This window comes from Phocoena sinus, chromosome 11, assembly GCF_008692025.1.
Source record: "Phocoena sinus isolate mPhoSin1 chromosome 11, mPhoSin1.pri, whole genome shotgun sequence".
NCBI lineage: Eukaryota > Metazoa > Chordata > Mammalia > Artiodactyla > Phocoenidae > Phocoena > Phocoena sinus.
The window spans coordinates 102,053,678-102,161,645 of NC_045773.1; the positions used below are offsets into that span (position 1 = coordinate 102,053,678).

The window sequence follows — 107,968 nt, forward strand, 5'->3', positions numbered from 1 at the left end:
GGTTTATTTTCTTCCCAGCGCCTCACACCCACTAGGATCCGCGTCCTCAGAAATCCCAGAAATTAATGAGTGTCGGCGAGGGCGTGGAGAGTGGTGCGTGGGGGGGGAGCCGCGAAAATTAAATTAGAGCTTCCGTTCGATCCTGCAGACAAGCAAGGCCTCGGGTACCTGCGCTCCGCTTCCCAGCGTTACTCACGGGAGGTTCCGAGACGGAAAGTAGGACTGTGGGTATCAGGGGCTGGGGGAGGGGGAATTAGTGTCTAATGGGTCAGAGACTCAGTTTTGCAAGAAGAAAGGAGCTCTGGAGAGGATGGAGCTGATGACAGCACAACGATGTGAATGTCCTTAACGCCACAGGCTGTACCTTTTTTTTTTTTAACATCTTTACTGGAGTATAATTGCTTTACAATGGTGTGTTAGTTTCTGCTTTATCACGAGGTGAATCAGTTATACATATACATTTGTTCCCATATCTCTTCCCTCTTGCGTCTCGCTCCCTCCCACCCTCCCTATCCCACCCCTCTAGGTGGTCACAAAGCACTGAGCTGATCTCCCTGTGCTATGCGGCTGCTTCCCACTAGCTTTCTGTTTTACATTTGGTAGTGTATATATGTCCATGCCACTCTCTCACTTCATCTCAGCGTATCCTTCGCCCTCCCCGTATCCTCAAGTCTGTTCTCTAGTAGGTCTGCGTCTTTATTCCCGTCCTGCCCCTAGGTTCATCAGAACCATTTTTTTTTTAGATTCCATGTATATGCGTTAGCATACAGCATTTGTTTTTCTGACTTACTTCACTCTGTATGACAGACTCTAGGTCCATCCACCTCACTACAAATAACTCAATTTCGTTTTTTTATGGCTGAGTAATATTCCACGGTATGTATGTGCCACATCTTTATCCTCTGTCCTTTATCCCCTATCCTTTATCTTATCCTCTTTATCCTTTATCCACTCATCTGTTGATGGACACTTTGGTTGCTTCCACGTCCTGGCTGTTGTAAATAGAGCTGCAATGAACAGCTCTATTTACATTGTGGTACATGACTCTTTTTTGAATTAGGGTTTTCTCTGGATATATGCCCAGTAGCGGGATTGCTGGGTCGTATGGTAGTTCTATTTTTAGTTTTTTAAGGAACATCCATACTGTTCTCCATAGTGGCTGTATCAATTTACATTCCCACCGACAATTTCCCCTTTTATGGCTGTTAGCATTTGCCTTATGTATTGAGGTGCTCCTATGTTGAGTGCATAAATATTTACAATTGCTATATCTTCTTCTTGGATCGATCCCTTGATCATTATGTAGTGTCCTTCTTTGTCTCTTGTAATAGCCTTTGTTTTAAAGTCTATTTTGTCTGATATAAGAATTGCTACTCCAGCTTTCTTTTGATTTTCATTTTTGCGTGGAATATCTTTTTCCATCCCCTCACTTTCAGTCTGTATGTGTCCCTAGGTCTGAAGTGGGTCTCTTGTAGACAGCATATATATGGGTCTTGTTTTTGTATCCATTCAGCCAGTCTACGTCTTTTGGTTGGAGCATTTAATCCATTTACATTTAAGGTAATTAATGATAGGTATGTTCCTATTACCATTTTCTTAATTGTTTTGGGTTTGTTATTGTAGGTCTTTTCCTTCTCTTGTGTTTCCTGCCTAGAGAAGTTCCTTTAGCATTTGTTGTAAAGCTGGTTTGGTGGTGCTGAATTCTCTTAACTTTTGCTTACCTGTATAAAGGTTTTAATTTCTCTATCAAATCTGAACTAGATCCTTGCTGGGTAGAGTAATCTTGGTTGTAGGTTTTTCCCTTTCATCACTTTAAATATGTCCTGCCACTACCTTCTGGCTTGCAGAGTTTCTGCTGAAAGATCAGCTGTTAACCTTATGGGGATTCCCTTGTATGTTATTTGCTACTTTTCCTTTGCTGCTTTTAATATTTTTTCTTTGTATTTAATTTTTGATAGTTTGATTATTATGTGTCTAGGCATGTTTCTCTTTGGGTTTATCCTGTATGGGACTCTCTGTGCTTCCTGGACTTGACTATTTCCTTTCCCATGTTAGGGAAGTTTTCAACTATAATCTCTTCAAATATCTTCTCAGACCCTTTCTTTTTCTCTTCTTCTTCTGGGACTCCTATAATTCGAATGTTGGTGCGTTTGATGTTTTCCCAGAGGTCTCTGGGTCTGTCCTCAGTTCTTTTCATTCTTTTTTCTTTATTCTGCTCCCTGGCAGTTATTTCCACCATTTTATCTTCCAGCTCACTTACCCATTCTTCTGCCTCAGTTATTCTGCTATTGATTCCTTCTAGAGTATTTTTAATTTCAGTTTTTGTGTTGTTCATCACTGTTTGTTTGCTCTTTATTTATTTATTTTTGCGGTATGCGGGCCTCTCACTGTTGTGGCCTCTCCCGTTGCAGAGCACAGGCTCCGGATGTGCAGGCTCAGCGGCCATGGCTCAAGGGCCCAGCCGCTCCGCGGCATGTGGGATCCTCCCGGACCGGGGCACGAACCCATGTCCCCTGCATCGGCAGGCGTGCTCTCAACCACTGCGCCACCAGGGAAGCCCTGTTTGCTCTTTAGTTCTTCTAGATCTTTGTTAAATGTTTCTTGTATTTTCTGCATTCTGTTTCTGAGATTTTGGATCATCTTTACTATCATTACTCTGAATTCTTTTTCAGGTAGGTTGCCTATTTCATCTTCATTTATTTGGTCTTGTAAGTTTTTACCTTGCTCCTTTGTGACATATTTTTTTGTCGTTTCATTTTTGTTTTTTTTGATGGGTGGTGCTGTATTCCAGTCTTACTGGTTGTTTGGCCTGAGAGGTCCAGCACTGGAGTTTGCAGGCAGTTGGATAGAGCCGGGTCTTGGTGCTGAGATGAGGACCTCCGGCAGGTCTCACTCTGATTAATATTCCCTGGGGTCTGAGGTTCTCTGTTAGTCCAGCGGTTTGGACTTGGAGCTCCCACCACAGGAGGTTGGGCCCAACCTCCAGCCTGGGAATCAAGATCCTGCAAGCTTCGTGGTGCAGTTAAAAAAAAAGAAAAAGATAGAAAAAAAGAAAAAAGAGCAGTACAATGTCAAAGAATAAAAAACAAAATAAAATTAGAAAGATAAAAAAATATGTTAGGGGGGCTTCCCTGGTGGCGCAGTGGTTAAGAATCCACGTGCCAATGCAGGGGACGTGGGTTCGAGCCCTGGTCTGGGAAGATCCCACATGCTGTGGAGCAACTAAGCCCGTAAGACACAACTACTGAGCCTGTGCTCTAGAGCTCGTGAGCCACAACTACTGAGACCATGTGCCACAACTACTGAGCCTGTTCTCTAGAGCCCACAAGGCACAACTACTGAAGCCCACATGCCTAGAGCCCGTGCTCTGCAACAAGAGAACCACCACAATGAGAGGCCCACACAGCACAATGAAGAGTAGCCCCCGCTTGCCACAACTAGAGAAAGCCCATGTGCAGCAACAAAGACCCAATGCAGCCAAAAATAAAAATAAATAAATTTTAAAAATATATATATTAGGAAAAATAAAGCTATAATTGAAACAACCACAACAAGGTAAAATAAAGCCACAACAGAAAAAAGAAAAAAAATGGGGGTCAGGGAACAAGCCAAAAGGAGAGAACAATAATGAAGTATAAAGAATAAAATAAAATTAGAAAAATAGAAGTATTAGGAAAAATAAAAATATAAAAGAATTAACAACAATGAATCAACACGGTAAAACCGAGCTCCAATCGAAAAGAGGAAAAACGAAAAAGAAAAAAAAGCCTTGGCTATGGGGGTGGAGTTTAGGTGGTGGGGTGGAACTTAGGCAGGGGCGGGGTTTAGGGTGGGGCGGGACCTAGGCGGGTGTGGGGGCGGTGCCGTTTGAGCGTGGGGTGGGGCCTAGGCGGGGCGACGTGCAAGCGTGGGGCAGGGCTTCTGCTTAGGACCTGCGCAGAAGGGGAGAGGCAGCTTGTGGAAGGGAGGGTCTCTGGAGGGCGGAGTTCCGGGGTTTGGAGGTAAGGCCCTGGGTGAGGGTGTGCGGGTGGGGTTTAGGCCCAGCACTTTGGATGGGGTCTCGAAGTGTAGAGGTTGGGGGGGTGGGCTTGGCTCTGCGGGGCAGGAAGGAGGCTCCGAGGGCAGAGGATTAGGCCCGGGAGCCCAACAGGCTCCCCGGGGCCTAAGTGGACAGGGAAAGCGCTGGCCGCGTTCCCTCCCGTTCCTTCGTGTCCCCCCATCATCTCCCCCATGTCTCCCCCGTCTTCGCTGCTGGACCCCTAACCGTGGGTGGGCCCCGCTGGGTGTAGGAACTCCTCCCCTCCCCCAGCCGCCCCCAGGGGTGCCGGGTCGGAGGTCAGGCCTTTACTTGTGCTCCCCCTTCCCTCCCTCCCACTCCCTCAGGACCCGCGCGGCTGGAGGGGGCCTCGGTGGGCAGAGCACCAGGCCCGGGATCTCAGCAGGTTACAGGCTGTGCACATAAAGATGGTTAAGATGGCAAATTTTATGTGTATTTCACCACTATTGACTGCTTTTTCTTCTTCAGACCAATTCAAGCTTTAAAGGTTATAAACATCTGCAGTCGAAGATTCAGTAGGGGAAAAAAACAACTACCCTTTAATTCTGGCTACTCTCCTGCCCTACCTGAACTGAAAATACCTGGCACATTCGTGGCTGCTGCTTAGCCTTGGCTGGAATTGGAGATTCCTACCGCTTCCTTGCACGTTACGTTATTTCTCCTCCCGGACCCCCTTCCACTGTGATAGTCCTGTAGGCACAGTGCTTCCACGTGTCACAGCCATGCAAAGTTCTGTTACCTGCAGTGTCCTCACTGGCCCACTGGAGTTTCTTGAGCAGTAAAGGCAGGTTTGGCTTAAATACGGGTTACGCTAAAATATTTATGTTCTTTCAACATACAGCTATCACATCAATTTCCTGCATAGAAAGAAAGAGAGATATGTAATACTCCAGCTACTATTGTTTGACGTTCAGAATCTTGGGTGGGGTCGACCTTTTCTTATGTTTTCCTGAAATGTTGATTGGGATCTCTTGTCAGAGATGATCAGGGTTAAAAATAATTGTACAATTTTAACACCAGTTATCCTACTGGTCAGCAAAAATGGTAGTGCTGAGGTTTAGCCTATTGGTGTAACCATTTTTAAGTACACACTTGAGAAGTAGCTCTGTGTGTATAGCACTACTGTGCGGTTTAAAAAATAACTACTATTCGTTAGAGTCACAGGTGTAGAGAACAGTCTTACGGTTACCGGGGGACACCGGGGGGAGGATAAACCGGGAGATTGGGATTGACATACACACACTACTATATGCAAAACAGATAATAAGGACCTGCTGTATAGCACAGGGAACTCTACTCAATACTCTATAATGGCCTTTGGGAAAGGAATCTTAAAAAGAGTGGATGTATGTATAACTGATTCACTTCGCTGTACACCTGAAACTAATACAACATTGTCAACCAACTATGCTCCAATAAAAATTAATTTAAAAAATAACTACTATTTTTGTGCCAGGCACCTTGTGATGCATTCTTTTAATCCTCACATCAACCTTATGTACTACTGCCCTATTTATAGATGAGGAAACTGAGGCTAAGTTAGGAAGCAGGCCCCAGGTACACAGCCAGAGCGGCAGAGGGGAATTTAAGCCTGCTTGATTTCAGAACCCTGTACCTGGATTATACCATAGAACTAATCCTTCAGTGACTTCCTTGTAATCAGATGCTTCTAAAACCTTGACCATATAAAGACCTATTTCTATTTACATGACTACGGTAATTAGAAAAACTTTAAAAAAATAAACACCACACATTAAAATGTACATCAAAATACTATTTAAAATGTTTTGTGAGAAATAACTCCTTGTTGCTGAAGATCTAACTTCGTATTATGGACCCAAAGCAAAGGTCATGACCATAGCATCAAGTGGAGACTCTCCTCAGCACGATGCGTGACCTGGAAGTGGGTCTGACTTAGCAGTGTCAACCTTAGGGTCTGAATACCTTTCTCGGAGCCAAGATGAATAGTCTTATTTCTCACGTTGTAGTCTATGTCGTCTCATTTAATTGGTTTCTGCCCAAGACTAGTGTTTTTGTGGTGCTTGGGCCTTGTATTGAAACTCCTCAGGTATAAATTTGGCCCTTTTCACCCCAGTTTTTAGAGAGTGGAGGCCGAAGGAAGGGCCTCTGAGCCAGGTGTGAAGGACGGCAGTGCCGCAGGCTCTCGGATCAGTGGGTTTTTCATCTTGAAAGTCAAAATGCAATGTCAAGAAGCTCCTCTTTTATCAGCAGCTTCCCCTCTCCTGCCAATAGCAGGGGTGAAAAGGAAATGCCAACCCATGTGGTAAAGTCACAGTGGAGAATCTCAAACTGTTTCATTTATACAAACACATGGCTTACATTTGAGGTACAAAATTTTATTTTAAAAAGTCCATTAAAGATATCTTATGCTTTTTGCCTCTGAACATTGATCATGCAACCTCTTTGGAATTTAGAAGAGAGGCACAAGGGATGCATTTAGAAAAGAAATCATCCAGCCCCCTCCAGCAAGCCTGGGACTGTTTGCCCCTCCAGTTTTCCTTTTGGGCTATGTGATCCAATGCTGTGTGGCAACCTAGTAGTGAGCCTGGATATGTGTGGATAGGAAAACAGGTTCACTACTTTATAGCAGTGCTGTCTTCAACTAGGGCAGTTTTGCCCCTCCAGGGAACATCTGGAAATGTCCAGAGACATTGCTGTTTGTCACAACTAGGGATGGGAGGAGGGGGAGAAAAGCACTATTGGCATCCCACAGGGAGAGGCCAGGGTTGCTTCCAAATGCCCTACGATGCACGGGACAGCCCTCCACAACAAAGAGCTATCTGGCCCAAAATGCCAACAGTGCCAAGGTTAAGAAATTCTGCTTTACGGTACCACCGACTGGAGGAGATTTAGAATCAGAACCAACGGTACTGTTATGAACCCACCAAACACTAGGATCTGTTCTGGCAGCCAGATGACCTTACCGCACCCTGTGTGCCTCCCTCCCGGGAGGGCTGAGCACAATGGCACACCTGCTCTGCCGAGCAAAGGGCGGGCGGTGACGCTGGGTGGCCTGGTCACGTCAGTCTCCTAGCCCTCGAGTGCCTTCACTCCTTCTTGGTTTCAGGCGGGCTTTGAAAGGTTGAGTGCCACAGGCACAGCTAGCAGACTCGGAACCTGTCCTTTTACAGCCTAGCTCACAGAAAAAAATGAAGTTATTTCTACAGTACCCTGGGGTAAACTGAGGAAGCTGCTCAACACTGATCTGCCCTGAGGCTCCAGTCGTAGCCAGGGGTGAAGCGGTCAATACTCCCAGCACACCTGCTCCCTCTTCAGGGCACGCAGGTTGGAAAGGTACCTGAAGTGTCAGAATGCTAGGAAAGAACCTTTGTACTCGTCAGAATCAGTAGCAATTCTGTGCAATGACAGCCTGGGAAAGTCTCCTATTTTTGTTCTCTATTTTTCCCCCCTTGTTTGTACTCCTTAAGATCGCTTCCGTTAATTTACAGAGTGAAGATGGCATGTAACTCCTGAAGCCTGTAGTGACGGATACAGAATTTGATCCTGCAGTTAAGAGAGCCTATAATTTTGGAACGAACCGTGGTTGTGACAGAAAAAATCCCATTTGACGAGAACGCAGCATTTTACAGTGCTTTGGTGACAGCGCAGAATCAGAAAGCTGATTTAGTTTATATTCTAAAATAGTCATCTTTTTTTCCTTGCTCGAGCAAAACGTCAAGAAACTGAATGAACAGCATCACTGAAGGTTATGGAATAATCTGAAAGAAAATGATCTCCCTTGAATCTCTCTCCCTTTCAAAACGCTATTAGGCTTCTTTTTTGATTGGACCTTGGCCATGAATAGGTCTTCCTGTGTAGTGGGTTGTCTGCTGTAGATTTCTTTTCCCATCCTCCGGCTATGAAAGGCAGGAAATGATTTTTACGCACAGAACCCGTATCAGTGAGGAAAGAATTCTGAACCTTCGGAGGCAGCAGGCTTTCGGTGGGCCGCTCACCGAGTGAGGAGAGGGCCTCACGCTGCAGGAGCCCCCGTGGGCTTAGTTCTGGCTGCTGTGAGTCAAGTGGCTCAGCAGGTCTACCCTGGAACACTGGTAGAGCGCCCAGGCCAGCTTCCCCACGGTGGCCCCCTTGCTGCCTTCCCTCATCAGCCACTTTTGGAGCATCTGGTAAACCTTTTCTTTTAGTCCATCTCGCTCATAGTCATGGTCAATTTCATCAATCTGAGATTGGTAGAAGCCCAGCTTACGGGCACAGTCTTTCCACTGCCTGCCCAGATTTTCTCTGACTGGGTCCAGGTGTTTATCAGTCAGACTAGTGGTATTATCTGCCAAATAGAAAAGAGAAGAAGGCATCAAGCTATGGCCATTTGAACGTCTAGCTTCAAAGACCTGTATAAAGTGAAGAGTCCCAGGAAACGGTGAAAAAGATAACTTCTTCATGCTATGGTTGTGGGCTCATCGGTTGATACTTTACCTGTCTGCCAGCCCACATGGAGGAACCTCTTCCCCCCGCCCCGGGAGGTGCAGGTCTGAGGCACAGCCCGAGGCTGAGAGAGCAAAACCCCTCTGGTTACTAGGCTGTACTGTACAACCTGAGACACAGCCCTTGTTTATATCACATATTCCTGATGTAAAGGGGGAAGACACCATTTTTGTTCCTTTTGGGCATTTTCCACTGACATCTGGCCAGAGTTAAGGTCATTCAACTCAGGATAGCCTTCACCCAACAGTTTGCTTTCCTCTTACTTAATCAAGGAAACTGAGACCACCGGCTGGGAACTGGTTTCATTACACTGCCTTCCCTTGTCTTTTAATGGATGAGGTATTTTTGGACTTATCTCTCCCCTACCCCAAGTGCTGTCCTCTTTCCTCCTACAGCCATAACCTCTCTCTTTCTACTTGTTCCTTCCTCTCAGGCCTTCGTAAAAATAGTAAAATGAAGCAAAATAAAAGTATAGGGCTTCCCTGGTGGCGCAGTGGTTGAGGGTCCGCCTGCCGATGCAGGGGACACGGGTTCGTGCCCCGGTCCGGGAAGATCCCACATGCCGCGGAGCGGCTGGGCCCGTGGGCCATGGCCGCTGAGCCTGCGCGCCCGGAGCCTGTGCTCCGCAACGGGAGAGGCCACAACAGTGAGAGGCCCGCCTAACCAACAAAAAAAAAAAAAAAAAAAAAAAAAAAAAGTATAAAACCACCAAAACACCACAAACAAACCCAATTTCTTGATCCTCGTCTGACCTCAGTAAGCTGAATGTGAGAAAAAAGACACCTCATTTTCCCCCAACTCCCCACAGTGCAGCTTCTGCCATCACCACTGGACGTCAGGCGTCCAAAATTCTGTCAACGCTTCGCCAGGAGAGGGACCCTGGGTTTCATCAGATTCTCAAAGGTACCCTTGTCACCTCCAAAATTAGGAACTTCGGCTCTAGATTTTAAAGACTAGCCTTCAAATGGGTTAGACTGGGGATTGTCAAACTATGGCCCATGGGCCAAATCCAGCCCGCTGCTTGTTTTTGTAAACCAAGTTTTATTAGAACACAGCGACGCCCATTCGTGTACATACTGTCTGTGGCTGCTACTGTACTACGGTGTTAGCTGAGTAGCTGCAACAGAGACCTCAGGACCAGTGAAGCCTAGAACATTTACTACCTGGCCCTTGATTTTAAAAAATTGCCCATCCTAGGGTTAATTAGAAAGCTGGGTTCTTAAATCACATTGCTCTGGCCTCATGACTGCTTTTCCCAGGCTGCGTTTTGGGATTAATGTCGCGAGGCTGCATAGTGAACGCCCCGAGAGAAAGCCCTCTTAGTTTATTATGTGTGTGCAGTTGAGGGCACAGTCTTCTATCTTCTACAGAATCCCTTGGATGAGGACCTGAGGGAGCTACTGCTGCTAGGTCTAGGTACTAATGCTGATGCGATGATGATGATGGTGTCTTTAACACTTGTATATCTTAGAATGTGCCAGGCAGTGTACTAAGCTCTTTATTCATATTGACTCGTTTAACTTTCACAGCAAATCCATGAATTAGATATTCTAATTATCTCCTCAGTAAACATAAATAAGTTCCAAAGCAATTACATGGAAATTACAGAGCTATTTTAGAGAGGAAAGATAGGGCACTTTCACAGAGAATAATCAGTGAAATATTAGATAAGACAGTTCAAGGTTACTATAGATGGGTCCTTCAAGGGCATCTTACCAAAGATATCTTGGTACTTAGAAGCTGGGTCTCCTTTCAAGTTCATGTACGTGCTGTCCAGTACCAATGGACTCATTCCGCCAATCTCCATATAATTATTGTTTCCAATCTGAATGCCAGAACAGTTGTATATGCTATATTTTAAAGACTCATCTGATTAGAGAGAAACACACAGGTAAGTACATCTAGACTGAGAGCAAGAGAAAAAAGTACTACGTGGTAAAGGGGCAGGGCTTTACTCCAAATGCTTAAGTTAAATTATTTATCCTATGCCACCCTTTGAAATTTTCTTCTTTAAAAGGTGGCTGAATCATCTCACATCCATTAGGATGGCAACTATCAAAAGTATAGAAAATAATAAGTGTTGGCAAAGTTGTGGAGCAATTGGAACCCGTATGCACTGCTGGTGGAAATACAAAATGGTACAGCCACTGTGGTAACCAGTATGGTGGTTCCTCAAAAAATTAAAAATAGAATTACCATACAATCCAGCAATTCTACCGGGTATATACCCCAAAGAACTGAAAGCAGGGTCTCAATCAGATATTTATACACCCATGTTCATAGCATTATTCATAATAGACAAAAAGTGGAAGGCACCCAAGTGTCCCACAGCGGATGAATGGATAAACAAAATGTGGTCCATCCATACAATGGAATACTATTCAGCCTTAAAAAAGAAGGAAATTCTGACACAGGCTGTGACATGGGTGGACCTTGACGACACTGTGCTCAGTGAATAACCCAGTCACAGAAGGACAAATACCATATGATTCCACTTATATGAGGTCCCTAGAGCCATCAAATTCATAGACAGAAAGTAGAAGGGTGGTTGCCAGGAGCTGGGAGAAAGGAGAATGGGGAGCGATTGTCTGATGGGTACAGTTTCAGTTTGGGAAGAAGAAAGGGTTCTGGAGGTGGATGTGGTGATGGTTGCCCAACAGCGTGGTGTTCATCACCAGTGGTAGTCTCTGGCCTATATGAGACAAAAAATGAAAACATCCAAGATTGATTTCTTACCTTCAGAAAACAGCAAGCAAGCGGAAGAATACAAGCAGATACCTTCACTTACATCAGAGATCAGACATAGTGGACCTACTGAGATTCGGGTTAGAGTGGAAGATGCCTACTAGATGCAAAGACCTGTGGCCTGACACTTGTGGGCAGCTGCACTGACTTCTACCCAAACCAAGAGCCTAGGCCAGGTGGTCTGATGGAGACTTATTCCGAGAAGGCAAGGTGTGTCTGGTGGCTGAAGACCCCAAACAGCTTGTCCTTTGTTCACTTATAGTCTACAACAGAGCTAATGGCTGCTTTATTTTCAGGAAAGGTTAAAAAACAGAACAGTGTGACTGAAAGGCCTGTTTACCTCTTGATGGGGAGGAGCTGAATGGAATGGTGGATGTGTTTTCCAGTAGGTTGGTCTCAGGCACTGGAGTTTTATACAGGCTTGGCATGTGGCCTGGATTTGGCCCATCCCAAACTCCTGGACCTGCGGTTCTCAGATCCACTGGTCTTGCTCCAAAACCGAGTGATGTACACAATCCATTTCTCCAGTATAGTAACTGGGGCTGGCTGGTTAGCCCTGCTGGTTGCTGTACCGCACTACCGTGACTGGTTGCACCGGAATAAGCAAGGCCTTTCAGCCCTGGGTTCTGAGCATTCTCATAAGGTCCCTGCTGTGCAAAAGGGTCATGGGAGACCCTCCGTCTCCTCTCTTCCTGTCTCCTGTCAGCCACATTCTGTCTGGGCTGCTCTTCCGTATGCCTGTCCATGCGGCTGCCGTAAAGATGGTAGTTGGCCTCCTCCTGGAGTTTACTGTGCAGCAGGAGGTCCTCCTCCTGCTGCTGCTGCTGCTCTGGGGTGGGAGCGAACCAGGAGTCCTCCACAGGACCCAGCCCGAATCCCTGTGAACTGTGCAGCGAACTGGGCTGTTCTGTGGCTGAAAACAAATGAATCAGCGTCAGAAAGAGTTTCATGAAACGTTAAGAGTAAAAACCTTAGCACAGTCATGAATCTGTACCTTGGAGTAACACATTGAAAACTCTGAGAACAAAGAAAAAGCGTTTACCAGGTGCTTTTCCTCCTGTGAGTTACACAGATAATAAGCAGCCGTCCCTGCCTGGCAGTGTGAGAGCACGAGAGAAGTTATAACCAAGCAGCAGAAAAGTGGGTGTTGTAGGAATGACCAAGGAAGAAAAGGACTTGTGTTGGAGCAGAGAAGGTGTCCCCTTGTTGTGACGCAGGGCTGGAAAATAAGAATGGCAGCAGTTCTGAGCTAAGCACTTAGCTCAGAACTGCTGCCATTCTTATTTTCCGTGGATTCTTTTATTCTTTAAAAGCCCTATAAGAATAGGAGCACTTATTACTACAATGATGGATGAGGCTTACAAGAAGTCAAGTGATGTGCCTCAGAACAGACAGCTGATAAGTGGCTTCAATATCCTATACTCTGCTTTCCCTTCTGTTAAATGAAAAAAGTATCCCTGCTTGAATCTGAGGCCAACCTCTCTGCATGTACTCTGGACCCAGTCATCCCTGACCTTCTCAAGGACTTTGCTCCCACATAGGTTCCCGTCTTTTTCCTGAGCTGTCACTTCCTCCCTATCAGATATATTAGGCCTCTTGTGTTCAGGATACTTTATGATTTGGGGGAACATGTTGTTACCTAATATCTCAAATATATGTACCTTAACTCCGAATATATTAGAAAGTCCTTTAAGCCAGCTGTTATATTTTATAGCTTCTTCTGTTTCTCATATAGTTGTAAATAGCCTTTTAGACAGTACAGTGAGTGAATGAACAAACAAATAAGTGAATAAATAGATTTTCAATCACAGTATAAGTTACCTGAATTTGACCTGCTTGGAGACATTGCTACACAATCAATTTGGAGAGACTTCATTCTCTTTACAATTTCATTTTGGCCCAGATACTCTTTCTAGAATTAAGAACATAAAGACATACTTTAGTAAACAACAGAAAATACTGGGTTGGCCAAAAAATTCCAGAAAATTGTTGTAAGGAAGAACGGATTTTTCAGAAGGTAGAAATTTCACATAGCTCTTACAAGCAGTAAATACTTCTTTAAGAAAATAAACTTTTTTCCCTAAATAGCCAAAACAATCTTAAAAAAGAACAAAGTTGGAGGGCTCACACTTCCTGATTTCAAAACTCACCACATAGCTACAGTAATCAAAACAGTGTGGTATTGGCCTAAGGAAAGACATACAGACCAATGGAATATAATGAACCCAGAAATAAACCCTTGCATATATGGCCAATTGATTTTTTATTATTTATTTATTTACTTTTGCCATACAGCATGCGGGATCCCCAACCAGAGATGGAACCTTTGCCCCCTGCAGTGGAAACACCAAGTCTTAACCACTGGACCTCCAGGGAAGTCCCTGGCCAATTGATTTTTGACAAGGGGGCCACGACCTTTCAGTGGGGGAACACTGGTATCTACATGTGAAAGAATGAAGTTAGCTCCTTACCTTTCAACATACACAAACATATATAAAAATTACCTCAAATGGATCAAAGATCTAAGCTTAAGAGCTAAAATTATATAAGAAGAAAACATAGGGGAAAAGCTTCATGACATTGATTTGACAATGATTTCTTGGATATAACACCAAAAGCACAGGCAACAAAATAGGTAACTGGACTACATCAAAATTAAAACCTTCTGTACATCAAAGGACACTATCAAGAGAGAGAACAGACAACCCACAGAGTAGGGAAAAATTTTTGTAAATCACATAAATATAAGGGATGAATATCCAGATTATATAAAGAATTCCTATAATTCAACAACAAAAAAGAAACAACCCAGTTCAAAAACAGGCAAAGGACTTGAATAGATATTTCTCCAAAGAAGACATACAGATGGCCAAGAAGCACATGAAAAGATGCTCAACATCGTTACTCAAAGAGAAATGCAAATCAAAACTGCCATTCATTACAATGGCTATTATCAAAACAAAACAAAACCCAGAAAATGAAAAGTGTTAGTGAGAAGGTAGAGAAATTGGAACCCTTGTAAGTTGATGGTGGGAATATAAAATGGTGTAGATATTATGGAAAACAGTTTGATGGTTCCTCAAATGTTTAACGTATAATTATCATACAATCCAGCAATTCCACACATAGGTATATACCCCAAATAATTAAAAGTGAAGACTCAAAAAGATACTTGTATACCAATGTTCATAGCAGCATTATTCATTATAGACAAAAGGTGGAAACAACTCAAGTATCCATCAAAGATGAATGAATAATCCAAATGTGACGTATACATACAATGGAATATTATTCAGCCTTAAAAAGGAATGAAGTTCTGATACATGCTACAAAATGGATGAACCTTGAAAACATTATGCTAGGTGAAATATGCTAGACACAAAAAGACAAATTGTATGATCCCATGTCTATGAGGCACCTAGAATAGTCACATTCATAGAGACAGAAATTAGAATAGAGGTTACCAGGGGCTGGGGAGAGGAAGGAATGGGGAGCTGTTGCTTGGGATACAGAGCTTCTGTTTGGGATAGTAAAAATGGAAATGGATACTGGTCGTGGTGGTACAACACTGTGAGTATACTTAATGCCACTGAATTGTATACTTAAAAATTGGTTAAGATGGTAAATTTTATGTTATATATATTTTACTACAATTAAAAAAAACTTCTTCCCTTATAAAAATAATAATACTCATTATAAAAGATATAGAAAATGTATAGGATTATCTTTAAATAGAAACCTACTCAAGTGAAACAATTAACATTTTGTGTTTCCTACAAGTTTCTTCCCCTGGTCGTATCTGCACTATGGTCTTAACAGAGTGCCTGCTACATAGGTAGATGATCAAAAATATTCAGAATCAACATATGAATGATTTAGGGGAGAACGACACAGGATATTAACTATGTGTACAGTTTGTACATTTTGTATGTTGCTTTTTACATTTTGTATGTTGCTTTTTACTCAACACATAGGCATTTTTATGTTATTTTAATTTTTTTTCTTTAATTGGAGTATACCTGCTTTACAATGTTGTGTTAGTTTCTGCTGTACAACGAAGTGAATCAGCTATATGTACACCTATATCCCCTCCCTCTTGGACCTCCCTCTCGCCCCCCCATCCCACCCATCGAGGTCGTCACAGAGCACCAAGCTGAGCTTCCTGTGCTATACAGCAGGTTCCTACTAGCTATCTATTTTACACGTGGTAGTGTATATATGTCAATCCAGATCTCCCAATTCATCCCACCCTCCCCTTCCGACCCTGTGTCCACATGTCCATTCTCTACGTCTACGTCTCTATTCCTATCCTGGAACTAGGTTCATCTGTACCATTTTTCTAGATTCCACATATAAGCGATATTATACAGTATTTGTTTTTCTCTTTCTGACTTACTTCACTCTGTCCCTAGGTCTATCCACATCTCTACAAAAGGCACTATTTCGTTCCTTTTTATAGCTGAGTGATATTCCATTGTATATATGTGCCACATCTTCTTTATCCATTCATCTGGCGATGGACACTTAGGTTGTTTCCATGTCCTGGCTATTGTAAATAGTGCTGTAATGAACACTGGGGTACATGTGTCCTTTTGAATTATCGTTTTCTCAGGGTATGTGCCCAGTAGTGGGATTGCTGGGCCATATGGTAGTTGTTTTCAGTTTTTTAAGGAACCTCCGTACTGTTCTCCATAGTGGCTGTATCAATTTACATTCCCACCAACAGTGCAAGAAGGGTTCCCTTTTCTCCACCCCCTCTCCAGCATTTATTGTTTGTAGGTTTTTTGATGATGGCCATTCTGACCGTGAGGTGATACCTCATTGTAGTTCTGATTTGCATTTCTCTAATAATCAGTGATGTTGAGCATCTTTTCATGTGCCTCTTGGCCGTCTGTATGTCTTCCTTGGAGAGATGTCTGTTTAGTTCTTCCACCCATTTTTTAATTGGTTTGTTTGTTTTGTAAAAGCAATTGTTTTCTTTTTACAGTTATTACTTATTAGACAAAATATATAAATACAAACTTCTTTTAAAAGATTCAAACTGCTGAATTACACAGAGCAACACTTTAATGTCGTCCCTTCCAACCCCCTCTCTTCCATTTTCAGAGGGAATCCTTATCTGGAGTATGTTGTGGACCTTTTATTCTCTCTAGGCATTTGCATATATATTCTGGAAATATACAAATATTTATACATATGTGTGTGTGTGTGTGTGTGTGTATATATATTTACACATTTGTGTATTTCCAAATTTTAACTCTCACAAAGGTGCAAAAATCTCCTGAAGCTAAATCTTTGAGCGTACATGTGAGTAGGATAGATTACTAAGAGCAGAACTACAGCAAAAGTTATGTGCTTTTAAAAGTGTGATAGATGCTTCACCGTTCAATAAACTTTAATTTTCACTTTTACCAATACTACATGAGATTGTCTGTTATTCTGCATTTTCACAAACACTTGATATTATCAACCTTTCAAAACTACTGTCAATCTAATGGATGAAAAATTATAATCAATTCACTTTGCTTTTCAGTTAGTGAGACCATATACCTTTTTCAAGCTTTACTGTCCATTGATGGATTCAGCTTGTTTATATTTTACTCAGGATTTTCATATCTACATTGTTAAGTGAAATTGTTCTGTAAGTTTCCTTTCTTGTATCTTCTTTTCAGGTTTGGGAATCAAGGTTATTATGCTAGTCTCATAAAATGAGTTTAGGAACGTTCCTTCTTCTCTATTATCTCGACAAGTTGTATACAATTGGGGTAATTTCTTCATTGAATATTTGATAGAAACTGCTGATGAAGCTATCTGGTTGTGGAATTTTCTTGCAGGACTGATTCAATCTCTTTTAATAGCTATGGGAATATTCAGGTTTTCCATCTCTATTTGAGCCAGTTTTGCTAAATTATACAGTTGACCCCTGAACAACATGGGAGTTAGGGGTGCTCACCCCCTCACAGTCGAAAATCCAAGTATAATTTTACAGTTGGCCCTCTGTATTCGTGGTTCCACGTCAAAAATTCGACCAAGTAAAAGATCATGTAGTACGTATTTATTGAGAAAAATCTGTGTATAAGTGGACCCGTGGAGTTCAAACCTGTGTTGTTCAAGGGTCAACATACTTAAAGCTGTTATTGCCTTCTTGGTGAAATGAAACTTTTATTGTTATGAATCATTCCTGATTGCTGTGGCAATGCTTTTTTTCCTCAGGGACTATCTTTCCTGATGCCCTTTTGATGACTTCCTTGGTTTGCACTGGATGCCTCTCTTTTATAGTGTAGGTATCCCTCCAAAGTCTGCCAATTGTTTTGTTTTTTTTTAATTTTTTTAACATCTTGATTGGAGTATAATTGCTTTACAATGGTGTGTTAGTTTCTGCTGTATAACAAAGTGAACCAGCTATATGTATACGTATATCCCCATATCCCCTCCCTCTTGCATCTCCCTCCCACCCTCCCTTTCCCACCCCTCTAGGTGGTCACAAAGCACCGAGCTGATCTCCCTGTGCTATGCGGCTGCTTCCCACTAGCTATCTGTTTTACATTTGGTAGTGTATATATGCCACTCTCTCACTTTGTCCCAGCTTACCCTCCCCCCCTCCCCATGTCCTCAAGTCCATTCTCTAGTATGCCTGTGTCTTTATTCCTGTCCTGCCCCTAGGTTCATGAGAACTTTTATTTTAGATTCCATATATATGCGTTAGCATACGGTATTTGTTTTTCTCTTTCTGACTGACTTCACTCTGTATGACAGACTCTAGGTCCATCCACCTCACTACAAATAACTCAATTTTGTTTCTCTTTATGGCTGAGTAATATTCCATTGTATATATGTGTCACATCTTCTTTATCCATTCATCTGTTGATGGACACTTAGGTTGCTTCCATGTCCTGGCTATTGTAAATAGAGCTGCAATGAACATTTTGGTACATGACTCTTTTTGAATTATGGTTTTCTCAGGGTATATGCCCAGTAGTGGGGATTGCTGGGTCCTGTGGTAGTTCTATTTTTAGTTTTTTAAGGAACCTCCATACTGTTCTCCACAGTGGCTGTATCAATTTACATTCCCACCAACAGTGCGAGAGGGTTCCCTTTTCTCCACACCCTCTCCAGCATTCATTGTTTGTAGATTTTTTGATGATGGCCAGCCTGGCAATTCTTGACTATCTGACTGTGTGTGTTTGTGTATATCTTAAAATCTCTGTCTGCCTGCCTGTTTTATTTACTGTAGTCTCCCTTTCACGATTATAGCAGCATGTTGCTGTAAGACTTAAGATAACAGCTTGTTTCCTGAGTGTGTGAGGAGGGGAGGTCTCTGTTCCTCTTGGTTGGTTAGTTGGCAACAGTCTCTGACAGACCTCTCTGATCTCAGGCACCAAACTCACTGCTTCGGCCCTGGGCACATGCTGCTTCCATCTGCTGCTTTAGCACAAGACGTGAGGAGCGAGGAGCCAACTTTTAAGACTGACACAACCATGGCTCCCAAATGACGACGCCTACCAACGTCCCGTGTGACCACCCACTTCTTCTACGCGCTGACCCGAGACGTCTTCCTCTGTGACTTCTTGATTATCATGTTTGGGGCAGCCTTTTAAAACTTTTTTCCTGTTTTATGTCTCAACAGATATAAATAATTCTGCTGGCTTTTTATCTTTCAAGAATTCCTCAAAATGACTGACCCACCTATGGTACTTTCCATCCTGTTCCAGTAATGTTGTGCTTTTGTTTTCATATTGGTGATATATTTTCTCTCATTTCATTAGTTTTGACAGAGGAACGGGTCTGGTATGCTAACTTGATGATATCTGCATAAAACTGTCTATTTTGTTGTTTGTGGTTACCAAGCTAGCTTACCTCAAATCTCAGTAATAAAGTATAATGCTTTGGTTTTCGTGACTGACAATATATATGCTTCAATATGTTAGCGTTTTGAGCAGCTGCTATGTTACCTACCTTTAAACTCTTCACATCCTCTTCTACATGTTCTTCTAATTGATTTAAATAAAAAGGCCTAAATTTCTCTTCAATGCCTATATATAAAAAAAATAGTACTTTAAATTTCTTAAGTATTTTCTAGAATAAAATTAAAATATTACCAATCTATTATCTTTGAATTACTTACCGTAATCTGTGGGCAAAGCAGGGAAATATAAACTTAAATGCCAAATCACTGACTTTCATAAAGAGACTAACGAGACTATCACACAGACAGAACGAAGGATAGGATATCACTGGAAACCCAGGACTCCTGCCTAATAATAGAGTTTCTCTGGCTGCAGCACAAAGCCCTACCTAATACGAGTTAATTTCCAAATGAAAAAAGATGGGTGGACTCCTTGTTTCTGTCCCTTTGGCATGTGAGTTACTATAGGGTGGAACACTCAGAATAAGGATCTGGTATAAAGTTAGAGCTGTTGGCCTTAAAAGAAAAATGTAATTTCCATTTTTGGGAAGATGGAATAAGACATACTTTTCCTTATTTCTCCCACTAAGTATGACAAGAACCCCTATATGTTATATTATATATAAAACAAACATAAGGAGACTGAAAGGAGGAGAGACAAAGTCAGAATAGCTAGGGACTTTGGGATCTGAGGAAAGACATGGCAGTGAGCTTACTGGATTTTTTTTTTTTTTTTGCTGCACAGATCTCAGACTTGGACCTGAAGAAGCTAGCAATCCAACAAAAAAGCCCAACAAAAGCCTGTTCTTAAAAAAAAAAAAAAAAGCCTGTTCTTTCTGGCCAGAGGGCTAAGCAAGGGGAAGCCTAGCAAGACAGAGTGCTTAGTCCATAACCACTCTCCAGCCAAATGCCATAGAAAAATCATGACTCCATCCCCCACCCCCACCAGCAAAGACTGAGTGGGGAGTTGAGACTCCCGACCCCAGAAGACACTGACAGGGTGCTCCAACACCCCACCAGGGTGATGTCAGAGAAGGCCAAATAGGAGGCCAGAACTTTCCTTCCAGTCAGGTGGTAATGAGCCCCTCCACTCCTGTGGTGTCAGTGGACAACAAGGGTAGACTGAACTTGCATCCTCACCTTGCAGTAATAAGATGCTCCTTCCCTATCCCGATGGGGAACTATCAGAAGAGGCCTTGGGTGAGTCGGGACTTTCACCTCCATTGCAGTGTCCATGGAGACCATGTGGACTCCACTGAAACCCTCACCCCTGACCAGTAGTAACGAAAAGCCTCCCACTTCAGGTGTCAACAGGGCCAAGTGGGGAAACTGACTTCCTTTCACCTGGTGCTAACAAGGTGGCAGTCACCCTTTCTTTATCAAAGCCATGTCAGAAGAGGCCAGTTAAAAACAGAAGGCTTCACAGTAAGAGAGTGTACAAGTTTCAATAGAAAAATCATTCATCATACGAAGACCCAGTAAGGTCACAAACTGAATGACAGAAGACAACTAACAGATGCCAACATCAAGATGACAGAGACAACAGGATTCCACATCAAAGATTTTTAAACAGCCACGATAAAAATGCTTCAAGAAGCAATTATGAACATGCTTGAAACAAATGAAAAAATGGAAAACATCAACAAAGAAACAGAAGATATGAAAGAAATTTCAGTGAAATTTTAGAACTGAAAAATAAAATAAGGCAAATAAAAAGCTCAGTGGATGAACTCTACAGCAAAATGGAGGAGAAAGAGGAAAGTCAGTGAAATGCAAGACAGAACAATAAAAATGAATGGAAATTCTAGCCAGTGCAACAAAGCAAGACAAGGAAATAAAAACCAAACAGATCAGAAAGAAAGAAATGAAAATGTCCCTGTTTGGAAATGACATGAAAATCTAAAAAAATCTCCAAAAAAACTCCTACAATCAGTTAGTGAGTTCGACAAGGTCACAGGATATAAGATTAACATATAAAAAATCAACTCTACTTCTATATTCTAGCAATGAATAAATGGACACCTAAGTTAAAAATACAACCTACTTATAATTGCTAAAAAAAAAAAAAGGAAACAGATATATAGGACTTGTATGTTGAAAACTATACAACACTGATAAAGAAATCAAAGACAATCTAAATAAATGGAGAGACATATTGTGTTCATGGATTAGAAGACTCAATATAGTAAAGATGTCAATTCTCCCCAAATGGATACAGAGGTTTAACACAATTCCTATCAAAATCCCAGTAAGATTCTTTTTTTAGACATAGACAAGATTTTTCTAAATTTTATATGGAAAGACAGGAACTAAAGTCATTAAAATAACTTTTTAAATGAAGAAAAAAGTAGGAGAAATCAGTCCATCCAATTTCAGGAACTTATGTCACTAGAGTAATTAAGACCATAGACACTGGTGTAGGGATAGATGCATAGATTAACGGACCAGAACAGAGAACCCAGAAATAGACCCACACAAATATCCCAACTGATTTCTGACAAAGGACAAAAAACAATGCAAGGGAAGAAGGGCAGCCTTTCAACAAACGGCGTTGGAATGAGGCAAAAAGAAAAAAAAAAAGCAAACTTCAACCTAAGTCTCACACCTTATAGAAAAATTAACTCAAAATGGATCATGGTATTTTCCCAGTAAGACATAAATTAAATAACTGGCAAGAAAGACAACCAATATTTAGTTCTGTGTTATCATTCTTATGTTAGCAATAATAAATTTTCCTTGACAACAAAAAAAACTTAACAGAGACTTAAATGTAAAACCGTAAGAATTTTAGAACAAAACAGAAAAAAAGATTTGGGATCTAACCCTGACAGTGTCCTTAGACTTGACACCAAAAGTATAATACATAAAAGGAAAAATTAATGAATGAGTCTTCATCAAAATAAAAAACTTTTACTCTGTGAAAGACCCTGCTAAGAGGATGAAAAAAACCAAGCTACGGACTGGGAGAAAATATTTGAAAACCATATGTCCAAGAAAGGAATACTATATAGAATATATAAAGAACACTCTAGGGCTTCCCTGGTGGCGCAGTGGTTGAGAGTTCGCCTGCCGATGCAGGGGACACGGGATCGTGCCCCGGTCCGGGAAGATCCCACATGCCGCGGAGCGCCTGGGCCCGTGAGCCATGGCCGCTGAGCCTGTGCATCCGGAGCCTGTGCTCTGCAACAGGAGAGGCCACAACAGTGAGAGGCCCGTGTACCGTAAAAAAAAAAAAAAAAAAAAAAACCACTCTAAATTCAACAGTGAAAAAACAAAATCCAATTAGAAAATGGGCAAAAGGCATAGAGCAACATTTTTCACCAAGGAAGATACACAGATGGCAAATAAGAACATGAAAAGATATTCACCAACATTAGCCGTTACAGAAATGCAAATTAAAACCACAATGAGATATCACTACATACCTATCAGAGTGGCTAAAATTAAAAAACAGCAACACCACCAAATGCTGGTAAGGATGCAGAGAAACTGGTGAGAATATAAAATGGTACAGCCACTTTGGAAAACAGTCTGGCAGTTTTGTTTTGCTTTGTTCTGTTGTTGCTGTTGTTGGCATGTGTGATCTTGTTTTTTGGGTTTATTTTGGCCGTGCCACGCGGCTTGTGGGATCATAGTTCCCCGACCAGGGACTGAACCTGGGCCTTTGGCAGTGAGAGCATGGAGTCCTAACCACTGGACCACCAGGGAATTCCCAGTTTGGCAGTTTGTTTAAAAAAAAAAACAAAAACCCTAAACATGAACCTACCATAGGACCTAGTTCTTTCACTCCTGGGTATTTTTATTCCAGAGAAACAAAGACTTATATTCACACAAAAACCTGCAACATGAATATTTACAGCAGCTTTACTCCTATGAAAGAGCAACAGGAGGGACGCTTGTGGTGATGGAAAGGTTCTGTATCCGACTGTGTCAGTGTCAATATCCCAGTGGTAATGCAGTCCTGTAGTCTGGCCAGATGTTATCAGTGGGGGAAACGAGGTAAAGGGTACACGGGATATCTGTGTTATTTCTTATAACTGCATGTAAATCTACAATTACCTCAAAATAAGAATTTTAGTTTAAAAAAGTGAAAAAGGCATGAGAGAAGAAAGCAAGCCAGGATAAGATTCAGCAAATAAGAAAACAGGCAACTAAATCAATCACCCCTCTAACCCTTTGGTGGGAGTGGTAGGTAGGGCTTCAATTTTGTTTTCTCATAGCAGAAATATGAGAGCAAAATCCTTTGTAGGCTCCTACGTTCCTTCCTGCTATTTATTTTTTCCTCACCTGATTTTCTTATTTCCTCTGCCCCTTTCCTCTGATTTTCTTCTTTCCTCTGCCTCTAGGACTTTAGCAAGATCCTGGGCAACACAAGGGAATGAGAAGAGGTACACGGATGTGAGATGTCCGTGCCCCTTTCCTTCTCCTTCTATTATTGGCCCAATCCAAATGACAAAATCACATTTCCAGAGATGCCAGCTTCACAAGGGAAGGGAAATGAAATAAAAGCTAAGAAATAAGAAGGCCTGTGCAAGCAACCCATTCAGCAGATGAATGGGTAGACAAAATGTGGTCTACATACCACGGAGTACCACTCGGCAGTGAAAAGGGAGGAGATTCTGACACAGGCTACAACGTGGATGAACCCTGAAGATACTGTGCACAGTGAAATAAGCCAGTCACAAAAGGACAAATACTGTGTGATTCCACTTACATGAAGTCCCGGAGTAGCCAAATTCAGAGAGACAGAAAGTAGAATGATGGGTGCCAGGGGCTGGGGGAGAGGACGTGGGGGGGTTATTGTTTAATAGATACAGTTTCAGCTGGGGAAGATGAAAAAGTTTTGGAGACGGATCGTGGTGATGGGTGCAAACATTGTGAATGTACTTAATGTCACTCAACTGTACACCTGAAAATGGTTAAAATGGTAAATTATGTGTCACGTATATTCTAACCCAATTTTTAAAAAGTTAATTACGGGGAAAAAAACCCCACAAAGAAACAAGAGGACCTTATATGCCTTCATGCTCTGGGGAGGGATGACAACTTTTCATTAAACAAAGTGTTTGGAATCTAGAAAATCAGTTGAAATCACAAGTGGAACTCAGTTTTCTAAAAACTCAAAGCAACTTCCTGTCGGCATCTCACTAGGAAGATCACCACGCGGAGACCGTGCAGCCACGGAAGATGCTCACCAGCAAACGTCGGCCGATCTTCTGGATTCACCGCCCAGCACTGCTTCATGATGCTGACGGCCTCCCGCGGGCAGTGCCCAGTGATGTCCTCCATGTCCGGCCTGCTCCCAGATTTAATGTACATTATCAGCTGCTGCTCACAGGGAGCATCTATAAAACAAAGAGGAGCTTAAGCTGAGCTCTCAGGTCCTGCTCCTCTCAGGCAGGGAGGTGACAGAACTTGGACAAAGCCTCTCTGCCTAGGGGACGCTTCCAGTACAGCTGCCACATCCAGCAGGGGCAGAATGGCCCTGAGACAACGAGCCGATGAATTCCACTGAGGAGATGATCAAACAGCATTTTAGTTTCTGCAGATGAAAGAGAGAATTCGCAGCAAAGCTGACTCCTCGTAGAACAAATGGAATATGTGAATAAAGCCAATGCCACACTCCAGATTTTCATACAAAGACAAATACGGGACAGCGCTTGCCTTGGAGGAGCTCAGTTTAATTAATAAGAGTGACTTAAAATGTAGAGTGATAATGGCTACTCGAGAAGTAAGTACAAAGGGTTCTGGTAACAGGACCACGACTAGAAGGTCAGAGAAGGCTTTGTTGAGTGCAGAACAATAGGCAGGAATTATCCAGGTAAAGAAGCGGGAAGGAGGATTCAGAGAGGAAGATCCAGGCTAAGAAAGCAGGATATGAATAGACTGGAAGTTGCAGAAATCATGATGCATCCCAGAAATTATGAATATTTCAGCGTAACTGGGCATATTGACTAAAGGAAGTGAGGAAGGAATAAGGTTAGAGAGAAACAAAAGCCAAATCAGAAAGGACCCTGTACTCCACACTGAGGAATCTGAACTTTACCCTGAATGTCAAGGGTGCCTTGGCAGGATTTTAAACAGATGAGTGAGATGGTCTGATTTGCTTTTTAGGTCGAGCAGTTTGGCTGCAGTGTGAATGGCGGGCGGCGCGAGGAGACTGCCATAGGAACACAGAGGGTCTGACCTAGTGAGGGCCCTGTGGGGGATGGGGAGAAGCGGATGTACCTTGAATCAGATATACCTTGAGTTCACAGTTGTTGTTTTTTTGCTTTTTGTTTTTTTTCCCGGCCACGCCACGTGGCTTGCGGGATCTTAGTTACCCGACCAGGGATTAAACCTGGGCCTTCAGCAGTGAAAGTGAGGAGTTCTAACCACTGGACCACCAGGGAAGTCCCGAATTCATAGGTTTTGGTGTCTGATTGGATGTGGGAGATGAGGGGCAAGGTTGAGTATGGGATGACTAAAATTTCTGATTGGGCAGCTCGGTTGGTGGTTGGTGATTCCATTTTCTGAACATAAGAGCAAAGCTGAATGAGCTACTAGGACAGCACGGAGAAGATGGCTTTGTTTTGGGGGGACGCTGCTTTGGGGTTCCCCTGGTACGTGGACTGGGTCTGACTAATAGACAAGTGGATATCCAGGCCAGGGTTGGAGATTTGGGAGGCGTCAGCAAAGAGGTGATCATTAAACCATGGGAGCTGATAATCACCCAGGAAGAATGGGCAGGAGAACATCCATTAGTTTAGATACTTAACAGACTGAAGAATGGCTCATCTGTTCTCCTGCACAAACCACGACTTTCTCATCTTTATATTCTCAATTCTGAGTAAAGTCCCACAGTAAGTACTGAAAAGAAACAATTTCTGAATGAATGAAGGATTAGGGGACGAATGAAAGTATGGAGTGTATGCCCTGAAAGGGTTAACCCCTCATAAGCAGAAGCCGGCAAGCCTTCCTGTCCGGCAGGAATTATGGAATGTTACAGCACCTCCCAAGCTTAGACGCGTTACCAAGGCTCCTACCTGTCCTACGATCCCTGATTCCTAAACTGAGATGACTCATTCTTTCAACAAACACTTCCTGAGCACCTACTACGTTCCAGGTACTGTATGTGTAGATACTGGGGAAACAGCAGTGAATGGAACAGATGTGGTCCTGGCCCTTGTGGAGCTTATAGTCCAGTCGGTAAGACAGACATTAAATGAACAAACAATGATACATCTTAACTGACTTCACTGAAGGCTCATATTCTGTTGAACAACTTTGATTAGTACCCAAGTCCCACTCCTCTGTAACTGCCTTACTTTCATACGGCTCCTTGTTGGCAAAGACGGCCCAGAGCACTATGGCGAAGCTGAACACGTCCGACTTCTCGGAGGGCCTCGAGCTGACGTCGTTCAGGTGCTCGGGGGCCATGTAGTGGAGGGTGCCGCCGTTCTTCGTGGTGCTGTTTCCTCTCCTCTGCGCAGTAAGCTCCTCTTTCATCAGCTCACTCCACGTCTTAAGGGAGGCAAGGCCAAGGTCAGCTATCTGCAAGGGAGCAAACCCACGGGATTGTTCTGTGAAGGCTACAAGCAAATCAGATTTGCCTTCAAATCTGGGGCTTCTTCAGTAGATGTGAGGTACAGTAACATTTCCAGAAATGGTTGCACTAGATAAGTTTAAAACAGCGACTTCTGAACAGGCCAGTAGCAACTGTATGTCCTCAGCCATCTAGAAAATCTCCCTTACGAAATGTCTATGTGTCAGGTTCAAGCCCTGGTCCGGGAAGATCCCACATGCCGTGGAGCAACTAAGCCCGTGCACCACAACTACTGAGCCCACGTGCCTAGAGCCTGTGCTCCACAACAAAAGAAGCCACCGCAATGAGAAGCCCGCACACCGCAAAGAAGAGTAGCCCCCACTCACCGCAACTAGAGGAAGCCCACACACAGCAACAAAAATCAAACACAGCCAAAAAATAAATAATTAAACAAACAAATTTATAAAAAAAGAAACAAAACAGAAATGTCTGTGTGAAATTCTGGTATCTCAATTCTTATGCAATAAAACCTGGGGGTGGGGTGAGAAAAGCAGATGTTTCTGAGATGAACACAACAAAACATGTTCATTCTAATTCCTCATTTATTCTGCATATATTTTTCAACTATTTCTGAGGTTAGGAAAAAAGAGGTACTTTCTTCTCAGCAGATTTGTATAGCTGGTGGTACTGCATCTTCTATTTTCCCAAATGGTGTCCAGAAGCCCAAGGACGCAAAGTTCCGAGGATCCCAACACTGAGGATAAGGACTGCAGTGCTACCTGTTCTGAGTCGGGAGCCTGAACCTAAGAGAAGATGGGATGAGAAGGAGGGAAAAACAGACAAAAAAGCAAAGAAAAACTACCAGGAACAAAGAGGGAGGTGGCAGGGCAGAATGACAGAACACTACAGTTAAGACATCAGAGGTGACAGTTTCACTTTTGCCTCAAGGAATCCAAGCATTTGGGGATGATTTCTGGCATGTGATTATCTAAAATCCTCAAATTCTAACCCAGAACATAACAGATAAGTTATTAATGTAAAGAAGAACCTTCTTTTAAAGACACAGGAATAAAAACCCCCATCCAGGACTAGAACAGAGTGTGAGAAGCAGAATCTTCTGGTGAAGGGATGCCTGTGTAAGCAGTTCCCGAGTCCTCCCCCAGATGCCACTTCCCCTTTCAGATGCCTGCGCTTGGATTCCTGCTGCCAAAGCCAACTAGATGTGATGCTCCGCCTAGTGAGTGCTTGCTCTTGAGTGAGCAAAAGAAAAGCCCTTTGCCTTCTTCCTTTTACTACAGTGGAAAGAGAGTTTTCAACAGGAAACTGAGTTTGAAAAAGGAGATGATGGGACTTCCCTGGTGGTCCAGCGGGTAAGACTCCACACTCTCAATGCAGGGGGCCCAGATTCTATCCCTCGTCGGGGAACTAAGAGCTCAAATACCTCAACTAAAGATCCCGCTCATGGCAACGAAGATCCCGCATGCCACGGGTACAGCCAAATAAATAAATACATACATACATAAATACTAAAAATAAAAAAGGAGATGAAAGTAAATGAATAAATAAAAAATATCAACTCCATCAAATCTGCATCTTGCTTTTCCTTCCTTGGTAGAGCTTTCTGGCACCACCATTACCAGTTATGAGCTGCACTAGCTCTTCTTTTAGCATGTATCATGTCCGAAAATGGATTTACAGTGGACAATTAAAAACTAAAATTACCCCAATCCTCCAGAAGCCTTGACTATGGTTTACCTTAATGTGAAAGTCACCATCGATGAGGATATTTTCAGGCTTGAGGTCCTTGTGTATCACACCTTCTCCGTGTAAGTAGCGCATTCCTTCAATGGTCTCCATAATTATTCTTCCTTTCACAGAGAGAGGGATACTGATCTAAAACGAGTGATAGTAAGTCCGTGAATGGAAAGGTAATCAAAGAGGCCAAAGCAACCGTTTCCTTCAAGAGTAGTGGGGTCTGAACCTTAGGACAGAGAGACCAGGTTTCCTTCTATCAGGCCCTGCAGCACGGCTGTCATTGCAAAACAAGCCCCCCTTTAAGAGAGATTTCATCCCAACTGCTGAGAGTGTTCATGCTGTGCTTTGTCAGTGTACAAATAAAACTTCCACGCCAATATGGTAATATGCAAAAATGCTATAAAATTAAGCTCCTTGAGAACGAAACTATATTATTATTATTATTTACTTAAGATGTGTCCTGACTACCTTGCATGGTGCCTGTAATATTTGTTGAATGAATGCATATATATACAAAAAACACAAATATTCTCAATGGCGTACTAATATGATGTGCTACTATATATTAAATATATAAACAGTGTCATAAAAATGTATGTATGAAATAAGGTTAAGAGAAAAAAGAATACAAGGGAATGTGCTCACATTGATCAAAAACATGTAAAGATTAGGGCTTCCCTGGTGGCACAGTGGTTGAGAGTCTGCCTGCCGATGCAGGGGACGCAGGTTCGTGCCCTGGTCCGGGAAGATCCCACACGCCGCGGAGCGGCTGGGCCCGTGAGCCATGGCCGCTGAGCCTGCGCGTCCGGAGCCTGTGCTCCGCAACGGGAGAGGCCACAACAGTGAGAGGCCCGTGTACCGCAAAAAAAAAAAACCAAAAAAAAAACAACATGTAAAGATTAATCTATGAGACGACACGATGTGGTTAAAACAATGCTAAAGTGAATTTAACATCTGTTTGGTGATTTGGTATCAAGCCTTTGTAGATTCTCGGGTCACTCTCACTTAAAATTGTATTCTAGTTATATGAATATCAATGTTTAATATAGACAATTTCAGTTTCTATTAAACAGTTTTGCTTAACATTGAAAAACACAAACTCTCACTGTGTGTGTGTGTATGTGTATGCAGTCCCTAGTTTACAAACAGGCTGTTTCCTAAAAATTTATGTGTACGTTAGTTGCTGATAAACAGGAAAAAAATTTAAATGATGGAAGTTAGATTCCCAAGTCAATCCCCCCAAACATCTTCAGCCATAATGCGGCTCACTACAGCATTAGTAGCCTGATCACCACGTACAAAAAAAACAAAGGCCAGAGATCCTGCCTTTGTCCTTGGTATACCTTTGGACTTGGGAAAAAATTCTGAGCATGCCAAGTAGATCCCCCTTTTTTCCCTCTCTTTGTTTGTCTCCCTTATATCCTCCTGAATTTCTTCTTGAGCCCCAACGGATGCACCTTATCTTAGCCTGATCCATCCCACAGGATGTCTCTTGTCCCAAACGATCTATCTCCCAATCAAAATGCCTACTTGCTTCACAGATCATATCTTGATGGGGAAGAAGAGGAGTCTGATCAAATTACAATACAACCAGTAAGTGACTATCGTTTACCTTCCCCGCAACTATCTGTGAGATTTGTCCGACTGAAGAAGAACTGAAGAACTGACATAGCTTCAGGCAGCTGGGGGGTGGGGAGGGGAGAAGACGGGAAGAGGGGGGAGTATCTGCATAAGGACAGTCGTAGCTCCCCCGCAGGCACTCTCTACTGTGCCCACCCCAGTTCTTTGCGTTCCCCACACCGGCCAGACTCTAGTTCCTTCGCTGGTGCCCTTCCCTCTGCCTGGAACGGTGACTTACTCCCCAGTTCTCTGCTTCAAACCCTCTGCTTGTCTGTCACACTCCCGCTCCAGCCTCCTCCTTCTGGAATCCCTTCCCATCCATCCCACGCTGGGGAGAGAGCCCCTCTTCTGTGTTCCCAGAGCTCGCTATGAGTGTGTCTATCAAAACAACGCCACACCAGATCGTTCACTTCCTGTCCCGTTACTTGTCTGTGTCACATTTGCTATTGCTCCCTGGGCAAAGAGCACAAGGCCTTGCTCTTAACAGGTATGTACGCTTTTAAAACTGCTTTAAAGTTATCTGTCTTTGGTAAAAGCAATATTAACCTTCCTGTTCTAAGCCTTCCTTACCCAGTATTGTTATTCTAATGTTCTATATTTAACCTATAAGCTTCTTCAATGGCATCAAAATGCAATCACTAATATTCCATCTTCTCATACAGTCATTTATAGTGTACATCTTATTATTTTTTTTTTTTTGCGGTACGCGGGCCTCTCACTGCTGTGGCCTCTCCCGTTGCGGAGCACAGGCTCCGGACGCGCAGGCTCAGCGGCCATGGCTCACGGGCCCAGCCGCTCCGCGGCATGTGGGATCCTCCCGGACCGGGGCACGAACCCGTGTCCCCTGCATCGGCAGGCGGACCCTCAACCACTGCGCCACCAAGGAAGCCCTATAGTGTACATCTTTTAATCAATCAATATTTAATTGTAATCCATTATGCATGCACCCCCCCATCAGACCACGTGCTTTGTAAAGACAGTGCTTGCCTCTGAACTGTGGATCTGAGAGTGGCTGACAAAAGCCTCCTACAACACTGAGACCTAGAGATGACCCTCCGAGAGAGGGATGGACACCTGTCTGTAGGCACTGAGAGGAGGGCGAGCCCACCTTCTGGGCATGGAAAGTCAAGGAAGATTTAATGAGGGACTGACTTTAGAAAATCCCGAATATCCAGCCTTTCACAAAGGATTCGTGTGCACCAAGGGGCTGGCAGGGCGCGCTCTCGGGCCTGGGTACCTGGGCCTTGAGCGCGCGCATGAGGTCGCCCTTCTCCACGTACTCCATCACCAGCGAGTAGTTCCCGTCCTCCATGATGACGCCCAGCAGCTTCACCACGCGGCTGTGCCGCAGCCTGTGCATCATCCTGCCGTCCTCCAGGAGGGCCTCATCGTACCTGGGCGAGGGAAGGGGGTTCAGGCAGACAGAGGCAGCCCCTGCTCCCTTCCTGCCCCCAGGAACGCCGTGGCTCGGGATTCCTTGGAGCATCGCCGCACACGCTCTGTCACCCCTTGTGCATGTGCTGGTCTCTACCGGACCCAGACCACAAGCTCCGGAAGGCGAAGCGGTTGCTCGTTCACTCTACATTCCTCTCTCCCAGTGACCAGCAGCGAGTGCTCAAGAAATGTTACACGGACGAACGAATCAACGCAAAGTATCAATTCATGAACAGCAGCAGCGAAACGCGGCCGGAAAAAAGGACTGTGCTGGACAGTGTGATAAAAAACGCGGTCTCTCTCATAACCACTCTGGCGAGAACAGAGGGAAGTAAAACAATGCCACCAACTGCCTTAAAGAGAGGGTTCGTGGAACCTCTAATTCATGAACCAGCTTTTTGTTCCTGTACTTAGGGCTGGTTCTCACCAACACGGTGAAGCAAGGGCATCCATCCGCCTTCCCTGCTCCCTCCCATTCCCTTCCCATCAGCCCCTGCGGCCCCTGCGTTGCCCTGCGTCTTCTTCCCTTTCTCTTTGCCTCCTCTTCAGCTTTCTTCCGTTATTTACCGGCCCTGAGCTCTTCCCTAGCCAGCCTCCGAACCCTCATCAGCGATTCAAGGATGTTAATATCCACCCTTCAGGGTTATCTCACATAAAGCCCGGGTGCTGACCCTTGCGCCCCATCTGTCTCATTCTAAAGCCCGTGCTGCCCGTATCCACCGCCCTGGCCAGTCACGTGGCCCATCTGCCTCTGCCCCCAACTCACTCGGTGCGCTTGGGGCCCGTGTACACCTTCTTCAGGACCACGAGTCCATGGGAGCTGTGTAAACACAGAGACACCTTCCCGAAGCCCCCGCTGTCCAGGTCCTCCCGCCTCAGGAATTCAGCAGAGTTCATCCTAATGTCATCCAAGGACATGTCTGGTTTCCTTCTGAAGGCTCAGAATGCCCCCAAAATACACAACTGGTTTTTTCCCCTCAGAGCTGTGCCCTGTGAAGAAAATAAGAGGACACATCAGTGCAAAAAAATCATTATTCAAAAAATATACGTAACGTTCCACCACACGCTTGGTGTGCCTTTATTTTTTGAAGATAGATTTATAGTCTCTAAGATGAAAGTTTTTCATATTTCCAGGAATCACAGACAACCACAAATCTTTCTTCCTTAGACTTTCATTTCTAGCAACATGAAAGACTAAAAACTCTCCTGCTACAAAGGACCGGTATACATTGGATAACATAATACAAACATCCATTCAAGTGCATAGCTAGGCTCGGCAGAAAGGAAAAGAACTCCAGGGACGGAAAACAAACAGCATGTGGGGCAAGGGCCACGCGATGGCTGCCGTGGGCTGAACGTCCGTGTGTCCCCCAGATTCGTATGTTGAAGCCCGAGCTCTGACAGTATTAGGAGGTGGGGTCTTTGGGAGGCAATTAGGCCATGAAGGAGGCCTCACGAACGACGTTAGTCATCCAGGAGGCCTTATAAAGAAAGACAGGAGAGAGCTTCTTCCTCTCCTCTCTCCGCACCCATCCCCCTTTCTCTCCACCATGTGAGAGTACAAGGAGAGGATGGCCGGCCATCTGCACACCAGGAAGCAGGCCCTCACTAAACACTGGATCTGCTGGTGCTTTGACCTTGGACTTCCAGCCTCCAGAACTGTGAGAAATAAATGTCTGTTGTTTAAGCCGCCCAGTCTATGGTAATGTGTTACAGAAGCCAAGCTAAGAAGTGGCCCTGTGGGGCACCACCAACCTCAACATCCAAAGGTCAGGGTTTAAAACCCAGCCACAGACAGGAGCTGAGGTCAGGACATGCAAGAAAAGAGGGTTGGAACAAAGACTCTGCCCTTAACGTGGCCCTTCTCAATGTGCTACCCTACCCCACAATGAAAGGATGGACTACAAAAAAAGCAGTCCACTAGCAAAGGGACTTGTCTGTCTCAGACTGAGCTTGGGGTATAAAAAAAAGTCTCCGTGTAAATTCATAACCCTGGGCTTGTCTTCAAATAGATTTGGGCTTTAAATTTACACTCCTCCTACCTCTTATGGCCAGGATCCCCCAAATTAAGAACTTTTATACAGAAAATGGTCACAGGCTGATGACATCCCTGGGTTATAAGGTTAAAGCAAACTAAACACCCCCAAGGCAGACCAGACAGGATTCCAACAAATAAAGCCTAACTTAACATGTGCTCCCTTTCCAAAATTATAAAACACCGGAAAAAAAAAGTCCACCATGAGCCAAACCCAGCATATACAACAAACAGCAGTGTTAGGCACCGATTGTTCAGGTAAGTAAACTACTGAATATCCTTAGAAATAAACAGGTTTAAAGTAATTATGAACAAAAGAAAAGGAATTTGAAGAATACAAAGAGGACAATGCACTATCTAAAAAGAGTAGGAAGATATGGAAAGGACGAGGATTGGAGACTTTGAACACAGGGCCGGAAAGTATGCAGTATGTGTAATCTCAAAACACAGCTATTTGCTTCATCCTTCTTTCCTTCGTCCTTCCTTCATTTATCTTTCCCAAACTGAAATGAAAAATAAAAATCCTTGGGGCCCAACATGCGACACCAGTACGCACCCACCGGAGTATCCAGAATTAAAACGGCCACCACCGCATGCCAGTGAGCCGGAATCCTCACACGCTGCCGGTGGGAACACAAAATGGTACAATCACCTGAGAAAATCCCAAGGGAAATGTAAGCATATGTCCCCAAAGACCTGAACAATGCTCACAGCAGCTTTAGTCATGACCATCCAAAACTGGAAACAGTTGTCCATCAATAGGAGAATGGGCCAAAAAAGCACCCTGTGGTGTGTTCACAGATGGACTCTACTACTCAGCAATGAAAGGCAATGACCTAATACACACAACAATGTGGAAGAGTAACAAGAACATTATGCTAAGGTAGAGAAGACATCAAAGGATCCACAGTACATAACTTCATTTACACGAAGTTTCAGAACAGTCAGACTCATCTGTGGTGGAAAGCGGTTGCCCAGGGACGGGGTGAGGGACCATGCTGGGGGTGAAGGTAATGTTCTACCATCTCAGTGGGGGTTTGGGTTACACAAGCGAAACCAGCTGTCAACGCCCAACAGATGTGCACTGAAGAACCGCAGGCAAATTTTACATCTAGAAAAATCTGTAAACATGCTGAACTTGTTAGTGGTATGTGTGCTGAAATATTTACGGGCAATTTACCTTGCAGACCGATAGCCTGGTGGACAGAGAGGGATAAGTATATGGATAATTATATGATAGAGCAAGCAGAGTAAAATGATACAAATACTGCATATATGAGAGTTCACTGTAAAATCTTTAATTTTACTTTTTTGTTTCTATATATTTAATTTTCATTTTTTTCCCATACACCCCGCACCCATTTGTCCTAATAGTACATTTGTCAAAACTAAGAAACTAACATTGGTATGTCACCATTAACTAAACACTCTACTTTTTTCTGATTTCACCAGTTTTTCTACTAATTTCCTTTTTTGCTCCAGGATCCAATCCAGGATACCACACTGTACTTTGTACCTCTTGATTTTTTATTGTTTTGTTTTGTTTTTTTTTACCTTGTGACCCCTTCACCCATTTCTCCCACCCACACCAACTCCCTTCCTCTGGCAACCACCAATCTGTTGTCTGTGTCAATGAGCTTGTTTCTTTAAGATACCACATATACGTGAGATCATGCAGTATCTGTTTCTCTGTCTGACTTATCTCACTCAGCATAATGCCCTTGAGGTCCTTCCATGTTGCTGCAAATGGCAAGATTTCATTCTTTTTATGGCTGAGTAATATTCCATTGTATGTAGACCACATCTTCTTTATCCATTCATCCATCGATGGACACTTAGGTTGTTTCCATATCTTGGCTATTATAAATAGTGCTGCAATGAACATAGGGATGCACATATCTTTTTAAGTGAGTGTTTTCATGTTCTTCAGGTAAATACCCAAGAGTGGAATTGCTGGATCATATGGTAGTTCTATGCTTAATTTTTTGAGGACCTTCTATACTGTTTTCCGTAGTGGCTGCACCAATTTACACTCCCAACAACAATGCACAAGAGTTCCCTTTTCTCCATATCCTCGCCAAAAGTTATTTTTCTTTTTGATAATAGCCATTCTAAAGGTGTGAGGTGGTATCTCATTGCGATTTTGATTTGCACTTCCCTGATGATAATGGTGTTGAGCATCTTTTCACATGCCTCTTTACCATCTGGATGTCTTCTTAAGAAAAATGTCTATTCAGGGACTTCCCTGGTGGGGCAGTGGTTAAGATGCCGAGCTCCCAATGCAGGGGGCCTGGGTTCGATCACTGGTCAGGGAACTAGATCCCCCATGCATGCCGCAACTGAGTTCGCATGCCACAACTAAGGAGCCCGAGTACCACAACTAAGAAGCCAGTGAGCCGCAACTTAGGTGCCAGCCTGCCACAACTAAGACCCAGGGCAACCGAGTAAATAAATAAATAAATATCTTCTTAAAAAGTCTATTCAGATATTCTGCCCATTTTTTAAACATATTTTTTTTGCTGTTATTGAGTTGTGTGAGTTCTTTATATTTTTTTGTTAATAACCCCTTGTCAGATACATGCTTTGCAAATATTTTTTTCCATTCAGTAGGCTCCCTTTTTATCTTGTTGATGGTTTCCTTTGATGTCCAGAAGCTTTTTAGTTTGATAGTCCCACTTGCTTATTTTTGCTTTCGTTGCTTTTACTTTTGATGTCATATTTGAAAAATCGTCACCAAGACCAATGTCAAGGAGCTTACTGTCTATGTTTTCTTCGAGGAGATTTATGGTTTCAGGTTTTGCATTCAAATCTTTAATCCATCTTGAGCTAGTTATCGTGTATGGTGTAAAACAGTGATCCAGTTTAATTCTTTAGCATGTGGCTGTCCAATTTTCTCAACACCATTTATTGAAGACACAGTCCTTTCCCCATTTTCAGCCTAGCCCACCTTAAATGTGCTCAAAACACTTACAACTAGCCTACAGTTGGGCAAACTCATCTAACAAAAAGTCTGTTGTATGATAAAGTGTTGAATATCTCTTATAATTTGCTGAATACTGAAACAGAATAGCTGTATGGGTACAGAATGGTTGTAAGTGTATTGGCTATTTATCCTCGTGACTGCATGGCTGACCGGGAGCTGCAACTCCCTGCTGCTGCCCAGCATCATAAGAGAATTTCATACCACATACCACTAGCCTGGGAAAAGATAAAAATTCAAAGTATGATTTCTACTTAATGCCTATTGCTTTGCACCATCATAAAGTTAAAAAATTATAAGTCAAACCATCATAAGTTGCGGACCATCTGTATTCTTGGCTCTTTTGTAAGTTAACTGATCATTTATGTGTGGGCTTATTTCTGGGCTGTCTACTCTGTTCCATCGATGTATATGTGTGTTTATGCTGGTGCTATACTGTTTTGATTACTATAACTTTGTAATAGTTTGGGAAGTGTGGTATCTCCAGCTTTGTTCTTTCTCAAGATTGTTTTGATGACTTGGGGTCTTTGGTGTTTCTATAGAAATTTTAGGATTATCTGTTCAATTTCTATGAAAAATGTCATTGGAATTTTTATGGGAACTGCACTGAATCTGTGGTATGGACATTTTAACAATATTAATTCTCCCCATTCATGAGCATGGAATATTTCCATTTATTTGTGTCTTCTTTCCTTAATATCTTGAAGTTTTCAGTATATAAGCCTTTCATCTCCCTGGTTAAATTTATTCCTAGATATTTTACTCTTTTTGATGCAATTATAAATGGGACTGTTTTCTTAATTTCTCTTTCTAATAGCTCATTATTAGTATATAAAAATGCAAAATATTTTTGTATACTGATTTTGTATCCTACAACATTGCTGAAATTGTTCATTAGTTCTAACAGTTTTTTGATGGGGTCTTTAGTTTTCTATGCAAAATATCACGCCACCTGCAAACAGTGACAGCTTTATTGCTTTCTTTCCAATTGGTATGCCTTTTCTTTTTCTTGCCTAATGGTTCTGGCTAGGACTTCCAATACTATGTTAAATAAAAGTGGCAAGAGTGGACATCCTTGTCTTGTAACTGATTCTGTTTTTTTTGGTTTGGCCGCAACTTGCATGCATGCAGCTTGTGGGATCTTAGTTCCCAGACCAGGGATTGTACCCTGGCCCTCAGCAGTGAGAGCGCAGAGTCCTAACCACTGGACCGCCAGGGAATTCCTGTCTTGTTTCTGATCTTAGAGGAAAAGCTTTCAGTTTTTCACTGTTGAGTATGATGTTAGCTGCAGGTGTAAAATCTTTTTAACTTTGCACTTTGAAATTTTTCTTAATGAAATGTTGGCGGCAGGAAGTTGTTTGTTTGTTTGAAAGTACCTGAAGGGGTTTCTGAAAATGCCTAGGCTGACAGCACTCCTGTGCGTGGGCTGCTGCAGTCTGGCTCAGGCAACCAACCTTCTACATCCTGTACAAAGGTTTCGGTGGTCCCTGCCACCCCAACAAAGCTCACATATCAGCATGGAAGATGATGCTATGAACCATTTTCCTGTAACAGGAGACTTTCTAAGCAAGAGGAAGTACCCTCTGGAAAGAAGCACATCTGCGGGGCAGAGACAGGGGTTGAGGGAGGCTGCCCAGATAAAGGGCATCAAGATGGAGGGGACAGGGGTGAGTCAGGGACTGAAGGTGAGGTACCAGAAGCCATTATGATGGTGCAAAGAGCACAGGCTTTTCTCTCATATGAACTCTAGCTCTCATTTATCAGCCCTGTGTCTTGGGTAACTTACATAAGCCTCAATTTCCTCATTGGCAAAAGGAATAATAATGACTGCCTCATAAGACTGCTAAGGATTATGTGAGAAAAAATATGTGAAAACACATGTGTTGCCTGCTTTACAGTTCTGGCTATGATTGGCCCACAGAGCCATACGCTCCCACGTTCATCCTGTTTCCCAGGCTTTCAAAATACGAGTGCACATCTGGGGTCACTCTTCTCGGCAGCTCTCTGCTGACCAGTCCTTGTGAGGGTGGGGTGGGCTGGGGCGCGGGGAGACCGAGTCATCTGTCCCACTCTCCCCTACAAGCCCCCTGAGGGCACATTCTTCTCCTGGCTAGAAGCTGTTCCTCCTTCGGGTCTCAGAAACGTCATTTCCTCAGGAAAGCCACCCTACATCTTCCCATTAGACATTTTCACAGCACCCAGTACTTCCCCTTTGAAACAGGACAGCTGTAATCTGGGAGTTATTTCAATTAAGCTCACAGAAGGCAGGAAACTGTCTGTCTTATGCACTGCCTACAGTGCCCAGCACAGAACCTGACATATGGCAGTTGGTCATTAAATACATAATTTTTTAAATACAAGAACTATTTAATCATCCAAAAATAAAGAATATAGTTAAACGAATTATAGAACATTCATAAGATGTAATATTGTACAACCAATATATTAACAGGTAGATAGCTAGCTATACATATAGATATACGTACAGGAAAAAAGACACAGTGAAAGACACAAAAATGTTAGCAAGGATATCTGGATGGTTGGGTGATTTTTACTTCTTTACACTTCTACTACATTTTCCAAATTTTCTACAATAAACATGAATTACCTTTATATTAACATTTATTTTTTAAAAGGGAATAATTCCTTCACTCAGTAGTTCTTTATTCTAAGGAATCAAATCAGAGATGCTGATACAGAGTATGTACAAGGATGTTCCCAGTAACATAGGTAAAACAGCAAAAGCACGTAAAACAACTGACAGATACAGGATAAGGGAGAATAAGCTGTGACCCATTCACACTATGAAATACATCTAGCAGTTTTCAAAAATGACGTTATGTATCAATGTTTAGTAACATTAAAAAAGGCTCACAGGGCTTCCCTGGTGGCGCAGCGGTTGAGAGTCCGCCTGCCGATGCAGGGGACACGGGTTCGTGCCCCGGTCCGGGAAGATCCCACATGCCGCGGAGCGGCTGGGCCCATGAGCCATGGCCGCTGAGCCTGCGCGTCCGGAGCCTGTGCTCCGCAACGGGAGAGGCCACAACAGTGAGAAGCCTGTGTACCACAAAAAAAAAAAGAAAAAAAAAAAAAAGTCTCACAGACAGAGTAAAGAAACAGGAAGGAATTATAACCATGCCCTGAAATATGCCCATGGGGTATTAAGATTCAGCTCTCTGCTTCAGCCCAGGTCTTGTCTCCTCAGAGCTGCCAAGACCAACTAGGACCTGCAGTGCCTCCTACAAGTGCGATGGAGCTCAGGGGAGGGGAGCCTCCTCACGGGTCGGCTGCACTTTGCGAGGCTGGCTCCTGACCCCAGCTGGTTCTCCTCAGTCTGCGGTTTGCTGGTTTAGTCTGGTCTTACTTAACCTTATGCACCTTTTGCATGGTTTCCAATGATTTCTTTTGTTTTTACTGTTTCCCCCACTATTTCTCCATGAATGATTCAACTTTATAAGCACTGAATATCTTAGGAAGGACTTGTGAGTAACTTAGATACCCAAGAGTCACAAAAACACTGAATGTAGGCAGGTAGAAAACAACATTACAAAGCCATGTTACAGGGTACTTAATGAAGGCACACTAGCCTGTTACGTCGCCTTATGATTAATTTCAACAAAGAATGTATCTATTTTAATGGAATTTATTGTTTTCTGTATATTTAATTCAGGGACTTAGGGAAGCAAATCTTTTCCATTGAAATTAACTGAAAATCCCAAGAAACTACACAAATTATCTTCTAAGGCAGGGTAAGTCTATATATCAAAATATTCATATCTATATTCAATTTTGTTAGTCAATTATACCTCAGTAAAACTGGGGGAAAATACAAATTATTAACAATATATAATACCAAAAAAACAGGCAAAACTCATCTACAGTATACCCAGTCAAGACAGTAGTTCCTATTAAATGGACGCAGGAGGCTGTGAATCACAGAAAGCGCAGGGGCTTCAGGAGTGATGGCAATGTCTCATTTCTTCTTAATGTTTACTTTGTGATACTTAATACAGCTGAACAGTTATGACTTGTGTACTTTTCTGTGTATGTTATACGTCAAAAAACAATTTTTTAAAACTTTAAAAAATATTCATATTTACCTTTAAGTGGTAGAGGACTGTTTTTTTCAATTTTTCAATGATGACCATACATAATGAGTCTGACAGAAAATGCTGGCTGCCTATCTATCACTGCCCCCCTTTTTCCCTGCTAACAGAACTCTGTTTTTACTCAGGTATCCAATGGGGATCTCTCAAGGTTCTTTGATTATAACTGCTTGATACTTTGCCCCAGATAAACAAGAGCTCTGCGCAAGGAAGATCTAAATGCTGAGCAAGAGAGAAGAGACTGGAAGAGTTCAACCCAGCGTTATCATGTACGTTACCACATTATGACCCTCTGACGTTCCAATTTACAAATAAAGAAACTAAAATCTGGAGTTTAATGATTCACCTAAAGTAGCATTTCCTGGAACTCAGCCTTTATCTCTTCACGCAAACTTCTGCTATCAGCTCACTAACACATGCTACTTCTCTAGAGAGCAACCAATAATGTCTTTGTTAAAATCAGATGCAAAGACTTAATCTTACAACTGCTCACCTATACTAAATAAGTATGCGACAGTCAGAAACATAGGGAACGTACAGACTAAATTTAAAAAACATACGAAACTCAGTGGTTCGAAATCAGTATTCTACAGGTTAACTAACATGATCGTTTTTGCCAGAGTATGATATCCAACCAAAGCATGGGAAGCTCTGTGTATTTTTCAAATTCCCAGATCATACTGGTGGTATTAACATGTTGTGGATTAATAAGCACCCAATAGTTATGCGCGATTTTGGAAATTGCTATTTAGGGATTTTTTTCTTAATTCTCATTAATAGTCACAAAACTGAAAGTACAATATAGCTCAGACAGAGGAAAATGAAAGTTAACTGTTATTGCTGTTTTATCAGTAATAATAGTGATGATGATGATATCCCCCAAATATTTTAAGCAAGCTCAGCCTTCACCTTTTGTGTTTAGAAGGGCTGCAGTTTTCCAAATTTATAATAGACTATAATTTCCTCCCTACTCTTGCACCTACCTGATGGTTACAAAATGCAGATCAGGTAAGAAGTCACTCTACGCTCCAAAGCTCACTCCTGCCTTGATTTCTTCATGTGTAAATCGGGGGAGAATTAATAGTGGTCTAAAGACCAAAGGACTTCTGGAAAGTTGGTTGAATATAACAGCCTCAGGCTTTGTCCAAGATACACGAGCAAGGAAGAGCCAAACGATCAGCAGGAGACAAAGAAATGAACAACCAACACCCCCTTTGTGGGGTTTTGTCCGATGCTTAGGAAAAAAGGATGTAACTTATCCTCTACAAAACTCAAGAAACCAAGAACAAGCCTAACGAAGAATAGAAATGTATGTGTGTAGCCAGGACATGGAAGCAACCTAAGCGTCCCTTGACAGATGAATGGATAAAGAAGATGTGGGACGTATATACAATGCAATATTACTCAGCCATAAAAAGGAACGAAATTGTTATTTGTAGTGAGGTGGATGGACCTAGAGTCTGTCATACAGAGTGAGGTAAGTCAGAAAGAGAAAAACAAATACCGTATGCTAACACATATATATGGAATCTAAAAAATAAAAAATGGTTCTGAAGAATTTAGGGGCAGGGCAGGAATAAAGACGCAGACTAGAGAATGGACTTGAGGACACAGGGAGGGAGAAGGGTAAGCTGGGACGAAGTGAGAGAGCGGCACGGACCAAACGTAAAACAGATAGCTAGTGGGAAGCAGCCGCATAGCACAGGGAGATCAGCTCGGTGCTTTGTGACCACCTAGAGGGGTGGGATACGGAGGGTGGGAGGGAGGGAGACGCAAGAGGGAGTAAACATGGGGATATACGTATATGTATAGCTGATTCACTTTGTTATACAGCAGAAACTAACACACCACTGTAAAGCAATTATACTCCAATAAAGATGTTAAAACAGAAACAAAAACAGAAACTCTCAAGAGATTATGAACATTTCGTAAAAGCACACGCCACTGACCACCGAACAGAAGACGCCTTCTAGGGTGACAGCAACCTCCGCTTCGTCGCCGTTAACCCTTCTTTCCCACTTGCCAGCACACGTCCAAGACAACGCGGAAACACTTCCGACTGCTTCGCAGTTCGCGGCGAGCCCAGCGCCCCAGTCAAAGGTCCTTCCGAAGGGCGGGGGAGGAGGCCCGGCCTGGGACGCCTGCGTAACCCTGTTGCGGCGAGAGCAGGCACCGCTGAGGCTTAAGGGCACAGCAAGGAAAACCCACCATCCCCCAAAACAACGGTGGCCACGTGACAGTCTGTTCCTACTTCACGCCGTTATCGCGCCCAAGGCAGGTGTCCGCCCTGTCCGGACAGACCGAAACCCCCAGCCAGAAAAGAGCCCGTCTTGGCGCCCGACTTCCCGGAACGCCACGGGCCACGCCCACCGCCTGACCTCCGGGAGCGTCGTCGCCCGCCCACCGCCCGTGCGCCGGAAGCGGAAGCCCCGACCTTGGTCGGAGGCCGACCCGCGACACTATCTGCGCCCCCGCTTCCCCGCGCAGCTGTAGCGAAGGATTCGCTTCCGCTTCCGCGGGAAACTTTCCCAGGCCCGAGACCGGGTGAGGGAAGAGGCGGCGGGGGCAGCCCGGAGTTGCTCCGACGCCCGGCAGCCTCGCCGGCGCGGGGCTGGGGTGGGAGCCGAGCCTGACGGTGGGGGGGGGGGGGGTCGCCGGGGCGGAACAGTCAGCTCACCGCGCCCGGCTCCGCGGGCCTGCCGTCCGCCGCGTGCAGCCCAGCGGGTCAGCGCGCTCCGGCTCCTCTCCGGGTGGGTCGCCGGGCCCCGCGCTCCGGGAGGCCGGTCCGGTGTCCACGTCGCCTGCGGGCCGACTGAAGGAGCTTGGCTGGCGGAAGGCGTGGACTGCTCGCTCCGCCTCCGCGCCCGCTCCTGCCCCGGAGGAGGACGACGAGAGTGCCCGCCCCGCGCCCGGCGGGGCCTCCTGGCCGCTTTTTAAATCCCAGAAGATCGCGGCTTTGCTGTGTTTCAGAGCGGGATTGGGAGGCCAAGAGAAGAGAGTTAGTGCGCCGAGTCATAGAAACCACTCACGGAAACCTCCCAGGCGGGACAGGCAGCTCGGGAGGCACTGGGTTGCTTACCCAGGGGATTGTGAGCCCTGCGGGTCAGCAGCGCTGAAACCTTAGGCAGGTAGCTACCAGTCTCTCATCTCCTTCACCTGTAAAGTGGGGATAATCTGCTCTGTCGGGCTGTGGAGGAAGAAACTGGGTACTTATTTTGCAGCCCTATACAAAGGTGACTGGGAAGTCTCAAGCCAAATGGGAAATGTTTGCTATAGTGTTAGGTTAAAAAGCTAATTATATTCACAGCGTGATTATATACTGTAAAAAGATACATACATCAAGAGAGTGAGATGCCACAAGATAAAAATATTTGCAAAAGGCATATCTGATAAAAGTTACCCAAAATATACTAAAAGTGCAAGAAAAGGAAAAACGCAGTTGAAAATGGGCAAAAGATCTCAACAGACACCTCACCATACAGACTGCAGATAAGTATATGAAAAGATGCTCAGTATTACAGGGTATTAGGAAATTGTAAATTTGAAAAACCAATGAGATACCACTACCTACTGTTGATCTAAAATAAATTGACAGCCAACTATTTCTCCAGCAAAAACAGGTTTATTATAAAAAGAATTGCAATTTGGGGGAACCATGGGAACCTGCATGCAAGTCCCCAGCAAAAATGGAAAGGAGGACACTTTTATGTGGGGAAAGGAAGTTGGGAGGGATGTAGTAAAAAAAAAAAACAAACCAACAGTCCATTGCTTTTCATTGGCTGAGTTGTTGCCAGGAGAGAAAAGGTCTCTGCTATTTTTGCAGGGTGTGAGACTTCCCCCTCCCCCTTTATGACCTCCTGACTCTCTTTCATTGAGGTTTCTGTTCTTTTTTGTTTGTGTTTTTTACATTTCCCCCTTTTGATCAAAATCTTTCTCTGAAAGCATCTGATCAAGCATGAGGGGTTTTTTTGGTGTCAGTGGCTTTTTGTACCTCAGTGCCAGGGAGGACCTTTCCTGGGTACAGTCTCACATCAGAGGGAAAATGCAGATTTCAAACCTACTGAGATTACATTTGAGTATTGAAGAGGAGCAGAGAGAACTGTGAGGCACTTTTCATCTAAAGTTCATATGTTACCAAGATCATAGACACTGGAGATCAATCTGAGCATGTCATCATCAAAGGTTTGGTGACAAACTCCAACAGGCCTGGAATGGATATTTTGGGAAAGATGTCTCATCAGATGTCATCTGCTTCAATTCTGGGAAATCTTGACTTTCAGGTCACCAGATGATGTGCAGGTCTAGTCAGGGTTTGGCACTTTCTTTAAGTGTGTCATGTGAATCCAAGAGTCAATTTCTTGTAGTTTAGCGGCACAAGGGTTGGTTTAGCAGTACTTGATAGGGGCCTTGCCAGCAAGGTTGAAGAGAGTTTTTCTGGAAGTAATTACTCCAGTAGATGAAATCTCCAGGTTGCAAGGTATGATTCTTAAGGTCTTCATTTTCTGAGAGACGCTTAAAAGATTGCTCTACCAAAATACAGTTATTCTTAATTGAAATAATTAGGCCTTTACAATATTGAAATATCTCTTATCAAGTCTCAGAAGAGACAGGAGTGAAGTGCATTGGGTGTCCTGTGACCATCTCAAAGGGTGAGAGTTTATGCATTTAAAAAGGAATAGGGGGCTTCCCTGGTGGCGTAGTGGTTGGGAGTCCGCCTGCCGATGCAGGGGACGCGGGTTCGTGCCCCAGTCCAGGAGGATCCCACATGCCGCACAGCGGCTGGGCCCGTGAACCATGGCCGCTGAGCCTGCGCATCCGGAGCCTGTGCTCCGCAACGGGAGAGGCCACAACAGTGAGAGGCCCGTGTACCGCAAAAAAAAAAAATTTCTGCTGTGGAAAGAAACTATTAAGAGAATGAAGAGAGACAACATACTGGGAGAAAATATTTGCAAAGCACATATCTGATAGAGGATTTGTATTCAAATATTCTTTAAAAACTCTTAAAACTCAACAATACAAAAACAAACAATTAAAAATGGGCAAAATATCTGGACAGCTCACCGAAAACAATACACAGGTGGCAAAAAACATGAAAAGGCGTTTAACGTCATTTGTCATCAGGGAATTACACATTAAAGCAACAATGAGTTGTTTACTTATTGTCATCACTACACACCTTTTAGAATGGCTAAAATCAGAAACAAAACACAAAAATACCAATTGCTGGAGAGGATATGGAAAATAAGCGGCTTTTTCGTTGCTGTTAGGAGTGTAAAATGGCGCAGCCACTGTGCAAGAAGCTCGGCAGCTTCTTAAAAAGCTGAACAGTCTTACCTGTGATCCATCAATTATACTCCTTATTTACCCGAATGAATTGAAAACTCATGTCCACACAAAAACCTGAACATGGATGTTTATAGCAGCTTTATCCATAACTGCCAAAAACTGAAAGCAAGCAAGATGTCCCTTAATAGATGAAGGATAAACTATGGTACATACATGCAATATTATTCAGCAATAAGAAGAAATGAGCTATCAAGCCACAGAAACACATGGAAGAAACTTAAATGCATATTTCTCAGTAAAAGAAGCCAGTCTGAAAAGGCTACATGTTGTTTGATTCCAATTCTATGACATTTTGGAAAAGGCAAACTATACATACAAAAAAAGATCAGTGGTTAAAAAAAAAATCAGTGGTGGTCAGAGGTGTGGGTATGGAAGGGAGGGATGAATAGTTGAAGCACAGGGAATTTTAGCACAGTGAAACTATTCTATGATACTGTAATAGTAGATACATAATATCAGACATTTGTCAAAACCCATAAAACTTTACTACACAAAGAGTGAACTTTAATGTATGTGATTTAGAAAAATAATAATTTAGGAGGTCTGGAGATTCCAGGAAAAAATGTAGACTGTGACAAGGGAGTCTAATTATATTACAAAAGTATGAAACAATCACCCCAAGGAGGGTGGGGGCAGAGGGAAGGGACTTCAGTCACTTTGGAGTCCACAGGCTAAAGGCAAAAGGAACTGCACACGGGACGATGCTCTAATTGATAAAGTTGATTCCCACGGTACACATGTTAACAATTCTGACACTGCCATACGTGTTTGCTGGACCTGAACAATTGAGTAGTGGATGGTGAAAGCCAGAGTTCTTGTCATTAGAATGGGAATTTACAGATTAGAAAGGGGAGGAGGCTAGAATAATCCACGTGTAAGGGACAGAGTTGATGATGGCAAAACAATGTAGATACAGATGGCTACATATATTTACACATATATGTATATATACATGAGTTGGTGGCACACATACATTTCTTTGCTCTGCCAGCTAAGGGAGCCTGAAAGAAATCACACTGTACCACAGCAACCAGCACACCTAGTGACCAGATCTTGTTTCTAAAAGGGTTCCCAATGGCCAAAGTTGGAAGACAATGAGCAAGATAACTTAAAACGTAGCACTGGATTATAACCTAAAGTAGAAAATCATATCCATGAGTGCATATTGATACAGATAAGTGACTGAATGAATAAATGGAGGGGAAACAGATCTCCTACGCAGAATTCCAAATAAATTATGTATGCATTCCAGTCTAAGCGAGTTGGAGTATAACTCCCACTCTTTAAGTGTGGGCTCCACAAAGTGACTTCTTTCCAAATCACACAGCATGGAAAGGGGGAAACAGTACAACTGCTTCAGCCAGCTGATCAGATCAAGTTCAACATCAGCCATCATAAACCATATTGATAGTATGTGTCCTTGATATGATGTGATGAAAATGGCACTTTCCCTCTGTGAGCTTTCTCCCCAAAACCATAACTCCAGACTAATCATGAGAAAAAAAATCAGGCACATTCCATTAGAGGGACAACCGGTATACCTGACCAGTATTCTTCAAAACCAAGAATCTCTGAGAAATCTCACAGGTAAGAGAAGCCTAAGAAGACATGACAAATAAATGTAACATGGTATCATGGATGGGAGGCTGGAACAGAAGAAAAGACATTAGGTAAAAACCAAGGTCATCTGAACTATGGACTTTCGTTAATAATAATGTATCAGTGTTGGTTCATTAATTGTAACAAATGTGTCATGCTAAGATAATAAAGGGGAAACTATCCATACGGTATATGGAAACTAATTTCTTTCAATTTTTCTATAAATCTAAACTGTTCTTTAAAATGGTCTATTAATTTTTAAAATGCTAAAAAAAATCAGCTGTACTTGTGTGGGTCTATTCCTCTCTCTCTCCCCTCTTCAGTTGATCTTGTATCTATTCCTTTGCTACACCACATTGTGTTCATTACTGTAGCTTTAGGATAGGTCTTCAAACTGCGCATTGTGGAGCCAAATGTATGCTTTCTCAAAACTGTTTTAACTATTCTAGCTTCTTTGCCTTTCTCTGTACATTTTAGAATCAACTTGTCTGTATTTATCAGAAATTCTCCAGGATTTTGACTGGAACTGTATTAAACGGATGTACAAGGGGATGTACAAGGGGATGTACCAGGGGATGTACAATGGATGGATGGGGAGAATTGACATCTTCACACTACTGATTCTTCCAATCCACGAATATGATGGGTTTCTCTATTTAAAGAGCTATTCTAATTTTTTATCAGCTGTTTGCAGTTTTCAGTACAGAGATGGTGTACATGTTTTGTGAGATTATTTCATTTTTCTATCATAAATGTTGTTTTACTTTTGGTTTCCAACTGTACATTGCTAGTATATAGAAATACAGTCTGCCTTTGCTGGTTGACCTTGTATCTTGTGACCTTGCTAAACTCTCTTATTAATTCTAGACCATCTTTTCTGTAGATCTTTGAACTTTTCTATGTAGACAATCATATAATCTGCCAACAGCGGCAGTTTTAGTTTTTCCTTTCCAGTACGTGCACTGACTAGTTCTTCCTGTGTGATGTGGGACAGGGGTGGTGGAAGTGGACATCCTTGCCCTAGTCCTTATTTTATCAGAAAAGTTTAACATTAGCTGTAGGTTTTTAGATGCTCTCTATCAGGTTGGGGACATTTCTTCCAACCCAAGTTTGCTGAGAAGGTATTGTTTTTGCTTTTCAAGAATGGCTTTGAAGGTGACCCTGAGAAGGAATCTGAGGAGGACGGCCCCAAAAAGGGTCTGCGGAGGATGGAAGAAAGAGAATCTGAGGACTGTTCTGAAAAAGTCGGAAGAAAGTGGCGTCAAAAAGGAGTCAGAAAGAAATGTCCCTGAGAGATCAGATGCTGATTCGAGGATAACAGCTCTGAGTGAGGGAAGGTTCAGATGAAAGGAAGAAGATGCACACGAAATACTATCTGGTGGCGACTTCCCTGGGGGCACAGTGGACACGACTCCGTGCTCCCAAAGCAGGGAGCCCAGGTTCAGTCCCTGGTCAGGGAACTAGATCCCACACGCCGCAAGTAAGAGTTCGCAGGTCACAACTAAGGAGCCTGCAAGCCACAACTAAGACCTGGTGCGACCAAAGATAAATAAGTAAATATAAAAACAAAACAAAAAGAAATACTATCAGGTGATGCATTAGGTGAAAAAGAGAAGAAAGAAGAAAGAAAATGAGGATGGAAAAGGGTCTGAAGATGGTGGGGGGTGGAGGGGCAGGGGAGGGGGAGAGGAAGGTGAAAGGTGTGTGAAGAGGGGCATCCAGCGGGAAGCTGGGACAGTCTGATGGGGGCGGGGCTGGGATACTGAGCAGAAGGGCCCTGACCCCAGGCAGCTGCTCTGTCCTGGGCAGTGACGATGACCGTGACGATGGGGGGAGCGGGTGGGGGGAAGGGATCTAATTCCTCACACCTGCTTTGGGGGAGACACTCCACCTACACGTGCCCCCCGAGTCGTGTTCCCCGCGCTCGCACACACTGACAGGATGCCTTCTCACTACTGCTTGGAAACCTCGTTGTCACGGGCACGCGGGGATTGTAAAAATACGTTAAGTGGCTGATCAATTAAAGCTTCACAGTCATGATGCAAGTAAAAAAAAAAAAAGATGGAAGAAGCAAGTCCAAACAGAGCACTCAAACACGAGCTGTGAACAGACTCCACTTTTCTATGCAAACAGAAATTCAAAACAAAACCTAACAAATCCAGTTCCAGGCCAGAACTACAGAAAAACACCACTACCCGCAAAGGCTGAAGACAGGGAGATGGAAAAATATTAGAAATGAAAAGAAAGCCTGGGAGAATATGGACATCTGTCAGGAGAGAATCCGGGACAACCAGCGGGCGACGGGAGCCGCGAGTCGGCCTACAGGACCCTGGAGACACAGTCACATCACCCCACACACCTGCTGCTCTGTCGTGCCATCGTTTATTACACACACCAGCACCTCCCGGCGTGGCCCCGAGGTCACTGCCCGAAGTACCAGGGGGGCGAGCAGGGGATGGGCTCCTCGTTCCAGATGGTCTTCAGCCTCTGCGCCCAGGAGGCCACCATCCCCTTTCTTTCTTCTTCTGATGCAAATTCAGGAGCAAAACTGATATGAGGGGCAAGGACTTTAAATCCACAGAAGTGCAGCGTGCCGTGCTATAGCCGCAAAGAAAGGAGAGCGATGAGAAGCCGCCCTGCACACGCCATCCGTTCAGTCACCAAAGGGGACAGAACACCTTTCATGCTACCAGTTAATCGAAAACAACGGAACTGCCCCAGAACCTCAGGACAAGGCCGCTACCAGGGAGGTGAAGAGTGCTGGGCAGCGGCAAGTTCCAAATTCTACTCTGATAACTGACATTAATCTTTAATCTCTGCTGTTGAGTCAGACACTGAAGTTTAGGTTTTGACTGGTTAGGCAAATTATGGCAAGTCATGCGATGGAATATTCTAGAATGAGGTTATTTTAGCTACCATGTGCCACCATGGAAGGCTGTTCAAGATATGCATTAAATGTGAACAGCAAGAAGAAACGTGAAGCAGTATTTGTGGCACACCGTTTATGTAAAAAGATAAACATGATAAGCCTAATCATTAAAAGTATATATTTAAAAATATATATGGGCTGTAAAGAAATACAACAAATCATTCAAAGTGATTATTTTTAAGGGAGAAATTAAGGAAACTATTTTTGTATTTTATAATCTCACTTTTTTCTATGATATGTACTTCTGCAAACTGAAAAAAAGGTGAAGCTTTTTTAAAAGCAAGAATTTAGGCCTGGCTACTGGCGCCTAAGAGGCCCCTCGGCCTCTGCGGAGGAAGCTCGGGCTTCTGCAGCTGAGCGTCACTACCTGGAATGACTAACCCGTCTCCTTTCAGAGATCGTTTTTCTAGAAATATCACTGTCCTCCGTCTGCACTCCTTCCCTAAACCCACACCCTGTCCAGGCCTGCCCCATCAGGTGGGTGGGAGGCTGGGACCCACGCCACCGCCTGCGTTTCTAAAGCTCACGAACCCTCAACTACGTGATCTCTTCCGAGCTCGACACACACCCCTAACAACCTAGATGGGCAGCTTCCATGCACGTCTCTGGGTCTCCCAGGAGTTCCCTACGGCACAGGGGGGCTGGGACAGGGCCCCCAGCTCCCTTCCTCGGCTCTGCCCCTCACCAGGGCACTTCCGCTGACCGCCGTCCTCGCCGACCCCGGGCCCAGGGCGCGGAGGCAGCCCGGCGTCCACCTGGGAGCGCGGCCCGGAGCTGAGTCCCGGGCTCCTGGAGGCGGGGTGGGCTCTGGGGAGGCGCCCAGCCGCTGGCTCCATGGAAACATGCCCACTCACAAGGCTGCCGGTTGCGGGCCGGGGAGCCTTTTGCCAGGGTTCCAGGCGATGCTGCCTCAGGAAGCAGAGCCGGAGTGTGGATGGCTCTGCCCTCCCGAATCGTGACACACACGGGCCACCGTGGGGTTCCTGTGTACCCCAGAGCACACCAGCCAACTAGGTTTGGCCTGGCCTCTAACCAAACGATGGCAGAAGCTATCCTGATAACACGTGTTTTCCTCATTGGCCAGCCTTTCCAGTGCTGCCAAGTAAATCATTAAAGAGGGCAGAAGCTGTCACTTCCTGTACCCAGGGAAGTCAGAACGGTCTGGCCTTCAGGCCTATGTCACACCTCATTTGTACCAGGGGAGGTGCGGGTCAGGGAAGGGTGTGGCATACCTGGAGGGGCCACAGGAAGTATCGGAAGTCTCCGCTGACTCCAGTTTTACAGTACATGTCGGCCGTGCCGCCCGTGGTTATGGACAGGATGGCCAGTTTACCCTGCAGATGACACAGCACACGCACTGGTGGGACCCCAGAGGACAGGGTAGTAAAGGCCACTGTGACTCCAGCCCAGAGGTTTATAATGACCGGGAGGGAAAACCCGAGGCCAGCTCCCCTGCACCCTTCCCTGATGGAAAGACACACATTCCCATCTCCGTCCAGCCCAACTGCAGGTGACAGCTACATCAAATGGAGAGAGCAGGGGACAACCAGAGGAACGGACGGGGCGCACACAGAGCTGACAGGCCCCGGGGGTGGTGGAGAGCAGGCTTCAGGGACGCAGGGGAGGAGTGGATGAGGCGGAGGCCAGACCTTGGAGAGGCTGGGAGGGCAAATGGTACCGCCCGCAGTGCCCAGCTCCTGGGGCCGCTCAGCAAAGGGTGGCATCTTTTCACGGTCCAAGACGGATCTCATGACTCAGTGTTTTCTTTATATGCACTTATCTTCTGAGGATCTCAGAATTTAAAATGTCATTTGTTTTAGTAGGAAATCCATAGCTACCATGTCCTATGCACCTGCCAGGTTCCCCGCAACCTCTTCCCTGGGGGCAAGGCGTTATCCTGTTTTCAAGGTGGTTACGTGACACTCAGAGGTGAACTGGTGCGTGGCCAGTGACGAGCCCGCATCGTGGAGCAGGTGCCCCTCGGCAGCCGTCCCCAGGCCAGCCCAGGCCTCCCTGGCTGAGCACAGAGACAGACGTGGACGCTCTGTGTCCCTCACTGGGAAAAGCCCATGACCTCAGGAGCGACGCTTTCTCGCCCATGTAACCACACGGGGCCTTACACACGGTTGGCGCTCAGTGTTTGGTTAAAAAATGCAAACTAGGAGTGACTTGCTGAGATGCCCCCTCCATCCCCGATGGACGCCGCCCCTCATCCGGCCGTACCTTGAGGAGGCCGTCGTCGTAGAATCCCGGGATGTCAAAGGCAAAGCCCTGGCAGAGCACCCTGTCCATCCAGCCCTTCAGGATGGCCGGCACGCTGAACCAGTACAGCGGGAACTGCAGGTGGAACAGGCAGGAAGCGCTGGGGTCACTTCCGCGTTCCTCTGCCTGGGGGTTCGGGGGAGCCTCCTCCCCGGGCCTGGGCAGGCAGGTGTCACCAACACGATGGGGAGGCTTCTCCCCCTTCTCTGAGGCGCGCGGTGTGGCGGTGACGGCTGGCGGGACGGGCAGAGCCGACAGCGTCCTGGTCGCTGTCACAGGTGGCTCTGCGTCCCCCGTGACGGTCTCTGACTGCTTGCCCCTGACTGAGTGGGCCGGGAGGTGCTGACCCCCAGCCACGGGGCCAGAGGGAGGGTGTGGGCAAGAGTTTGCCCGTTTCCCCACCTGGGGGTGAGACACGTTATCTGGGAGTCGGGCTGGGGTAGGTTATGAGAAGTCTGATCCTCAGATTCCACACACCAGCAACACGGTCTCCCTGGAGTCCACTCCCGTTAGGGTTAGAAGCCCTAACACCATATCCAACAATATCAATGAAAAGAGATAAACACGTGCAATAACCTGTTACCAAAGCTAGAAGGAAGCCCGTGTTTCACGTGCTTTCACTATGAATCTAACTCAGGACTTGGCACTGAAATCCCAGCTCCACAACCTACTGCTGTGTGACGTTGGCAAGTTACTTAACCTCTCTGGGCCTCCGTAGCCTGATTTGCAAATCATTCACAGCACTGTGGTGAGGGTTCAATGACACATCACAGTGCTCAGAACAGGGTAAATGCTCAGTGAGTGGTGAGCTATGGTCATAGTAGCAGTGATCGTGGTGAATGACATTTTTATCAGTGTCGAGCAGAAAAAAAATAAACATATATGCAGAGGCTCTGGGCAGAGTATGGGAAAAGGGGTGGGGTGGGGAAAAGACAAGTGAAAAGAGGCAGAGTAAATAAAGACTCTCACAGAAGGAACAGGCCTTGGCTGGTATTCACCTTCCAGTTACAGGAAAGGGGGAGGGGGGAAGCCTCGGGCTCCGTGTGCTCAGCCGGGAGCCGCAGCGGAAGGGAGACAGAGCTGCGTGGGGTTCTGCTCGGACCAGGGGCCGGACTGCTGGGCATCGTCACACGGCTGCACGGTACTGCGTGACTACCAGCGTGCCGGCGGGGAGCCACGGGCACTGAGGTGTGAGGAGGATGGAAGCACGGCCGCACTTGGACCACACCCGGAGTCAAGATCGCGGGGAGGGCAGACGCGGGGCGGGGAGACGCGGGGCGGGGAGACGCGGGGCGGGGCGACGCGGGGCGGGGCGGGGCGACGCGGGGCGGGGCGACGCGGGGCGGGGCGGCGAGACGCGGGGAGGGGCGGGGCGGCGAGACGCGGGGAGGGGCGGGGCGGCGAGACGCGGGGAGGGGCGGGGCGGCGAGACGCGGGGCGGGGCGGGGGCGGGCAGACGCGGGGCTGCCGCCTCCGCATGCACAGGTGTAGTCTACGGGGCGTTTCTGCGCTGTACCTGGAAACTGACTCTGCGCCCACCGCAAGAGTGGTCCTCTTCTCCCGCCCACGTCCCGCCCCTCAGCAGGTTGGAAAACAGAGACGATGTGGACCCAGGAGATCCCTTCCTGGGAGGCTGGATCTAGTGACGTGGGGCAGAGGTAGAGCGGCCAGATCGGAGAGAAGCAGCTGCCATGGGGAAGGGAGCAGACACCCCACACCCCGTGCCACTGCCCTGAAGCCCGTCACGGCCTGTCCTCGGGTTCCTGGGACCCAAGCGATCAGGGCCCTTTCGATAAATCCCCTTCTCTCCTGGCCTGACTTGGATTTCTATCCACCCAACGACTCCCCAAAAGCACATTTACTCTGCTGCCATGATGCCCGCCTGGCTGGCCGTGGACGTAGCGTCCTGGGCAGCTCTCGCGCAGTGAAGCCTGCCTGGGACAAAGGTGAGTGCGCACCAGGTGAGGGTAGGGGGTGAGGCCACCCACGGGGGCTTGACGACCGGGATCCTTAAGGAAGCAGTTGCATCTGGCCTAAATTACTATGACAAACACCCACGCAGACAAATCTGGTTTCCATGCAGCCCAGCACCTCCCGGGCTGGGGATCAGAGGACGAAGGCAGCACCTTCTGCAGGGTCAGACGTTTCGGGACCACAGGCTAAAGGGAAATCCCTGCTGCTTACTTGGGGGTCAGGATCTGAACGGGGGGTATGGGCTCCCTGGGTCTCCGGACCCAACGAGACAGAAGTAAGCGTGCAGATCGTAGCACCACCGCCAGGAGCGTGAACTCAGTATCGGGAAAGACTCTGCACACAGGACAAACCAAATTCGTTACCATAATCTGAGGGGAACCAAACCTGAAACATCACTAGGTCGGCCTCCTGGACCTTCTTCTGCTCCGCGATTATGTCGCTGGTCAGAGACCTCTTCTTGCAGGCCTCGTACGCTTCCACACCGTAGCTGAAGAACTCGGGGCTGGAGAGGGCGCCTGGAAGAACAGGACAGGGGTTCTCACCCAGGGGCAGCCGCAGCCCATCCCGCCAATCCCACCAGCGCCACTGCTGCCTGGACATCACTCCCCACCCCCGGCAGGTCACCGGGCAGTCACGGAGACCTGAGCACGCGCCGGGCCCTGGGGTCAGACTGTGGACGCAAAGAGAGCAAGCTATGTCCTGACCTTCTCCTAAGGGACTCGCAGTCCGGTAGGAGACGTGGATGGGCAACCACACGGTAACACGCAGAACACGACCACTCAGCTTGCTAGGTGTAACGTTACGGCAGACGGGCCTCACACCCCACGGCCCAGAAGCAGCGGGCCTCACTCTGCGCATGTAACAAGCACTGCAGCTCTGCGGGGGCGGGTCAGGAGCGCACCCTGGGGATGAGTCGGGGTTCTGACGACGGAGTAGGAGTTTCGGGCAGCCAGGAGAATCAGGGGACCTTCTGGGCAGAAGACGCAGACGGGACAACTTGGCCAGCCCAGGAGTGGGCCACTGGGAGCACAGCCGAGGACCTGCGGTGAGAGGCCGGGAGGCCCGCAGGTGATGTGACTGCAGGAATGGACCAGGGCTTGTGAGCCCGGCCGAGGGGCTTAAGCTTCTCCTGCACACAGGGGGCTGCTCCCCATGTATATAGTGAACGCTCCAATTCAGCTCTGGAAAAGCTCACTGTGGCCTCAGCGATTCAGGAGAAGGCCTGGTAGGGGAGGGGCTCAGGCAGCAGCAGCAGGGGTGGGGAGGGGTTGGGCTGGAACCTGCAGCACCTAACCCTAACCCCTGACCCCGGCCCAACCCTAACCCCAACCCCTGACCCTGACCCCGACCCCAACCCCTAGCCCCCAACCCTAACCCCTGACCACGACCCCTAACCCCCAACCCTAACCCCTGACCCTGACGCCGACCCCCAACCCCTAACCCTACCCCCTAAGCCTAACCCCTGACCCTGACCGCGACCCCAACCGTAACCCTAACCCTCTAACCCTAACTCTCGACAACTAGGCTGAGAGCCGAGGTAACACTTTGATCTAGGCCTTCAGTGGGTTCTCCTCAAGCATCATCATTCACCCAACCACACTGGTCGGCGTTGGCAACAGTCACCAGTGGTTGAGGATCCCCACGGACCACGCTACGCTCTGCAGCGTCACCTTTCTATGATCGTAACAACCCGGCAGGCTGGGTAATTCCCAACCGACCAGACAGGAGATGAAGGCTGAGGGCCGAGCTCAAGGCCACGGGTCCCACACGGCAGCAGAGGGGACGACGGGAGGCCCAGGTGCGGCCCCTGCAGCACGCGGCCTGCAGAGGAGCCCAAGGAGAGGCCAACCCTTCAGCAGCCACAGCTGAGAACATGCCAGGGCTCTGCTTCCTCCCTCAGCCTCCCCGGGGTTCATTGTCATTCAAAGCACCTGTTGGGACCCTTCTGTGCATGAGGTTCTGTACCGACCAGAGACCCTGAGCAGGAGAGCCTGTGTCTCAGGCAGGCTGCCGCCCACCGGGTGTGGAGCCCACAGAGGACACGGGGTGCTTCTGATAATGGTAAACGGACAATAAAATGTGCATGGGCCACGTGTACTCTAGATAAAAGTAAATATCAAAGCAAAGGTATCCAAATGTCATGGGAAAATGAGAATATTTTTATAAGTGAGGATATGGAGAGGACTTTCTTAGTAAGACAGGAAGTCCAGAGCCATGGAAACATACTGACTCATAGCTTGAAACGGAAGCTGGAGAAAAGTAAGCCTAAGTCAACAGGGGGACTGGTAAGTTACAGCAGGTGCCATGAAGTGCCGTGCAGTCATAAAGAGGCTCCCAGAAGCTCTAGTGAATCAAGCAAATACCCACTTCCGTCCGTATCTGTAGAGTGTCTAAGCTCCACACAGATACACATTTTGTTGATGTTTAGAGTAAGATCTACAATGATCCACACCACAAAGTTCCGCCTGCTGGTCCCTGGGGGCCACGCGAGACCAGGAGGGCATGTGAAGGGGCTTGTTGTTTTCACCCTCTGCCCACCTGTTCACCACATTTAAGATACTTTATACAAAGAGCCTGTGTCACCTGATTCACTGAAAACCAGTGGCTCCTCCACGTAATACTCTCTCTCTCCCCAGTCCCTGCTTTGCTGTTCGCTCAGTGAAAAGAATTGTTTGGTTTATTAAAAGGGAATAGACAGGGACCTCTCCGGTGGTCCAGTGGGTAAGACTCCATGCTCCCAATGCAGGGGGCTCGGGTTCGATCCCTGGTCAGGGAATTAGATCCCACATGCCGCAACTAAGACCCCGCGCAGCCAAAATAAATAAATAAATAAATATTGGTTTTTTTAAAAAAAGGGAAGGCCTCCCCTGGTGGCGCAGTGGTTGAGAATCCGCCTGCCAATGCAGGGGACACAGGTTCAAGCCCTGGTCCGGGAAGATCCCAAATGCCACGGAGCAAGTAAGCCCGTGCTCCACAACTACTGATCCTGTGCTCTAGAGCCCACGAGGCACAACTACTGAGCCTGCCCACTGCAACTACAGAAGCCTGCATGCCTAGAGCCCGTACTCTGCAACAAGAAGCCACCGCAATGAGAAGCCTGTGCACCACAACCAAGAGTAGCCCCTGCTCGCCGCAACTAGAGAAAGCCCGTGCGCAGCAACAAAGAGACAACACAGCCAAAAAAATAAATCAATAAATTAAAAAAAAAAAAAGGGAAGACAAGAAAAGACAAGGGTGTCAGCTATTACCATCAGCACTAAATACTAAACCTGGGGATCTTGTTAACCCAATTGCAAACAGAAGGAAATTAAAGGTAATTAATTTAAAATTAAAATTCCTGGAAAACCACAGGTGAAATTAGCATTATTTGCAGATGATCTGACTGTGTATCAGGAAAGCCCCAGAGAATCAGCTGAAAACTACAAACAGTAAGAAAATTAGTAGCAGCCACATACACGCACACACAGCTGAGTCCTCTTCACATGGAGCAGGGGTCCCCAACCCCCTGGCCGCGGACTGGTACCGGTCCTTGGCCTGTTAGTTACTGGGCTGCACAGCAGAGGGTGAGCAGCGGGCGAGGGAGAGAAACGTCATCTGCGTTTACAGCCGCTCCCCATCGCCCGCATCACCGCCTGAACCATCCCTCGCCCCAGTCCATGGAAACACTGTCTTCCACGAGACCCATCCCTGGTGCCATAAAGGCTGGGGACTGCTGACACAGAGGAACAAAACCCACTTAGTAAGAATTATGTGAGATCTGCATGAAGAACACTCGTGAACAGACCTGGAAGGTTGTAAGAGCACGTGAGCAAACGAGGAGCCACGCCTGTCACTGGAACAGAAAGAACTTCACGAGGCTGAGTCATCCGTAAACTTAATGGGACCTCAATAAAGAGATCTGTTAGTGTCCTTCATCAGATGAACGGATAAACAAGATGTGGCACATCTATACAATCGAACATTACTCAGCCATAAAAAGGAACGAAATTGAGTTATTTGTAGTGAGGTGGAGGGACCTAGAGTCTGTCATACAGAGTGAGGTAAGTCAGAAAGAGAAAAACAAATACCGTATGCTAACGCATATATATGGAATCTAAGGGGAAAAAAAGGTCATGAAGAACCTAGGGGTAAGATGGGAATAAGGACACAGACCTACTAGAGCATGGACTTGAGGACACGGGGAGGGGAAGGGTAAGCTGTGACAAAGTGAGAGAGTGGCATGGACATATATACACTACCAAACGTAAAATAGATAGCTAGTGGGAAGCAGCCACATAGCACAGGGAGATCAGCTCGGTGGTTTATGACCACCTAGAGGGGTGGGATAGGGAGGGTGGGAGGGAGACACAAGAGGGAAGAGATGTGGGAACATATGTATATGTATAACTGATTCACTTCGTTATAAAGCAGAAACTAACACACCATTGTAAAGCAATTCTACCCCAATAAAGATGTTAAAAAAAAGATCATCTGTTACCTTTTGAATCTTGCCAGCCAAAGGTCGGCACTTGCCATCTGCCTCTACAAGGATTAAGTCACAAACTGCTGTGACCACTGACCTTCAACACGCCCTGAAAGGGGTTCAGGGTGGAGATCAGGAACGAGGCGCCCTGTGCTCCCGGAAAAACTGGCAGAACGGGTATTCAGAGAGTTAGATCCTTCCAGGAGAAGAGTTTATGAGCCCAATTCTTGCATCTCTTCGTATCTAGAAAAGCACTAACGTCACTAACGGAGACGTGTGCTCCTCGTGACCAGCAGCAACCTTCTGCCGAACTGTGGGCTCAACTGCACGCACCCCCTTCACCAAAATCACACACATCCTGACTCCCCCCTCCCTCTTCGGAGCAGCTCCTCAGAGCTCTCGGAGCGGCTGCCTCCTGGGCTATAGTCCTCATTTTGCCCCAAAAGAAACTTAACTCACAGCTCTCACGTTGTGCATTTTTTTTTCAGTCGACAATCTGGAAAGCTAATTCAAAAGATTTTATGGAAAAGTAAAACTAGTCAGAAAAAAATAGAATGTAAGACAAGTGAGGGTGACCTAACTCTATCAGATATTAAATAAATTAGTTGCCAAAATAATTAAAGCCATGTGGTACTGAGTCATGGATAGGAAAACAAAAGCAGAATACAAAGTTTAGAACAGAATAAAACATGTGGGAATTCAGATCACAATGAAGGTGGCCTTTTAAATTGGGGCAAATAGCTGGATCATGTAATAAATGGTGATGAGAGAGCTGGGTAAGTACTTGGGAAAAATGACCCACACCTCACATCATACACCAAAGTAAATTCTGAATAGAGAATATACTTAAATTTAAAAAGTGGAGGGCTTCCCTGGAGGTGCAGTGGTTGAGAGTCCGCCTGCCGATGCAGGGGACATGGGTTCGTGCCCCGGTCTGGGAAGATCCCACATGCCGCGGAGCGGCTGGGCGCGTGAGCCATGGCCACTGAGGCTGTGCGTCCGGAGCCTGTGCTCCGCAACGGGAGAGGCCACAACAGTGAGAGGCCCGCGTACCGCAAAAAAAAAAAAAAAAGTGGAACCTGTCAAATACCAGAAACTATAACACCTTTAAAAAATAAGCTTAGAGTTTACATGACACAAAATACACAGGTCAAAAGCCAACTAAACAAAAGTAAATGAAATTCTGCATGAAGAAAGCCACCATAGTAAAGTCAAAACTAAAAAAAAAAAATAGGTAAAAATATATTTACAATTCATATACAAAACTGTGTATGTACTCAGGGACCATTTTTCCACCTGTCAGACTGGCAATTATCCAAAAATTGGTTAAATGAGGAAACGAGCACTTGCAAACACTGCTGGGGGTAAACTGGTACAGCACCTACAGAAGGCAATTTGATATTATTTACGAAAATTCAAAACGCACGTTCCCTCTGACCAGCAACTCCATTCTAGACATACCAGCACAGATAGGAAAACACGTATGGCCGCGACCGTGTGCTGCAGCTCTGTTATCACAGCAAAAGTCAGGAACAACCAAAAATGCCCATTAGTGGCAGCTACTCAAACCATGGCTCCTCCATACAATGGGGGACTCTGCAGCAGGAAAAAAGAAAACAACATATGTAACATGTTCCCATGTTTTAAAAAGCGGAGGGAAAATGGAGACTATGCCCTTAATTGTTTTAGGTACATCCAGAGATAGCGCAGACTCACTCCAGAAAGATGCACAGGTAACGGGTAACACTGGTTTCCTTGGGGGCTGGGGAACCGGGTGGCTAGGGACGGGGGAAAGGACTTGCCCTGAGACCTTTTTGACTTGAGAACTCTCCATCACGTGCAATGATAAGCTTTGTTTTCAAACTTGTTTTAATTTAAAAAATTACAAAGAAGGCAAAATCCCCCAAACGATCCGATTTAAAAATGGGCAGAGGATCTGAACAGACATCCTTCTGAAGAGAACACACAGATGGCCAACAGGCACGTGAAAAGATGCTCGACATCATAATCATCAGGGATGCAAATCAAAACCACAGTGAGATGTCACTTCACACCGGTCAGAATGGCCATCGTCAAAAAGACAAGAGACAACAAGCACGGGTGAGGATGTAGAAAAAAGGGGACCCTCGTGCACTGCTGGTGGGAATGCAAAGTGCAAGCCACTGTGGGGGACAGTGCAGAGGTTTCCTCCCCAAGATTGAAAATAGAGCCACTATCCAGCAATCCCACTTCTGGGTATCTACCCAAAGAAAAGGAACACAGTAACTCACAAAGATATCTGCACCCCTGTTCACTGAAGCATTATTCACAACAGCCAAGATACAAAAACAACCTAAATGCCCATCAATGGATGAAGAAAAGGTGATATATAAACACAATGGAATAGCATTCAGCCACAAAGAAAGAAACCTTGCCGTTTGCAGCAACATGGATGGACTTGGAGGGTACATGCTAAGTGAAATAAGTCAGGCAGAAAAAGACAAATACTGTCTGATCTCACTTATACGCGGAATCTTACAAAACAAAACAAAAAAATAACTGAGCTCGTGAATACAGAAAACAGATTGCTGGCTGCCTGGGGCAGGAGCTGGAGGGTGTGCGTAATACAGGTAGAGAGAGCCGAAAATGCAAACTTTCAGTTATAAATGGCTGAGTCACGGGGATGTCACGCACAGCACGGTGACTACAGTTAGGACGCTGCATATATGAAGGAGCGGATCTTGAAAGCTCTCATCAAGAGGGGAGAAAAGTGAAACTGTGTGGTGACGAATGTTAACTGGACTTGTCATCATTTTGCAACATATACCAACATCGCATCCTTATGTTACACACCTGAAACGAATCCAACGTTATGTCAATTATACCTCAGGAAGAAGACACACACAGAGAAGAAAGTTTAAAAAACCAGAGCATTTATTCCATGACTCACCAGTGATATCTTTCCTCGTGGCCCTAGGCTCAAAGTCCATGGCATAGAGATCAGAAACGGCAACGGTGCAGCCCTGCCGGCTCAGTTCCGCCACCGCCACATCCTTCAGGGACCCGTTGAAAGACCGGGGCTCTTGGTGTGCGTAGACGATGAGCACTTTCTTACCTAAATCCGGACAAGAAACCATTTCTCTTGAAGAATAATTCCTCTTTGTCAAAATGCAACAAGGACTAAGACAACAATGAAACGTGTAGGTGCATCACCGTGGCTGAAGCTAAGCGAGAAAGACCAACGCTTTTTATGGGTGACACGTTTAAAACAATGAGCATTTAAGAAAAATCTAATTATGTCATAGTTCACCATTACTTGAGTTTACTAACACACAAATATACGACGAGTCCAGTTACAATTCCTCAAGAGTAACACAACTGAGTTCCTTAAAAGCCCAATCTGTTTTGGTTGTCCTCCGTAAGTTTTAGCCGTGTTGCCTAATATCATAAGAAACTACCGTGACTAATCTTTTGTGCTAACCCTTTGTTGGAAGGCATCAGCCACTGACACACAGCTCTGCTTCCTTCCCCTCCATCAAAAACTGACACTTAAGACATCAAAAATCAGATCCCTAGTCCCATGGGAGAGGCAGAGCCTGCATCAAGTCCCACTTTTGCGGAGGAGGCTGAGGGCAAGAGGCTCTAAGAAGACCAGCGTTACAGGGCCTGGCCGTGTCATTAATACCGACAGCCTCTGGAGCAGTACTTTCCTCGTTCAGAAGATTCTGTGAGCTTAGGTACCGAAGGCAGCTGTGGGGATCTGTTTAAATCTTCCCTGGGAACGTCTGAGACCAAAATGTTTAAACTCTTCATTTATATTATTCTGTTTAGGCCCTTAAGGAGAAAATATAAAGGTCAGTTGGAAGCAAACAGCTCTGGGGCATTCAGCTGAGTGTAAAGGTTGAATCCCACAAGTGCAATTAATGATTAACAGTTTTATTTGAACCTCTCAGACTCATCTGTTATAAAGGAACTCTACTTGGTGACTTAAAAGGAAAAAGGATACACACGAACTGGGGAGAGCGTTGCCTCCCAGGGGATATTTCACGAGGTCTGGAGACGTTTCTGGCTGTCACTTCCAGAGGGAGGCAAGGCTGGCATACAGGAGACAGAGCCCAAGGCTGCTGCTAAACATCCTACAAGTACAGACAGGTCCCTCAACACAGGGCTATCTAGCCCCAAAGGTCAGCAGTGCCGAGGCTGACAAACCCTAACGGACAACGCGATGTGTAAAATAACGTGAACGCTTATGTTCTGAAATGAAAGGATTTTCATCTTTTGCTGAAATGAAGAGATGTCACAGAATGGGATGGGTGTGAGTCGTGCTGAATCTTTAACCGTTGTAACTCTTGGGGCTCATTCACTCAATATCTATTTACTGAGCACCTACTATGTCCTGGTGCTCATCCCAGAGGCTGGAGGCAAAGCAAAGACAGGATAAGCATTAGATTTTGATGGGGCTGAAATGGACAGTAAGAAAACACAAAACGAGAGAATTCCAGATAGCAGTGCACATTATAAACAAGTTTTATACACTTCAGCGCTGTCTGGAGTTTTTATAACAAGGTATTCAATTTCTAACTAAAATTTTAATTTAAAAAAGCTTAACTCCCCCATGGCTAATAGTCACCTGCCATATTCTAGAAGATGGGTATTTTTCTCTCCGGATGCTGCCAAGAGAAGGGTCTGCAGTGAACTCTGGGCACAGAAGGACTGTGTGTGGTGGGGCCTGGGCTCTCAGGCGCAGTCACTCTCCTCAGTGACCCCAACAATCTAGAAGAGAAAACAAACACTGAGGGGCAGGGGGAGAGGTCGAGGCACAGCCACAGACAGGTTCAGGCAGAGGGAAGAGCGAGGGTAAGGCAGGCGGTGGGAGCGGAAGCCAGGTGTTCAAGGAAGCCTGCATGATGCACCTGGGGTTAAAACAGAGCGCTGGGTGGTGGGAGATTCGGTCCAAGAGATGGGTGGGTCTGCAGGACAGGGGCAAAGACTTTACCCTGAGCCTAACAGAAAGCCATTGGAGCATGTTATGCAGGAGAGTGATGGGACCTGATCACCTCGGACAGGTCAGCAGTGTCACTCCAGACTCGGGGAACACCTCATCCTGAGATCCCTAGGGCCAGGGCCCAAAGACATTTTGGTTTGGATAAAAACCATTTAATTTTAATGCCTACAGCAGGGCATGCATTCCCCTCTTGCTTTGCTGGGCCCAGTTTACCTATTCACATCACCCACCAGGCCCCTGGAGGCCGCTGAGTTTCTGACTCCCGCTCTGGTCAATTCTCCTAGTTGTACAAAATAAGAAACTGAGGCCCAAGAAGTCGGCTACTAGCCCAACACTTCCCCCACTGACCTTCCCTACCTACTGCCCCTGCACAGCAGGGGTACTTTCCCCTTCCTCGGAAATTAATACACTTACCAGGTCAACAGGAAAAAAGAGCCACGTGGTTGTTAAACTCTATATATCACATCAAATGGGCTGATAATTTGATGTACATTACTTCGTCCTAATCTCTGCGACCGTTTCTCTCTTCCTACACTTGTGTTCTTTCCATCCCCCCTAGAACTATAAATAGCCGTGCAGGAAGCATACACTGAGTACACGTTTCTCTCCTCGAATTTCTCTGGCTGAGAATCTCAGGGACTAAAGTTAAAGAAGCTGAGTTCCAGGGCCTGGTACAGACTGGACGGTACGCGGGGCAGAGGCCGAGCCGCAACAAGGCCGGGTCACCGCGACGCCCACTCGCTGACCCCGGGCTGCCCGCTTCCCGTCTGCAACTGGGGTGGGCGGAGGGCAGCGGCTGACGGCAGCGAAGGGCCTGCTCACCCTGTGCCCCAGCCTCGTACCTGCAGAAGAGGAGCCTCGGGCACGCGGGGAGTGGGAACCCGCAGAGACCCTCGCCCTGGGTAGGGTCCCCAAGCCCGCTCCCCGGTGGGCGCAGACACTCACCGCAGCCAGCGCCCGCGCCCAGGACGAGGGCAGGACTCGGCCTTCCTCCGGAAGAACGTCCGACGTCCACGACACGTTCTGGCCGCGTGAGCCACGCACTCGCAGACGTCGGGGGGCAGACGCGCTTTGCGAGCCTGACGCTGGGAGTCCGCCAGCGGGGCCCCGCCCCGAGCGCAGCCCTGGCCACGCCCACGAACACCGCCCCACGTCGCCCTAGACTACGCCCCGCCCCCGAGCGCAGCCCGGCCCCTATCCCCGCCCCGCCCCGCCCCCAAGCCCGACCAGTCAGGATCTCTCCCCGCACTCGGCGCCCCGCCCCTGCCCTGTCCCCGCCCCCGGGCTCTGCCCAGCGCCAGCCCGGGCCCCCATATACGAGCGGGACCCGGTGGCTCCGCGCGGTGGTGGCTGGAGGGATTGTAGTGCTGGGAAGGTGCGGGCGCCCCTGCCCGCGCCTCACGTCTCCTCCACCCCCAGGCGGGTGTCCACGGTAACGTCTGAAGGTCGCGGCATAACAACGATAAAAAGGATGAACTATTGATGCACCCAGCAGCCTGTGCGAGTCTGCAGAGAATTCTGAACGAAAAATGCCAATCCCCAAATGGTCCGTCCTGTACGATTCCATTTATGTAACATTTTCGAGATGAGAAATTCTAGAAACGGAGAACAGATAAGTGGTTGCCAGGGTTTGGGGGGCGGGTGTGATTATAAGAGGGACCTTGTGGTGATGGGAATGTTCGGTGTGTGACCGCATCCTAGTGGTGACGTTGTACTGTGGTTTGGCCAGATGTTTCTATTGGGGAGGCTGGGTAAAGAGCACATAGGATGAAGGTTCAAGGCCAAGGAGATCCCCTAGAAGGCAGAGAGGTACTGAACCGTAGCCTGTGGATGTGTGGGCGAGGGGTGCTGGTGAGCAGTTTGGGCTAATTTTCTCCTTTTCCCCTTTTCCAGCACTTTCTGGCTTGTAACACCTCATTTGGTAGCCCACCTGCCATTGCGACCCACCCAAGGACCCTTCCCAAACGCTCTGCCTTGATTTCCGGTGTCCTGGGATGGCCCTATAGAGCAGAAGGCAGATTTTTCCCGCTTGTGTAATGTTCCTAATGAAAGTAACTGCAGCTGCTGTTTGCACACCAGCGTCAGGGGGTGGTCTGTCTGCGGCTGATGTTTTCCTTGGGTTCAGAAGTGAGGACATGGCCTCGCTGTGACATGCTCTCATGCCAGCAGGAGACAGGCCACCTTGTCTTGTGAGCCCAGGAGGTCCTGGGGGACGTTTTCATTTTAGAATGACCTTTATCCGAATGAAAAGTTGTAGAGGCATTTCCGAATGTATGAGAATGTCCTCAAAGATGAAATTTGGTTGTTCTCCCCCCTTTCTTGTAAGACTCACTGAGATGATGTCCTCATATCATCTTTGTGTCTCAGAAAGTAAATGAGTGCAACTAAGAAAGGTAGGTGTAGGCGCTCTGAAATAACTGAAGGTGGGCTTCCTTACAAGGAGGGCGAGTGACGCTGTTGTGCCGTGGGAGGGGTGTGTTCACGTCCTTTGTGCTACGAGGACCTATAAGGAAAACAGCCAGACCTCCGGGTGGTGTGGATCCCGTGGGAGGACCCGGTAACTGTGGAGCAGCAGGTGCTGGAACCAGCCCGGGAGCCGTCCAGTCCTTGGTGTGGGAATGAAAGCGCTGAGCTCTAAGAGAGACTAAGATGCGACATCACCTCTGAAAACCAGCAGGTGCAGGGAGCACCTGGGGCCGCGCTTTGGTTCAAGGCCGCCACGCGACAGCACCATCTTGTGGCCGCTCGAGGAATCACAGGTGTGGATGGAGCGTTGCCGGTGGGGAAGGGCAGCTGGCCGGCCCTCCTTCCCTTGGCCTTCAGGATGGTGGAAGAGCCAGTGATTGATTCAGTAGGAGCCCGTCCGGCAAAGGGAAATAACAGAACTCCGTGCTAATCTGGCATTTACTGCAAACAAATAAGATGGAACCGCATTTGTATCCTGAGTCCAAGGAGGAGGTGGTGCTCTTAAAACGAGATAAATAGGTTTAGCATCAGCAATAAGCATCGCCTCTAGGGGCTCCCCTTGCTGTGAAGAAATGCAGGCACAGGCTTAGGCATCCCAGGCAAGGGGGCAGTCAAGCCAGCTGTATACTACCTCTTCTCCCCAACTCCCCCTGTTTGTGTTTCAGATGAAAGTTAACATCGAGGGCTACCTTAAGACTAATCGAAGTAGCCTGAACTTTCTCCTAGAGAAGTAGTTACTTTTGGTTTTATTTAATGACTTTTCTTTCCCTCTGCTAACGGCATCCCCTTTATTTTTGGAAACACACTCTTCCCAATAACATAGTTATTTTTTTATTGTAGTAAGATTTGCCATTTCAACCATTTTAAGTACACAATCCTGTGGCATTAATTACATTCACAGTGTTACGCAACATCACTAGTTGTGTTTCCAAAACTTCTTCATCACCCCAAACAGAAACTCAGTAATCATTAAGCAGTAACTCCCCCCTCCACCCAGGTCCTGGTGACATATAATCTTCTTTCTGTCTCCATGAATTCGCCTGTTCTAGATATTTCATACAAATGAAATCATACAATAGGTGGCCTTTTGTGTCTGGCTTACTTCACTTAGCAAAATGTTTTCAAGGTTGGCCTTCCCTGGTGGCGCAGTGGTTGAGAGTCCGCCTGCCGATGCAGGGGACACGGGTTCGTGCCCCGGTCCGGGAAGATCCCACATGCCGCGGAGCGGCTGGGCCCGTGAGCCATGGCCGCTAGGCCTGCACGTCCGGAGCCTGTGCTCCGCAATGGGAGAGGCCACGACAGTGAGAGGCCCGCGTACCGCGAAAAAAAAAAAAAAATGTTATCAAGGTTCATCCGTATCGTAACACGTATCAGAGCTTCATTCCTTTCTGTGGCTGAATACAACTCCAGTTTAGGAATACACCACACTTTGTTTACCCTTTCATGTGCTGATGGACACTTGGGTCATTTGGCTATTGTGAATAATGCTGCAATAAATATGGGTGCACAAGTATCTGAGTCCCTTTAAGAAAATCTTCTGGGTGTATACCTAGGAGTGAAATTGCTGGGTCATATGGTAACTGCTTAAGTTTTTAAGGAACTGCCTAACTGGTTTTCACAGTGGCTCCACCGCTTTACATTCCCACTGATTCCTCCACATTTCTCACCAACATTTGTTATGTTGCTTTTTTGGTTATTATTATACCGGTCCTAAAGTCTGAAGTGGTGTCTCATTGTGGTTTTGTTTTGCATTTCCCTGATGACTAATGATGTTGAGCATCTTTTCTTGGGCTCATTGGCCATTTGTATACCTTCTTTGGTGAAATGTCTATGCAAGTCCTTTGCCCGTTGTTTAATTGGGTTGTTTGTTGTTGAATGATAAAGAGTTCTTTATACATTCTGGATAGTATCAGATATATAATTTGCAAATATTTTCTCCCATTCTGTAGGTTGCCTTTCACTATTTTTTGGCCCTATTCCTCTAAAAACAATTGACCAGTGTTTTTTCTTAGTTCCTTTCTATTGTTACTTCTACCTTGCTGCTGAGTTCCCAAGGAAAAGAACTTGGAGGTGGTTTGGAGGCACAGGCAGGGAACGTGTTCAGGGAACATGTTGGGTGTCTGAATATTTTCAGGTTTCTTTGGACATTTCGGGGTGAGTAGATGTTTTGTGTTTTCAAGATGTCTTTTGTCTCCAACTGAAGATCGTCCAAACTCTGAAATCTCATGAGGCAATTTTATGGTTTTTCTCAAACATAACTAAAAGACACTGACCCCTGCTAGCTTCATTAGGAAATGAGCTATTGTGTTGATTTCCTAACAAAACCCCTGCTTTCTGAGAACTTTCACTTCCTGTGGTGCTTTGGGACCGTCTGCTGCTTGTCGAGAGTGATCAATCTTGATTCCTCAAAAGCTGTGGCTAAAATTCTAATGACGACATATTATGAATTGGCTTTTTGCATTAATAAGTCTTAAGTGGATATTGTCCCAACAAAATGGTAATCTAGAGATTAGATTCAAATAAAAAGCTCTTTGTGATTAAATAGGTTTTTGATGTTAAATGGCCAGTCATGCCATGAATAACTGACTCATCAAAAATGAGAACAGGGCTTCCCCGGTGGCGCAGTGGTTAAGAATCCGCCTGCCACTGCAGGGGACACGGGTTCGAGCCCTGGTCCGAGAAGATCGCACATGCCGCGGAGCAATGAAGCCCGTGCACCACAACTACTGAAGCCCGCGTGCCTAGAGCCCGTGCTCCGCAACAAGAGAAACCACCGCAATGAGACGCCCGCACACCGCAACGAAGAGTAGCCCCCGCTCACCGCAACTAGAGAAAGCCCACGCGCAGCAACGAAGACCCAACACAGCCAAAAATAAATAAATAAATTTTTAAAAAATGAGAACAAAAGCTTCTCACATTTTAACTAAGATTTAGTTGACAACCAAATACTGGCAACTTTAACATGCTTTTCAAAATTACTTTTGCATGTAATGCTTGGACCCAAGCAAAGCTTGAACTCCCTCTCTCCACCCCAAACCAGTCAGAGCATTTTGGCAACCGTATGATTAGAGGTATTAGGCTCTCATGGTACACAGTGATGTATGATGGGTTAAAGTTTGCTTAAAAATTAGAAGTAAAGGGTACTTTCAAGATTGTACCACTGGAATTGCAAATATAATTAAGCCAAAATTCTGTTCTATGACTTTCCTTCCTACTTTATCTATGACTCAGTAATGAACCTTGGGTGAGGGAATGTGAACTGACTGCTCCCTGCTACTCGAGGACAAGCTAAAAGGGCACTTAATATTTCTGGGTAATTATTAGAAATAAGAATAGTATGGGGTAATGCCCATTAGCACTTACAGAGTACTTACTGTGTTCTATCAGTATGGTAGGTTCTTTACATGGATTATCTGACTTAATCCCAACAGCACCATAATGCAGTTCCTACTGTTATTTCCATTTTACAGATGAGAAAACTGAGGTCCAAAGAGTCTAGTTAAGATGCAAAGCAGTCTGGCTCCAGAGCCCACCTTTAACTATGATAATGAGTTAAAGAGAAGTATCCCCAATGATAGTGCTAAAAGCGGGTGTAGGGAAGTAGGAGGTTATTCATTTTTCATAAGATTAAAAAAAACCCCGTAAATCAAAACCACAAACTGTATATAAATGGAGTCTATTTCCCAAGGAGCTGAGAATTGAAGGCGTGCTGAGATGAGCACCTCTTTGTATCCTCTGTTCAGCTTTGCAGGCAGCAGCAAACAACAGCAACGACCATGGAACGAACTCTGTCCCCCTGTAAGGGTGCCGGGGTAGCCTTCGAAGCACATTAACGCGATTCAAAGTAAGTATACAGCACACCTGTGTCTGCATGCATCTTGGTTGGCCCTTAATTCAAGCCTGCTTTCCAATGTCTTTTACTTTCTTGCTAATGTCCTTTGACATGTAAAAATGTTTAATTTTGATGAAATCCAATTTACTTATTTTATTTATTTTTGTTGTTTTTGCTTTGAGCTTTTGGTGTCATATCTAAGAGCCCATTGCCAAACCCAAGGTCATGAACATTTACTCCTATGTTTTCTTCTAACAATTGTATAGTTCTAGCCTTGTATTTAGGTTGTTGATCAATTTTGAGTTATTTTTGTATGTGGTGTGAAGTAAGGGTAGAACTTCATCCTTGTGAGTGGGAATCCAGTTGTCCCAGCATCTTCCATGGAAGAGAATATTCTTTACCGCATTGAATGGACTTGACACCCTTATCAAAATCAACTGACTATAAATGTTTTAAACGACGTTTCTTTTTTTCATTTTCACAAGATGATCGTGTGTTTCTTTTCTCTTTATACTATTCATGTGATGTATGACGGTGATAGATTTTCTTACGTTGAACCACCCTTGCATTCTTGGACTAAATCCCACTTGGTCACGATGTATAATCCTGTTAATATCTTGTTGGATGCAATTTGCTAGTATTTTGTTGAGGATTTTTGCATCGATATTCATAAGGAATATTATCCTGCAGTTTTATTTTCTTGTGATGTCTTTGTCTTGCTTTGATATCAGGGTATGAGTTCAGAAGTCCTCCCTCCTCTTTAATTTTTTAGAAGAATTTGAGAAGCGTCAGTGTTAGAATTCACCAGTGGGCTACCTGGTCCTGGACTTTTCTTTGTTGAGAGGTTTTCTTTTTTCTTTTTTTTGAAAAGTTAACATTAAACTGAGATACTTGGTTTGTGGGGAGTCATCGAGGGGAATCTGGGGAATTAAGGACTATGTATAATTTAATTCAGGCCCACACCACCTCGTAATGATATGTTGTAACAGTTTCTTAATTTATTTCCCTGCAATAGACTTTCCCATATTCTGGCCATTCCAAATGTCATGGGTAATTATGTTTTCTAAATCATTTCTTTTCTCTGTCACACAATACTCAGAAAGCTTGACTGTCTTCCTATAACTTGTAGAATTAATTTAAAAAATTTTAGCCTTGCACTCAGTCTTCCCTTTGACTCTTTCTCACCTAAGCTCTAAAGGAACTGCTTCTCCTGCCCTCATGGGAACTATGTTCCAGGGAAACTGGTTTATTCATTTTCACGTCCGTACCTACTTCCTTCTGGTTAAACCTGAAGTAGGGAAGTGTTCAGAGCAAAGCCCTACCAATTATAAGCTGTGATATTGAGCAATCATCCCAAAGGCACCTGTGTGCATTTTTAATTCATGTCAGGCTTTTTAAATAAAGAGGCTTTAAGTGGAGACGATTCTGCTGATGTTACGTGCTCTACCTCAGTGCAAATGTACATTGCCTGTGTTTTTCCCAGACCTTAGGGACAGTAGATTATAGTCACACCCTGCTAACCTCATTTGTTCCAGGAAAAAGTAGAACAATTTCAGAGCAATATCATGGTCAACCATCTGCTGGTCCAAGTGAGCAATATGGAAATCATGCTAGGTCCCCCTCCCCCCCCCCAACAACCCCCAGGACCTGCCTGAGTTCTTCTTAACCAGCTCTCCCTTCCATGCCCTCCACCCCGGGCCACAGCCCTGCTCACCACCTGCCACCTTTCACCTGAAGCATGGAGGCCCAGATACTCCCGACCTCTGCATCCCATTTGTCTGCGTTGCTGCAGAGCTGTTTTCCCGATGCATAACTCTGCTTCTCTGACCCCGCAGCTCGGAATTCTTCAGGGACTCTCCGCAGCCTGTAAGATAAAACACAAATTTATTGGCCTGACAGATGAGGCCCTTCATAGGTGTCCAGCCTGAACTGCCTCATGGTTAGTGGTCCAGCAATAGTAGGTTATCTGTCTCCTCAACCACGAGCACTTTGCTGGGTTTCCCCATCCCTAGTTTGGAATTCTCTCCTCCTGGGTGTCACCTGGGCTCTTCCTCATTCTTCAGATCTCAGCTGAGTGTCATGGATTCTGGGACCCCTTCTTAACTCCCCAGCCAGACTTCTAGATGCTTCTCCTTTTCCTGCCCCTCAGGCTTAGCGTCATTACAGCACATACCACATCAACTGTCATTTATTTCCATATCTGTAAAAGGAAAAACCTCAGTTCAGTCTTTTCCCGAATAGGGAATAACCCGGTTCTTCCCTCCCATGTTTCTCTTCTTTATTCCTCGTACAAAGCACCTCACTTCTGATGCTTCTGGTCACCAAATGTGTGGGAGTTTTTCCCACATCACACCAAGCAATTCTCATGACACCAGCTGGGTGTCCTGCAATTTAAGTCAATTCTAACACTGTGTACCTGGAGACAGCGTCAGATCCCACAGGTTAAGGGCTCAGCCCCCCAAGGCTGCTCCCTGTCCCACAGATGACAGTAACAAGTCCCCAAGTTACCCACACCTTCTGTAGGATTTGGCTACAAATCAGAGGTTCCCACGACCCCCTCCTCAGGTTTGGTTAATTTGTTGCAGTGCCTCAAAGAATTCAGGGAAACACGAACGTTTACCAGTTTATTAAAGGATGTAGTAAAGGACACAGATGAAGCGATGCACAGGGCGAGGTCTGGGAGGGTCCTGACTGCAGGAGCCTCTGTCCCCCTGGAGTTGGGGTGCATCACCCTCCCCGTGTGGCTGTGCTCACCCACCTGGAAGCTCTCTGAACCCCACACTAGTGGGATTTTACGTACAGAGGCTTCCTCACGTGGGCAAGATCCATTATTAATTCCATTTTTCAGATCTTCTCCCTTCTCAAGAGAATGTGGGGTGGTGAGGCTGAAGATTCCAAGCTTCTAATCACGGGTGGGTCTTCCCAGTGAGCAGCCCTCAACCAGGAGCCCACCCAGAGTCACCTCATTAGAACAAAAGACCCTCCTATTACCCAGGAAATTACAAGGGCTCCGGAGCCCTGTGCCAGGAGCCGGTGGCAGACTCCAGTGCACATTTTTTCCGTTATCTCACAATATCTATCTGGTATCCTGAGGCCAGGGACCATGTCCCCGACCACGACGTCACCAGACCCTTGTGTAACTCCTGGTCTATAGAGTAGGTGCTCAATAAAAGTTTGTGGAATGAATAAACAGTCACAGCACCAGCTAGTGCGTCACAGTTGCCATTTCATGAATGCTGGGTGGTTCAGGTAATAAAGTTATTAAAGGTGATGTGCAAACATCAAGTTCGCCAAGAATAACGCCGTAGACGACCCCAGGACTTGGCCGTGGTGTTGCTCAGACAGCCCACAGGAGGAGAGCGCCCCAGGGTCCTCATGCAGGTCTCACGTCGCCTTGGAGGTGGGATGGCCCTGGGAAGAGAGAGGAAGCGTGTGTGCTGGTGGCAGTTGGGGTCGGGGAAGGGAAGGCGGCAGAGTGACAGAGGGGCGGATGATGGAGCCCCTCCCGCGACCCTTGCCCTTCTTCCGGATGAGGGGCTGAGGTTCTCTACCTCAGGCTGGATGGGAGTCTGGAATATGCTGGAACCACTTGCTTTGTTTAAAAAGAAGGACAATGTTCTGACCACCCTCCCCACGCAGGAATAATGAAAATGCATATCTCATGTCCCTTTTGGGCTTTGTCCTGTGACTGCTGTAAAACATTAATGAACGGAAACCTGTTAAACAGAGTCGGGAGACCAGCAGGGGGCGCTCTCACCCCTGCACTGACAGCCCAGCTCAACAGAAGAAAGACTCCCATTCTTTCCCGCTAGGGCTCAGCCAATGAAAGGCTGGGGCTCTGTTTACTAAGCCCGCCTCCTCCCTTGTCCCGCCTATAAGTGTCTCCTTCCTCTGCCGTGTGGGCACTTGCACGTGGCTGCCGTTGTTGAGCCCCCGAATTGCAATTCTCTGCTGATCCTGAACAAACTCATCTTTGCTGGAGAATACCTGGCCATCTATTTGCTTCAGGTCAATGTACCCAAGCCTGCATTTTGGAATCAAACCCCCTTTGTGGGAAACCCAGTGAGTCTTCAAGGGCATCCCACTCCTCGAGCACTAAGCCTGGCCGAGAAGGCACCCTCCTGGATCTCCAAGGCCACTGCTCTGTAAAGCAGGTCCCATTCCAGCCCCCGTGCCAGGGGGGCAGCAGCCAGGGGGCCTTGGTGCTCCCCAGGCAGCACAGACTGGCTGAAAGTGGCCTCGTGACAGCTGAGCCCTGCTTGCCACAGTTTTTTTTGTTTGCTTGTTTAGTTTGAGCAGCTTCGTCGCCACAGGGTCCCATCAGGACTGCTCTGGTCAAGCCACTAGGTCTGCTAATTTGGCATCTGAGGAGGCAGTTCTTGAGTTCCTCATGCAGATTCATCCAGCTCCCTTCAGCAGTGACCTGGGGCCTCAGGGCAAGGCTGCCACAGTCAGCTGCACCCTCGCATACCCTATCCCAGACAGCAGGTTCTGGTTCATCTCGCTCTGCATTGCATCGTGAAATGGATCGCCCAGGTGATTCCCGACCAGACGAGAAAGTCAGCTTCTCTAGATGAGAAAAAAGAGAGAGAAAAAGTGAGAGAGCGAGCGAGAGAAACCTCTATTCAGTTACTTAACTATGTCTTAAAAATTTATGGTCAGGAATATTAAAAAAACTCAAGTAACGAGATTCTCTTAATTTAACTCAGATTTTAAGTGACAGTATAATTGCAAAATAATTGAATAAAGTAAAATGACTGAAACCCAGATTCTGAAGAACGTCTTCCAGGTTCCAGGTCATTCACAGCATAGACGAGCCCCCTCTAAGCCTTACAGAGCCTCACCTCTGGGCACCTGTCCTTCAGGTGCTGGGTTAACGTGTCAGGCTGGAAAGTGCAACTTTCATCTGAAACATTAGATGAAAGACCTAAATAACACAAATACTTATCAAGCTAGAAATAAGCAGCGTTGCTTTGCTTCACTATTGTCCTCTTGACAGAACAATCATTTTTCAGTTTAGAGTTTCCTTTAAATCAATTTCCTAAGTTCCTAGTACTTTATGGTTGTTTCTGATTGTCGCTCTTTGGAAAGCAAATGACGTGCTCAGCTCTGTTCCGTCCTTAAAACACACACCTTCCTTCCAGCTTACCTGCAGCTCTGGCCAGCACTCTCTCCCTCTCCCAAAGAGCTACCTCCACACCTCTCCGTGACTGGATCCCACGCACCCTGGTGTTTGTCCCACTGTCACTGAGGGGACTGTTGACCTGCAGCGAGAAGCGGCCTCTTCCCGTCCTCACTCTCTGCTTCCTCCAGGACCAGCAGCTGATGCTATACCTACTGGCCCTGCTTCCCACAGCCCAGCATCTTCCTGTCTCCCGCTCCATCTTCCTGGCTGTGGGCCAGCACAACCCGCGCACGGCTTCCAGCACCTTCATCCCGCACCTGAGTCTGTTCCTACCGTCTCCTGGACACCTTCACCATGAGCCCCTTCTGACTCCAACCAATTCTTCATCTGACCTTCCCGTCTCCTCCCCTCGTATTCTCTCAGGTAATTACATCACCTTGAATCCAATTATCCGAGTTGGGTAATTGGAACTCCACTCTTTCCCTGGTCCCTCCCCGCAGGCCACCTGGTCATCAGATCCTGCGATTTCTGCCCCCTCATCAGCCCCGGCCTCACCAGCATTACCGCCGGTGGGTTGAGGCCCACCTGCCTGTGCTCATGTCCCTGAGGGCCACTCCTAAGTGGCCCTGCTACTCCTTGCTCTGCGTCCAACCCATCCCAAGGGCAGTGCTAGAGTCAGGTGAAAAGGGAGGGAGGGAAGGAAATGAATGAGTGAATAAAAGCATGAGTCATGTTACTCCTTCAGTTAGAATCCTACAACGGTCCCTCATTGCTTGACAGATAAGACCCCAGTTCCTCAGGACGGCCTCGGGGCTTTTTCCAGTCCAGCCCAGCCCAGCCTGACCCTTTCAACCCTACTTGGCCTCACCTTGGCCACTCCCCGGCCCACATCCTGTACCCCACCCTGAAAGCACCTCCCGGGAGCACTTTCACACACTCCCGGGAGTGACCCTGCCTGGGCGGCTCCTCTTCCTCTCTCCACCTGGACAGTCACCCTTCCCCCAAGACCCAGCTCCCCTGACACCCCCGTGAATCTGTCCCAAGCCCCACGGCATCATCACTGGCTCCGTCCTTCTGTTCCCATCACGCTGTGTGCGAGCCCATCAGAGCCGCCGCCCACTACACTGAGACACAATCTCTTTTTCCCATCCATCTGAACGGCGAGAAGGGAAAGGACCGTGTTTTATGCCTCAACTCCATTATGACCTGATACAGTACTCAGTACAATAAATAGATCTAACACATGGAGTTTGGGGTTTTCCAGCTCTGCTACCTAGTGGGGTTTCAAGGGTATGAAGGTGCTATGAGTCCAAGCATCTGAATGTGAAAGGTGGTTTCCGGTTTGAAAAAAAAAGGAAGTCACTGGGGACTTCCCTGGTGGTGCAGTGGTTGAGAATCTGCCTGCTAATGCAGGGGACACGGGTTCGTGCCCTGGTCTGGGAAGATCCTACATGCCGCGGAGCAACTAGGCCCGTGAGCCACAACTACTGAGCCTGTGCATCTGGAGCCTGTGCTCCGCAACAGGAGAGGCCGTAACAGCGAGAGGCCCGCACACCGCGATGAAGAGTGGCCCCCGCTTGCCACAACTAGAGAAAGCCCTCGCACGGAAACGAAGACCCAACACAGCAAAAATTAATTAATTAATTAATAAACTCCTACCCGCAACATCCAAAAAAAAAAAAGCCTTAAAAAAAAAAAAAAAACAGAAAAACAAAAAAAACCATACAAATACTGCAAGAAAACACTGGTGAACTCTATAATCTGGAGAAAGACTTTTAATTATGATGCAAAAATCTATAGGCCATAAGGGAAAAATCATTAAATTTGACTACATAAAAAAGATATATGCTAAAATCACCAGAAGCAATGTCAGAAGACAGATGAGAAGCTGGGAGAAAATATGTGTGACATATCACAAAGACTAATTATGCTAATATATAAAGAGCACTTAAGAACCAAGAAGAAAAAGACCAAACAATTTTTAAAAATGAACATAAGTCAAGAGCAGGTCACAGGGTAAAAAATAAATCAGAAAGAGGCAATGGCTTTTAAACATATGAAAAGCATATGATGTTCAACCTCACTCACAGTAAGGGAAATGCTAATTAAACTACCTGAGACAATATTTTTCTCACCTATCAGATTGGTAAAAATCCAAAGATATCCAGGCATCACTGTTAGTAAGTTTGTGAAGAAGCACTCGGATACAGCTGCTGAGAGGAAACAATTCCTAACAATTCCAATTTGACAATAACTAATAAAAATATATCTGTATTTAACTTCTGATCTAGCAATCCCATTCCTAAGAATCTAGGAATCATACAAAACAATATTCACACCAAGTTCTTGCTACTGAACGTGTGGTCTGTGACCCAGCAGCATCAGCTACCAGAGAGCGTGTTAGAAATGCAGCACCTCAGGATCTAGTGAACTGGAAGCTGCATTTTCTTTTAACATCTGTATTGGAGTATAATTGCTTTACATTGTTGCGTTAGTTGCTGCTGTATAACAAAGTGAATCAGTTATACATATACATATGTCCCCATATCTCCTCCCTCTTGCATCTCCCTCCCACCCTCCCCATCCCACCCCTCTAGGCGGTCACAAAGCACCGAGTTGATCTCCCTGTGCTATGCGGCTGCTTCCCACTAGCTATCTATTTTACGTTTGGTAGCGTATATATGTCCATGCCACTCTCTCGCTTTGTCACAGCTTACCCTTCCCCCTCCCCGTGTCCTCAAGTCCGTTCTCTAGTAGGTCTGCGTCTTTGTTCCCGTCCTGCCCCTAGGTTCTTCAGAACCATTTCTTTTTAGATTCCATATATACGTGTTAGCATACGGTATTTGTTTTTCTCTTTCTGACTCACTTCGCTCTGTATGACAGTCTCTTACAATCATTACCTACAAATAACTCAATTTTGTTTCTTTTTATGGCTAATATTCCATTGTATAAATGTGCCACGTCTTCTTTATCCATTCATCTGGCGATGACACTTAGGTCGCTTCCATGTCCTGGCTATTGTAAATAGTGGAAGCTGCATTTCAACACCACCCTCAGACCGTTTGCACGTGCATTACAGTTGGAGAAGCCCCGCACGAGGTTTTATATGGCAGCGTTATTTGCAATGACGTAAGACTGGAAACAACCCAAATGGCCATCAGTGGCCCACAATGAAATACATTACAGCCTTGAAAAAGAATAAGGATGAACCCTATGTGCCAAATTAAAGAGAGCTCCAAAATTTAGTGTTAAGTGAAAAAAGCAAGTTGCAGAACTATCGACAGATAACGGATGGACAGATGGAGAGACAGAATGCTACCCTTTTGATAAGAAAGGAGTGGAATATATATACATATACTTTTTTTTTTTTTTAACCTGAAGAAACCTTGGAGGCAAGAACCAAACCAGAAGTGATAATCTGAGATCACAGTATTGCAATTTGGGGCACACAGATTCGGGTAGGAACCCAAACCGAGTCACGCTGGGAGTAGTAAAAGGAGTCAGGGGCTTTTAAAGGCACGGAAGGCAGGTTGTCGTACTAAGAATTTCAGCTACTGCCGATGGTGGCAGTAGCTAGTCTTGGCTGACCCTGACTGATCGCTAAGGCCATCACTAGAGGGAGGGGAAGGTCTTACTGTGACAAGTTGCAGGTGGTTCTTGCAGACACCTTGGAGCTTTTGTGGTTCCGCCCAGTTCAAAGGTTTGTCGTTCTACCTGGTGAGGCCGTGCGTAAGTCCACCTCCGTGATGGCTTTCCAGCTCCATTTAAAACCCGGTGACATAGTGACTCAATTTTATTTCTCATGTCACAATATATTTATGTTGCTTATTTCTGCAAGAAGATAAGCTGGAAGGATAAAGCTCAGCTAATAAACTTGGGGTGAAAAGGACTGCAGAAGATAAGGGTAGAAGCGAGATATCTCGAACCTTCGTCAATGTTTACTACTCCAAAAATAAAATTAAAACAGTCACTCTGGGAGAGGGATGGCAGGGTTTGCTGCTGGCATCTAGTGGGTAGAGGGGCCAGGACAGCCCTCCTGCAACAAAGGCTTATCCGGCTCAGAGGTAAATATAGTGTCGATATTGAGAGCCCCTGGCTTAGGCTAAGGGCAGAAGAGGCACTAAACTACCTGAGGTTTACGAAATTGAACTTATCATTTTGAAGACGAGGATAGCATTTTCCCCACTGCAGTCACCCGAGCCCTTTCCGTTCTCCAAGACTGCTCAGAGGTGGCAGGCCAGGATTCCATAGCATTTGTGCAATCTGTCGGATCCCTGGAGTCCGATTCACACGGGTCGGGTAACTGGGCCCTCTGCACACCCAGAAAGAGCGCGCTCTGCTCTGCGCTGTGCGATTCAAGCCCACGTGCCAGGGGGGGCACTTTTCTGGACTGAGACACAGCGACACCCTGGTCGCCCCACTGAAAGCCTCCGGAGAGCCGGGCCTTCGTTCCATCCACGCCCCAGGCGGCCCCGGGTACGCAGTCACCACCCTGGGAGCGGAAAGGACTCGGCGGCGCACCTGGCGCCCTGCGCGGCCCCGCCCCGCCCCTCCCGCGCGGCCCCGCCTCCTGGCCGCGGTATTTGGGGCCCCCGGGGCCGTTGTCACCTCCGCTGCCGCCCCGCCCGCTCCGGCCGCGCGCCCGGTGAGTGTCCGGGGCGCTCGGGCCGTCGCGTTGGGCCTGCGCGCGAGGCGGGGAGGCGCGCGGGCGGCCGGGTCGTGACCGCTGAGGACCGGAGGGGTGGACGGGGGCGCGGGTCCAGCTGGGCTTCCCTTTCGGATCCGGCGGAAGTGACGGCGTGGTGAGTGTGGCGGCCGCCGCCGCCCGGGACGCCGAGGACCCTCGGTCTCGCGCACGCTCGCATGGGGGCGGCGCCGAGCCTCCCCGGGGGCCACTCGGGGCCCCGCGCGCACAGGTGACCCCCCGCGGGCGGGCGCCGCAGGGCGCCGGGCGTTGGGAGCCCGGGCGTGGGTGGGGCTGGGTCCCGAGAGAAGCCCGGGTGGCCGCCCGGGCGGCCCGGCTGCCCAGCGGTCTTCCGCCCACCGGGTGGCCGGCGCTCAGGCGCTTTCGGGGGCCTCAGGCCTGCGAAGATAATCGTGAGGACCGTTCCGGGTCCTGGCACGTGTGTTGTTTGTTAAACTCTCTGCAGGCACGGTGTTGCAAGGTTCGGCATCTTCAGGGCTAAGAGGACCACCGGGGAGAGGTTTTAGTCATACCTGGGGTTGCGCGTGCTGGGTGAGGTCGGCTCCTCAGTTGCTTTCTTCCCGTTCCCACCCTCCCCATAAAGCTCAGTTTTGAGGGAGAGAGTATGGAAAATTAGTCCTCACATGACGCCAGGAATACGCGGGTGCTGGGGGAAGCTGGGTCAGTGTTGGCACGGCCCCTCCCGGCCCAGCTGGTGTACCTTATGGCCGAGTGGGGAGGGGGAGTGTGAAAAGTAGCCTCTGGACTGAGGTCCTGTGGCTGCGTTGCCGAGGCTCAGAGATGTGCCCCGGCATCAGCAGGAAGGGCTGTGGTTCTCAGGGTTCTCGGTGTGTCCGGCTCTTCCCCACCGCTCGTGAGTGCCTGCATCCCCGGCTTTAGGCCACCCCAGAGAAGGGTCACAGTTTTAGTCATACTTGGTCATGTAAGCTGAGTATTTAAAAGCAATATATGAGGCCAGTTCCAATCCACGGCATTTTGTTACGGTTGAGCTTATTGTGGGTAACTCCAACCAGCAACCATAGAGTGAAATTAGAGTGAATGGAATCACCATTCTTTTCTGTTTATACAAAGAGTGGCCTACATCACACCAAGTGTTTGTCGTTAGACCCCAGGGAAGGCCACACACCTTACACTGCCAAGCTTGCTGGACCTGAGATCAGGCCTGGACATCAGCAGAAAGAAAGGAACGTGTAGTTCTACCACCATTTATTGAATACCCGCTTGTGCCGGGCATTAGTTTATCTAATCCTCACAGTAAACCTGTAAAGTAGAAGGAATCATCCCGTTTACGTATTAGACAACACACACACACACACACACACACACACACACACACACACACACTGCCCCAGAGACCAGGTGGGGACAAAGCAGGAGCCCAGGTCTCCATTAAACCAGTCTTTAATAGTAAATCCTCTCGGAAATTAAGACATCCTAATCCAAGAAGACAAGAAGCACAATTAAATAGTGACACCTTAAAAAATTATTGACTTGATCAGTTGAATTAAACCAATTATGTACATTAACTGCCGAAGGTTACTGATGGTGCCACAGGGAAAAAATGGTGCCAAAGGTAGATTGGTTAGACTTGTTTTATACACACACACACACACACACACACGGCATTGTTCATTAATGAAACCTTAATGCTGGTTTTTATGTTCATGATTAAATATATTTTAAAAGGCACATTGTTATTGAAGCTGTAAATAATTTTGAAATATGATGAATTTAGCAAGTGTGTGTGTGCATGTGTGTACATGAAGGACACTCTTGGCTGTCTTATCTACGGAAGCTAAAATGTAGGGGCTTGGAAAGCTGTTGATAGGTGTTGTGTTTGCTGTGTGATCCTGTGAAATGTGTATCATTGTTCCTGGTATGTGCATTGAATGGAGAAGAGCTATCCCTCAATATAAAAACCCCACTAGATTGTCAATAATTTTCTTTGATATCTGCAGTGTCTTCGTGGTAAACTGTTTGAATTTGGTCCTATTTTTCTTTCTTTTTTAGGATTAAGACCTTTTAATCTTTTTATGATTAATTATTAAGGATTTATATATTATTGCAAAGTGATAATGAGAATCAGTTTATGATTATGTGGCAGGTTATTATCAAACAGACAAGAAGGATCTTAATAAATGGGACTCGGAATTTGGACATTTATTTCACAATTAACAGAGGAACCGGGTAATGGGCGAAGAAACGGCTTTTAATGTTTTTCCCTTGCTCACAATAATAGTTTGTGGATTTGTGGTTAGCATCTTCCTTTCATAAAACCCTGCTAAAACGACAATGCAGGAGCCTTGTGAAGCATGAAAAACACAAGGACAGAGAAGGGAGAGAGGAGACAGAGAGTGGACAAGAGAGGTCACAGGTTTCGGAGGAGGGAAGTGACCAGGGAAGGGGCTGAGTGCCGAGGAGGGGAAACAGACCAGAAGGGGCGGACAGGCTCAACGTTGGGGCCCGAGCGCCAGCAAAGGCAGGGGTGGAGTGCAGGGCTGCAAATGGGGCCTGGGTAGAAAGCGTGTCCACAGACTGATGTGACCCCCACAGGCCATCTACTCTGCAGCGGACAGCCACCCTCCCTGCCTTACCCAGAGCCCAGTAGGAGATCAGGTCTCACCCCTGCAGGATCTGATGCGCAAACTCAGGGACCCCCAGGCATTGGACTGAGAGGAGGGGATTATGGATCCTGTAGAAACCCCCCAACCCCTACCCTGCCTGCAGCCAGACCAGGGGGCTCCTCCATTTGCTGGTTGCTCAGTAAAAAAAAGCTACTGACCCCTTCATCGCACACATCCTGCCATGTGAGCAGTTTCCAACCTCGTTTTGTGTTTCCCTCTTAAATATGACTGACATCCCAGGATCGTCAAGCATTTGTGGAAAGCCTGTGTATGAAAGAGACCCAAATAATATAAACACCAGCACAATAGCAGAAGACCCCAGGAGAAGAGAGACGATACAGGGAACAGAAGACAACACCACAGACTGTGATTGACGTTCTCCAGGGAACGGGGTGGGGGGGAGGCAGTAAAGGAACAGCAGAGAACAAGGAGTCTTTAGGAATTAAAGATACGATGGCTGAGACTGGAAAAAATCAGTAGAAAGATTGCAAGAGAAAATCATGAGTATCTTCCAGAAAATGGAACAAAACGTCATTGTGATGGAAAATGCAAGAGAGGGGGGTAGATGAGAGCAGAGCTGTCTACTGCACGCAGAGAGCAGAGAGCAGCTGTGAGATCCCAAGTGCCCGACACATATCACCTGTGCCTGCCACTCGTGCAGGTATGAGGCCCAGAAAAAGAGAACAGTCGGTCTGCAGGGAACTGACAAGTGCCTTAAAAGTTCCCAGAGAGGGACTTCCCTGGCGGTCCAGTGGTTAAGACTCTGTGCCTCCAATGCAGGGGGTCCCGGTTCGATCCCTGGTTGGGGAGCTAAGATCCCACATACCTCACGGTGTGGCCAAAAAATGGGGGAAAAAAAGTTCAGTTCCCGGAGAGGAAGGGAAATTTTCTTGATTTGCTAGATTGAAAGGGCCCACCAAGTGCACGGCAAAATGAGTGAACGGGGCCCATCGATGGAGGCTGCCAAACCGTCAGTCATATGGGATGGTAGAATAAAGACATTTTCAGACATGCGAGAAGTCAAAATGTGTGTATTCTGTCTTAGAAAGCTATTGGACGATTCGCTTCATCAAAGAAGGGAGTAAGCCGTGAAGCAGGAAGACATTGGGCCCAAAGGAGTGTCTGGGGGCTCAGCAGTGCTCAGGCTGAAGAGCAGTGAGTCCACAGTGGAACCATGGGGATGGCGTGGCTGGCAGACAGTGGGATCCACACATCGGTACAATCGAATAGGAGGCTGGGACCACTGCAGCCCGGGTGGGCGTCTCTGAGTTCAGCTGTGTTTGAGGAAAGTCGGGGGCGGGGTGATGGAGGAAAAGTTGACGTGCTGTCTCCCCTTCGCAGCGCGGTGTGTGAGGGGCTTGGAAGGAAGCATCTGCCCAGCTTGGCCGCAGCAGCACCAAGACATGCGCTCCTTGAGGAGTCAAGGGTTCGGTTTTGTGCTTCACAACTTTTCCATGAAGCCAAGAGAGGGCCTGGCCTGAAACTTGGTGTCTTTGGACTGGGAAAAAGATTCAAAATGGATGTAAGACCTTGTTGTTGCTGTAAAGGGAGGGTGTTGGAGATCAACATCCCAAAATAAAGTAGATTAAAGAGAAGCCCACTAGCCCCCACTTGTGACGATTTGAGCACCAAGAAGAAAACAGACATCGACTAATTGAAATACCTTGTTTGTAAAAGATCATGAGTCTGTTAATAAGCTCAGATGAGGCAAACAAGGTGAGCTTTAAAAAGGTGCAAGAGAGCTTCAGGCCTGTTTCAGTATTTTGGGGTGGCCTGCCCCAACCCCATCAGAACACAGATTCTCTGGTATATCCCCTTCCTCATGGAGGGAGCAGAAATCAAGTAACTGACCCAGGGTGCCAGAGCTGGGACTGTGAACCTGGTCTCCGTGCCTTTTCCTCTGAGTCTCCTGCTTTGTTTTTCACAGTTCAGTGTTTAAGACCAGAGCTGCTCTCTGTTGAAGAACTATTGATCTTTCACCTCCAGTTCCCTTCACACAATACACGGAAGTACACTGATTTCTCCGCGGCCCCAGTAGATGCCGTGGGCTGGCCAGGCCAGTGCTTTCCTGGGGGTGGGGGGTGGCGGCGGCGATGAGGGCAGGTGTGCTTTTCGAGATCAGTGACAGAAAAGTCAGAGCCTGAAACAAATTTGCTGGACGTTACCAGAGACAGGGTGCTTTATTAATGGCGTCTCTTAGGTTGGCATTTCCATTTGAATCAACACTCCTTCAACATCTGAGGGAGAAATGCGTGCAGATGGAAAAATAGAGTCTTGGATGGGTGGGGAGGGGGCTCGTGGGACATCTCCTTGGCCAGGTGACCTTGCAGCAGACCTAACACACACAGGGCCTTACAACCCTGTCCTTCCTCAGTTCATGGAGGGCCATGGGGCTGCAGCGTCTCCTGGTAGACTGGCCGTCTTGGTGGCCCTGTCCCCAGGCCAGAGGATGACCTGTGCGGTGTGTGTGTGTTGCGGGGGGAGGGCCTGAGTCGTGACGTCTGACTGCATCAGGGATGCTGGAGGCTGTGCTTCTTGCGTTGAGTCCCCAAGTGCCCTCGTCCAGAGCCGGGCAAGGAGGGCCTGGGCCTGGGGTGCAGCAAGGGCCTGGGGACAGGGCCTTTGATTTGGGCTTTGGCACAAGCTGAGGCCTCATAGAAGGAGAACTGGACGTCAGAGGTGTTTGTTTCTAAGGCTTTCGTGCCTCTTTGTATGTGATTTGATCTGTCTTTTACCTTAAGGCTTCAGGTTATCCTAAATGGGGGCCTTGCTCCCGCATTACAGAAACATTCAACCATCTTTTCTTGTGTAACTGTGTCGTTGGATTTATCATTTTGAATGACTTTTAAATTATGAAATAATGCATATAGGCCCTTAAACACACCAGACAATACAGAAAGGAAAGCAAAGGCGAATAGCTCCTTCCCCGATTCCGCCCCCAGCAAGTACCCAGGATGTGGGCCCTCCCGCTCCCTCGCTGTGTTATCAGCGTCACTGTTCAGCTGTGTTCACCAAATGTTAGAAACCCGCAAAATAATGTGGAGGGCCCCCACAAAAGAAATCGAGTTTTGTGCCTGTACCTGTTTGCTCGCTGAACCAAAGTGTCGGTGGGAACTTTTAACAGCAGAGTGAGGCACGGCCGACGTGTAGCCTAAATTCACGTGACGCTGATTTTAAATCCATCGTTTCAGACTGGCCGCCATGGATGCTCTGTCGGAAGCAAACGGCACCTTTGCCTTGACCCTTTTGAAACATCTGGGTGAAGACAACTCGCAAAATGTGTTTATCTCACCCATAAGCATCTCCTCTGCCCTGGCCATGGTCCTCATGGGGGCACAGGGAAACACCGCGGCCCAGATGTCCGAGGTACGTACCCGAAACCAGTTCCTGGCGATGGTAAATGCTGTTACTTTCTCAGTTGAGTTGGTCCTCCGTGTTTCAAATCCCAAAGGCCTTGCTCTTGATACATAACTCCCTCTGTGCTGCCCCGTCCCCTGGGCCTCCCACACCATGTCTCTTTGGCAGGTGGCCGGGCCTTCCTGACAGCTCAGTACCTGACTTCCAGGAGGACACACTTGAATGAGCAAGTGCTCATCCAGCCTCTGCTCTGATGCGCTGGCCAAGGCCCGGCTGGCGAGGCCAGTCCTGCAGTGAAGCCCAGACCAGCCCGAGGCAGGCTGCGCGGGGCAGGAAGGTCCAGCTCCTGGGGCCACCGATGGCAGCCATAGTGTGTCCTCTGGCCCCGCCAAGCATTCACAGCCCGCCCAAGGCCCAGGGTCTCATCCCTTCTTGGGGCCGGGCTTGGGCTCCAAGTCCAGGAGGAACAGGGCCGTGGAGGCTCCTGGGTGCAGAGCTCTGTGAACTAAAGGCCGCCCCACTCCTGGCACACGCTGGAGAGACAGGGAGGGATCACCCTGTACCGTGGGGCGGTGTCAGCACGCTCAGGCTGACGAGGCCCAGACTGAGTGGCCCAAGCAGGAGCAGTTTCCTTCCTCACAGCTCTGGAAGCTGGGTGTCTGGGATCCAGACTGCTTCTGAACCGTGTGAGTCTCTAATAGCAGCTTAAATTCTGCTTCCCTGAGCAGGGGCACGGGCACAAGCTCGTGAGGCAGGGCTCCGTTGGGCTGGGGGACAATGTCCTGAAGCCCTTTGTCTGGCTGAGAGGCTCTCAGGGCCCTGCCTCAATCTCCAAGGTTTAACCAAGTGTCCTGATCCTGCCCCTGAGGCCTGTGCTTTGCGTTTGACCTTTGCCCTGAGGCCATCACTTACTTTCCGAATCATTTACCGGCTGGAGAGGCTGGGAGGGAGAAACATTCTCTCTTTCCACCCAGCAAGTCCTGGGTTGCAAATATTTCCTTTCAATTCTGCTTGACAATGAAATAGCTCCCTCTTCAGCTCATCTTTCTCTTCCCTCACGCTTTCCCAGGCGGCCACCGATGCCGCATTCTTCCCGGGCATCTCCTTACGATTCCCCCGGGGAGAGGGCCAGCCTTCCCGCCGCTGCAGGTGACAGGGGTTTCCGCACTGTCCTTCCAGCCTCGGCCAGCTGCTGGGTCCAAAGCCAGCGCCCACGTTCTAGCTTTGTGTTACAGGAGAACCATGCCTGGACGGCTGCCTGGACCTTCTATGGCTGCAAAAGAAACAGCCCCGCAGCTGAAGGGCTGGGAATGACGATGGTAGCTTTTCGGCCTCTGGCCTGGCCCCATGGTGCCCGCTGGGCTCACTCGTGATCTAGGAAGGACCTTGGTGCTGGCTGTTGGCTGGGGCCTCTGTCCTCCCACAAGGAGCTCTCCCTGAGCAGTGGCAGCTCCCCAGGGCTGTCCGTGACGCCCCCAACAGGTAGCAGGGACTTTCCTAGACCATGAGGGCTGGGGGACGAGACAGCGAATGTGGAGCTGCCGGGCCGTTTTCGGCCCAGGCCTGGAACGGTCACCTCTGCTGTGTTCTGCTGGTCAGAGCACGTCCCAGGGCCAGCCCAGACCCGAGGACGCGGCGTGTGTGTGTGGAGACGGGAGGCCTGGCGGGCAGCCTTGTCTGCAGACAGACCACGGGAGTGGGCGCACAGACCTGAGCTTGCAAAGGGGCATTTCTGCTCCTGCCGTCACTGCTCGGACTCCCTGCGGGAGGGAGGCCGGGTGGCTTCCAGGAAGCATTGTGTCTTTAACTGGGTGAATCTCGTTTTAAGCTGCAGTGAGGATCAGTGTGGTCCTTAGGCTGACTTTAGTGTCGTATCCATTTCCTGTAGTCAGGGCACACGGAAGTTGTGTATTTTTATCTGTTTTTGATTTCAGGCACTTTCTCTAAGCAGAGGCAGCGGCAGAGGTGGAGACATCCACCAGGATTTCCAGAACCTCCTCACCGAAGTTAACAGGACCGGCACACAGTACTTGCTCAGAACCGCCAACAGGCTCTTTGGAGAGAAGACTTACGATTTCCTCCCAGTAAGTCATACTCGCTGCTTTTACTAAGAAGGTAGAGACCAAGGCGGCGGGGAGGTGGCTGGGGGGACCTTGTGGTGCAGCAGAGGGCCTGTGGGCTGAGACGCACACGGGTGCGGTGACGCAGGACCCCACGCACTGCCGTCCGCGATGGCAGCCACTGGACACACAGCTACTTATGGCCCAGTGTCGTTAACTCAATGCAGGTGAAGTGAAGTATTCAGTCCCCCAGTGGCACCAGCTGCGGTTCAAGTGCCCGTAGCCGCAGGTGGCACCCTTCTGAACGGTGTGGATTTAGCACCTCACCACGAGCGCTGAGGAAGTGGTGGCGTGGGGTGCAGGTTTCCCATGTTACTGTGGGGCAACGGGCCCTGGTTCACGGCCGGCGGTTCCGAAACACCGAGGGAGCAGTGGCCCTCACGGTGGTAGGAGCCCACTGGGCACGGCCGTGGCCCTGCAGTTGCCCCATCTCAGTGCCAGCATCCTGACCTCGCTGGTGCGGCGTCCATGGCATTTACTTGACATCCAGACCATGACTTTTCTTAGTTTGTATTTATTATTAAATGTAGCTGAAGACTGAGAAAGGATTTAAGGTTAATTCCTCGCATTCATTTGTACATTCCATATGTAAACCATAAAATTATCAACGCTCTGATTTGGTGTGGTGAGGAAGTAAGCTCTTGGCGTTGATTGTTTTTGTAGCCACGCGATTATGTTGCTCTGTGTCTCCTAGTCTTTCAAAGATGCCTGCCGCAAATTCTACCAAGCGGAGATGGAAGAGCTGGATTTTATCAGCGCTGCGGAGGAATCCAGGAAACACATAAACACCTGGGTGGCCCAAAGGACAGAAGGTGAAGATACGTTGTTATTTCCGCTTTCCTGCTATTTTCTAATTAATTTTATTGGAGTATAGTTGATTTACAGCGTGGTGGTAGTTTCAGGTGTACAGCAAAGCGAATCAGTTATACCTATACATAGATCCACTCTTTTTTAGATTCTTTTCCCATATAGGTCATTACAGAGTATTCAGTCGAGTTCCCTGTGCTGTACAGGAGATGTTTTCATAGTATTTTAATTAATCTTATTGTCAGTTCCTTCACAAGAACATCAAATGTAAACAGGAATGATTTTTTTTCTCTGAATAACTGTAAACTTTAAAAATCTACTTTTGAAATACAATCAGTGTATAATTATTTTCTCTAGCTTTTTCCCTCTCCTCATTAATGTTTGGTGCACCTCTTCCAGAACAATCTTTTTTTTTTTTTTTTTTTTTTTTGCGGTACGCGGGCCTCTCACTGTCGTAGCCTCTCCCATTGCGGAGCACAGGCTCCGGACGCGCAGGCTCAGCGGCCATGGCTCACGGGCCCAGCCGCTCCGCGGCACGTGGGATCTTCCCGGACCGGGGCACGAACCCGTGTCCCCTGCATCGGCAGACGGACTCTCAACCACTGCGCCACCAGGGAAGCCCCAGAACAATCTTCACTTTAATTTTGTTGTTGTCGTTGTTAATGTTAATATAATCTTTATTTTCACAAACTGTAAAGAAAAATTTGGTTGCAGGTCTCAAGCTGCCTGCCTGTCCATCACCGCTTATGCTCTGCGTGTGACTGAGCGTCATTGCAGGACACTTGGTTAAGTCCTCAGCCACCTGCGGCTCTTAATTTAAATGTTCTCCACACACGCTACAGCCTCTCACCTTCAGGACAATCCCCCGAAGCGTAGGCATCCAACATTCCTTTCTCTCCCGCTGTGAATTATCCTGCACATATTACTTTGTTCATTTTTATGTTTTATTCAACCGGTGGTGTTTTTCTGACCAGAGCTTTAAAAGTTTTTGTCGCTGCCTTTGTTTTAGGGGCCAGTCTCCCTGTACATGGTTGTTTGGGGGACGGCGAGCCCCTTGGTCTGTGCACTTGACCCCTCAAGAAGATGGCCCAGTGAATGTCGTCCCGATGCCTCCGTCAGGAAGCCCTTTAGCTAACTGGTTCTTTAATTCTTCTTTTCAGGAAAAATTATAGACCTGCTGTCTCCAGGTTCAGTGGACTCCGTGACTTCTCTGGTTCTCGTGAACGCCATCTACTTCAAAGGAAACTGGGAGAATCAGTTTAACAAACAGCACACCAAGGAAAGGCCGTTCAAAGTCAGCAAGGTGAATACGGGTATTTCGCAATAACAGAGGAGGTTCTTGGAAACAGTCCCTGTGTTCACATTGGTTTATAGAACGTGCGAGAAGGCTGACCTCAAGTAACTGGTGCTTCGTGTGGCCTTAGGCAGCCCAGCATCCGGTCTCCCAGCAAACCTGGGGCCTTCTTCTCGCCCTGCCACCCCCCCACTGTGTCATCAAACATGGTCCATGCTGCCGCTGGGCATTCTGTCTGTATCGCACATCCCACGGTGTAGCTCTCAGGCTGAGGGTCCTTCCTGGCTTCCCAGAACTTTTGAGATCAAGTTCAAACTCCAGACTATGGCACATGAAGCTCTTTGTGGCCCTGGATCCTACCCATGTCTCTGTCTTCGTTCTGTCAGTACCTGTATATCCCCCTTTCCTCTCCAGCGGCGTCTGGAAGCCTCCCTAGCAGTGCCCCCAGCCCGGTTTCTGTACCCCTCCTCTGAGCTCTCACAGAGAGCTGTGGCACCGATCTCCCGGGACTCCTCTAGGCCCTGTGCAAATGCAGGACCAGGGAGGTCACTTGGGAGTTGTCACGATGACCAGGGCTGGGCTGACAGCAGTGGGGGTGGGAAGCACAAGCTTTGTGTCTTAAAGGTGGAGCCAGGGCTTCCCTGGTGGCGCAGTGGTTGAGAGTCCGCCTGCCAGTTCAGGGGGCACAGGTTCATGCCCCGGTCTGGGAAGATCCCACGTGCCGCGGAGCGGCTGGGCCCGTGGGCCGTGGCCGCTGAGCCTGCGCGCCCGGAGCCTGTGCTCCGCGGCGGGAGGGGCTGCAGCGGTGAGAGGCCCGCGTACCGGAAAAAAAAAAAAAAAAGTGGAGCCAGCGTGGTTTTTAATGAGTCAGATGTGAGGTGTGAAGGATGGGGGTCAAGGACACTCCAGGGTTTTTGACCCTGGGATGAATGGTGTTGCCATCAGCCGAGATGGGGAAAATTATAGATGGAGCAGCCGTGGAGGGGAACACGAGGAACCAGCCTGAGAGGTGACACTGGAGGTTTCTGTTATGTCCAGATGCACGTGTTGAGTAGGCAGTAAAATGTATGCCTCTGGAGTACGGGGGGAGGTCCCGGCCGGGAATATAAATGTGGGAATTCTGTTTAAAGTCACGGGACTGAGATCACCGGCAGAAGAGCAGCACGAGGCCTGAGCCCTGGGTGCCCCGGGGTTTGGAGGCGGAAGCAGTGAAGGTGAGCTGGCAAAAGGGAGGGGACTGGTGTGGTGTCTGGAAGCCAACAACGTGTCCTGGGGCCCAGAGTGGCCGGCTCTGCTGACTCGTCCAGTGTCTTGTTTCAACGTCTTGTTTATCCATTCCTTTACAGAATGTGGAGAAGCCTGTGCAAATGATGTTTAAGAAATCCACCTTTAAGATGACCTACATCGCGGAGATATCCACGAAGATTCTCGTGCTTCCCTACATCGGCAGCGAGCTTAATATGATCATCGTTCTTCCCGACGAGAACACCGATCTGAAAACGGTGACTGAGCGGTAACCGCGTCGCGGGGGGAGGGGTCCCGTCTGAATCCCCGCCCGGCAGGGCCCCCGCCTCCCTGCAGCCGGCACAGCGGCTCCCCTGGCCGCCCCCTCGAACCCACGGTGCGGTGCGTGCGGGCCACGGCAGACGGTCCCACTGGGCAGCGTTGCTCTGGACCCGAAGCCCTTCTACTCACCTCTTCTAGGTGGAAAAGGAACTCACTTATGAGAAATTCGTCGAGTGGACGAGGCCGGACCTGCTGGACGAGGAGGAGGTGGAGGTGTCCCTGCCCAGGTTTAAGCTGCGGGAGAGCTACGACCTGGAGGGCGTGCTCCGCGCCCTGGGCGTCACCGACGCCTTCGAGAGCGCCAGGGCCGACTTCTCTGCGATGTCGGCCCGGAGCAACCTGTGCCTGTCCCGGGTCGTGCACAAGGCCTTTGTGGAGGTCGACGAGCAGGGCACGGAGGCGGCCGCCGCCACCGCCGCAGTCATGATGCTGCGCTGCGCCAGGATCACCCCCAGGTTCTGTGCCGACCACCCTTTCCTCTTCTTTATCCAGCACAGCAAGACCCGCGGGCTTCTGTTCTGCGGCCGGCTCAGCTGCCCGTGAGGAGGCGGCGGCCGCGGGCAGCCCCGCTGGGTCCTGCCGGCCCGCTTCCCCCGGTACTCCGTGACGCACCTGCGACCCAAAGTGGCCTTGGCGACAGTCCAGAAATAAAGGGGCTGATCGAGAACCCCTGTGTCTGTGTGTTCGCATGTCCCGTGCCCCCTAGGACCTGCATTGCCATTCGGGGGTAGGGCGGTCATGCCCGGCAAGTGCCCCTGCTGTGAGGGGCGCCCCTCGCCCTCCGCGTCCTGGCCCTCAGGGAGAGCAGGTGCTTCCTCCCTCCTCTGCTCAGGGGCCCCTGTTTGCGAGAGAACAGAGGGAAGCAGAGGCTACGGCAGCCACGGGGAGCAGGCTGCAGAGACCCTCAGCGGGGTTCTGTTCCAAAACGTGTTGTGAGCCCTCCAGAAACCAGCATAGAGGTGGGGAGAGCCAGTGACCCAGACCCGTGAGAAGTCAGTCCCATTTCCCGCTGTGTCTGCACTTCGAGGGCTCTGCGGTCACAGACCTCTTCAGATGCACAGCCACCCACTTTCCCTGAAAATGCTTAATTGCCGCCAGGGGCCGGAGACGAGCAGACAAGTCCTGTTCACAGTAGCGGAAGAGTTTAAGACCGCTTTATGGATACATGCCAGGTGACTTTCTATCCTGCTGCAAGTACTGAAGATAAAGAGGGGGCTAAGGTTTCTGCGGCCACTTGTGTTACCTGCTGGAGACGCGATCCCGGCTCTCAGCTGACGCTGTGGTTCAGGTGGAGAGCTGTGCCGTGTTCCAGGCCAGCCACCAGGCCCCCTCCGCTGCCCTGACTGCCGTCATCAGGAGCTGGGCTCCCGCTAACATAACGATGTGATGCATATTTCATTCTGCCTCCGGTCTGCTTTCCCTGTTGAGCCCAAGCCAGCGACTTAGCCGTGGGGAGAGACAGACTGAGGAGACATTGCCATTATGAGTGGGGTGTATGTGAAGGGGAAGGGCCGTGTCGTCAGCGCCATCTCCCTGCCCCGCACAGTTCTGTTTGTACCTGCGGCGTGTAGCGCAGTGGTCTGACCATCCAGGTTTCGAGGCATCTGTCCTTCTTTTCCCTGGATGAGAACCCTCGGGCCCATCCGCAGAGAGTTGTGAAAACGAGTGCAGTGGTCCTGTCCGTCACAGACCTATAATACAGGTAGACCTCTGCCAGGTGGGGTCCTAACACACGTGGAATAAACCATGTGCTGCTGTTCGAAGGGGCTCTTGGGTCCCACTGAGTTGTTCCACTTTGTCTGTCGGTCAAATGGCCTTTGAAAAGTTATCCCCCAGCGTATGATTTTAGTAAAAGACACAGCCACCTGAATAATGCTCCCACGTCTTTTATGAAATTCCACCAGAAGACAGTTCCATTACGTTGTGCAATGTTTCTTGTAAGGACCTAGAAAATAAAATCCTCCCGGGATTTAAGTCTGGGAAAGAGTTGGTCTCACCCCTTCACAAATGTTTACGGAGCACCTGCTTAGCATTGATGATTTTACTTAATCCTCAGCAAGGAGTAAGCCCGGGGGGATCTGAGTTCCAGGGGGCGGTCAAGTAACTTGAACAAATTCTTGCAGCTGGCAAAGAGGTAGAGCCAAGGTCTCAGGCCAGTACTGACAGCTCCAAATCTGGCCTTCTTTCAGAGGGGCCACAGGACCACGGTCACAGAGGGGTCCAGGCAGGGGATTCGTGGAGGCCCAGGGCCTGTAGGCAGTGGCTGGACGCCAGAGCCTGGGTGGAAGGGGATGGAGGAGGGGGGCTTGTGCACAAGATGACCCTAATCTCACACTGACTAGTGGGCAGCACGGGGCCAGGGCCCCAGGACTTGCCTAGGGCATCCCTGCCAGGTGGAGACGGGGAACAGGGAGGGGTTGGGGAGTCCCGGGAAGGGCGGGCACAGGAGCTGGGGTTTGGGTGCACCTGCAGAGGGCTCTGGGGTCTGTGCCCAGCTGGACTCCCTCACTGGGGTTTCTAAAGGCCTGTCCACAGTGATAGGACTGAGCATCGGGCTGTTGGGACCATCGCGAGCACTGATCCAAAATCCTCTTGGGTCCCGGGTGAGTAGAAAAGCTGCAAAAAAATTAAACAACTTTTTGAGGAAACTTCACACTGTTTTCCATGGTGGCTACACCAATTTACATTCCCACCAACAGGGCAGGAGGGTTCCCTTTTCTCCACACCCTCTCCAGCATTCATTCCTTATAGACTTTTCGATGATGGCCATTGAGAGATGTACTTTTAAACCCCATCCACCCACTTTGCTGCACCCCTTCCCCACTTCTGGTAACCGCCAATCTGTGTATCCAGGAGCTTGGTGTTCTTTCTTTGTTTTTGTTATTTTAGATTCCACACGTAAGTGAGATCACACAGTATTTGTCTTTCTCTGTCTAATTTACTTCACTTAGCATAATGCTCTCAAAGTCTGTCTTGTTACAAATAACGGGATTTCCTTCTTTTTACGGCTAAGTGATATTCTATTGTATATGTACCACATTTTCTTTATCCATTCATCCATCTTGTTTCCATGTCTTGGCTATTATAAAAAATGCTGCAGTGAAGATAGGGATGCAGATATCTTTTTGAGGCAGTAATTTCCTTTCCTTCAGATAAATACCCAGAAGTGGAATTGCTGGGTCATATGGTAGTTCTATTTTTAATTTTTTTGAGGAACCTCCATACTGTTTTCTATAGTGGCTGCACCAACTTACATTCCCACCAACAGTGCACAATGATTCCCCTTTCCCTATATCCTTGCCAATACTTGTTATTTCTTGTCTTTTTGATAATAGCCATTCTAAAGGTGTGAGGTGCTATCTCACTGTGGTTTTGATTTGCATTCCCTGATGATCCGTGATGCTGAGCACCTTTCCAGGTACCTATTGACCATCTGTGTGTCTTCTTTGGAAAAATGTCTATTGAGATCCTCTGCCCAGTTTTTAATCAGACTGTTTGTATTATTATTTTTTTTGCAATTGAGTTGTGTAAGTTCTTCATACATTTTGAATATTAACCCCTTATGAAATATGTGATTTTCAAATATTTTTTTTCCATTCCATAGGTTGTCTTCATTTTTCTCGTGGTTTCTTTTGCTGTATGGAAACTTTTTAGTTTGATGTAGTCCCACTTGTTTATTTTTGGCTTTTGTTGCCTTTGCTTTTGGTGTCAGTTCCAAAAAATCATTGCCAAGACCAATGTCAAGGAGCTTACGACCTATGTTTTCTTCTAGGACTTTTACAATTTCAGGTCTTAGGTTCAAACCTTTAATCCATTTTAAGTTAATTTCTGGGTATGGTGTAAGGTAGTGGTCCAGTTTCCCCAACACCATTTATTAAAGAGACTATCCTTTCCCTATTGTGTATTCTTGGCTCCTTTGTTGTAAGGGAACCATATATCTGTGGGTTTATTCCTGGGCTCTCTATTCTGTCCATTGATCTATGTGTCTGCTTTTATGCCAATGTTATACAGTTTTGATTACCACAGCTTTGTAATATAGCTTGAAATCAGAAAGTGTGATGACTCCGGCTCTGTTCTTCCTCAGGATTTGTTTGGCTATTCAGTGTCTTTTGTGGTTCCATACAAATTTAGGATTGTTTGTTCTTTTTCTGGGAAAAAGTGCCATTGGGATTTTGAGAGGGATTGCATTGAATCTCTAGATTGCTGTGGGTAGTGTGGACATTTTAACCATATTACTTCTTCCAATCCATGAGCATGGAATGTGTTTTCATTTATGTGTCTTCTTCAGTTTCTTTCATCAGTTATAGTTTTCAGTGGACAGGTCTTTCACCTCTTTGGTGACATTTATTCCTAGGTATTTTATTCTTTTTGATGCAATTGTAAATGGGACTGTTTTCTTACTTTCTCTTTCTGATAATCTGTTATTAGTGTTTAGTTCCATTCCGGGACCTTGCTGAGGACTGTAGCTTGGGAGACCGCCTCTCAGAAGCTTCGAGGGAATTTTTCTGAAGAGGGAGGGGGAGAGATGTTTTCTAAACAATTTTTGGCTACAGGGAATGCATGCAGCAAGCACACATCTTGGTGAAAGTCATGAAGAACAGATATTTCGAGCTAATGATTTTAGTGCTTTTCTCTGTGTGGGAAGATGCAGGAATCTGGGGTCATTACAATTCTTCCTGAGGTATGTGTCTGTCTAGGGGGCCAGTTTTCCAAAGCACAGAGTGCCCACCCCGTTTTCCCCCTGAGCCCCTCTCAGGGTGCACGGTGGTGGGTCGGCCAGGGGTGCAGTGTCTGACGATTTAACCCTTGTAGACTTGGTGGTGAGCAAGCTCCCTGTTCTTTATTTGCACCCTTCTCCCTGCAGCCCGCGGTCCCTAGGCTCCAGCACTGGTCTGCAGACAGGCTCCCAGCTGCTCTTCCTAAAACTCCAAAGCGCTCACCTCCAACTTGGTTTAAACTCTGCCTGGCCTTCCAGGTGGCAGATCAAAGGGCCGCGTTGGTGTCAGCACATCTCTTGCAGGAAACCATGCAGACTCCCTTCTGGCCACCCCAGGCCAGAAGATGCAGAGTCCGGGCTCCCTGGCAGCTTGTACTCACCTACCTGGCCTCACCTGGGGTCTGAGCTCCAGGTCAGGACCTATGGCATCTAGTTTTCATTTTCTTCCCCTTAAACATATAAGGAGAGTTCTACGTGTGCTCTTTATTCAAACTTCCCCATAAGTTTGTATTCTACATCTATGAGTCTGTTTCTCTTTTGTAACTAAGTTTGTGTCCTTTTTTAGATTCCACATGTAAGTGTGTCAACTGAAAAAATACGCACAACCTAAAAGTTGAGAGTTATGTTTTATTGGGCGGAAATGTTTAGGACTTAAGCCCGGGAGGCAGCATCTCAAGTAACCCTGGGAGAACTGCAAGGCAAGGAGAGACCAGACGTGGGCAACCGCGAGGGACTGACAGCAGTTAAAACGTGAAGCTGAGATGGACGGGATCCTGCAGCTCAGCCCCTTACCTGTTGGACAGGACAATCTCACATGTACGCGCACATATGCACACACACGGGCACACACACACGGGCACACGCACGCACACACCGGCCCAGGTCTGTGCCTGCCTCATCCAGGTGGCAAGGCGCTCACGCTCAGGTAGGTCAAGGCACATTCTGTTTGTGTCTCTGTCATCTCTATTTTGCTGAATCCTCTCCCTCTTTGGGTCTCTTTAGTTGCTGTCACACAGCTGGTGGGCCCAGTGCTTCCAGTCTGACTCTGCCTCTCTGGCCCCAGCCCTTTATTTCCTGAAGTATCTTCCAGTGTAAGGTGAGGTGGGAGTTCCCAGGGCCCTCAGGCCAGCCTTCCAGTTGCTGCAACACCCTCTCCCCAGCCCCGTACAGGCTCCGCTCACCCCGAGCAGCCAGGGGCTCCAGAGAGGCTTAGTGACCCGAGGGCACCGAGGAACTGACCGATTACTGGCGGGCACAACTGTGCAAACAGTGCCGCCATTGTGCTCTCTTGGTTGACATTTACACACACTTTTGTAAAACTTAAAACAATTTGCGCTGGTTTGGGCTGCTGTTATATATTTAGAGAGTGGCCTTTACACTTTATTTTTCTAATGTGAGACACTCCCTCTCAAACTATTCTAGGAGGAAGCTTAAAATAAAACATTGAACAGCGGAGATGCTCTGGTTGAAACAGTTGTGCTCCAGCCCCCAGTCGTACCCGTCCAGCTCTGCTCTCCTCCCATGCTGCCCCCAGAGATGCAGAAGGCCCTCCCCAGGCTTAAAGTTCCAAAACTGCAGTGCCAAGCGCCTTGCTGTCCACTGGGAAACTAGAAGAAAGATCAGATGACGATCCATCTGCTTATGAAAATGAATCTATAACAGTACGGCAGTTCCTCAAAAAATTAAACACAGAAGTACCATGTGAGCCACAATTCCACTTCTGGGTATGTTCCCAGAAGAATTAAAAGCAGGGTCTTAAAGAGATATCTGGGGCTTCCCTGGTGACGCAGTGGTTGAGAATCCACCTGCCGATGCAGGGGACATGGGTTTCTGCCCTGGTCCGGGAAGATCCCACATGCCGCAGAGCGGCTGGGCCCGTGACCCATGGCCGCTGAGCCTGCGTGTCCGGAGCCTGTGCTCCGCAACGGGAGAGGCCACAGCAGTGAGAGGCCCACGTACCGCAAAAAAAAAAAAAAAAAGTAAAAGATATCTGTGCACCCGTGTTCATAGCAGCATTAGTTGCAACAGCCAAGAGGTGGAAGCAATCCATGTGTCCTTCAGACGATGAATGGGTAAACAAAATGTAGTCTACACATACAATGGAAACTCATTCAGCCTTAAGAAAAGGAAGGTAAATCTGACACCGGCTGTAACGTGGATGAACCTTGAGGACTTGATGCTCAGTGAACTAAGCCGTCACAAAGGACAAACACTGTGTGATTCCACCTATGTTAGTATGTAGAGTAGTCAAATCCAGAGACAGAAAGTCAAGGCTGGTCTCCAGGGGCTGGGGGAAGGGAAATGGGGAGTAAGTTGTTGTTTTTTTTAATAAATTTATTTATTTATTTTTGGCTGCATTGGGTCTTTGCTGCTGCGCGCAGGCTTTCTCTAGTTGCGGCGAGCGGGGGCTACTCTTCGTTGCGGTGCGCGGGCTTCTCATTGCGGTGGCTTCTCTTGTTGCAGAGCACGGGCTCTAGGCGCGTGGACTTCAGTAGTTGTGGCACGTGGGCTCAGTAGCTGTGGCATGTGGGCTTAGCTGCTCTGCGGCATGTGGGATCTTCCCGGACCGGGGCACGAACCCGTGTCCCCTGCATCGGCAGGCGGACTTTCAACCACTGCGCCACCGGAGAAGTCCCGGGAGTTAGTTTTCAATGGGGACAGATTTTAAGTTTTGCAGGATGGAAAGATTTCTGGAGAGGTTGGAGGTGATGGTTGCATACACTGTGAATGTACTTAATGCTACAGTGTCTCAAACTGTATACTTTAAATGGTTAAGGTGATAAATTTTGTTATGTGTATTTTACCACAATCTAAAAAAATAAAAAATAAATGAATCTGTGTATGATGACCCTTATCTCTGGGTGAAGTTTCCAGTAACTTTGTTTTGCTTATCTCCTAAATTCCCAAGCTGGAACATATATTTCTTACCTGGCTTTAAAACTATGAGCTAAAAATATGTCTCTGCATATAAAAAAGGATAAAATAATAGAGAAAAATAGCTTGTAGGTTTATGGGATTATGGATGATTTGTCTCTTCATTTCCCAAAATGCCCTCAAAAGCAAGGTGACTCATGGAAACAAGAGGGCATTGATGAAATTCAATATTTTATCGAGTTGTAGCCCAGTCAAAAAAACACCTTACTCTTATTAAGTAAGGTTAATGGAAATAAACATTAGTGTTGGACTTACAGTAATTTGCTAAGCTTATAATAACCAAGAGTAAACTGTAATAACTTTTGAGTTAGTAACAAAGCTTCTTTCGGGGCACCTTCTCCCCTTTTCCTATTCTCCAGGGTACATACAGATGGGTCCTGTTGCTTCTTACCTGGGCGCATGCATCAGAGCTGCCAGGAGAGTGCTGGCGGCCGGACCCCAAGCAGCACCTCTAGAGGAAGCGCCCTCCCCAGGGTTGCAGATTCGAGCTTGGCTTTTGTCATCCCTGCCGGGCGCCCCCGGAGGCCACCCAGCCCAGTTTCAGCAACTCGAGTAAAAAAACGTATGTCTCTACGGGGTCCCCCAGATTCAAAGTAAAGTTTATCTTTTCCTTGCAGCCCCATTTTACGTTGGACTGGCTCAAACCTACCTTCCAGGTTTGGTGAAATCTGCCCAGCTGATGACATGGGGATCAAAATGTAGTTTTTATTTGCAGAGAACGATATTCTTTATTTGTAGAACACTGTTGATGATGATAACCCAGACACCAAAGTGAAGGCGCCAGCCACTCGTGGGTTTTATGTCATGGTTTGGGCTCTGGAATCACACGGCAGGTTCATTACTGACATCTCCCCGTAGCTAAAGCAGGGTCACCCCTGCACCGCCCCCAGTGTGTGCTTACAGGGGTCCAAGAGATGAGCATGTACGGCGCCGGCACAGAGGAGTGCTGTAAAGGGAAGGGGGTCTCCAGTCCACAGGTGTCCTGTTGCCCAGGGTCACCAGTCATGAGCCCAGACAGCTAGGACTGGCTGCTTGTGAATGAACAGGTATATTAGTTTCCTGTAACAAATTACTGCAAACTTCCTGGCTGAAAACCACCGAAGTGTATTATCTTACAATCCTGGAGCTCAGACAGTCAGAACAGCCTCCTTCTGGGGGCTCCAGGGGACGAGAACCCGTTTCCTTGCCTTTTCTGGCTTTTAGAGGCTGCTTGATTTACTCACGTCACTCTGACCTTTCCTTCTGTCCTCACGTCTCCTTCTCTGCCTCTGACCCTCCTGCTTCTCTCTCATGAGGACTCCGTGACTGTATCAAGCCCCCCAGACAGTGCAGAACCATCTCCCGCTCTCCAGATCCTTGACCACATCCGCAAAGCCCCTCTTGCCACGTAAGGTGACCCAGTCACAGGTTTGGGGGGTCAGGATGTGGACATCTTTGAGGGGCCCTTATTCTGCTGGCCACGCCCCGCGTCCACTGGCAGGGGTACTGACGGCCAGGCGACCACAGCAAAGCACGGCTCCGGACCTTTCCTGCTGGTCCTCAGGATCGCTGACGTGCCTGTGTGGCAGGCGAGCGGTGCTTTTGCCATCAGTTTCTGAAGAATGCTGGGTAGAGAGGACAACTCAGGAAACCTGTTTTCCCTGCGCCTGAGTCTCTCCTCCACCCTGGCCTTGGTCTTCCTGGGAACAAAAGGAGACAAGTCTGCCCAGATGGCCCAGAGGTGTGTACCCATCACACAGGAAGAACCAGGTATGTTTTTTCCTGTGATTCCATAGGGCTGATCTTTTCACACCTTCACACCAGCTCATGAAAGCCAGTGGGGCCTGCAGGTGGCAGGAGGGGCACCGTGGTGATGAAGAAAGGGCAGCCTTGGGTGGAAAACTGAGCTGCGGAGGACGGCATTTCCCAGTGTCACGGGAGAAATCAAGTCACAAGTTACTTTCCCCGGACCAGAACCTCAATGTATTATATAGCAAAATTGCATCTCTGATAAGGAAGGTAAGAGTACAATTCTGTTTCACAAAAAGGCCAAGGATTTCAACCTTGTTTTATTTTAAACTTTGGCTAGACGTGTACTTAAATGCAGCTGTCCAAGTGAACTTTTTGAAAAATGGGTCGTTTTTTGTGTGTGATTGTGCAGTAGTGAAAGAAGAACACAACACAAACGGGACCTTACGTCTTCTGGAATTATTTAGGGGGAATATATCTCATTGCTCTGAAAGGTTATGTGACCTTATGTACAAAGGAAGTAGTGGATCCTACTTTAGGGAAGTGGTCCTTAGCGTCTTTCTGTTTCAGCTTTCTTTGACGATCTGGTGAAAGTGTCCTGGAACATCGTACAACGTTAATATAATTAATATATGATCAATATGATATATATAATTAATATGGAATATAATTAATAATAATATGAGGGGTGTGTGCACTCTCCCCTCAAGTGCGTCCATGGCTCCCAGTCGGGCTTCCTTCCGGCTCGCTGGAGCACGTAGTCTCTGGGCTGGCGTGGGATACAGGAACAGCCTAAATTCTCGTTCTGACTTGACACCTACTCACAGTCGGGTCTGGAGAACTTCTGTAAAGTTGCTGGTGAAACATTTTCATTTTTATTCATGTTCTCTCCTGTATTCCCTGGGCCGTGGTAGATTCAATCCCAAAGACTTGTTTTTTTTCTCTCTCTCTCTGTCTCCTGCTATCAAGCTCTCCTGGCCTGAATAAGTCTGCTTACCCTGGGTCTCAGCTGGGGGCCACTGTGCCCCCTTGAAGGCGTCTGGTGGGCGGAAGCGAACCGGCCTGGTCTCGCAGAGACAGCGGTGAGTGGCGGCGTGAAGCGAGACCTTGATTCCCTGCCCAGGAATTGAACCTGGGGAGCCTGGATGGAAACCAGGAATCCCAGCCACCAGACCCCCTGGCTCTTGCCCCCAGCGAAAAAGGCATTTCTCACGGAGGCAAAAACTGCAAAAACAGGTACAGAGTTTATTATTAAAGATCTAGCACAACAACAGGTGGGAGAGCACACAGAGAAACAGTTTGTTTAGTTAAGACAGAAGCAGGGCAGAGATGCACACGGGGAGAGGAAGGGTGTGGGCGTCCCCCCTAGTGACGAGGACCCCAGTAAAGAGGCGGTGAAGTCATTCATATAGGGCGGTTCTTCCGGGTCTCTGTTCACCTTTGGCTAATTACCTGGTTTCTTTTTCCACACCTGCCCTGCCCTAGGACCCTCCCCAGCATGTGTGCCCAACTTTTTTCCAAGATGGGATTTCAGCCCAGAGGCCTATGGGACGGCCTTAGCATCACCTATTCTGCGGTGGTGCCCCCTCCTTTTTGACCCCCAAGGAGCCTTTCTGTGCATGTGCAGTGTCTCCCCTGCCCCAAGGATGGGAATTATGTGACCTGTTGATCTATTACTCAAACAAGGGTTAGCCCCTCTCTGCTCCTGCCACGACTGCTATCTTCAGGCGTCCACAGGAGACAGAGCCTGGCTACCCTGTTTCTGTTGTTACTTCCATTTTGGAGAGCCAACAGGAGGCTGATTGTAAATGTCTAAGCTGGAGCCCATCTATCTCCTGTCTCAGGAAATGCAAACAGATGGCTAGTTGTGTCTGGCCTGAAGCCCACTTTTTCCTGCCCCATGAAATGTAAACGGGAGGCCAGTGGTACATGCCTAGCTTGGGGCCCATCTGTCTCCTTCCTCTGTCCTACAGTGCACAGGGCAGCCCCTTCAAGGAAGGGTCATCTGACCCCAAATATCAATAGTGCTGCTGTTGAGAAAGGCTGAGCTGGACAATTAAATCAACCCCCTTTCCACGTAGGAACCCACCAAATCTTCAGTACGGAGATCTGTTTGGAGGTTGCTCTTTGGGGGATTAGTGGGCGATGCTCAAAGCCGGTGGTGGTATTTTCTGTTAACAAAGGTGGAGACGGTCACCAAGGTCCCCATCGTTTCTCAATGAAGTTAACAAACGCAACACGCAGTGTTTTCTTAGAACTGCTGACTGGCTCTGTGAAGCAAGTACATGGAGTTGCTGTCAGGAAGTAGTGTTCACACATTCCTGAAAAGGAAAACAAAAGAAGAGAAGAGAATGAAGTAATACTCTACTGCCTTAAACATGTACTTAGAGATACACATCTGCAACTACAATTTTGAATTTTAATATTGTTTCTCAACTATGTCTTCTCTCTTTTTTTTTTTTTTTTATTGTTTCTGTCTCCCTGGTATCAATCCCAATATGTCCATCCTCCTGCACCCAAACCTGCATCTCCCCCTTGACTCCCTGTCACCCACCGTGCTGTAGAAGGACCACCCTGGATCCCCCCCCCCAATCTTACCTCAGTTGTTGGGCAGGTTCCCCGCCAAGATGTCCTAAATGTGCCCCCTTCTGAGCTGCACTGCTACTGCCTGGATTCAGAGTCTCACTGTATCTTCTCCACTACCATTTTAACTGCTTCTTAACTGGTCTCTCCAAGCCCAGTCTGGTCCTCTCCTGTGTCTCATAAATCCACACTCTGACAGAATAGTCTTTCTAAATAAAAATCTCTTCATGAAACTGAAGCTTTAAATCTGCATAGCTTCTGTGAAATTCCTTAGTCCAGAGAAACCCCTCCATAAGGCAATACTTGAAGTCACAACATTTTGGCCGTGGAATACACGGGGTGGTGCTGCTGTGAAATTAGCGAGCCGACGGGGGGCTCCCGGCCCTCTGACTGGTCAGCACTGCCAAGCATTCCTCTGCGGGACTCAGACACACCCTTCGTCACGGCTCTTGGTGCCATCCCGTGGAGGTCACCTGCTCTGGGCTTGATCTCACTGGGGATGATGCTGGGCCCTTTGGTTGGCTGGGTCTTCCTGGACAAGCGCTGGTGATTCCAGGAATCTCCTGGTTAATTGATGTTCATTTTTGAACACCTGCCTGATCTTTCTTTCAACGTCGGGGAATATTGGGACGCAGGGAGCCTCCAGCCACCTTCTTGGTCACATGGCTCCTCCTTCCCTGCACCTCCTGTTTCTTCTACGGAAGCTAAACGATTTGAAAGCACGAGATGCGCAGAGGACGGGAGCTGACTGCCACGCACTTTACATCGGAAACCAAGGAATCGCGGGGCGCTTATCTCTCGGTTTCAGTGTGTTGGGTACCCTTCCTGATTTGGCCCAACTTACATGTCGAGGCTCCTTCCCTGCCACTGTGCTCTCCCCAAGCCCCTCCCTGAGAGGCATCCCCCCGAAACCTCCAGGCTGTTAGCAGAGGAGCTTCCTCGCTCCCTGATTCTTAAGTTACCGGGAAGCGCTCTCTTTCCGACTGAAGAGCTACAGCGTTATTTGAGAATCACATCCCCGCTGAGTCCTCTCAGTCATTTAACAAATACGTTTCAGACACTGTGGTTGATGCTATGGACACAAAAACGAGTCAAGGAGAGTCAGGCTGTCCTTAGGCTGGTCATCCGGTGCAGAAGACAGAAGATTCTCCAGAAACTCCCTCTGGAGTTAAGTGTCTGACGGGGATTTTCTTGGGGGGTATTTGGGTGTGGCTGCCACCATCTGTTTTCTCATGACATCTAGAAAGTACCTCTGAGCGTGTGTCTCATCAGACTGTGAGCCACCTCAGGTCACAGGTCATGTCCTCAACTGGGACCCAGCCAGCGCCCGGCACGTGGGAGGGGCTGAGACTCCTCTGCTCACTGAGTTAACGAGTCTTCATTATGACACGACGCAGCCCGACGTGGGGAAGCACTCATGGAAGGGACATGTTAAGAGGGGCAAAAAGGTCTTCAACGTTACGGAAACCTTTGCAGAATAGGGCCAGACTCAGGGTGTGTGCCTCGTAGGCTGCTGAGAAATCCTGTCTGAGTGCCCGCAGAGCTGTGATTTGCCAACAGTACCTGTAAATGAAACAGGAAAGGCTGCCAGTGCGACATGTCAGCCTCACTGGACATTACAAGGGAAAGAGGGACTGACCTTGGCTGTGGTCTCCCGGCGGCTGGTGCTGTGACCCAGTTACCGAGGCCTGTTTGTGTGCGCTTGCCGGATTTTCAGGCCAGCAACACAATTCTGTTATCTCTCTTGGGCCTGTCAGATCATGAAACAGGTACTTTGAGAAACACTTAAACCTCCTCCCTTCTGGACGGTGCTGGAAAATTCCTGAAAAATGCTTCCTTTGGGGGGGGCCTTGTTTTTCCCTTATCTGGCGGGATCCTTAACATTCAACCGGATAGGGAAATACTTTTCAGATACAATCGTACTTTCTTTAAATAATAAGACGGGGAAGATTTTGATGGGAAAAATAAATAGCATTTCAAAATCTCTCCACTGTTAACCTATCGCTGAAAGGACTTCACATCCCCTATGTATCTTTTATTGGGAGGAGAGGGAGAAGAAACGAAAAGCGTTTTCATATTGAGAGCTCTGTTTTTTTGTCCTTGGTTAAATCCGTCTTCTATCCCTGGGGATAGTATCTGTATGGGAGGGAAGGTTCCTCGGGTCTTGGTGCACAGAGGCTGCCCGCATCTGTGTTCGAAGAGAGAAAAGGCAGAGCGCTGAGAAGGAGAGAGGAAGCTTGCAGGAGAGGCTGCAGGCTCCAGGGCAAACTGACTCTGCAAAACCGGAGCAGGTAGGGGTGTGGGCCGGGGAGGATGCCCGATTCGTGTTTGCCGGTTCCGGGTGTAAATGAGCTCAGCGCGGCTGACTTGAGGTTACCACATGTTTAACAGCTCGCCTGCAGGAACCGGGTCCAGCTCATCACTGCCCAGGATGCTGCAGCGGGCCTGCCGATTTCCCTGACTCTCCCCCTGGGATCAGAGGCACTTCCCTTATGGGAGCACGGATGAGATCTGCCATGGCTGTTTAGGAGAGGCTGGGACTAGAGCTAGTGTCCAAGCAGTTGTCACTGGGAGAAGCGCTCACCTGGACTCCAGGTGGCAGGAGACGCCCAGAAGGAAGGTCCTCTGGGAATGGCCTGGGAGGTCTGGGGGGCAGGGGAGGGGGTGCCTCAAGGAGGGAACTGGGGAGAGCACAGTGGCAGGGAAGGAGCCTCGAAATGCAAGAAGAAGCCCCCTCTCTCCTTTCTTCCTTCCTCGTGGACGCGTGAACAAGGCAGGGCTCAGACGGCTGGACGCTAACTCGCGGGCAGGCGGTTCGTCGGTGTGTGTGGGCAAACAGGGATGGCAGAAGCTGCACCCCGCCCTTCCTGTTCTGGGGATCCCCGAGGCCCTTCTCTTCCTCAGTCAGAGTCCTGAGCTGAGACCTTCGTCTGTCCTCTATCAGACCATCCTCTGACTCACAGTAATGTGTATGACACGAATATAAATACAGCAATTGGCTATGAGAACACTTGAAATTAAAAAACATTTTAAATGAGTTTAGGGCAAATCGTTCTTTTTAAAATCTCTGCTTGTCTCGGGTGTTTTCTAGCTGTTTTACTCTTGTGTCCATAGGGCAGGGAAAACCCTCGAATTGGGGAAGAGTCTTGGTGTATTTATACAAAGAAAAAGAAGTCTGTGGATTGTCTTGAACCAGAACTCAGTGCCTAAGCGCTCTGGGGCACGGGCATGAAGAGTGGGGTGAGGGTAATAGGTGCGTGTGTAGGCTCACCTAACGTTCAATTTTCCTTCCCAGATTAAAGCTGGAGGAGAGTTATGCCTTGGAGTCTTTCCTCTGCAGTTCAAGAATGACTGGTGTGTTTGAGAAGGCCAAGGCCGACTTTCCTGGAATGTTCACTAGGAAGCAGCACCCAAGGTTGCGCACAGCGCTCAGTGGAGGCCAGCGAGGGAGGCAGCGCTCAGCACCAGGTGCTCGGCTTCCCTCCCTCCGTCAGGTGCCACAAAACCAGCAGCATTTCGCTCTGCGGCAGGTTCTCTTCTCCAGAAAGAGGTACACTTGCTATCCACACACCTTCCCCTCTGCCGACCTTGCCTTAATTGAAATCAGTGATCCAATGAGTGCAGCGATTGAAATGGCCAAACAAGTGTGTGCTCAGTGCTTTTTGAACGTTCCTGCTGAGCATCCTGCAGCTGCTGGGCGTAGCCGAGGTGTCAGAGGTGTGACGGGTGTGGCTGAAAAGGTTGTGTATGTCTTGCAGCATTTGGGGCACCCCTGAGTGGCCCTGCCCTCCCCACATACCCTGGGAAGGCTCCCCTCCCAGGCTGTGCCCGCCGTTTTGGGGCATCCTTGGAGCGCCTCAGTGGTCCATAGGAGCTTATGACAAATGCAGGGTCTGGGCCTCACCCTCAATCTAATACACTTTGATG

General features: G+C 47.4%; 3 protein-coding genes and 1 long non-coding RNA gene across 11 annotated transcripts; 1 reads left to right on the top strand and 3 right to left on the bottom strand.

Annotated features, from left to right (window-relative positions):
• Positions 1-6,393: 6,393 nt before the first annotated feature.
• On the bottom strand, positions 6,394-43,479 carry RIPK1 (receptor interacting serine/threonine kinase 1). 3 transcript variants are annotated; one of them, XM_032650324.1, is made up of 12 exons: positions 43,305-43,479; positions 42,577-42,778; positions 32,273-32,496; positions 31,310-31,466; positions 28,453-28,590; positions 26,480-26,705; positions 24,368-24,517; positions 19,223-19,299; positions 13,088-13,178; positions 11,607-12,179; positions 10,238-10,390; positions 6,396-8,363 (listed from the first exon to the last, which is right to left on the bottom strand). In XM_032650324.1, exons 3-12 carry the CDS (start codon positions 32,422-32,424, stop codon positions 8,077-8,079), a joined length of 2,004 nt encoding a protein of 667 aa, XP_032506215.1. In that variant the 5' UTR covers positions 32,425-32,496; positions 42,577-42,778; positions 43,305-43,479; the 3' UTR covers positions 6,396-8,076. The 3 variants fall into 3 exon arrangements, with proteins under 3 accessions (XP_032506214.1, XP_032506216.1, XP_032506215.1); XM_032650323.1 differs by lacking the exon at positions 43,305-43,479 and having other exon boundaries at positions 6,394-8,363; positions 42,577-42,998; XM_032650325.1 differs by lacking the exons at positions 31,310-31,466; positions 32,273-32,496; positions 43,305-43,479 and having other exon boundaries at positions 6,394-8,363; positions 28,453-28,585; positions 42,577-42,672.
• Positions 6,399-65,015, bottom strand: NQO2 (N-ribosyldihydronicotinamide:quinone reductase 2). Its single transcript, XM_032650326.1, has 16 exons — positions 64,598-65,015; positions 63,809-63,951; positions 62,129-62,293; positions 55,122-55,252; positions 52,725-52,838; positions 51,734-51,835; positions 43,305-50,170; positions 42,577-42,778; positions 32,273-32,496; positions 31,310-31,466; positions 28,453-28,565; positions 26,480-26,705; positions 24,368-24,517; positions 13,088-13,178; positions 10,238-12,179; positions 6,399-8,363 (listed from the first exon to the last, which is right to left on the bottom strand). Exons 2-7 carry the CDS (start codon positions 63,813-63,815, stop codon positions 49,994-49,996), a joined length of 696 nt encoding a protein of 231 aa, XP_032506217.1. The 5' UTR covers positions 63,816-63,951; positions 64,598-65,015; the 3' UTR covers positions 6,399-8,363; positions 10,238-12,179; positions 13,088-13,178; positions 24,368-24,517; positions 26,480-26,705; positions 28,453-28,565; positions 31,310-31,466; positions 32,273-32,496; positions 42,577-42,778; positions 43,305-49,993.
• Positions 65,016-73,092: 8,077 nt separating this feature from the next.
• Positions 73,093-80,157, bottom strand: LOC116762616. Of its 3 annotated transcripts, XR_004352301.1 has the most exons (5): positions 79,242-80,157; positions 77,742-77,819; positions 75,326-75,387; positions 74,953-75,050; positions 73,093-73,892 (listed from the first exon to the last, which is right to left on the bottom strand). It is a non-coding gene; the product is annotated as an uncharacterized LOC116762616 (long non-coding RNA). The 3 variants fall into 3 exon arrangements; XR_004352300.1 differs by lacking the exon at positions 77,742-77,819 and having other exon boundaries at positions 79,242-80,138; XR_004352299.1 differs by lacking the exons at positions 75,326-75,387; positions 77,742-77,819 and having other exon boundaries at positions 79,242-80,118.
• Positions 80,158-80,167: 10 nt separating this feature from the next.
• LOC116762614 (serpin B6-like) lies at positions 80,168-92,746 on the top strand. 4 transcript variants are annotated; one of them, XM_032649808.1, is made up of 7 exons: positions 80,168-80,251; positions 86,127-86,301; positions 88,227-88,376; positions 89,107-89,224; positions 90,380-90,522; positions 91,860-92,015; positions 92,218-92,744. In XM_032649808.1, exons 2-7 carry the CDS (start codon positions 86,137-86,139, stop codon positions 92,620-92,622), a joined length of 1,137 nt encoding a protein of 378 aa, XP_032505699.1. In that variant the 5' UTR covers positions 80,168-80,251; positions 86,127-86,136; the 3' UTR covers positions 92,623-92,744. The 4 variants fall into 4 exon arrangements, with proteins under 4 accessions (XP_032505699.1, XP_032505700.1, XP_032505698.1 ...); XM_032649809.1 differs by lacking the exon at positions 80,168-80,251 and adding an exon at positions 80,302-80,408; XM_032649807.1 differs by lacking the exon at positions 80,168-80,251 and adding an exon at positions 80,392-80,522 and having other exon boundaries at positions 92,218-92,746.
• Positions 92,747-107,968: the final 15,222 nt, after the last annotated feature.

Bases quoted from the DNA above. Each gene is read 5' to 3' on its own strand.
- RIPK1 (XM_032650323.1), bottom strand. From the start codon at position 32,424: ATGTCCTTGGATGACATTAGGATGAACTCTGCTGAATTCCTGAGGCGG. The intron at 24,518-26,479 runs GTAAGGCAGTTA...TTTGTTTTATAG, and splicing joins CAACAAGGAGCCGTATGAAA to ATGCTCCCTGTGAGCAGCAG. The intron at 12,180-13,087 runs GTAACTTATACT...ATTTGTTTTCAG, and splicing joins TCCAAGCAGGTCAAATTCAG to CCACAGAACAGCCCAGTTCG.
- NQO2 (XM_032650326.1), bottom strand. The intron at 55,253-62,128 runs GTGAGTCATGGA...CTGTTCTTCCAG, and splicing joins CACGAGGAAAGATATCACTG to GCGCCCTCTCCAGCCCCGAG. The intron at 50,171-51,733 runs GTATGCCACACC...TTGCGGCTATAG, and splicing joins ACTTCCTGTGGCCCCTCCAG to CACGGCACGCTGCACTTCTG.
- LOC116762614 (XM_032649807.1), top strand. From the start codon at position 80,470: ATGGGGGCGGCGCCGAGCCTCCCCGGGGGCCACTCGGGGCCCCGCGCG. The intron at 86,302-88,226 runs GTACGTACCCGA...TTTTGATTTCAG, and splicing joins CCGCGGCCCAGATGTCCGAG to GCACTTTCTCTAAGCAGAGG. The intron at 90,523-91,859 runs GTGAATACGGGT...ATTCCTTTACAG, and splicing joins GGCCGTTCAAAGTCAGCAAG to AATGTGGAGAAGCCTGTGCA.